Below are 142,674 nucleotides of genomic sequence, written 5' to 3' on the forward strand. Positions count from 1 at the left end.
CCATCTGTTGAGGTCCATTCCTAAGGCCTTCAGATCCCGCTGGCAGATCTCCTTGTATCGCAGCTGTGGTCTCCCTCTGGGGCGATTTCCCTGCACTCATTGTCCATGCAGGAGAATTAGTACTTCTGTACATGTGTTCATATAATCATCATCAATTTGCATTTATGGTGAGCCTTTCTCAGGGTTTTCCAGGTAAATAATACTCAGAAACCGTTTCTCATTCCTTTCTTCTGGGGTTGTCCTGGGACTGTGTGCAGCTGGCCCAAGGCTACCCAGGCTGGCTCTTCTCTTGGGACGCACAGCAGGGAATCGAACTTCCAACCGCTGGCTCCACAGCCAGAGACCTAGACCACAGAGCGTAGGGAAGATGTTTTTCCCTCATATCTTTGAGATTAGCAGCTTGAGCTGTACGCCCCCTCCTGGATGATGCCAAGACTATGACAACAACCAAATACACAACTCTCTTTCTTTAGCGCTCTCAACACACCAAGCTGCGCAGTCATGCTGTTAGGTTACCTAGGAGACAAAACACACTAGATCAATTTAAACATGAGGCTTACGCACTCTTTCTTGCCTCTGGGCCTCAACAGTGTCTTCTCTGTTCTCCCAGCGGCTCGGGAAAGGGTTTAACAAAAAGGAACGTGTGATGTTCATCTCGCATCTCAACATGTTTTTATAACAAAAGGAAAAGGAAAACACTGTGACAGCAGAAAGGCCAGCTGAAGCTTTACTGAAGTGTGGCTCGTTGGATTACAGTCCATTTCCTCAGAAATATGAAGTGACCGGGGAAGGGGATTGTGACCCATGAACTGAAATTACTTGTATTCCCAAAGGCTTTCACAGCCGGGATCTGATGGTTGTTGTGGGTTTTTCGGGCTCTTTGGCCGTGTTCTGAAGGTTGTTCTTCCTGACGTTTCGCCAGTCTCTGTGGCCATGGGCCTCTTCAGAGGACTGCAGTAGGAACTCTGTCCATGCTCTGTTGTTGTTTGTTGGATAGTTGAGTATTTATAGCTCAACTATCCAACATCTCTGCACCAGAGCGCAGAGTGCTGTCCTCAGAACATGGCCAAAGAGCCCGAAAAACCCACAACAACCATGAAATAACTTGGTTCACCTGTGAGGTAGCACAACTGGGTTGGATTTGGGTATGGTTTTGATTAAGGCACAGACCAACACAGATCTCACTTTCTGAGAGATGGTCCTGATGTTGACCTCACAGTTTCTAGAACGGTTGTCAACACCTGAGACAGTGCCTTCTGGGGGCCCCATGACCAAGCCTTGCTTGGACGTGGGTCTGAAGAGGTCTTGACACAAGAAGGTGGTCTTACAGGCCACAGCTGATGAACAGGCAAAAGCCTGGAACAGCCATGCCACTGGAAGGGGCTGCCCTGCCATTCCCAGACCCTCTTGAAACCAAGAAAATTTCGGTCAGAAAAATCTGAGAATTGATGCTCTCTTCCAGGGATGCTGGTTCTCTAAAGCAAGGCATACCAGCTTTAGAGGGGGAAATGAGAACTTTATGGGCGGGATATAAATCAAATAAATAATAATAATATAATAATATTATTTCGAAACAGAAATGAACTTCTTGTCCCTTTCTGCTAGTCAAAAATGAAATGAAAACATCTTTTTAAAAAATGAAGATGACTAGCCTTATGGCTCGCCTGAATTACTGGCACAATGAAAGGAAGTCTTCTTATTGTGTGTCATCAAGTTGCTTCCAATTTTTGGCAACCCTATGACTGACAACCTGTTCACCTCTTATATACCGAAGCCTCTGTGCTCCTTTACTGAGTCAATCTTTTTCTTATTGGGCTTATCTTCTTTTCCTGTGGCCTTTCCCAATGTCAAATTTCAGACTGGAAGCCCTGGGCTCCTGCACTTTCTACAATATGGTGCAAACTGGTGGTGCTAAAGAAACACAACAAGAACAATCGCTAACAAGCACAAACCAGATATTTTGGTTTATTACATATAAATTAATTTTCACAGGCATTAAGAGATTATTCTGTCTGACCGGTAAAAACTCATAGGGCTACATCCAACTGCTGTGCCCAACAAAAGTAACTCTATGGAATCAACAGGCTTTGGCAAGTCAACACTAATGGAAATCCCATTGAGTCAGTAGACCTACTCTGGTTGGGAAGAGCAACAGCAGTTACAGGCAACATCCTAAAATAGGCAACATGGAGATTTCTTCATTCATCACAGGCTGTCCAAAGCTATCTGTGACATTAAGAAGAATCTCCTTTTTGCCTTATTATTGGTGCGGGGAATTTTTGACCCAACAGATGTTTGGGTCTTCCAGTGCCCCTGAACTGGAGTTCCCCAGCACTGCCAGTGGAAAGGGACTGCAGGGTTGTGGGAAACATCAGGTCAGCTACATGGTTCCATCCCAGTTTCTCAAGCGTTTACTTCTTGAAAAAAGTGAAATAAAGACCGGCCAGCAAAGCTACCCATTCAAAGCGGTAGAAAAACCAAGTGCTACAAAAATAACAAAGGACTACATCATCTGTTATCAGGACACATTCATTCATTCATACAAAACTTAATGATCTTCTCTGAGGTTTCATTTAAACACTACTCATAATATGAACACAACACAGAATGGAATTTCTGTCCTTCTGAATTTTTTTGGCCAAAAGAATCAGCATTTTTTAATAATCCCCATGCCATTTTGACCTTATAGTACTTATTATTTCCTGTTGTGATTATTTATTCTAGTCTCGCCAAGATGGCTTGCAGGTTGATTTATGAATAACACTTATTTTCATGTAGTGGCAATGAGTTCTGAAGACAGGACATTGGCTGTAGGACCTAACAATAACATACCACAATTTATAGGGCAGGATGACGGCAAGGTTATAGAACTTGGGTCCCCCAGATGTTCTTGGACTGCAACTTCCAGGGGCCTTCACTTCTCCTGTGCTTGCTAGGATTTCTGGGAGTTGCAGTCCAAGAACATCTGGGGGACCCAAAGTTGGGAACCACCAATTTTATTGTTGTTGGTACTAGCATCTGGGTTCGGCCACCTAGGCTTGAACAAAGCATCTTCAGGCTGCCCTTTACTTTATAATTAGAAGTGTAAACCACCTTCCAAACAAGAATTACTTTTTAAACCGAGGAGGAATAAGGAGAAGAACTGTCCAGATCCTGCTTCATTTTTTTCCTGCTTCATTCTTTGGCTTCCGCTGTGCAAACCAATCAAAAACAGCAATGGAACTTGAAAGCCTCATTATTCCCTCATTTACTTGCTAGATTAAGGAGAGTCCATCAATCATCCTATTGTTCTCTGGCCATCACTCCGGCTCTTAAAAATGGACTCAGAGCTCCATTTCCTCCTCCACGACACTACTAGACACAATATTTGATGTTTCTGTGGATAATCGAAAAATGTACAACGAGAATCCTGAGCAATCATGCTTGGTTAAGGCCACCCTAAGTCAGGGCTGGCTAAAGATATTCTGCTGCCTGAGGTAAAGGACAAGCTGGTGCCTCTCTCCCAAAATACATTTACAGAAAAAGCCCTCCCCTGCTGTGGTTCAAAATATGTGGCGCACACATGTGTTGAGACAAGTGTGTTAGCCCTGTCTCCTGCTGGTGTCACTTTCATCACACAAACGCCACTACGGGAGAGTCGGCTTCCCCGTATGAGTCCTTCCTCCTGCCTCCGAAGACCTGGGTTCTGCCTCAGATAGAAAGGCCCTCTGGGTACAGCGTCATCCCCCCTCTCCAGATCTCTTGCATTTTTGTGATTAAAGAGACCGCAGAGGGAGTTGGCCGATCAGATTCCCCTCAAAGTCCACGGGCTCCACACACTTCAAGCCAGGGCTGGATAGGGTTAAACTGGTGGGGCTGTCCGTTGAGTGTCAACACAGTACCCGGGATGGGTTAGCCTTCCCCAATGTGCCTGGGAGAAGCAGGAGAACGGACAGCACTAGAAGGGCCCCGGCCCCACGGAGGACACAGTCCGGTCTTCCGAATAAAGGAGATGACTAGGAAACATGAGGAAGAAACAGGCAGAGGGCTGCTGTCGTTACCACCGTTGACGTCTGCTTCTGAGTAGGTTGTCCCACTCTGTCTCCTGGTGAGGCTGGTCGTGCAACGGATCAGATTGAAAGCTCTTTGAGAGAACCTTAGAAACCAGCCAAAATGGCTACTAGTGGCCTGAAGGTAGGCGGTGAGGTACCTTTAGAGACAGGCATTAGGTTGGCTAGATGGCTTATTTCTTTGGCTCAGCTGGAAGCAACTTCCACGGACACATCCTCACCAACGTCCATGTTGCGTTTACATCAGTCCATACGCTTCTTTTGGATCATCGCTGTCGGCCTGTAAGCGCGTTGACCTCCTCGGCACAGGACGACGAGAACCAAACCATTATGGAAGAGGCAAGGAAGCCACATTCAAACTCCTTTACAAAATATTTACACCTCCCTTGCCTCTTGGACACATACCCAAAATCTCATGATCCTTCAAGGCGTGACCCACCCGTCCTTCCAAAGGTAAACAGCAGTTCTTCAAGAGTTTCATCTCCACTGATTACCAGACTTTTGGGACAAGAGAGAAGACCAAGCCCTTCATGGCTTGTATGATGAGGAGATGGTCAAAAGACCTGGATGCATCGTGGCAACGAGACACCTCCATCTGTCCTTCATCCAGGCTCCTTTCCTTCCGTTGGTGGCCCCAGATTTCATTTCAGCTTCTTCTTCCCAGCCAAGGAGCGCAGAGGCAATGATCCTTCGATCCATTCATTCGCCGTCATCATCATTTCCTGCCAGAAGGCCACTTCTTCCTGCGTAGAGTCCATCCAGTCAACCACTATCCCATAGCTAGAGCCTTTGAAAGAGAGACAGCAGAGAGAGAGAAAAAGACTGTCTGTAGAAGTGGCTTCAAGAAGAGACCTTCAAGAAGGTCCTCAATGCCCATTTCCTGCTGGCCACATGACAGGAAACAGTTCTTATTCTTAGCCATGGCATAAATGATGTAAAAAGGGGCAGGGAGTCAATTCAGATTGGGATCCTGTTGGCTTTGTGTGTGTGTGTTGGGGCAGGGAAGATCAATCCGGATCACTCTGATTCAGATTGATTCCAGCCTAGATCATCTGCTTTTTCCATTTACACCAGAATGTTCTCTCCTTTTGCCCAGCTTAAGAGACATTAAGTAGGTGATCTAGTTACCTGTCCCAAGTCCCAGCCGGATCCCTCCCAAGAAGTGATTGGTTAGTTTTTCATGATCCCAAACAGTCAACTCCACACAGGCGTCTTTCAGATCTTCCGTGTGAAACCCGTCGTACACAATCGTATGGTTGAAGATGGGATTTGAATCTCTCTTGATGATTCGGGTTTTTTGGTAGCTTTTCTTACTTGTGTCTGGAAGGACATAGCTTAAAAAGAGGGAAACCGCAAGTTACGTCATGGAGGACCTCAGAAGATCTCTATTTTTATGTTTCTTCAGCTATTTCCAGGGTCCCATTATAATGTTAATGCACTCACCATCCACACAATGCTTTCAACCATGCTTTGTGTGCAGTGGAAGCTACTCTTACTGCCCCGCTTTGCAAACAGAATGACTGAGGCCAAGGGAAGGGAAAGAAAGGAAAGCCATTCACCCAGAATGTGGAAGTAATTCATTGGCCAGAATCCTATCAGGGTTTTTACCCTCGTAAGAATAATCACATAAATCACAGCGAGAAGCTGCCACTAAACAAGGTGCATTGTTTGTCACACACCAAGTCCTGTGACCGGGCAAGCCCCCCGCATGCAAAGAGCAATGAATTAATGAGCAGCAGTGTGCCAGTATAACGAAGACGATTACCCTCATGCAGGCCTCAATCTCGGACTGAATTCTGGTCACTAAGGTAACGACTGATCCCATTTAAAAAAATTACTTCCTGGAGCCAATAAGGGGCAAGCGTCCTAGACGGTTTTATGGAAAATGATGCTGAGGGTTTGTTTCTTTGTTTTTTGAACTGCCGAGTAATGTTTTTCCATTGTGGGGAGACTTAGGGGAGCGTTCTTTCTTCCCTGACACGTGAGTTGGACAGCGGGTGTTTACACCCATTTTTGGAAAACATCTCTAATAGGTCTTCTTCTCTCTCCTGCCAGAGGTCTGGACAGTTGCCTTGACGTCTTGGGAGTCGTGAGTAACATAGTAATGGAGCAAGCTACTTCCCCCCCACAGGTTATGTCCTTGGGCTACAAATCCCAGAAGCCTTCACCAAAGGCTCCAATGGCCAGGATTTCTGGGAGTCTGTAGTCCAAGAACATCTGGGAAGTCAAGGTTGGGGACCACTGCTGTAGAATTTACGCTTTTTTGCTTAGCTGCATCACAGGATTTCGGCCAGCATCTCTGAGCCATGACAGCACATGGACAATTCAACTCAAGCCCTCGGGTGAAAGCTGAAATCATCCTCACAAGCTAAGCGGCAGGACCCAGCACCTTATAGACTTGTCGGACTACAACTCCCATCTTACCCAGACAGGATACCTGGAGATAATCGGATAATAACTGTCATGCACTACAATTAAAGGGCAACGGGTCGGAATAGTCTGAGTTAAGGGTTTGCACATTTAAGAGCAGGCTGGGCATCTTGAGACTGCACTCTAAATGAGGTCGCACCCCAAAGTCCAGCATCCTTCGACTCCTGCTGCGCTGCCCAGGACCGAGTGGTGGCCCAACAGGATCTGGGCAGCCCCAGTTGCCCATCTGCATTCTAAAGAGCCGGAGCCCGTCAGACGGAACAAGGAATTTGATACAGCTCCAATCAATAAATTCGGGGGGTAGAGAAGAGGGTTTGTCCACAAACCATTTCACGAAGGAATCCACGCCCGAGGGACGCAACTGGGGGAGGTCTTTGGTGTCTTTTACCCAGATGTGAACCTCCCCAGAGGGAGGAGTCTTCCAACCTGTGAAAAATCAAATTAGCAATGGTTAACCAGTAAATATGTAGGTGCCATTCATTCATAAATGTATTGAGTGTCTAGTGAACTAGGGTTGCGCATGGCGTAGGTGGGCTTTAGGATTGTGCTGTCCATTTTATTCTTTTGCTAAAGGGATGGGCAGGCTTCCCTCTGGAGCCTAAGTATGCCCCCCAGCACCTCTGTGCCCCCCAACAGCCCCCCCAAACCATTAATTAAAAATTACATGAAGGTCAATTTTGCTCGGTTTTACTCTCTTCAATGGTAGTAAGCCCGAAAGGGATTTTCTGGGTATAACTTATACTAAATGGTATAAAGAGGACCTTCTATGTTAAAAAAAAAAAGGAATATTTTAAGGGAGTGGTCAAATGTAGCATTGATTGCACTGCTTGCACTATTAATTGCACAGCTAGAACACAGTCAGTACTGAATTGTGTGCTGAGTTGCACAGTCGGTTGCATGGTTGGTTGTGCTGTTAATTGTGCAAGCAGCCGCACCGTCAGACCCATGGACTGCCCGACATAACTTCTGGTGAACCTCTGCAGGCGTAAATTTATGCGACGCCAGGTGCAACAGGGTTTTGGCCACTGGGAGAAAAAACACACCTTGGTCTGACATATTGACCTATAAGAAGCTGCTCCATTTTTCCATATTCTATGCCAGTGGTTCCCAAGATGTTCTTGGACCGCAACTCCCAGAAATCCTGGCCAGCGGCGCTTGTGGGGAAAGCTTCTGGGAGTTTTAGTCCAAGAACCTCTGGGGACCCAAGGTTGGGAGCCCCTGTTCTACGCTAAGAGTGGACTCTTCTCCAGAGTACAGGATGTGCCTCAGGGCAATCCAGCAGCCGGGTTGTGTCCATTGCGTCCAAAATGATCCATAGCGTTTCATGATCCACCAAACCGCAGGGGGCTCTTTTACCTAGACTTCCAGGAGGAACGTATTTGATGGCGAGGTCCATCACCCCCCGATGGCCGGCACAGTGGTTGGCTGAAAGGCTCTGAAGGAGAAAAAGACAAAGTGCAAAGGGGCTTCTTAAATCCGGTAGTGGCAAGAGGGCAGATGTGGCCGGGTGTGTGTGCAAAAGAAATGGAGCGTGGAGACAAGAAAAGCTACCCCACCTTGTCCTGCTTTACTGTCCTTTGGGGCACAGGAAGACCATCTAGCTTTCCTGCCCTAAGAATGAGCGATCTACAAAAGGCCCTGTCCTCAACAGCCCTGCTAAGCCCTTACATACTCAAGCCTGGGGCTTCCTTTAGGGAGCCGGTCCATCTCCTATTGGGTCCTCCTCTTTTCCTGTCGCCTTTCACCTTTCCCAACACAATTGTCTTTCCCAGAGAACCCTGCCTTTTCGCAATGTGTCCCAAATAGGACAGGCTCAGCTTCAACATTTTGACTTCCAGAGATCATTCAGGCTTGATTTGCTCTACGACCCACTTTCTGGCAGTCCCGGGTTATGCCCAAAGCTCTCCTCCAGCACCCTATTTCAAACAAATCCATTTATTCCCCGTCAGCTTTCACATGGTGATGGGAAACAGAAGAATTTGGAAGATCTTGGTCTCCAGTGACACATCCTTACACTTAATGATGTTTTCTAATGCCTTCATGGCTACCCGTCTGATATCTTGGCTGCAGTCTTCCTTCGGATTGGCGACTAGACCCAGGCATACTAAAATCTCTAACTTGTTCAATTTCTTCATGTCAGCACATAAAGATCTGTGTTTCTTCTGTAGTTATGTTGATTGCTGCCTTTACACTACCTTATTTGAAAAAGCCACATTTTCACCAGTGTGTTTATGAATTGTTTTGTCCTAGAAAACCATCCAACAGATCAATAAAGCTTCCAGAAAGAAAGGGGGAAAGTCTATAGGATATGCCTTTAAAAATGTTCATGCATAATCAGCATTTTTCTAATAAATGCTTCTGCCTTCAGGTAACCAGTAGGCAACGCTTACCCGTGGTTTGAGCATGTACCAGTTCAGTTTATTGTTTCTCCAATCCCAGCCGGCCAGGTCTATTTCCATTTCACCCAAGAAGCTGTTCCGCCCCAAAGGGTCGTTGTGCCAGACGGAAAGGTTCAGTTTCTGAATCAGCAAAACCATCTTCTCTATTTTATACTGCAAAAGAGGGAACCAGCAGCTGAGCATTTTTGTGCACCTTTTTGTTTCTGTTTAGCAAGTGTTCGATAGAGACTGGCAAAAGACCCTAAATTCCCGCACCCCCTTGCCCCGATCTGAACCTTCTTACCCGCAACACCTCATTGTAAATGGGGCTGACGGTCCTCTTTTTCACGGACGTCTTCCTTTTCCCCATTCGTGCTTTGTCTGGAAGCAGGTAGGTTTTGACGTACCTGAAAAAAGATGGTGGATTTCGCTCAATGGGAAGAGTGTCCGGGTATAAAGCATCAATTCTGTCAATGAAGGCTACTTCCCCCTAGGTTTACTTGGAATAGAATTCCCCCAGGGCTATGGAGAAACAGCAGGCTAGACGAGGCAGGCTTGAGCATGGGAAACAGTGGCTCAAATCCTGTCGCGCAGCTCCGCATGCGTAAGGGTGCTGAGATCGTCACCGTCAGTACGTTGCTACTGATTAAAGGCTTCCTTCAGTCATTTTGCGGTGCACACAACTTTGCTGAAATGTGTACTTGCCATGTATGCCACCAAAATTAAGTTTATCCAGTGGCACTTTGCTACCCATGATGACGTCACTGGCACTGCACAGGCAGAGCTGTGCAACAGGATTTCAGCCCATTATCAGATAATTCCTTTTGTCCAAGGTACAGTGTCCACTTCTGGGCATCGCATTTTGAGAATTATATGTTTACCACCTGAGGGCAGAGCTCAGAAAAGTTAATTCATTTGCTAAAGGCGCAATGGTCATTTCGTTTTGCACTGTTTGATTTTTAAAGTGTTTTATCTTCACTCACGGGTCCGTCCTTGCTTTCTTCTCATCCACGACAGCCAGGTCTTTGCACTGGGAAACAAATATCTGGAATTCTCTGTTTTTCTCGTCGTAATCCAAGGCAAACTGAACGAGCCCCTGGGCATCGACATTCCCAAAATCTCCACTGTAGACACTCAAGACGCTTCCACTCACCTGCACAGGATAAAAGAGGGGCCAGGCAAGAAGGATCTGATGAGCTTCTTATCTCTTGGAGGCCAGGGGGAGGAAGCTCTCCAGACCCATTGAATCTCCTTCAGTTAAGGATAACAGGATAGCATCATAGTATAATGGAGTTGGAAGGGGGCTTCTAAGGCCATCTAGTCCAACCCCAATCCAAATCTAAAGCAGATCGGACAGAGGGTTGTCTCATTTTCTCTTGAAGGCCTCCAGCGTCAGAGCACTCTCCCATTGCTGTACTGCTCTAACAGTTAGGAAGTTTTTACTGATATCTAGGTTAACAGAAGATATGAACCAACAGGCATATATTTCTACATGGGATGGGATGGTGAGAAAATACAGACAAAGTCTTGGAGAACGTAGATGGGCGAAGCCCACCCTTGGTATTTCTGTATGGAGAGAGACACCTTTGGGTACCTACTGAAGAAACAGAGGCCATGCCGGACGAGTGGCTCCCGACACTCGGAGACTTCTTGTGCCCGTTGAGCTGGAAGCTGATCTCAGAGGCCGTGTCTGACTCCGTCTGCAAAGGACACCCAGAAGGGCATTAGAACTGGCAGTGGAAGCTCTACAATGGGCAGCAGAGTGTAGTGGTTAGATTGGCCGAGCGGTCAAGGGAGCCCCGTATTAAAATCCCCTTCAGTTTTAGGGCGGTCTGCATGAGACACAGCCATATCGCTCAGCCTAACTGTGGGTTCTTTGTGAGGATACCAAGGGTAAAAGGGAGGGGGAAAGAAAAATGGATGCCCCCCCCCAACAACCCCCTGGGAAGAAATGCAAGGCGTACATATATTCTATCAAGAAATAGGACTTTATATAGGAGAAGGAGGATTTTTGATGACAACAACAGGATGACTAGTGCGGAACCGGACACAAAAGGAGACGCGTACAATATGTGGGTGATACACAGGTCCCTCCTCATTTTGTGGCCACTGCCACCACCGAATATATTTAGGGGGTGCACAATATTTTTTTTTTCAAAAAAGGGCCACGTACCCATCCCGCTATCTGGTGGCAAAACCCGACTCCTCTCCTCTCTTAAAAACAACTTCACTGGTGGCACCTGAGCTCCGGCCGAATTCCGGTGGAGACATTTGGCCTCACCCGCACGAACTAGCATCCTGCGACTCTCTCAGGGCAGGCCAACCCTTCTGGCTGAGGTATTTTATGGAAAGTCAAGAGTCAGGGATGAAACCCCCGGCCGCTTCTCTGGCCCAAGCCAAAGATCTTGAATTTCTGGTACCTGGGTCTTTTGTGAAACTTTGACCATGGCACTTCAATGCAACTCTCTGAGGAGACCCGTCCCCATAACCCCTGAGCTCCGAATCATGTCCCTACTTGGAAAGAGCTGGCCTCCCGAACAGCTTTCCTAAAGTGTCGAAAGGAAACGACAGAATTTTACCTCAGAGAGCAGGAGAGGACTGGATTTGCTCAGATCTTTTGCTCTCTCGGGCTCAAGGTACTGGTGGGTTAGCGTTTGAGGCTTAGTATAGGCTGGAGGGGAAAAAACCCAAAATAAAGCTCAAAATTAAAGTCTCTTGTACTTAAATAGAAAAAAAGCACATACAGAAGATTCACATTAGAGCATTTCCATTTTGTGACATAAATGACATGCAGTGGAGCAGGCCCACCTCTACATTTTGGAGGCGTAGCGCGCGCGCGCGCGCACACACACACACACACACACACACACACACACACACACACACACACACACACACACACACACACACACACACACACACACACACACACACACACACACACACACACACACACACGGGCCATGAACAAAAATATGCCCAAAGCATTTAATTTCTCATTTGGTGGAACTAAGCACGAGTCTCAGACTCTTATTATTATTATTTTACTTCGGGGTTATTGATTTATATGCATGCAAAAATGCATGACTAAATATATATTTGTGCATGACTATATATATATTTGAAAACTATGCACGAAACACATTTAATCAATGGAAAAAAATATACCTTCCTTGCACATTACAAAAAATGGACTGAAAAATGAACCTGGATTTATAAACAGAAAGAAATTTTTGCATCTTTTATAGAACTTGGACGGGGGTGAAAATGCCTCTATGTTTCTGAGAAACAGGCAGCAAATATGAAGCTGAGAGATTTCTGCATCTGTTGCCTTGCTCTGATGTTGCAAAACTTAATGAGGGTAGCTTAATTATCAATTATCAGTACCAGACATGATGCAACAGATGCTGTTGCAAATAAAATGGCTTTCTGAAAGGCATAAACATGCACAGGTGTTTTAAAATCTGATTTATGATTCATCTCCCTTTCTTGAACTACCGTCACTCTATTAATGATACCGTTACCAAAGCATTTTTTAAAAAAAGATACATTTGCTTCCATCTAGTGGCAGATACTGAAAACTGATTAGCCAAAACATACTTTTTTTTAAAGAAGGTCGACCTTCTTTAATCAGGTTATGATTCTAATGATGCTGCAGAGAACTTGTTGAATTTCCTCCTGCTAAATATAGGTGCTGATCAGATGCCTATCTTTTTAGGCCTTCCTTATACCAGTTTTTGTGGCAGGCAGATTAAATCGTGTGGCACAGCTCCCGGCTTCCTCTCCATCCTGATTCGGGTTCTACTCCTACCACCTACGTTGCCTTGAGCTCAGTAGAAGAAACGGAAAATATAAATATGTCTAATAAAGAGGGGGAAAATGATAAAACAGAGGCCATCCTATTGTGGAGGGCAGCAGGAAAAGAGGAAGACCAAAAACGAGATGGACCGACTTCCTAAAGGAAGCCACAGGACTGCGTTTACAAGACTTGAGCAGGGCAGCCGAGGACAGGATATTTCGGAGGCTGCCTTTTCATAGGGTCAGCGTAAGTCGGAGGCGACTTGACAGCACATAAGGACAGCAAATGGGAAGACAGGACTCGCGGGTCAAGACAACAAAGCTAGGAAAAGTTGAAGGCAGCAGGAAAAGAGGAAGACTTGATACAAGATGGACGGACTTCCTAAAGGAACCACAGCCTTGAGTTTGCAAGAGCCAAGCAGGGCAGCTGAGACACAGGACATTTTCGATGCCACTCGTTCATAAGGTCTCCATTAAGTCGGAGACAACTAATTCATTTATTGCACTTTTGATGGAAGAACAACAGCAGCAAAATATCACAACATGGCATCATCATCATCATCATCATCATCATCATCATCATCATCACCACCATCACCATCACCACCAGCACCAGCACCAGCACCAGCGCCACCATCATCATCATCATCATCATCATCATCATCATCATCATCATCATCATCATCATCATCATCATCATTATTATTATTATTATTATTATTATTATTATTATTATTATTATTATTATTATTATTATTAAAAGTTCTGAAGAGGTTGGTGATCCTCCCTCATCCTTTCCCTTTACACTCAAGCAGAGAGCAGAACAGGGTGAATTTTTCTGCACCTGCAAGAGAGATTCTGTCCACAGCCCGGCTTTGCTTTGCTCAACTGATCCCAGGCCATTATTTGCCAAGCTTATCTTAAAAGAAAAACACCGCCAAGGGACTGAGGCAGGCTGCTACTTACTTTCCGTGGTGGTATAAAGGTTTACCATGCTTTTTGCAAGACTGTAGCCGTTGGTACGAGCTAATTTCTTGGCAGAAGGGACGCGAGGCCCGTTTCTCTCTGGAAGACACAGAAATGTAAACAGGTTAGCATTCAGCCATGAAAGACATGGATGTGATTCTTCCTGAGGGTCCAATAAGATATGGGTGTTTCCCCCCCCCCCCAGCCTTTAAATTTCTCTTGTTTGCCTCTATATTTATTTGAGTTAACACTCTGGATGAAACACAGATACTTTCCCCCACCCCCAGAACACGGTCGTATCGGAGCAAGAAGAAACCTTCAGAATATGGTATGAACCTTTCCAATCGCTGTGAGCTTTATCTTTAATATTTAGAAGTTCCTTTTTTTTTTTTAAAGAACTTCCCCCAGCCAGGAACCATGCAGAATTATGGGAGCTGAAGCCCCCCACATTTCATTTTTACTAATTTTCGTGCCTACATAGCCACCATGCCAGTTTCCCCTGCACACCAAGGAAATTCTGGCAGCCACAAGAAAATAAAAAGCTTACAGAAGCAGAGATATTATTTCTATAATTATAATCGAAAACTACGCCATCCACTCTCGTGGATGCTGAAAAATGTGGATTATAGAGAATGTTATACCGAACATCATCTCTGGTTCCTACTAGTGACCAGTTCTGGTAATTTCATCTTTTAAAATAATATATTTCTAGGATTTTTCTTTTAATATTTGCAGACCGAATCAGTGGATACGGATCCCACAGAACAGGGGGTCCTCCTGTATGACATGCCATAACTCACTCACGCCAAGATTAGATGCAGATACAGTGGTGCCTTGCTTAGTGAGCGCACCGTAGAACGACGAATCCGCATAGCGAGGATGTTTTCGCAATCGCTAATGCCATCGCAAAGCGATGGCCTCTATGGCCGAAAATCGCATAGCGAAGGTCGGTAAGCGGTTCGCTTACCGACCTTCGCTTTGCGACCCGAGGATCAGCTGTTCGGCAGCTCCAAAATGGCCGCCGGAAGCCCCGAAATGGCCGCGCGCAGCACGAAAATGGCTGCCGGCCATAGGGAAGCATCGCTCAACGGTGAGTTTCGGGGTTTTTCAATGGGTTTTTTCAATGGGTTTTTTCATTTCGTTGAGCGATGTTTCCCACAGCGAGGGTTAATCCGGAACGGATTAACCTTGCTATGCGGGGCACCACTGTATTTTATCCATGCCTTCACACAATACTCTCACATTCTTATTTGCTTGTATGTTTTCTTTCTCGAACAAACCAAGGCAAAATTATATTTTTACCAAAAAAAAAAAAAAGTAGAAGTACCTGAAAGCACGGCAGCATCGATGTATTGAACACCCTCTCGGTCGCTTGCAGGACGTTCTTCTCCCGGAAAGTTCTCAGCAGATGGTGGAGGTTCTTCTTTAAGTAACATTTCTTTGCCTTCTTCCAAGTTGGCCGGAGCATCCAAGCTATAACTTCCTTCCCCTTCGCTGCCCCCTTTCTCGAGATCCTCAGAAGGTGCCGACTCTATCAGTATCTGAACCCTCCCTGCTAATGAATCCCTCTTGCGTTTGCTTTCTTCGGCCATGACAAACTCATCAGCCGGAGTCTCCGGCTCGAAAAGGGTCCCCGTCCACTCTTTGGCCGGAGACTCTATGTTGACCGACGGGACTCGGATGGGCAGTCTCGATCTTCTTGGGCCACGCTGGGCTTTCTTCTCCTCCTCCACGGAGGAAGACGGCTTCCCGTTTCCATCGCTCACGCTGTTCCTGTGAGCCGCCCCTCCTTTGCTTCTAGCGTAGGTGGACCTGGGGAGGGTCGGCCCCCCTGATCCCTTCCTCTGGCGAACCGTATAACTGGGCTCATCCTCGCTGGAGGACAAGACAGAGGGCTTCCTGGAAGGGATTCTGGATTTCGGTGGTGGGACGTGAGAACTCTGCTTGTCATCACTGTTTTGGCTTTCATTGGCCTGAGCTGAGAGCGACCGGCGGAGTCTGGAGGGCCTCCCATTGTCCTCAACACAGACACCTTTTTCCGTTGATGATTGAGACCCATAATTACCCAAAACAGACTCGCCCCCTTTTTCCCAAAAGTTCTTCAAGTTCTGGAAATGTTGCCAATCTAGACTGATCTCCTCGTCCTTGACAGGGGAAACGGTATAATTGGGTCCTTGTTTGATCGACCGACCCTCTTCCTCTCTGGGAGATGGCAACCTAGAGGTCTTCAGTGATTCTCGCTTAGCTGGACCCAACTGGGGACTTTCCCCTCCATTATCATGGTCTGCACTGGGGCTGAACGACCCGTTGCTAGACTTTTTTTTAACTGGGATTCTGCTGGAAGGGTTGATTTCTTCACGGACAGCTGGTTGGGTTGTCCAGTTTTCTGATGGGCTTTGGGGAGCATCGGGAACGTCCATTCCAGGTGAGTAAGAAAAACCATCAAGATCCCCTTCCAAATGCTTGGCAGAAGCCACCAAGGATATTGCACTGCCTGTAACAAAGACAGAACACCCCACCCCGCCAGATGCTGTTCAGAGACCTATGGAGAAAGCAATGCCTGTCTACAAGGATTTGGAATTTGAGGCCCTTCTAAGTGTATATTGCTGTGTTCACAAAACATCCATTTGGGTATAGCCACACATATGCATGACAGCTAGGACCACATGGCTGAGATGTTCAAAAGAACTTCACAAGAAATATGTCAACAATGCAATTTGAAGCAAATTGTGATTTGTTAAACCACAGTTCCCTGTTACATCCAAGTTGAGAAATTGTAACTTGATTTCCAATGACAAACTTCAAGCCAGGGAGAGAGTTTTGGTAATTAAAGACATCCTCCTTCTCTCCCATGGTTCCCAGGGCTTCTGTCTAATGAAACGGATTATTCATGAGTCAGCCAAGCTGCAGGACAAAAGCAGGAAGTCTTTAATGGCCAAAAATCTTTTCCTGTCAGTGATAACATCACCCTTCCGTAGGTGTAACTTATACAACAGGATTCTGGTCACCATCTCCTTAACAACAGAAGTACCTAAAACAGTTGCAGTTGTACTGCAAAAGGAGTGAAATTCTCCTTCATTATCTGTAATGTAATTCAGGAATGCCTCAGTTAGTGCAAAAAGGTATTTAGTTAGAATTAGCTATTATTTGTAATTAGTGGCTTCCAAACTTTGAGTCTATTATAGTTGCCTGTTCATCTGTGCCACAGAGTCTGTAGGAATGTGTGGCAAAGGACACTTCTTGTGGAAGAAGCTGCTGAGATGAGGCCTGCAAAGCATTAACTTTAAAAACAACAAACCATACCTTTCCCATGTTCCAGTGAGTCCCCTCTTGTCATCAGGAATGGGCTTACACCAACTCCGCTATCTGCTGGAGAGATGTCTTCTAGGCTGGATCTCTGAAGGCAAAAATACAACTCGGACGTTTCAGCAAAAAAATGGCCCAGGGATTGTTCTGCTAGAGCTCAAGATGGCCACCAAGCTGGATACAGTTTAAAGCTGCATCTACACTGCAAAATTGTGGTGGACACCACTTTTAACTACAGTGGTTCCTTCACCAGAATCTTAGGATTTTGTAGCTGGGTGCGGTCCTTGGCATTCTTAGCTAGAGAGCTCCAGCAGCACCCTCCCTCTGTGAGTTACAGCATTACAGTCATTGAGCAAAACGTCCTCCCTAAATTATGAATTCCAGGATTCTACTGGATGGAGTCACAGACCTCAAAGTGGTATCAAACTGTTATTGATGGGTAGTGCAGACACATTCTTTGAGCGGAGCAGGGAGTGGAAAGCAGAGACCTTTTCCTCCACGTATATACTGAATATGGAGAGGCAGGGGACCATGTAATTTGGACCTCACACATCTAACCAATGTGCGAAAGTCCCAGACCAGCAGGTTTCAAATATATGTGTGTGTACATTGGTTCCATGTATACATCTGTAGAAGATATATAAGAGGTTCCTCTGCTGCATTTCGGTCTCGATTTGAAAGATGTGAAGAAAATGAAGCTTGCACTAGAAACTGACCGGCTATATTAAGAAAAGCCCTGTTGGTTTACTTCTCACGAGCCGTGCTAACTATGGAATTCTGGGAGCTGTTGTCCGAAAAGCATGATAGGCCTTTGAACACAGCTTGAAGAAATAGCTGGACTGGCACCCTGTTCCCAATGTGAGACCGCTGGAGTCTTCCAGAAATCCTACAAGCAGGAGGAGAAGGGACAGCTCTGTAGCTCTCTCCCCCGCGTAGTATTTCATGGGCATAATGCTGCTCCTGACCATGGACATTCCAAAGATCAATGGTAAAGGTCAAGGTAAAGGTTCCCCTTGACAATTTTTGTCCAGTCATGTTTGACTCTAGGGGGCGGTGCTCATCCCCGTTTCCAAGCCATAGAGCCAGCGTTTTGTTCAAAGACAATCTTCCGTGGTCACATGGCCAGTGCGACTTAGACACGGAACGCTGTTACCTTCCCACCGAGATGGTCCCTATTTATCTACTTGCATTTGCATGCTTTCGAACCGCTAGGTTGGCGGGAGCTGGGACAAGCGGCGGGCGCTCACTCTGTCACGTGGATTCGATCTTATGACTACTGGTCTTCTGACCCTGCAGCACAGGCTTCTGCGGTTTAGCCCACAGTGCCACCATGTCCCACAAAGATCAATGATCTTCAATCAATTTAAGTGCTTGTCTGAGCCAGTGATCATGTGATCACCACCCAGAAGAACTCCCGTCCAACCCCGTCTAGTTCTACACCTGCACCGACTGAGGGCTTCCCTCCGTCTGCCCTAAAGTCACGGCCAAGTCCATTTCAAAGTCATCGGTTCACCGTCTCTCTCCTACCTTGTCCGTCAGGGATGGCAGCCTCAACCCGGGCTTAGGGCTGGGCCTGTGTTCTTCCGCTGAATCCAGAGCAGGTTCCCAGGATCTAGACCGAGAAAAGAATTTTCTAAGAAAAGGCACCGAAGCCAAACTGTTCTTTTTCCCAGCCTCCTCCTGCTGGAATGCAGTCTGCATTGGAGACTGGCACCAAATGCTTCCCTATTTTTTTTTACACTCCTTCCATCGAAATACTCCCCCATTTTCCCTTTTCCTCTCTTGCTGTTCCCATCATCCACCTAAAAATGGGAACCAACACACGGCTGAGGTCTTCTGTTTTCGTTCTCTTGCTTTTGAGCGCTTACTGCTTTACCAAATGCTGTGCATGTTGATGGCGTTACAGAAGGAAAACACAGGATTTTGTGGTTTTAAAAATGTAACCTACTGTCTTAAGTCACTTCGTGGTGCTTTTCAAAAGCTTTTCGATTACAGCTTTCATCATCCCCCCGAAGCCCTGGCTGGGGATGATAAGAGTTGTACTTAGAAACACATTGGAGAATAAGGAGTTTGTGATGCCGGAGAAACACTTTCCTTCGTTTCGCTGTAACCAATATACTGTAAAACCCCAAAACAAGGGCTGAGCCAAAATGCTAGCATAACCTTCCGTCCAGGTGAATATATATGAGGTTGAATCCTGAATTTCTTGGGGGTGAAGCCAGCCATATTGAAACAAAACACGGGCACACACATCTTTGGATCTCTCCAGCAACTAATGGAATTGTGAAACTCTCTGATTTTTCTAATGATGCTAGTTGATTAAAGGGAAAACAGAAAGTGGTTAGAATCTTAAACTGAAGCGTGCATATTTTATGTTTTGGACAACTCCTAGATTTCTCTGAGTTCTGGCAGCTGTCATCCAAAGTATAAAACTGTACACCTTGTACCTTAAATAAAGGATCTGGCTAACTGGACGAAACTGTTTGTGTCATTTCGGCCGCCCCTTATTTAATTATTAATCTTCTACTTGACTGTTTCTGTGCAGTCAACAAAACAAGGAAACAATCAAAAGAGACGCTGTACCAGAAGGGCCTTAATTTTGGACAGCTGCCTTTTGCAGAGTTGGGCGATTGGGATGTGCAAATGCCATCTGCTTTGGTTCGATCCGAATTACTGGCCTCACAAATCACAACGGAGCCATGTCAATCGGGCTTAGAGCCTATCCAATTCAGTTTGTCTCCAAATACTGTACGTTAATGTATTTGGGTATGTTTGCATTTGTCAAAGCAGTGGGGAAAAAACAAGAAAATGAGGAATTAAAGGGCTCTGACCTGGAATGGAGGTTGCAACTCTATGCTATCAACTACTTCTCGGCCTCCAGTGTGCAGGTAAAGCTCAAACCAGTTCATTTGTTTGTCCCTCCCTCATTCGGAGCCATGAAATGTACTCCTTTTCCAGACCCTTACCTTCTACTACCTGTAAACCTGTACTTCACTTCATCCTCTGAATACTTCCAAATCCAGAGCACATCCCTAGCCTTTTGGGTTCACAGAACATAACTTTGCGGGATAAACTAAGGAGCTATCCTTAGTTCAAAAAACCCACAATTAAGCAATCGAAAAAAGTAACAAGCACATACTTCTAAAAGCATCTGACTACTAAACGATAGTACAGGATCTTGCTTTGTCTGACAAGTATTATAAAAACAGCGCTGCCATGTATAATTATTCACTCTCAGTGCTTGCTTAAAAAGAGGCAAAATCCGATGAGCGAAAGGAAACAAAAATTAATCCACTTCTTCTGCTGAATCATGGCAGGGAAAATGTGATTTGATAAACACCCAAGCAGATATTTATTAAAGGAAGAGATAGGAAAACAGTCCTTCTATAAAGATCCGTTCTGTGCTTTGTTGTGTAACAAACTGATGAGCTAAAGTTGTTAAATATAATTCAGAAACACCCTGTTTTGAATTATTCACACTGAACAACCTCATAGAGTGGTGTCACAGGCATCTGTCTCCCTAAATCCTTACATTGGCTTTTCATTCCCCTTCCACACAAAAAGTTGCCATCTCCGTTCCCAGCTCCCCATGCCCTTTATCCACTGTATTTTTTTTAAAAAAGGTCAAAAATGGAAATCTCTTTTGTTTTGAAAAAAAAGAGAGAGAGAGGATATTTAGACTTGTTTCACGGTGCAGAGAGAAACCGTGAGCTATTTTGACAGGCAAATCATGGTTCCTAGAAATGTGCAAGGGCTGAATTTTACACATAATACATAGAATCATAAAATCATTGGATTGGAAGGGACCTATAAGACCATCGAGTCCAACCCCCTGCTCAAGGCAGGAATCCAGGTCAAAGCAGATCTGAAAGAGGGTAGTACGATTTTCTTTTGAATGCCTCCAGCGTTGGAGCACTCACCACCTCCTGAGGTTACGGGCTCCACTGTCGTACAGCTCTAACAGTTAAGAAGTTTTTCCCGATATTCAACCAAAATCTGGCTTCCTGTAACTTGAGCCCATCATTACATGTCCTGCACACTGGGGTGATTGAGAATAGATCCTGCCCCTCCTCTGTAGGACAGCTTTTCAAGTATATGAAGAGTGCTCTCCTCTCTCCCTTCAGTTTTCTTTCCTTAAGCCTAAACATGCCCAGTTCTTTCAGTCTTTCCTCATTTTGTCCAAAAAAAGATGGAGCTGGTGGAAGGCTGGGGAATAACAACACAACCTGGCAGAACTATACTTTGTCTACCTCTGTGTTTAATCTCTACAATGCCAGATAGAGCTGGGTGAATAATGATACCGACAAACAACAGAGAATTGACTCTTTGTCCTAGACCTCTTTTTTTGTTTGTTTGTTCTATTCCTTTGATTATCTGGGGTTAATAATTACCTTTCTTCTTCTGATGGACAGCAAGGCAAAGCCGTTCCTTCAGATGGCAACGAAGCATCTCCCCTTTCCAGACTTTCTGGGGCGTGCACATTATTCTTACCTGTTAAACGAATTGGCAGCAATTCATTAAAAAAACAAAACAGTGACAGCTGCTATGTCTCGATGGACAGATGCATTACTAAGGGGATTTGTCTCCCCTTTAATAATACTGGCATAAAATCTGCAGTGTTAAAACAGAGAGCAGTGGGATTAAGTACCGTATTTTTCTGTGTATAAGACTATACTTTTGTCTAAAATCTTTAGACTAAAAATTGCGGGTTGTCTTATACACGGAAGTAAGCTGAGGAGAGAACAAAGACAAGTGGAGGGGAAAGCAGGGATCAAAGCGATCCTGCAGCACTTTGATCCCTTTCCCCCTACACTTGCTAAGCCCCACTTAGATTTCTTAATTTTGGATTAGAAAAGTGGAGGGCGTCTTATACATCGGGGTGTCTTATACACAGAAAAATACGGTTGCTAAAGTTTTGGACGAGGTCTCAGATGAATTGGGGTTCAGATCCTACTCAGTCATGAGATTCAGTGGGAGGGGCTTTATTTATTTACTAATTTAACTTGTACAAGATGATCATGGTATTTTTGGAGGATTGGTTCCAAGCCCCCAACCCCGTGGATGTCAGCAAGTGTGGATATAGAAACCCTATCTATAACATATTCTTGGTTCCTTCTAGTGGCCACTTCTGATAACACACCTTGGAAATACATATTTCTGAGTTTCTTATTTGGTCCTGTTGTATACTGTCCCATCATGCATGGCATTCTTTGGGAGGTACAACAGAGAATTCAGTCAAATAAAACATAACATACTATAAGCATACCATTTATAAAAACAATAATTAATCCCGCACCACAACAACTGCATTTAAAGTACAAAATTCAGCGGCTTAAAAATCTCAGGTTAATACTGTATGAATAAAAACACCCCTTTTAAAAGTCCAATTTATTTATTTCAAAGTCCTGCCACTTTTAGTTCATGGGAGGAAAGGTAGGATGTGAATCTAACACGCTGAAAATAATAATAATGGAGAGAAGCATATGCCGGTGAGACACTCAAAACCATGGTAAGGTTCAAACTACCCCTAGTTTTGGCAGTTACCATCAGCCACACTGATGGTTGTTAATTATGATTGTGTATATGTATACACACACACACACACGTATGTCTTTGGATGATTGTTCAGGCTCTGATCCGTTCCCCTCAAACCGGATTCTCGTCCCTCAGTGAGAATTCTCACACATCTGTTGACTGGGCACCACACTGCAGGATGATTGTTGGGGATATGACCTGCAAACCAGCTGTATAAAAACATTGCCAGCTCTCCGGAGGCCCAACCCATCTGGGACAGCTAACTAGGACGTGGCCAGAAGCTGTCAACAAAGGTTAATCCACTCCAGGATTTTTCAGGGAGCTACTTCCTGTTTCAAGTCAAAGTCATTTGATCTTGGCAAACAGGGGAGGCAGCGGGAGAGAGCTAATTAAAGGAGATCCCGCATTGTTTGCCCTGGCACGGCAAGACGCGGCGCCCTGGGTGTTTTCTTCAACCAGCTGCAAGGCAAACAGCGTAACCCGCACGGATCGTTGACGAGACCCCTGACATGGCCCAAGTTAGGGGCAAACCAATCCGAACGATGTGGTGCTGCAGGATTCCTTGAGGTTGAACCTGTGTTCACTGTTGCAGCTTTTTTCCCCAGGTGTGAGAAAAAATTCCTTTTCTGGACCGACAACCTCAGACGCCCCCCCAATCTAACCAGAGACAGAGCGACCTAAGTCGTGACCATAAGGGGGCAAAAGATCAACCCCTCACTGTGATTAGAGCCCCTGACCTTGCCGTCCAAATCCACATTGCATAATATTGAGCTTTTACTGTAATTTTCCACCCTGGAGATATTTCACAAACAGAAACACCGGTAACAAACCAAATCAGCAACGCTGGCAGAGGTCAACATGAATGCCTTTCCCTTTGGAGGCTAAGCAAGATTTTCTTTCTCCTCCCCCCCTTTTTTTTAAAAAAAGTTTTCTATCTGACTGTTATATGAAAGCCCCTTCTGTTGAACATCTTTATTTTGCGTGCATGTTTTTAAAAGTACTTTCAATATGATATCTATGCCTAAGAAAACAGTGGCTTGGAAAGAGGCGAGCTTGGTTTTGAGCAGGAAATGACATTCCAGGCTGATGTCGTCCAACCAGCTCAACGTGTTCAGCTTTTTCTTTTTTCTTTTTGTTAAAAAAACACCTCTGTTCTTCTAAGATTATAACCTCTTCATCAATTGACTAGGTTTGGTGGTGGGGAACCTTCCGAGATCTATACGGCCTCAGAGGAATTCAGGTGACATGGTGGATTTGCTACCAATTGCCGTCTTACAGATGGGCACGAAATGCCAGCTTGGTGGTTCGCGCCGGTTCGTTTACCAGCCGAACAAGCGTTCGGCACATCAGAGCTAAGCAGGCCAGGGAAGCCAAGCTGCTTCCTCTGAGTAGGTCTCCACAGGACCTGGAGGTGCCAAACACTTTTTTTCTTTCCAAACCTGCATAATTTTTTCCACACTCAAAAAAGAAGTTTTAAGATGACAACGACGATAGTTTTCATAATCTCGCATAAAGAACCATGATAACAAAAGGGCTAAATTCCGGCAGTAGCGGGCTTTGGATTCATGCCTGGCCTTAACGAACTTCCTCACAAAAGGTGTGACAAGTCAGATTTGTTCCACTTCAGACGCCGGTATGCTGTTTTCAAGCAAAGTGGACACCCATAGACATTGGGGAAGGGGGAAGGTGAGCAGGTTCTTCAAAACCGAGTTGCCGAGGGCCTTAGGTGTGCCACCAAAACCACACTTTGCTAGAGATCGTTCCCGAAAGGGCTGAATATAAATTGCCACTCACGTCCTATCCTTGCCTGTGGAAAACACTTTCAAATCCAACCAGCTTCCATTTAATAGTAGCATTCTGTTATGTCTATCTTGACTTATGGCAACCCCTTTGAGAGTTTTTCAGGTAGAGAATACTCAGAAACGCTTTACCGTTCCCTTCCTCTAGGGGCAGCCTTGGGAATGTGCAGCTGGCCCAAGGCTACCCAGGCTGGCTCTTCTCCCAGGAGGCCCAGTGGGGAATCGAACCCCCAACCACTGGTTCCTTAAACCACAGGTATCCAGCCAGCACATTCCTAACGAGTGGCCATAAAGGAAAGGCACATCAGCCCATGGGTTATTTCCTAATCTCCTTCCACCTGCTTCGCAGTTTGAAGAACCATCTGAGCTGAGCCCGGGACTCTGTTCTTACCATCCACGCGGCTCTTCTTTTTAATGGAAGCCCGAAGCAGATCTGAGCCTTCTGGTTCTTGTCGGAAACGCTGTGCCTTCACTTCATGAAACCATTCGCCGGTGACAAATTTCTTTTTCTTGCCATCCTTCAGCGAGCCTTGCAGTCGTCTAGGGAGACACGGAAAGCAAATAAACGTCAGGGTTGCTCTGTGTATATATCGCATATGTTGAGCATGCTTCATAAATGACCTTTCACCAACAGTCCTAGAGCAGCGTTCGTGAGTGTCAAAAAAAGCATACAACTGCTAGGGTTATGGGAATCCAAAACTCCTGCTTCCATAACTCAACAGGATCCCCCACAGGCTGAATTATGGGTCCTCCTCCTCATCATCATCATCATCTTGGAACTGATGAGGGAAGGATCATGGAATCCATCCCCTGTCAAGGAGGCCCAGTATGGGAATTGAACTCCCAACCTGTAGCTCTGTAGCTAGAGACCTAAGCCACGGAGCTACCCAGCAGTTCCTGGATAGTCCTTAAACTGGCATGAGGTAGAGCAGCCTCCACACCTCCACGTCATTCCCATGTTGCTTGCTCTAACTGTTAGAATCGGGCCCTCCTGTACCGTGTGTGTCACGAGGATACCCTGCGACTCGGGAGCAAAGGGGCACAAGCCCTGATGGAGGCTGCCTCATTTCCTCGTGCGCCTTGGTGAGTCATAGGGAATCTTCACGCCAACCCAATCCATGCTCAGCGGGGCCATTATGCCTTAGGGGAGCATCGGCACAGAGTGGGCAGACTGAGCCCCATATTCTCCTGCCGGCACAGTCTGCCTCCTCTGGGGAGCTGCCCACCCGCAAGCTCCACAAAACGGCCGCCTGGGCATGTGCGCTGTAGCACATCAGCGCTAAACAGGGCATGACTTTATTCTCCCAACATCCTACCTGATACGATCCCCATCCTTTTTCTTCAGCTCTGCGTCCCTCTGCAGCACGGTCATGAGTTTCTCATACTCCTCTTCGGTCAAGAAGCTGAGGTCCAGCATCTTTCCCCCGGGGCTTGCTTCGGCCAAGCAAGCGGGCTGGCAACTAAAATACCGAGGTGGCGGCCATGAACAGAAAAACGGCAAGGGATTTTATTTCAAGTCGACACCAGGACGTGTTGGGAAGCAACCATTCACACCACAGGGCCCGGGAGGAGAACTCGCTGTACAATCCAGGTTGAGGAACTCAAGCATCGACCCATCCTCTTGCAATCGGATTGTCCCGGCAGCAGGTCCGCGTGAGCCCCAAAGGGTGTCCCTAGAGAGTTTGGCTCTTCTGCTTTGCCCACGCGCAACTTGGAGTGGAAATGAGCAGGCCGGCTCAAACAATCTGAGTGAGAAGATGCCTCTTCTGGGATCGCCACCAAATGCAGCCCCCCCCCAGCACTGGTCATTCCAGGATTTGCCTCCTGCAAAGAAGACGTCTCGCCGGGTCGGTTCAGGTACCCCTGAATTTTAAAAAATGCAAAAAAAGAGGGGGGAAAGTCATCAAGATGGCCTTTTTAGATGAAGGCAACATGTGGCACTTGTATGTGTGTGTAGCCCGGTGATTTTTACTTAGGCCTGAGCAAGCAACATTGTGTGTAAGGGTGTGTGTGTGTAATAGTAAGAGCCCTTGACACAGCATTTTATTTAAGAAAAGGGGCCACATCTAGGCTGGCCGGACAGCTCCGTGAGCTAAGTCTCTGGCCATGGAGCCACAGGTTCAGTTCTCCCAGAAGAGCCAACCTGTGTAGCCTTGGGCAAGCTGTACAGTGGCCAAATTCTCTCCAGAAGAAGGGAATAGGAAACCACTCCTGAATATTCTCTATCTAGAAATCCCTGGAAAGGGTCAAGTTAAGTCAGAATTGACTTGACAGAACATGAGGATGACAACCTCTGTATTTACTTTTTAAACTCCCATTTTAAGTTTACAAGCAGATATTCATTTCATCAAAGCTGGTTGCATAAAGACAGGATCCTGGGACAGTTATCATTAATCTTGCACTCCTATGCATGTATTCGAAAGTAAAGCTCTATTGAGTTCAATGGAGGTTACTCCTAGGTAAGAAGAAAGGACTTCTTTCTTATATAGGACTGCCAACTAAGCATATCCCAGGTTGTAATCCTAAAGACCCTTCCCATGGCTTAAACACCTCTGAACAGAAAGAGAATTACATCTGAGTAAGCACAGCATCAAATTCTGGTTTCTGTTTAATTTCAACTATAGGCTACTTTACCTTTATGTTGTTCCCCCAAGCTGCTTTGCAACATTGGAGGATAAATATTGCTTTTTTATTTAACATTTCTCTGCAACACATTATCCACTTTAAATCTCTTTGCAACAAATGTTAACAACAACAACAACAACCCACCAGAGGTAGCAGTAACAGAACCAAGAAATGTCTGGATCACTAAAACTGCAATTCCAGGGGGTGCCAGAGTTGAAAATAAAGAACTGGAAAAACTAACAAAGTACAGAGACCTGGCCTTCGAAATATCTCGCTTGTGGATGAAACACAGTTTGGTGGTCCCTCGTCAACATTGGGGCTTTTGGAGCAATATGAAGAAATTTCACACAGTACAATAAGTAGTTGCAGATCTCAGAAATCACACCATCAGAGCTACAAAAAATGGCAATATTGGGAGTCGTATACCTATTGCGCCGATATGTAACAGATTTTAGGTTTGGGGTTAAAATTTGTATCTGTTACATAATACCAGTCAATGTTTTTATAATTTTGATTGGCTGGGCCTGGTGTTTTTGAATATTAAAGATAATCTTGGAACTGCTGAGCTAGAAGGGAGAAATCATCCTCAAGTCTTTGTCCCATAGCCCATTTCAGCCGAGCGCACATACAGCGATCGCTCAAAGGGAGAAGGATTTTCAAAATCTCAGACGCCGTGCTCAATACATTTTGATCTTGGAGGCTGCTCACGGGTTCTGCTGTGCCTCTGTGTGGCTGGACTGTCCGGCCGGTCACAGGAATTTTCAGGACGAACCACCAAACAATAGCGTAACCGGCACAGAGAGTACGGTCCGTTCTGCAACAAAATAAAGAGCCGATCCCAGCAGGAGGTGAAGCCAAAAAGGAAAAAAAAAGGCTTTAGAACTTAAGAATGTTCTTATTATGGACTACATCTCCCAGGTTCCATAATCCTCTAGGCAGCAACAAGCTGGGTAGTGCTGGCTAGTGGAAACTGGGAGATGTAGTCCAAATTCTGGAGTCAACAGTTCTGCAGAACCAGAGGTTGACACGAGCGACTCCATGATCCATAGGGTCCCTTCTGGCTCTCCAGCTCCAAGATGATGATTATATTCACTACAGTCCCCATCACTGCCTCTTTTCGCTGCCAGTTTTGATCCCGCAGAAACCAAGGTACATTTTACTCAAAGAGGCCAGCCCAATGAACTTGGGATAGCTTTCTGATTCAAGAAGGCAGGCCTCCGCTGGCCACTGCCGTTGATGTATCTTAAACTAGGCACTTATGCGATGCATAAAAAAACCCCAAGAAATCAGTGTAGAAGATAAATAACCAAATAAGTAACTGAAAACCAAAAAAGGGAAAATGGGGAGTTGCCCTCTGGGCTAAATATCAATTGGCAGGATGAGACGCCTTTAATATACAATAAACAGAGTGTTCAGGTTTTCTCACTCTGTCCAATAGTAAATTTAAGGGGTGGCTGAACCTGGGTATACCAGTTGAAGTTGCTGGACTCCAGTGCCGATTAGCAGCCGCTGAAATTGGGAATAGACCTGCTCTCCACCACGGCCCAAGACACACAAGGCAAACTTCACATTTCTAAAGGCCTTTAACTGGAGATGATGGGACTGCTGAGTTGACACAGACCCACTGTAAACAAAAAAAGGCAGTCTAGTTCGTGGCGAATGGCACCACCGAAAACTTAACCCTATTCTATCTTCCCCCCTCTCCATCGCTGAAGGTCCAAGGCCTGGCCAGCTCTGTCAAGAGCTACCAATAACCTCGCCCAATGAATGCTTTTATTGTCCCAGGCTCAAAACAAAATCCCGTCCCCTTCCACCTGTCATAGCTTATTAGCCTACGGCAAAGGGGAGGCAGCAATAAAGTGTTGCAGCTGCCTGGGCTTCTGTTCAATGCTCTTACAGGTCAGAAACGAGAACTTTGTAACCCAGTGGTTCCCTACCTTGGGTCCTCAGATGTTCTTGGACTAAAACTCCCAGAAGACTTCGCCACTGGCTGTGCTGGCCAGGATTTCTGGGAGTTGGAGTCCAGGAACATCTGGGGACTCAAGGTTGGGAACCACTGCTGTACTATCTCGTTGAGCGATGGTGATGGGGCAAATGCCAGATGTTGGGAAGGATGATCTTCTCCCACTCTCCCAGGATTCTTCCTTGCTACACACCAGGTGACTCAGCGGTAAGGAACATTAAGCCTTCCAGATGTTGGGGACCACAAGACCCAGAGTCCCTTACTGGTGAGACTGTAGAGCGATGCTCAAGGGAGCGCTACAGCTCAAAACATCTGGAAGACCAAGGATTCCATAATGTCCAACATGTACCAACATGCATTTAGCACATAGGTGGGGACTGGAACATACGGCCGTCCAGATCTTATTGGACTTCAGCCATTATCCTAGCACAGGGGTCTCCAGAGGTTCTTGGACTGCGATTCTTTGAAGCCTTCACCACTCGCTGTGCTGGCCAGCTGCTTCCGGGAGCTGCAGTTCAAGAACATCTGGGGACCCAAGGTTGGGAACCCCTGTCCTAGCCAAAGGTAAGGGGTGATGGTAGACACAGCTCAACAACACCTGGAGGATCACATCTTCCTCTGTTCTTGTTTTAGAAATACCAACAGCATGCCCCTTGCATTTCGTAATGAACAGCAGAGCAAAACTTGGCTGGTCTTAGTGAAAGTGCTGCAGTTTAAATATTTGGGGACAGTGTAGATTTTACAGGTGGAGTCTGTTTAACTAGTGTAGACTACAGGATGTAGCCTATTGTTAGTTCCGTATTGTCAGGTCGCAAGCGGGGGAAAACAGAGCAATGGGATGCTGAGGGATGAATCAAGCCATTGCCCTATGCAGCACCGCATCTCCCTAAGAGTTGCATTTGAAAACATCAGCTGTAATGGCGAAACAGCCTTGCTCAGCACTCTGGCTAGAGGATCTGGACCCCTAAACCTGTAAGGAGGCTAACCTCCCTGAGACCATTAACATTATTCATACTAATTCAATAGAGAAGCCATTGATAATTACTAAGCTGGCTGGATCGGTCAGTAGTTTTGGCATCTGGCTGCACAGCCAGAGGTTGGGAGTTTGATTTTTCACTGGGCCTTTCTGGGAAGGCAGCCAGCCTGGGTAGCCTTGGGCCAGCTGCACCATCCCAAGGGCGCCCCTAGAGGAAGGGAAGGGAAAACCACTTCAGAGTACTCTCTACCTGAAAAAACCTTGAAAAGGGTTGCCATAAATTGGATTTGACTTGACAGCATACACACAGACACACATGTCACTAAAAATTACCTGATTGCACCTATTAGGACACACTTGGCTTTGAATCTTTTGCATGAATGTGCTTTACTGTGTGTATAAACAGGGCTTTAGGTCCATTCATAGTATAACACGCTAAACCGGGAACAGGCAAACCTAATTTCCTTCTGATGTTTGAACTACATAATTCCATAAACCTTAAGTCTTTGTTTTTTTCTTTTTCTTTAGAATTCTGGGCACTACAGTCCAAATATGTAGACATTTCCTGCTTCTGAACACAGGCTTTCACAGTGAAATGCAACCCCATTCCACCTGATTCCAGGCCCAAAGGAGTTGGCCTTTGACAAGAGCGAACCAATGTGAAATCATTTGCTCCCCGTTCTGTCAAGTTGCAATCTTTCCAGGGTTGCAGAGAACGCTTGCGATTAATAGCACACCCAGGGAGGGAGAGCGGGAGGCAGCAGGACCAGAGCAGAGATTTAAGGAGCACCTTGTTCTTCCTTGTGCTTTACACTCGGGGAGGGCGGCATTCCTTGAGCCATCTGGAAGAACACCTGGGCACAGGTCGGCAGGTGTGTGACACGACCCGGGTGATGAAGATCAGGATGGCGATGAAAGTAGAGATGTACCAAACACAGTTTGGAACTTTTAGACACTGGGCACAATTTTATGGGGTGGGGAAGGGGGGGCTTTATTCGCTTTTATTGATGTACTGCATTTCTAAGCCACTTTCTTCCTGGCCGTGGGGCTCAAGGTCAGCATTGAGGAGGGAATGACATGAACAGCAACCTTGAAGTCACTGTGTTACCTATGCGCACAATAAATCTTGCAAAACATATTTACTATCTTTAGGACCTGATGTGTGTTAAGGGGACAGCAGATATGGGAAAACTTAACATTTCCGGGCGACTAGCATTCTAGGATTCAGCGGGCTGTATCCAGAAAGCTGTTGCTGTTGTGACTTATATACTGCACAACACTTTGAATAATTTAAGTGAAGGGAGAAACTTAACTTCTCTTAAGGGGATGGTGCCGCAGTGTTGCACAACATAGGTGAGCCTATTTTACCTGAGGGGTTTTTGAAAGGCTGTATATCTTATGTCTTATTAAACGCTAGGGAACAATGCCGCAAGAAGCAACACAGTGCCTTGTGACACCTCAAGGACTCACATGTTGCCTTTGGCAGAAGCTGCCCAAACAGCTCAGGAAACGGGATTCTCAACAGTGCGCATTTGCAACATCAGGTCAAATGAAGTTGCAAGAAACACGTCTGCCACCAAGATTTTAACAGAACAAAAAAATCACTTGGATTTCATTGAATCATAGAATTATTGAGTTGGGAGGGGGCCATACAGCCTTTGAATCCAAGCCCCTGCTCAGTGCAGGAACCCAAATCAAAGTGGACCTGTCCAATTTTTTTCCCCCGAATGCCTCCAGCGTTGGAGCAGTCACCACCTCCCGAGGTCATTGATTCATTGTCGTACTGCTCTAACAGTTGGAAAGTTTTTCCTGATAGTCGAAATCTGGCTTCCTGTTGCTTGAACCCATTGTTATGTGTCCTGCATTCTGAGATGATCGCAAACAGATCCTGCCCCTCCTCTGTAGGACTACCTTTTGTGTATTCTCTCCTACTGTAAATATCTCAGCAATGTCTCTTCTAGAAGGCACCCAACACCTCCAAACAGGGGTAACTGAGTTTTAAGCTTAATGGGTCTGCCACTGCCATCTTACATTTTTTAAAAAAACCACAGTGTTTACAAAGGATAAAATGTACACCTTAGAGTTAAAAAAAAGCCCAATAAAACCATCAACAAGGTCTCAACCAAAACTGGAGCTGTTGCATGAAAATGCTCCCCTTAAGAACAGGTAAGGTTTTGCACAAATAGCTTTCCATGAGTAAAAGGGGTAACTTTGTCTGTTCCACATCGGAGAGAAAGTTAGCAAGACTTCTAGTTCCCTGCCTGACGTTCCAACTAAGAGTTTCCAGCCAAAGATAACTGTTTCAGGGTCAATAAAATGTCCCACTGTACCAGAGCAACTCTTTACATTTTAAAAACTAGACACCTTCAGTGTGGCCAGGCAATGAACAAAGGATCTAGTCTGACTCTCAGTAACCCTCAAGAATAGCTGGCTGGCCCTATTCATGTAACACTTTAGAGCTTATGAAGTGCAGGCAGAGGAAGTCCGGGAGTTGTAGTTCAAAAGTCACCCCCCCAAAAAAAAACCCCTAAAGATTTCCCCAAATTCCGCTCTATACTTCAAACACTTTGTGGACAGATCGCCCTTCCCGCAAACCGGCAGCCAAACCCTGTCGCTGGGTCTCGCAGGTGGTGCGTCGACCCTTCAGAAGTGCTGCCTGAGGACATGCACCCCCGGAACCACAGATTTTGTGTTTGTTCCTACTGTCCAGAGAAAGTGAGAAGGGAAGGAAAAAGAAAATAAAGGAAGAATAGAATTGAGAGGAAGAGAAAAGCAAGAAAAAGTGACGGGCGGATGAAGTAAAAGAAGAGAATGGAGAGCAAAAGTGAGAGTGAGTGAAAAGAAAAGAAAAAGTGGAGGGAGGAGAAAGTAAAAGAAAAGAAGAGAAGGGAATGGAGAGCGAGAAAAGAGAACAAAAAGGAAAAAAATTGAAAGAAAGAAAGAAAGAAAGAAAGAAAGAAAGAAAGAAAGAAAGAAAGAAAGAAAGAAAGAAAGAAAGAAAGAAAGAAAAGGCGAAGGGAGGATGAAGGGCAAGAAAAGAAGGGAAGGGAGCGCGAGTGAAGGGAACCGAAAAGCCACCGGCTGGCGAGCCCAGCTGGCCCCCGAGCGACCGGACCAGTGGACCCGCTCCGGGGCTGCTCCTTACCTGGAGGGAGGGAGGGAAGGCGGCCGCCGACGGGAGCTCGCGGAGCGGGCAGGAGGCAGCCCCGAGGAGGGTGGACGGGATCCTCCGCCGACCGGGAAGCCTCCCGCCCCAGCGCAGCCCGAGCCGGAGGCGCTGAAAACCCGGCCTGGATCCCACGAGCCGTCCGGGGGAAAAAAAACCTGGCCTGGACGCCCGGGGCGGCCTCCGCGAGGATCGAGGGCTTGGCAGAGAGAGAGGCTCCGGTGTTGGCGAGACGCGGTGCCGGCAGCCCGGCGGGGCCGACTCACAGGGGACGGACGCGGAACGAGGTCGAGAGCCTTGGGGGCGGCCGCTCGCGGGGGGGGACCGAACTGGAGAAGGAACGGGACGCCAAAGGAGGCGGCAGAGCCGGGGGGAAAGTTACTTTTTCCGGCTGGGGAAAAGTTACTTTTTTTCCAGCCAGCTCTCCCGGGATCTTCCAGCCCGATTTCTATGCTGGCGGGATTCCCGTGGGAACGATAGTTCAAAAAGTTACTTTCCTAAGCTGGCGCAGGTGTCGGGAACGCGCCGGATCCAAGGTCTGGTCTCTCCCCCCCCCGCCCCGCTTTCTTTCTCAGTGAGTTTCACCTTGAAAGGCAACACCGACCGGTTTCCCATAGAATAAACACGCTTCTGTTTACAACCCTCCGGGGGGGGGCACCCAAAAAATCCAAATAAACGCTCGCCAAGTAGCATGCTTTCCTCAAACGGGCACCTGCCCAATGCGCTGGACTCCGGCTCCCATTCTCCACCAGCCCACGGAGGTGCGAGCTGGGGATGATGGGGGTTGTAATCTATCACATGCAGAAGGCACCGGTTTGGGAAAGGCTGCTGTTGAAACGCGACTCAACAGGTGCAAGAACTTGTCTTTGTTATTTTAAAAAAGGAGGCAGAGGGAGAGTAATCCAAATGTAACGCTTCAAGACTAAACAGTAAAACAAAAGGGAAGTCTAGAACATTTTTATTGGTGTAGAAGGGTGAGGGGGATCTGTGGGGTTTGTACAGTAGGAGCCCCTTATTTGCAGGATCCGTATCCACTGATTCACTTATTCACACCCTAAAAATATTAAAAACTCCCCAAAATAGATATTTCTAACGTTGAAGTTGCTAGAATTGGTTACTAGAGGGAGCAAAAGACTATGGCGTATATAGCTTTCGCTCTTCTAATAGCGGTTGCTATAATCCGCATTTTTCAGTATCCGCGGGGGGGGTGTCTTGGAACCGAGCCCTCGTGTAACACCAAACAGGACCTCCGAGGTCCTCCTGTAACACCAAACAGCATGAATGCCTTTTATTGAAACTGGGTTTCCTGCACTGTCGCACACCGGAATACACACCTACAAAATATTTTTCCCGCACGCGTATCTACACAATATATTTCGTCCAGTGCCACAGGTCTGCACACGTGTCTACAAAATCCCCTATCTTGCACACGTGTCTACAACATATTTTTTTTCCTCCCCTGCCGCTGAGCTCAAGTGATAGCAAGCATGAGCCTCTCCTTCTCTCCCTGTCCTCCCCCACCACCCTGGCTGGGGCAGCTTCGGGATGGGGGGGGGTTCGTTCGCAACATCAGAGAATGGGAGAGAAAGCAAGCCACAGTGGTGGTGGGCCTTGCCCCTTCTTTAGGTCTTCCCCTGGCCCACCGCCTGTCCCTGCATTGCTCTGCTGGGGGGGGCTCTGCTGCAAGGGCGGTGAGCCCCCCCGTCCCCCTAGCTGCTGCTCAGCTAGGTGACCCCGAACATCTGGGGTTCCTCAGGGGCCACGAAGGCTGCAGTTTGATCCCCCCTGGGGCTTTTGGATTGCACAACTCGGTGGTGCAAATAAATAATGAGCAAAATAAAAAAGAAATGCTATGAAGGAGATGTATACATACAGTAAATACGGACAGAGCTAAAATATACAAATATTTCATGTTTATTCCTCTTTTTAAAAGGAAAACTTCATGGTACCGACACAGCTTTTTCTTTTCTTTTCCATGAAGCAGTGGGCCAGTATGGAGATCAGTGCAAGATACATAGGTTTGTTAACCTGTGAGCCTGGGTTATTCCTTATGCAAGGGTATGTTGCCTAAGAAAGATGGAAACTTTATGGGTGTCTTGGAGGGGTTGCCATGGTTTCCCACAAATGGAACAAATAAGCTTTCCACCCTAGTGGATCGGTGCTCTGGGGAGTGCCTGTCCATTGTAAATAAAGTCTCCTGCAGTTCTTGGATTCACGCGAAGTGCCTTCCTCCCCGGTGCCCTTCGCCAGAGAGGTCCCAAGGCAAACGCTGCTGCCAGCCAGTTGTTCCAGATGTTTAAGCGCCAGCCCGACCCCCCCCCCGGCCGTTCTCTCTGGCAGGCGTCACATGGATTTGCCATTGCAACATTGGAAGAGAAATTTGCTTTTCATCTCAGATATATGAAGATGATGAAGTGAGGCTGCTCTTTGCCGACCGAGAATCAATGCAGAAGGTCTGTGATCATTTTTGATGGAAATTCAAAGCCACATTCTTCTATTATTTTCCCCCATTTTAATGGGTTTACCTGGGGAGTGGCAGGAGCCCTGGAAATTCCTGTAGACCAGTGGTTTCCAATCTTGGATAACCGAGATGGTTTTGGACTACAGTTCCCAGAAGCCTTCACTACCACCTGTGCTGGCTGGGGTTTCTGGGAGTTGTAGTCCGAGAACATCTGGCCTCCCCAAGGTTGAGAACCCATGGTTTCAGAAGATGTTCAGCTGGATTATTTTAACTGTCATCATCATCATCATCATTTCAACTCATGTTAGAAGAGCAACACGGGCTGCTTGTGAATACTCATTCATGGAGAGAAAATTGATTTGGCCGCACCTGTTTCAATACAAATTTTAATTATCTATCCAGAGTTGGCCTTATTTAATTAGCAGAATTCTTTGTAACAGCCAAGAAAGGTGAAAAAAAAACCACGTCATCTTCACTGCTGCTTTAATACCTTTGGGATTAAAAAAAAAGTCCGTCAAATAATAAGATTTGAAAGGAGGCGGGGCTTATTGCATCACGTGCCCCTCCCGAAGGCAGGACCGTCGCTCAGGCCAGACATTGGCCAGGGCGCGCATGCGCACACGCCCCCTTCGTGATTCCCGCCTTTTCTCGCGAGAGCTTTTTTCGGCGGGCGGGAGGGCGGGGCAGGGGGCTCCCCAGGAAAGGGGGGCGGGGAAGCGACCCCCCCAAACCCGCCCCCCCTTTTCCTCCTCCGCTCGGCCGTTGGCGGCCCAGACAAAATGGACGCCGACGCCGCCTCAGCCTCAGCCGTCGAGGCTGGCCTGGCTCCCCCAAGCGCCGCCGCTGCTGCCGCCGCCTCGACGACCAGCCCGGCCCGTTCGGAAGGCGAGGAGGAGCCCTCCACCTCGGCCGCCTTCGCTCCCTCCGCCCCGGAGCCCGACCCGGAGGAGGTAAAGCCCCGGGGCAGAGCGGGAGGAGGAGGAGAGAAGGCTGGAGCGTCCCCTCAGAGAAGGCCGCCCCTCTCTCTCCTTGCCTCTGGGGCACTCTGTTTATGCCCAGAGGCGCCCTCGCCTTGATGGGAGGGGGGGAACCGAAGGGGCTCCTCAGGCCCCCTTTGACCAAGAGAGAGGGCCGCCGGCAGACCCGCCTCGTCGCCGGCCTCAGGAGTTGTGAGAGGCAGGGGGTTTCTCTCCCCCCCCCGCATCCTCAGGTGGGCCCCTCAGGCGCCCTTGGACTACCACTCCCAGAAGCCCTTGCCCGCGCAGCCGGTGAGGGAGGCCCCTGGGAGTTGTCGTCCAAGGACCCCTACCTGGAGGGGGAGAAGGAGGGAGGGAGGGGGACCCAGCCGAGGTGGGGAAGGAGGGAGGGCGCTGCCGGACTACCGCTCCCATGGTGCCGCAGGCGACGTGGCTTCCTGGGGAATGCTGGGAGTTGCAGTTCGAGGAGCCCGGAGGGGGTCACGGGAGGGGGGCGCAGGGAGCGGGTTGACAGGGCAAGGCTTGTCTCTGGGTGGCTGGCTTGCCTCTCCTTACCTACCTGCCGCCAACCTGTCATCGCATAGACCAGATGGGCAGGATACAAATCAAATAAATAAATAAATACCTGCCACCTACCTACCTACCTGCCTACCTGCCTACCTACCCACCTACCCCCAGTGCCGCCCCATACTACAAAAAAGCGTAAAGGTAGAAACAACAGAGAACAGTACAATGTAAATTACACAGACACATATGGTCGGCAATAAAATCGATCCATCAGCACTGTGTTTTTAGTCTGGGTTGCGTTTCCTGTTTCTCAGAATGGCATTTTGTTTATAATGTTTTAACAGTGTTTTGAACTTTAAATATTGACTTTTAATGATGCACACCACCTTTGTATACTTATTGTTTTTCATTCTTCAACATTGTCTTTCTCTAATGAGAAAGGCAGGGTACAAGTAAGTAAATAAATAAATAAAACTACTGAACTAGTGGAATCTATTGTTAGATAAATAAGCAGTTTGGCAGAGTGTATTGAAAGATAAAGGTGCCAGAGCCAGCTAAATCAGTCCCTGTTTCTTAAAAAAAAAAAGGATTCAAGAAAACTTTGACTACTCCTTAAAGGAGGATATTATCATAAGCACGACTGATTGCTCAGCCTGATTTCTACCTGTTTCTACCTGATTTCAGCCTGATTTCTACCTGTAGCTCTCTGTGTGCCTATTGGAAAGGCTATCTGATAAGTACATTATAGAGCAAAAATGGCTGAGGAAGTATGTAATAATACACCAAAGCTCACACAGAAATAAATCTGTTAGTCTTTAAAGTGCCACAACTCATTTGTGTTTTTATTTTTTTATACATGCAGAAACAGGCACCTCAAATATCTGCCTTTCCCTCATCTGCTGTCCCGCTCATTCTCCCACATGGAAAGCTGCTTACGCTTATGTGTGTCCACTCTCTTGCTTTCTGTCTCTTGAACTGATTTTCACATGGTCCCTTGAAGAACGAGTGTTCAGTGCAGCTTTGTATTCTTTTGTTTCAGCACTATACCTTCCTTCCTCACTCAGTTTTTAATTAACGAAATTGCTTGTTTAAAAAATTCCCTCTGTACTGTATGCGACATTTGCAACGCTGGGAAAAAGTTACCCTTTTCCAGAATTTTCAGAAACCAGTTGGGAGACAGTAGTCCAAAAAAGTAACTTTTACTATCGAGATGAGTTGCTCTCTTGAGACCCCTAAATTCATAAAGTCCCTTGGAGTTGAAGAGGTAGTTACGCCGCCCGTTGAACCTTGACCAATATCCCTGATGGTTAATGAGAAATATTTTGAGAGCAGTTTGAAGTGATGAGCTCTGAGTTTTGGAAGCAGAAATCATTTTCTAATTTCTGTATTTTTACAGAGGCAATGATATTTTTCTTTCAGCCCTCAGACATACAGTACCATAATTGCAGAATCTTTTTATTTACAGAAAAATGATCCTCCATTTCAACTCAAACCACCTCCTAAGGTGTCTAAACCTGAAAAAGAAGTTGATCCAGAGTATGAAGAAAAGATGGTAAGTTTCGTGCTTTAGCAGTTTATCTTAGGATTCTTTTGCTATAAAATGCATTGAGATAAGCTACAGAAAGATTCCCTCTCCTTCTCCTCATGTTCTTCTGATAATGCCCGTAGGATGTTATAGAATGCCTGACATATTACATGCAATATATAATTCACTGTGGGCATCTAATATGAGCATGTCCAGTAGTGGCTTGATGTGGCCCAGTGTATTACCTGTGTATAAGAAAAAATGTTATATTTTTAGATATCCATGCACTTTTAAATTACAGTAGTCCTCCTGTATTTGAGGAGTTGGTATCTGCTGTTGTTGCTATTGCTACCTAGCCCTACAGGTGCACTTATCTCCTTCTCTTGCTCTCATCCATTCTCTTTAATGGGTTTCCTCGTACTGTATTTGCGGTTTCCAGTATCCACAGTTGATCTTGGAATGGATTGCCCTTGATATGGGAGGACTAATGTATATTCCTGAACTTTAGAATTTAACTGATGGTCACTGTAGTCGGATTTGACCATTTTCAGAAGACTTTATACTTCAAGTCTGGAAACATAAACATACACCATCTCAGTGGCCAGATGATCTTACTATTTTAGCTGCTCATGATGGCATTTTCTATATTCTCCCCTTCTTTTCTCTCTTTACTTTTTTTCCTTTCTTCTCTTCATCCAGACTTTTTCCCCCTCCTTTGGGTTGGGGGGGGGGAAACTCCAAATAAATGGCTCAATTGGGATTGTAACCTGAGTCTCTCCCCTGCTGACATAGTGCCTTAGTCCAGGTTATTTATTTATTTATTTATTTATTTATTTATTTATTTATTTATTTATTTATTTATTTATTTATTTATTTATTTATTTATTTATTTATTTATTTATTTATTTATTTATTTAATTTATTAAATTTATACCCTGCCCATTTAGACCCAAGTCTACTCTAGGTTCCAGATTGTTCCATCTTGAGGAGAGGGTACCAAAAAAGCTACAGACAGATTCAGTATCAGACTGATGGTATTTGTCACCCAGTACCACACTCACAGTGGGCGGCTGAGACTGTCACTTGCCTGTGGTTCCATAGTATATCCATGTGAGACTCAAAATTTGAAAAGAGTGGCTTACTCTCTTAGCCATTAGAATTAATAAGCGCCCTCTTTATTTGAACCATGCTCTTCAAAGATGTATTCATTCACAATTAGCAATAATTTGCATACTTATCACCTTCATGCAATTTTGCTTTCTCCCCCAAGTGAGAACATTTTTTACATGGTAAGCTTGTTTCTATGCCTGAGGAATTTTCCACAGGCTGTGCTTATGCCAAGCCCTCACTTCCTCCTAACAGGTTTGCAGTGGAGAATGTTAGACTATATTATGCTCTTGATTAGGAGGTGTGGGACGTGCTATCTATATTCGAGGCCATGTGTTTTAACCATGGTGCAAATAATTCCTTTCCCTTTCTTGTTGAAAACACAGAAAACTGATCGAGCGAAAAGATTTGAATTTCTGCTGAAGCAGACAGAACTTTTTGCACATTTTATTCAACCTGCAGCCCAGAAATCACCGACTTCTCCCCTGAAGGTGAAACTTGGAAGACCACGGATAAAGAAAGATGAAAAACAGTGTTTGCTTTCAGCTGGGGAGTACGTCTTTTTTTCATTAAAAAAAGTTTAAATTACTGTATTTTTGCATGTATATACTGTATGCATTAAGAAACATATAGTTCAGATATTATATATATATATATCTCAGAATATTGGCTCAGAGTACTTAAACACATATTAGGATGATAGCTTGTTTTGTCTGCAAATCTGTGTTCTGTTACTCTGATCCCTTTGAAGTTATCCAGAGGGCATGCAAGATTGGTTGGGTGATTAAAACTCTGAATGCATTCTGCTGTTGTTTGGTTGTTGTTATGTCCTGACTTGTTTTAAAAGCTTTCTCCTGTTTGTAAATAACTTTCTAAAAAAAGGAAGCATTTTGTTTTTAAAGCATTTTCTACATAATATTTATCACTGACTCCCTCTAATGTCCAGTTTTGGTAACAACATTGTTAGAATGATACATTTTTTTAGTACTGTTTCCCCGAAAATAAGACCTAAACTGAAAATAAGCCCTAGTATGATTTTTCAGGATGCTCGTAATAGAAGCCCTACCCCCAAAATAAGCCCCAGTTAAGTGAAACCTCGCCCTCCACCATTGTGCTGCAACTAGAAGATGACATGACTGTATTTGAATAAATGTAGATTGTTGTCCATGAAAAAAATAAAACATTCCCTGAAAATAAGCCCTAATGCATTTTTGTAGCAAAATGGTCGAGTGGTGAACCAGACCAGATGGGTGGGATATAAATAAATAAATAAATAAATAAATAAATAAATAAATAAATAAAATCAATATAAGACCCTGTCTTATTTTAGGAGAAACACAGTACAGTATATTTTTACTATTTTCATACTGTGCATAGGTAAATCAGTGGATACAGATCCTGTGGATAAGAGGGTCCCATTGTATAGAAGGGTTGTTGCCAAAAACATTTCAGCTATGTCTGATTTAACTTTGTGTGTTTTGTAGCTATCGCCACAGGCGCACAGAGCAAGAAGAAGACGAGGAACTGCTATCTGAGAGCCGGAAAACTTCAAACGTGTGTGTTCGGTTTGAGGAATCTCCTTCCTGTGAGTTTACTCAGGGGTAACTTTCTGCTTTGACACAGATGAGTTAAGAAATGAAATGGTACTGCAGTCAGATGTACTGTACATAAAACCAAACAGTGTCTTCCATTCTTGCAGATGTTAAAGGAGGAACCTTACGAGATTATCAGGTTAGAGGCTTGAACTGGTTGATCTCTTTGTACGAAAATGGCGTGAATGGAATTTTGGCAGACGAAATGGTGAGTAGCTCATTTTTTGGAATCCTTAATTTATGGGGAGAGAATGTTGTGTGACTCTGATAGAAAAATAGGATTTCTAGCAAAGGGTTGTGAATGGTAGGTACAGACTGGAATAAATTGTTTTTGAAGGGGAATGCACCTGTTCGTTGAAGTTAGCAACCACAAGACACAGGTCTGCAGGTCCTGGGCTTCTTAGGAGAAGCTCATTCATCACGTCCCAAACTGCATATTAATCTTTCACTAGGACCCCCATATCTGTAGGATCAGTATCCGCTGATTCCCTTATCTGTGGTCTGAAAAATTTTAAAATCCTAGAAATATATATTTTTACTTATAAAGTTATCAGGACTGGCTACTAGAGGGAGCCAGAGACTATACTGTGTATAGCGTTTGCTGTTGAAATAGTGTTCGCTATAATTCATGTTTTTCAGCATCCGTGGGGAAGGGGGGCTTGGAACCGATCCTCTGTGGACATGGGGGTTCTACTTTATATGAATTTAAGATGTGGTTTTTAGGGAACGGCTCATCCCATTCTACATGTTTCATTGTTGTTCCATTGCAAATAACACTAAGAAAAATTGCATGCCATTAATCTGATTCTGACTTATGGCGGCTCTTTCCAGGGTTTTCTAGGTATGAAATACTCAGAAATGGCTTACTGTTCCCTCCTTCTGGGGGCATACTGGGACTGTGCACAGGTTGGCTGTTCAAGCCTATACATTATTGACCAACTTTGGGCATGATTGTGGAGGGATGTTTCATCCATCCACTTGGGTGATCATGCAGCACTGTTGTTCCTGTGTGTTCCCTCCTTCTTTTCCCTTTCTCCCTTCACCAGCATGCCACAGCATAACAGTTGCAGGGTTTGTTGAGTCCCCGTTTCTTGTTACATCCAAAGAAGGAGACCATGGTTTATTCATTTCAAGCTGAAAATGCCTGTTTCTACCATAAGATGAACATCGTGTTTTCTTATTTGAATGTCATGGGAAACCGGCTTAATAAACCTCTGCTCATTTTTGGCCCTGGTTTATTAGAACAACATAGCTGTGTACGAACCAGCTGTGCTGTTAGTTCACATTATGAAGGGAAACTGTTGTTGGATTTAAGTGGAAACGCACATGGAATGACAGAGAAATGGAGTATCATGGCGTGCTCGTCACTAACATTTCTCGTTCTTTTGTGGTTTGAGACAAGTCTTTTCTGCGTGTAGAAAATTAACAAAACAGCAGGTAATTCCATAAGTCAAGGACCAACAGTTGGATGTAATTCAAGATGAAGCTGCATAATGAATAACAGTAATACAGACTGAAGTTCAAATATTCTATCGCAACGAGACTGTGCAAAATTGTAATTAAAATTTTCAATAACTGTAGTATTTCTTAGGTATCGAAATGCTTATGAGAAAGTGTAATTTTATTGTTTGAAAGCAAGCTCTAACTGAATTACAGAACTGTAATTTGCATATTGCAATATAATTGAAATTATGGCCGATTTCAGTTCCATAGATTTTGCGTTGCTTTTCCCAGCACTGCTATGGACGGAAATTAATTCAGCCCTGCAAAAAAGTGTTGCATAACTTTAAATTATTAATTCCTTTGTAGGGTCTAGGAAAAACACTGCAGACTATTGCGTTGTTGGGCTATCTAAAACATTACCGAAACATTCCTGGCCCACACATGGTTCTGGTGCCGAAATCAACCTTGCACAACTGGATGAATGAATTTAAACGCTGGGTGCCATCGTTGCGTGCTGTTTGCCTCATTGGGGACAAAGATGCTAGAGTAAGTAAAATGTAATGGAGCAGTCCTTTGCACATCATTGTGTGGGATACCAAGAACTTTTTCTCTGCACCTTTCATTTAATGGCCAAAACCCTATAACATTTTTATTTCTGCCCTAGTGCAATGAGTACAGGTCTCAATGGTGAGTTTGCTGCCAAGATTTAGGCCAGTTGCGTTAGGCCAGTGGGTGGAACTAGCAGGATTTTGACCACTGTGGGGCATTTACAGAATATGTTATGGTTGTTACGTGCCATCTAGTCACCTCCGACTTAATGGAAACCAGATGAATGACTGAACTCTTCCCCTCCCCCATGTCCTGTCCTCAACAGCCCTGCTCAGTTCTTGTAAACTCAAGAAAGCAGCTTCCTTTGGGAAGTTGATCCATCTCATGTTTGGTCTTCCTCTTTTCCTCCTGACTTCAACTTTTCTTAGTGTTACTGTCGTTTCCAGAGAATTTTTGTCTTCTCATGATGTGTCCAAAATAGGACAGCCTCAGTTTCAAAGTACAAGAAGGCCAAGTGATTAGCCTGTCAGTGAAATCCTCTTGCATTTACATGAGGGATAGTATTGAGCAGGAAATAGCATACAGTACTTTTCTTTTAAGCTAATGTATGCATTTGACACACTAGATGAGAAGATGCAAGGCCTTCTCTCTCTCATAGGCAGGAGTGACCTCGTGACAACAATTTCTTAATTAGGTTGGCAGTTCTTTTACTAGTCTCAATGAGTTTTCATTTCATTTTCATTTTCTTTAATATTAAGAAATCTTTACAGAAGTACAGGAAAGCAGCTGGGACAGCAGCCTGCAAATGAGTAAGATTTTGATGGTCTAATAAAGATATTGTCCAACCTTGATTCTGCACAAGGACTACGAAACATTTCTTTCTCTTCTTCATTTTGCTTACTTAGAAGTATTTACCCATGTTCATTCTTTAAAAAATCAGGCTGCTTTCATCCGTGATGTTATGATGCCTGGAGAATGGGACGTATGTGTGACATCCTATGAAATGGTTATCAAAGAAAAATCTGTTTTTAAAAAATTTAATTGGAGATACCTGGTGATTGATGAAGCCCACCGAATAAAGAATGAAAAATCAAAGGTAAAATTCAGTTTTATTTCTGTAGATGTCTGACATCATAATACTAGCACAATGAATGCCTGGAGGAAGACACCTCATTGCTTTGTGGGAAAAGAAAGCTTTCTGGTACACTTCCAAAAATGGATAGTGTATGTAACTTCAGAATGGCAAAAAAGGGGTTTTCAGGTGGGATTTAAAATAACAATGATTACATGTGCAGTAGTTTATTTTGGTTGCGGAGCCAGAAGTTGGTAATTTACAAATCTTTACAAATATGTAGGAAGGACTCCCTGTACCCCAAGACCCTGTCCAAACCACTTTGCCCTAGACGATCCAATGGTTCAAAGGATAGTTATAAAAATGTATTTGGTTCTCCCCATATTTTACAACTAGTACACAATTATCTGTTGTAAACTTTTTAAATTGCATTTTGTATATTTTAGCCATAAATATGTTTTGTGAGCTGGTCACTCGGCCGTAATAAGTAAATAAATATAAATAAATAAAATTCCCTACTGGGCCTCCTTGACAGGGGCTGGACTTGATGATCCATAGGGTCCTTTCCACCTCTGCAGTTCTAAGGTCATGATTTCTTTGTTATTGCACATTTGAAAATTATGGTAACCTTGAGCTGTAATTTTGAAACACTTGGTACTGTTCCCATTTGTACATTTGTGTCTTTGGCTTCAAGACCAATAACCACCTTCCTAAATGTCTCTAGCTGTCTGAGATTGTTCGTGAATTCAAGACAACCAACCGATTGCTGTTGACAGGAACCCCCTTGCAGAATAACCTTCATGAGCTCTGGGCGTTGCTCAACTTCCTTTTACCTGACGTCTTCAATTCTGCAGAGGTGAGAGAACCTCCCTTCAAAATTGCGTTGTTCCTTTCCGCACACTTTTAGTGTCCGTCCGATTTCTGTCAAAACACTGAGGGCGGTTTTGCATTTTAGCTCCATGGCTTTTGTCCTTTTTTGCAATTGGAGTGATGTGACACAGGAACGTAACATCATTTGTTTCATATCTTCAGGACTTTGACTCCTGGTTCGACACTAAAAATTGCCTGGGTGATCAGAAACTGGTAGAGAGACTTCATGCAGTAAGTATGAAAATGTTTATTGTTAGAGCAAACGTATTGTCTGTGGTCTCATCCAGTACATGCTTAACTACAGTAGCTGCACTGAAATGAGGAGAATGTCTTGATCATGAGCTCCGTTGGTCTTATGAGTCTAGGTAGGACTAAGATATCACCCAGTGGCTCACACAATATATAGTACACTGTAGGAACATTGTATTGTTTTGTGGATATTGACTTAATGGAAAATGTAAAGGAGTAGATGCAATAAATTATCTTATAATTATGCAGAATACATACGTTTGCATTTTATTTAGCGCTATTGTTGGCGACAAGAAGACTTTCTCTCCCAAAGCAAAGCATCCAGTTGCGTTACATAAACAGGACAGGTGAAATATTATCATGCAAAGCCACCATAAACACATGAAAAGACCTAGGTTTACACTGCTTCTAGCTACACAGTATACGTAGCCTTAAAATGTAAAAACTTAAATATCTTGGAAACAGTAGCAAAGCACTTGTTTTAATTGTCATGTTTGAATTCAGCACATCAAAATACATAACCAATAGCATGTTTTATCTCTGAAGCAGACGTTTTCTAAAAAATTGTAGACTGGCGTTATTTATGCTGTAAATCCAAGAAATACCCACAGTAGTCCACCAGGCTCAATTGAGCATTCTCTTGATGTTAATTGGAGCTAATTCTGTTTTGTGTGGGATAGTGAGCATGATGTTCCTGTCACCATAGGCATAGACAAAGAAGGGGCCTCCCAGAAGAGTGGAACGCATTGCAAGTACACTCGGCTGTCCTCTGAGTAACGGCGTACAGCCCGCCTACCCTTCGCTTCCAGAAGCATTGCTTTATAAACTTGCTGATGAGCACATTGACCCAACGGTCCTTTTTCAGGACCCCAAATGGCAATAATTTCTATCAATACAGAGGGCAACATTTTAAATTGGTTTTTAATTTTACCTATAGTTCATGTAAGTCCATAATTTTGAATTATGCAGTGCTCTGGCACAAATAAAGAAGAAAGGCTAGGAGAGGCGCAGTAATCTGTAAAACGCGTTGGTTTCCAGGTTTTGAAGCCCTTTTTGTTGCGGCGTATAAAAGCTGAAGTGGAAAAAAGCCTGCCTCCTAAAAAGGAAGTGAAGATTTATCTGGGCCTCAGCAAAATGCAGAGAGAATGGTAAGGTGCTTTTTGCTCTTAATTTAAAATGGTTACATTCCCCTGGGGTAGGGTCTTGACCGTAAGCTATAAACGTAGAACTAGGGTTTAGAGGCCTACGGCTTCTGGTGCTGCAGGGGGAAGATCATGCCATCGTTACTAGTGGCCATTAATAGCCTTCCCAGATTTTTCTCATCAACTTGTAAGAAAATCCTGTTTGCTGCAAGTGACCCACTGATATGGACTGTGGTTAGAATGAATGAGCTGGTGGGCCGAAAGCGCTCTGCACTGTAGACATTAGGTTTGAACGGTTCCCAAGCTCACCTGAGTCTTGGTTCAAAAACTGTCTGATGTAATTGAGACTGATGTGGTGGCCCAGGCATTGAACGGCAGTAAAAGGCGAGGTGTATTTCTGACACCTTTCAAAACACCATATGCATGAAGTAGGAAGGCAGGGGCAGGTAGCTGGGTGTTCTCATTGGCAGCTCTAGCTTTCTGTCTGAAGGGTTCTCCGATTGCAGCGCTTGGGAAGAAGGACTGTGATGTGGTCTTCCCCTCCTGGCCCTCTTTGCTAGTTGTTAGCAACAGGAGCCTTCTCAAAAGAGATCTGTCTCCTTTCGTGTGTGTGCTTGTTCTGCCGTACCAGGACCCGCCCAAATACTCAGCCTTTAGTTCTTCCTTGGCCATCCTTTTGTAGTACAATCTCATCCTTCCTTTTTCTCCATGTTTGTTGTTTGAGTGAGTCTGTATGCTGCTATCAGTGTGGCTTTAGTACTTTTTTAAAAAATCAGCGGTGGCTTTTCCTTTATCCTCAGGAGTTAAGGAAGAGATGCAGATCAGGTTCTAAATCTGCGAGCAGGCACCTTTTCTCAGTGGCTGGTGCCTGAGTGGGGTTTTAAAAACAGATTGTTGTGCCTTACTGCTTTGAATGTCTTTGGTTTACCATCTTTTAGTTTTGGGGTGCTTGTTTGATCCTTTTTGGTATTTGTATACTTATTTTTTTAGCTTTAGGTATTGCCTTCCAATGAGGTAGGCCTCCTTGGGTCCTTCTTAAGGAGAAAGGTGTGATAAAAACATTTTAAATGGAAAAATAAAATAAATAAATAAATCTCAGTTCAGATTCGTGTTAGTAGTGTGTCAGGATTAAGTTTGCTTGTGAATTGTACACACAATTAGAGGTGTTCAGAAGCTTCCTGACCATGAATGGCCCATAAACCATCATAGCACAGCTGCGGGAGAAGAGTTGATGTCTCTTTCCCTCTCTGTGTGTTTAAAATAGCCTCTTCCTCAATACCTGATGAATTTGTACTTACAGTAGTCCCAAAGTGCTGAAGGACATCAAGTTCCATCTGATTACATTTCGCAGATTTTTGTTGTGGTTGCAGGTCACATTTAAATAAATAGCACATGTTTCAGAGTGAACATCTGTATTACTGTGGTATAGGTACCTGCAACTGTCATCTGTTCCATATTCAAATGTTAATGATAAGCCTTCCTTTTTAAATGGTTTAAAACCCTTTCAGGTATACCAAGATCCTAATGAAAGATATCGACATTCTAAATTCCGCCGGAAAAATGGATAAGATGCGGCTGTTGAATATCCTGATGCAGCTCAGGAAGTGCTGTAATCACCCATACCTGTTTGACGGCGCTGAACCTGGTCCACCGTACACCACGGATACTCATCTCGTGACCAACAGTGGCAAAATGGTTGCCTTGGATAAATTACTGTCAAAGCTCAAGGAACAGGGTGAGTACTGTAGTTACCGAAAGACATCCGTCCGCTTGTGACGGGTGTGCTGAAGAAAATGGAGTGCAGGAGGCTGCTCTTCTGAGATGGGTGGTCCTGGTGATTAGGTAACAGAAAAGGACAACGTGAAAAAGACTGGCACCCTAAAATCTCTCAGGTATATTTTAGCCGATTGTGTGGCATTTGGTGTCTTCCTTAGTTCAGTCGTCACCATCATGAGCTCTCAAATCCATTCTGACTTGTAGCAGAATTGCCTTTTCCCGGGTTTTCCAGGTAGAGAATACCTCAGAAGTGGTTTCCCGTTCTCTTCTTCTGGGGTTGCCTTGGGACCTGTACAGCTTGCCCAAGGCCACATAGGCTGGCTCTATTCCTTGGAGACACAGAGGGGGGATTGAACTCCCAACCTCTGGCTTTGCAGCCAGATGCCAAAATCTCTGAGCTATCCATAGATGCAGATGGCCTGAATTTCAAAGGATTCAGAGTGTTAAGAGAGGTTGCTGGAATGATTCCGGCAATGCGAAGGTCACTGGTCCTTGGGTGTCTTGAGACAGGGAGGCTTCAGCCTAGGAGAGGAAAGCAACAACCCAGGCAAGGGAACCCAAGCTTCAGATCATGGTGAATACCAGCTGTGCTGACAGAGGGCAGGGCTGTTCCAAAGCAAGCAAGAAAAAGGAAAAAGAAGCAAAGAGACACTGCCTGTGAAAGAGAGAAAGAGGATTCTCACTTTGTATACATGGTTCTCTGCTAGGTTTGGGAGCACCATCAAGCGTCCCTTTCTAATTTCTTTGTCCCTTAGGTTCCAGGGTTCTTGTCTTCAGCCAGATGACCCGCTTATTGGATATCCTGGAAGATTATTGCATGTGGCGGGGCTACGAGTATTGTCGACTGGATGGGCAGACGCCCCACGAGGAGAGAGAGGTGAGAAGAATTGATCTAGTCCCTTGAACTTCCATTCCATCTTGTCTTGGAGGCAGGTTGGAGTTTGGGCAATGGCCACCCAGTGCTCCTTAATGCAGTCACCAGTTATTTTTCTGCTGGCATTTTACAGTTCCCAAGGCACTACCGTGCTAAGTGAGGGTTTTTTTCGTGAGTGACCAGATTTATAAACAAGAGATTGATCTGAGATGGTTGAATGGTCTCTCGAGTTCACTTTCATGTCATTCAGCCTTCTAAGTCTAGTTTAAACCGTCACTTGAAGGGAAAATAAATGAAAGGTGCATTTACAGAAAGTGCCAGAGAGAATCACCATTGTGGCTGGAGGGTATTCTTAATTCATAAGCCAGGGTCCAGGTGCCGTGTAGAGCTGCTGGGGCAGTATTGAAGGAAATCATTTTGATTCACTGTGTTCTTGCTGTCATTTCATTCGCCGCTACAGTGTTCCATCAAAATAAGATAAATAACATGTGTGTTTAATCTTCAGTGAAAAGTAAAGAGCATTGTTTTTACAAAGTCTCCACTATTTCTCTTCTTTTTAAAGGAAGCAATAGACACCTTTAATGCTCCCAACAGCAGAAAGTTCGTTTTTATGTTGAGTACGAGAGCTGGAGGCTTGGGGATTAATTTAGCGACAGCGGATGTTGTTATCCTCTATGATTCAGACTGGAACCCGCAGGTCGATCTGCAGGCAATGGTAAGCCGTTTGAGGTTTTACTTCAAAAATTGAAGAGTAATCTGCATTGGAATAGGCTGTGCCTGCAGAGCTGAGAAGGTGGACTTGGAATAAACGACCAAATAATGGGGAGTCTTCCTTAAGGGCAACCAGGCTGTGTATGGTTCGTGTGTGCTATTGACAGAGGAGAACACGAGGGAAGGGAGAGGAGCCCCCAAGGCTCAGGCTTGCTTGTAGAAAGCCAAGCCATTCTTTCCCATGACCTCTGAATCGGTGCCACAGCTGTGCAAACCCCAAACGGATGCTCTGCAAACAGGCAGGGAAGAACAAAGTAAAAAAAATTAACACGTGTTGGAAGCTGCCTTCTACTGAATTCAACCAGTCAGGCCAGGGGCTCCCAGCCTTGGGTAACCCAGGTGTTCTTGGGTTGTAGCTCCCAGAAACCTTCACCTCCAGCTGAGCTGGCTGGCGTTTCTGGGAGCTGCGGTCCCATGAACACTTGGGTTACACAAGGTTGTGAACACTGAGTTAGGTTGTTGAGCTTAATGTGGCTGAAGCTTTCCTCGGCCTCCTGGAGGTCCTTGGTATTGCCTGGTTGGTCTCCCATCCAAGTACCAAGTCCAGGTCTCATCCCATTATAGTCTCTGAAACTTGACAAGACCATAGGGTGGTGCAGAAGGGAAAAATGCCCGGTTTTGTGCAGCCTCTGTTAGAAATGAAGAATTTGTCCATTCAGTTCTGGTGGTGGGACCACCAGGCCAGCCAGCTGAGCGGACTCAGTTTAGTGGGGTGAAGATTGGTGGTGGATCCTCTTCCTTGTGTAGGTCCACAACTCAAGGAAGATGCTGTTCGTTTTGCTCCTCTACCCTGTCTTTTTCTTATCTGCCCTCTCATTGTCTTTTCTAGCATTCTTAAGTGATAGGTAGAAGACTGTGCTTAATTATTGAAATATGGAATTGCAAATGAGAAGCGACGCTGGTTTCTATCAGCAAAGTCCTTCCTAGTGCTGATCTCACAGTCACGAGATGATTGTTTTAGAAAAGGTAGCCATGTTAGTCTGGGCAAGCGTATTGGGCAAACTTAAAAAAAAAAAGTAAAAAAGAAGCCCAAAACTTTGTGGCACCTTAAAGACTGTTATGTTTTAATGTTAACTTTCATGCCTCAAATCCACTTCCTCAGACATCAGAGTGAGATTACACGGCCATTGCTGAACAGAGAAAGAAAAACCCCAAACCATTTTGGCAGTATACAAGTTAAAGTGGAGAGCCTGTTTTTCTGCGGTGAAGACTGGCAGAATATTTATGCCCTCCCAAACTTTCCTTTCCTTTTTTAAAATAGCAACAAGAAATCTGATCCTGCGGTGTGTTGTATAGTGGGAAAGGAGATTAAGGTGATTGAACCACTGGTGCAGCAAAATCATTTAATGCTTCTTAAAGGGGTCAGCTTATAGCAGATCTTGAGAACTAAAATACTGCCAGTGAGTTACTGAAATCACATAATTTTCAGATCATTCCTGAATCTGTTAAAAAGAGCATCCAGGTGATTCTCCCAGGTGGCATGCATGGAGTCCGACTCCCGACAATTGTACTCTTTGTGGAAGGCTATTAATAATGGAAAACAATCTTGTAAGTGCATCTTAAGTGTAGACATAATAAGAATAATAGGCATGAGGGGGAAATTATGAGAACAATGAGAGTAAATAGCAAGTCATTCCAAAATCCATAGCATTGACATTTTCAGTGTGTTGTTGTGGTGGTGGTGGTGGTGGTGGTTGTCGTCATGGTCATCCTCATTCCTTGTTGTCAGGATTTCAGTTATGGCTAGGCATCAATGCAGTCTTGAACTGTGATGTTATTTCCCCCCCCCCCCAATAGGATCGTGCGCATCGCATTGGTCAGAAGAAACCAGTCCGGGTATTCCGACTCATCACTGACAACACAGTGGAAGAGAGAATTGTGGAGAGAGCTGAGATAAAGCTGAGGCTGGACTCAATAGTTATACAGCAAGGTACTGCAGAAGAAATGTTGTATAAAGCTTAAGGTGGAGAATGTTCATCCTGAGAATAAAACACCCACAGAGTCAAGGGAAGAGGGACTGTGACGGGTGGCCAGCCAGCCGGGTAAGAGCAGGTTGCAGAGAACCCATTGCTCTCCTTTGGGCAGCCTGATTCTCTTCTCCCCTGGTTTTGGCATTCTCAGTCATTTGGGTTGCGGGAAAGAAGAGTAAAACATTGTGAGAGGAAGCCATAAATTCAGTTGCTATTGTGGCATTGATACCTGCTGAGCTAAAGTGATTTCTGGGTCACTGCCCTGTCCCTCATTCAGATGGAAGATCCTTAGATCTTATTCTTCATGAGTAGGCGATATGAAGTATTTAACTGTTATGTTAGTGAAGATTACTTTTGTGAAAGGAAAGTTGTCTGCCAGACTGTCCACTGGTAAAAGCTCCACTGAATTACCTGGGATGTGGTGCCTGTGAAATTTTATATATGTCAGCTACCTTGTTTATTCCCAAGTACATGTTTGCAAAGCATGCACACACAATCCCCCCCGTCCCTGAGGTACAGTAGACTACATCAGAAACAAAAACAGAAATGCATCAGCCTTGTGCATCACCCACTGTGGTCTCCTGCATCTTGTTAAAAATCTAACCTCTTGTCTAAAAGTTCCAGGGGAATATTCTGAAAAAAAGTGGCAGCAAAATAATTGGCATTGGAAATAAAAATCCTTGTAAAAGAAAAGCAAATCCTTTACAATGAGCTCTCCAGATTGAAATCCTTGCCTAAAAGGATCTCAAAGCTTGTGTCACAAGTTCTGGACTGAACGAGAATATTCCATGATAATAGTTCCTTGTCCGTCCACTTTAATTGAATACCTTTCCTGTTCATAACAGGGATACCAGAGTTAATTAAATGTGGCTGAAACATGCTGATTGTTTGCTATTTTGTTGTATTTCTGATGTGCTCCTTTGTGCCAGATGTGTTTTGTCATTTACATACCTTGGACAGATAATTCCCAGTGGGGTGTAGTGGACAGAGGTGATGGACTGGGACTCAAGAGAACACGGTTTGAATCCCTGCTCAGCCACGGGAATTCATTGGGGGAGTAGAACTGGTTAAACCCCTCGTTAAATATCTCAATTACCTTGAAAGCCCTAAACAGGTTGCTGTAAGTCGGTTCTGATTTGACAGGCACACAAAGAGGACAATATAGCTTAGCAGTTAAAGGAAGAAGAACTGTAGATGCCATTAATTTAACGTGGAGTTGTGATCACCCTAAGTTACAAATGTTGTAATTGCCTTAAGTTAGATATCATAATATCAATAACTTAATGAAAACATTGCTTCAGTTTGGAGTTTTTGACTACCGTATAGGCTTCATTCTTACTTGTTACAAGTTTCCTAAGGAACGACATCGATGAGAAGGCTACAAAAAAATGGATGAGCTTTGGATTGAAGCCGTCTTTGTTTCTTGTTGTCAGGGAGACTGATTGATCAGCAGTCGAATAAACTGGCGAAAGATGAGATGCTGCAGATGATTCGGCATGGCGCGACGCATGTGTTTGCTTCCAAGGACAGTGAATTGACAGATGAAGATATTACTACTATTTTAGAAAGAGGCGAAAAGAAGGTGAGGAGATCTAGAGTGACCTTCCTCTGACTGATGCCCTCCAGATGTTTTGGCTACCGTACTCCATCTGCTTCAGCCACAAGATGAAATGGCCAGGACTGCTGGAAGATGTCATCTAAAACAATTGAAGGGCCCTGGGTTGAGTTAAATGACCCAAACATGGCTTTCACTGCAATAGCTAACTGTTTTGAAATGGGAGAAGGAAAAAGGAGATCTCTTTAGTTCTTTTCAGTCGCTCCAATTAAATTACTTTTAGAAATCAAGTCATGAGCAGAGTCTTGACTGCAGTCCTGCAGTCAAGACTCTACTCACGACCTGGCTTCGGTCCCGGGCTCAGGTAGCTGGCTTAGGGTTGACTCAGCCTTCCACCCTTCCGAGACCAATCAATTGAATGCCTAGTTTGCTTGGAGAGGTTGCTGTGTGTAGCCTTGCAAATTGTAAATTGCTTAGAGGGTGTTTAAGGAATATGGGGCCATATATAAGCAGCACACTTGGCTTTTGCTTTTCTTTGCTTATTTATGAATAGCAACATTTCTTAAAGTTAACCACCTTTTTTTCTGCTTTAGACAGCGGAAATGAATGAACGTTTGCATAAAATGGGAGAGAGCTCCCTCCGGAACTTCACGATGGACACAGAAATGAGCTTGTACAATTTTGAAGGTGAAGATTATAGAGGGAAACAGAAGGTAATTTTTCATTTCTCCAGTAAAGGATATTAGCTTGGTTTTAGTTAATGGAGGTTGTTGTGCAAATGCAGATGTTGCTGGGAGGAATCTAGGACTTTACTCTGTCTGTTGATTTTTCTACTTTTATATTTCTCTTTTCAGGCCAAAATATAACTATGTCAAAAAAACAGGGGGGGAAGTCTAGGTTTTTTTTTTATAAAATAGAGAAGCAGTGTGCTTTATCAGCATGATTGAGATCTAATCTGTCCAGGGTGTAGACTATAGGAAAGGCAACAGAGCTTGCTCAGTGTTGAGAAGACGACATTCTATTCAAACAGAGCATGCGTTTTGTTCCAGAAAAGTTTTGAAAGGACCGCCTCTGCAAGGCCAGCTCCTGTTTCCTCTACAGGTTTACGTGTTTGGAATCTTCTGTTTGTTTCCTTATTTCTGAGCTTGCTTTCAAATTCAGCACTCACACAGATTAAGAAAATGCAGTGAAGTGTAGCATGCAGGTTCATGACATCACTATAATTTGTTTTGGAACCTTGCACAAATCCATTCATCTTTTCATGAAGTGAACATGAACGGTACAAAACAAATTTATCTGGGTGAGAGATGGGCACGAACTGGCACTTCCCAGCCCTGCTTCCTCTGGCGGGCGTCCACTCGGAGGCCTGGAGGAAGTGGGGCGCCCGCTGGAGGAGATGGGTCTGGGAAGCACTGAACACCCGTTTGGCTAAAAAAAATGAACTAGCACGAACTGCTGGTTCGCCTGTTCATGCCTGTATCTGCTCTGCATAACTCAAAAACTGTTCTGTTTCAGAGAAAACACGAAAATAAAACAAACACCACGCTGGGGAATTTGCAAAAACTCTGCTGGAAATGAGCTTCTTTGAACCATATGGAATATAACCATGTGTTAATCTTTTTTCTTTAAAAGCATTCTGTTGATCATTAGTGGAAATTGAGTTAACTTGCCGTGATCTAATGGTCTTTTAAAAAAAAAACCCAGTTGTATTTCTTTTCTAGCTGAGCATGATGGAATGGATCGAGCCTCCAAAGCGGGAACGGAAAGCCAACTATGCTGTGGATGCCTATTTCAGAGAAGCCCTCCGTGTCAGTGAACCTAAAATCCCAAAGGTACAAGCAGTACAGCTTTTGAGTTCGTCTCGTACTTTCCTCTGTTGTGACACTGTCTCTGTAAACATCTGATCATGAACATGAAAATGCCAGTGTAGCTTTAACCCTCTCCGTGCTTCATTTCAAGGCACCACGGCCTCCGAAGCAGCCAAATATTCAAGACTTCCAGTTCTTTCCCCCACGGTTGTTTGAGCTTCTGGAGAAAGAGATTCTTTATTATCGCAAGACCATCGGCTACAAGGTAAAAGCCAAGATCAGTGCAGAAGCTGGTGATACCTTTATTGGATTCTTGGGGGGTGTGTGTGTGTGGAATCGAGTAGATGTGAGCTTTTGATGGCAATAGATGGCAGTAGATGTGAGCTTTTGATGGCAATAGATGCCATCTTCATCAAGCAGTTTTCAAAGTTTCTTGGCATGGTTGAGGTTCATGGCTGTTGTTCATGCCAGGCAAACACTCTTGGACAGCATGCAAATAGAGGTGTTTTATAGTTCTGTGGTTTAGAGATCTGACTACAAAGCCAGAGGTTGGGAGTTTGATTCCCCACATTGTGCCTCCTTGACAGGAGCCATTGGGTCCCGTCCAGCTCTGTAATTCTAATGTGATGAAGAAGCTTGCGGGTGGTGGGTGGGTGGAAGTTCCGCATCAAGGAGCATCAAGGAGCATTTTTGAATTTATGTCCCATCTCTTCCGATAAAGATTCACCAAGCAGTCTAACAATCTCCCTCCTTGCTGTAGCCTTCCTTTGAAGCTCCAGGCTTCGGTTTGGCTTGTGGGGGCTAAAAATGGCAACACACCAAAAATCAGTTCTCCTTTCCCTCCCCCGGAGGAGGAGGAGGATGTTTATACCTTCGTGTCCATGTGTTGACAATGAGTAGAACCTGTGACGTTCCTCTGTAAGCGAAAGGAAGGTAGTGGATGCCGTAGTGTGCTTAAGGGAGGTGTGGCGTGGGATGAATCTACCTAAGGGGGTGACTTTAGTAAGAAGAATGAGCATAAAGAAAGAGACAGACACAGATCGCTTTGCATGGGATCTAAACAGATCTCATCTGCTGGCAGTGATGATGGGGACAGTGCTTGTATGACTTCAAATCGTGTGTGGTTTGACCTTCAGCTATGATGAGTTTGCAGCGTCCTAGCGCCATTATGGGGGCGTGTGCGGGTGCTGGACCTTGTGAGTTTCAAAGTGCAGCACTAAAAGTTCTGTTGTTTCATGTTTTTCCCTATTATGGATAGAGTTCTGCAACAAGCGTACTTGCTGAGCTTCAGTAATCCAATTGCAAGTACAGGAGCACTGCAGGGGATCAGTTCAAAGCCACTTCCGCGGATGCTGGAAATATCAAACACTATACATTGCATAGCCCCCTCCAGTGGCCGTTTTTGGCAAATACATCCTAAAAATATTTATTACATATCTATTTCTGGGATTTTTTATTTAGTGTTTTCAGGCAGTGGATAAGGAAATAGATGGATACTGATCCCACGGATATTGGGGGTCCTACTCTAATTTAAGGTGAGGTGATACATTTATAGGCCAGCCAAAAAGGTCTGCAAAGATCAATAAAAATGTTCAAGACTTCAAGAATGTATTTTCTTCTTCAAACAAAATGTTGCAAGAGAGTGGAGGAAAGGAAACAGGAGGAGAAAGCAGATCAGACATCCTGCATGTTGTTTCTGGATGTAATGAGGGAAGGAGGCTGCCAATAAAGTTGTGAGCTTTGCCCAGTGATAACCGTGGTGTCAAATTTCCCTGGGAACTGAAAGTTAGGAACTTCAAGCTCTCCTACTTAAACCGTAGACATTCCCACTGTGAAATCAAAGCTGCATCCATTCACTCTTTGGTTGCTTCTCCTCCTTTGGATGGTGGAAAACCGAGTGACCAGCTCGTCTCTGTATCATTGGAGCTGGAGTGAAAAGTCAACACAAGCAAATGATGTAGCTCTTGTCTGTTTTGCCCAATGAAGTGCAGCATGGGCCTAAAACTGGGCGGCATGGAAACTTGGTGAATTGGCCTCCCCCCCACTCTCATTCAGCCAACCTTTTAAACGAAGAAAAATGTGAGAAGAGCAAGAGGGACTGCTCTTGGGCGCCACTTGGACCCTTGCCTCTTATGTGTGTAGCTAATCTTAAGCTCTTTTCTTTCCGTTCTACTATGGTTGGAGAGGAGACTGCCGGGAAGGCGACCATTGGTGCTTCCCTGCTCCTATCTTTGCTATCCCCTTTGATATTAATTAGATGTAGCTCTACCCAATAGCAGCATTTACAGGTTTAGATGCAAACACAATGTAGATCCAAGCAAATGAGGGTCTGTTCTCCCCCTTTCAATACGGTTCATGACAAAGCAGCTCCTGCTTTGTGTTGCGGAGCACACAGCGTGAGAAGCCTGGTGTGGCTTCTAGCCTTTCATCACCCCTCAGGTGTATAATGCAGGATCTTGCTTACACCAGTCCTTCTGGCTTTGCTGCCTTTCCTGATTTCCATCATAACAACCACAGTGGCTGAGGGCATGCCTGGGTGAGGAAAGCCCAGCATTCCACTAAATATTTGCTACGGAGTATTTTTTTTTTTTTAGTTTAAGTCAAGCTTTGCAGCAGAATATAGATATGGAATACTTCCAATGTTTCAAATAGAGTGTGACTTCTAATAGTTATTACCAATAATGAGGCATCAAGGTATTCGCCTTACCTGTTTGATTAAAAATATATTTTAAAACCCCAAAGCATTCTAAGGATTGTATTAGTATTAGGTGGAGTTGTAGGCACATGGATACAAAAATCATAGAATAGTGGAGTTGGAAGGGGCTTACAAGGCCTCAACCTCCAACCTCTTGTTTAATACAGGAGTCCAAATCTTATTGTAAATAAAGATAAGAATAAACTGCTGTATATTAGAATCACCAGAAGGTGTGTGTTAGGGCCATGCGCTTGCATTCTTTCATATCCGTGGTGGCCTGGAGTGTTTTTCAGGCATAACAAGGCCGTCTTGAAGCGCACTGGTTACTTGCTCGTTGCCGTTATCATTATGTTTTTGTGGAACAAGAGCCTGCAAGCCATGAGACAACAAATATAGGTGGAGGAGTTATGATGTGCTATGTTCACCTTGCCTGAAGAACTTCCTGAGGATTGTAAACACAAGTAAAAGACATGTTTCTTTACTAGTGCTCTGATGAAGGGGAAATATTTCCTGCTCTGGCAGATACTCAGGGGATGAGTAATGGAGCCATCCTGCCAGACTAGCATTTCTGCAGAGTGCCGTAAAGGGAGAGAGATGGGACTCTATACAGAAAACTTCATGGCCTTGCTCTTTTACCATTCATTCATTCATTCGGTGGCCGGTTGCAGGTCCCCAGGAATCCTGATCTCCCAAATGCAGCTCAGGTGCAGAAAGAGGAGCAGCGGAAGATTGACGATTCTGCTCCACTTTCATCAGAAGAGGCAGAAGAGAAGGAGAAACTTCTCACCCAGGTAAAGTATTTTATTTGGAAAAAAACCACGCATAATTTTACAACAGAATAAATGCACTGTTTATTGTCTGATGAACTAGGTTCTGGGGGAAAAGGCTGGATGCTTCCAATGGGCCGCTGCCCTGTTCATGCCAACGTAACAAAAAAGTGAAGCCAGCATAACACTTGGCCACAAGAAACTGCGCTGTGCTGCTGCACAGTCCGTTGCGCAGCCTCGGCAAAACTGACTGCGCAACATGCTGGCGGATACGCTTCGAGGATAGCCCTTCTGCGTGCAAAACCTCCCAGCCGGATTCTGGCCATTACATCCTTTAGTTATCTTTATTTAAAGGCACTGTAAAGTTACAGGTACAGTGTGCCCACAGTATCTGTGGAGGATCGGTTCCATGCCCCCCCCCCACCGAACGCTGAAAAATAGGGATATGCAGAGTCTATTTTTAGCATAGCCTCTAGTTTCTTCTAGTGGCCAGTTCTAGTAATACGCCTTGGAAAAGCAGGTTTCTGTCTTTTTTAATTCAATATTTTCAGGCAGTAGGTAACAAACCATGGGTAGTGATAAGTGCAAGGTAAAACATGGATGCTGTATGCCACATCTTGTAAACTGGTTTTAACCAACACTGATAAGTTCTATATTTCTTGAGTGTGGCTCTTTTTAATTGTTGGTAAGTCATAAATAATGTGGAAAATCCACATTTAATGTATAAGAATTTTTGACAGGTTTTTTTTGGGGGGGTAGTATTACTTAGCTAGCTTCTGTCTACTTGTTATTGACTCTTCCTGAAAATATATGAACACGTACAGGGGCAAAATGGGTGTTTTGGCTCTATTTTTCTTCTTCCCCAGCTGTTCTTTTCATTCACCATTTCCTTGGTAAGTATTCAAAACAGACTGTTATTGCATCTCGCTCCAGGCTACCCCTGAGACCGCCAGTGACATCTGGACAAGTGCCCTCAGCCTCTTGCAATTTTATTTGTTACTTATGCTTGTTCAAGTGTGATATAAGTGAAAATCCATTAAGATTTGGATTGAACTTTGTTTCTTTGGAGAAATACAATTTACAAGCCTGAATAAAAAGCCCTCCTTGATGCATGTGGAGAAGCGTGCAAAAATAACTCACTCAAGTTTTTACGACTGAGTAATAAACCCTGGATAATAGATGTTTATGGAAATCCTGCAAGATCATTAACCCCTGTAATTATTATGTGACATTGTACCAAAGCATTAATGAACAAATCCGACTGTATCGTTCTAAGATGCAAGATCTAGGAAAGCATTTCCTCCTTCACTTAACGGCGGTCTCTTCCTTCACAGGGTTTTACAAACTGGAACAAACGAGACTTCAACCAGTTTATTAAAGCGAATGAAAAATATGGGCGGGACGACATTGACAACATTGCCCGTGAGGTGGAGGGAAAGTCACCTGAAGAAGTTATTGAATATTCGGGTTCGTGGGTTGTATCTGGAACTGTTCGAATTTTTTTTTTAGAAAGATGGAAATCTCTGTGTTGGATTTGCCTTTATAATTCCACAAGGGTAGGGAGTTGAAAGGGGTATGGGGTGCACGGAGGAGCTAACGTCCTGCATGGAGGGTTTTAAGATCTACGGAGGGATTATGATCAGAGAGCGACTATGTAACCCTTTAGCAATTACGATTCTGTACTCGCCGTTTCTTAGATCATGACATGCTTCATTTGACAGCCCTGTGGATGGCAAGGCAGAGAGAGAGAGAGAGGCTGGATTTATTTTTTGCTTCTCTTGACAGCATTATAATGCAGCTAATGATTTTGTTGAGTGATGGGCATTTGGAAGAACTGGATCCAAACAAATGCATTTCTGTTCTGCGCAGCTGGCCATGCCCTTCAAGGGCTGTATATTCGTTCAGATGATGTATTCTGCTGGCAGCAGAAGACCCTGGTCTGACCTAACATCATCCTTCCCCTCCCCAGAATCCTATCACCTTCCTGCACTTTACAGGCTGTTTACCTTTCTAATAGTGGAAAATATATAGGAGGAACAAAGGACAGCTTAGAACAGAAATGAGGAAGCTCTGGGGATTTGGGGTGCCAGTTTTTTTACATCAGCCCTAAAAAAGTCCAAAAGAGAGAGAGAGGTGGGGGGGAGGAAATAAAGCCAAAAGTGAAGATGCATTTCTCCTTTTTGGGGGATGAAAAGAAGGTGCACATTGACCTTGCACCTTGTTTTAGTGCAAAATTGTTTTGGGGTGGATTTTTAAAAATGTATTTCTTTTTTCTAGTAGGGGTTGGGGGGGGAAATACTTTGCTGGCCCCCTAGCTAAAATACATGATTGCTTTTGTCGTCATCTCACCGTGCTCCAGAAAGGTTCCCAGATCCTACACATTAATAAAAAAAACAAGGCAATTCCTGTCCTCAGGTGCACAACCCAGAAGACATAACACCAAAGGGGAGAAAGCATGGGAAGGGTTGTGAATCGTTCAGGGAGAGAAGAAAGCAAGAGGAGCTTGTCCTAGCAGAACTAACAAGAGCAGCCCTGCTTCTCCTCTCTGTCTTTCTGCTGTGGCTGTTAGAATGGCTGCTTTCAGGTCGCAGTGGTGCTTTCCCCCTTCGGCCTCTCGGATCTGCAGACAGAGGAGTTAAATGCACAGCTCTGCCTTGCTCTCCCTCTCTCTGTTTCTCTCTCTGCATGTTTGTTTGTGTGTAAAAGCAATTGTGGGAGGCCAGAGCAGACAAGCAGTGATGGGGGAGCAGCTGCTGAAGCTTTTCCCTGCTTGTCTTTTTCTCTGCTCCCCCTCTCCCTTGTCTATAATATCTAGTTTAGCCACAAGGGCATGAAACTATTTTAAGTAGAAGCTGCTTTTCAGAGCTGATCAAGCCCTTTTCGAAGAAGACCCTCGTGCAGGAGCTTCAAATTATTTAAAATGTTACACAAAGCTGCATCAGATATGTATTTCCTTTCAATTTTACAGTTTTTGAGAGGTCTTAGAGTCTTCTATGAAAACTTGTTCCATGTAAACTGAAATAGAAACTAGCTGCACAATATGCAACTTGGTACATTTTAAACATTTCTTAGACGTATACAGATAATATAACTAGCGTGTGATGTGTTTAGGTCACATGAGGAGGGAGAAATCCTTAATTGTACTGAAATATGTTTTGGTACCCTTTTACTAGGGGAGCCTTTTTTAACAGATTGTTTTTGTTTTTGAAAATTTCAGCTGTCTTCTGGGAACGCTGCAATGAACTTCAGGACATTGAGAGAATCATGGCTCAGATTGAACGAGGGGAGGCCAGAATACAGAGAAGAATTAGCATCAAAAAAGCCCTGGATGTCAAAGTAATTTTGCAGATTCATATTGACTCCGATTAATTTTGTCCTGATTAAACTAGCATATGGCTATGCTCCCCATAGATGAAGTATTTCCACGCTCTTTCTAATTTTTCATTACGAAGCATAATCCTACTTCATTGGTGGATGAGGTTCTTTAATAAGTAGTCTTATCTCTGTGAATTGAAATGCTCAATATAAGCACACTATGTTTGTTATGCAGTATGACTCTTTTATCCGTGGGATCAGTATCCGCTGATTCACTTATCCACAGATTGAAAATATTAAAAGAAAATCCTAGAAATATATATTTCTAAAGATGAAGTTATCAGAACTGGCCACTAGAGAGAACCAGAGACCATGCTAAGTATAGAGTTCACTATAATCCATGTTTTTCAGCACGCGCGGGGGAATCACGCATGGATAAAGGGGCTCTAGTGTATCAGCTAAGAGATTTTTAAACTGACTGATGCCTAGTGGATTGAATCGTTACTGACCTTTAAGTGTCCTCCCACTGACTCCCTTTGCCACTAAAGCAGAATGAATTGCTGGCTTACATGCATATAACCTATCCATTCCCAATTTAAAAAAATCTTAATCGTTTTGTTTGAATTTCAGATTGCAAGGTATAAAGCGCCTTTTCATCAGCTGCGCATTCAGTATGGAACAAACAAAGGCAAAAACTACACGGAGGAAGAAGACAGATTCCTAATATGCATGTTGCATAAGATGGGATTCGATAAGGAAAATGTGTATGAAGAATTAAGACAGTGTGTACGCAACGCTCCCCAGTTTAGATTTGACTGGTTTATCAAGTCTAGAACAGCAATGGTAGGTCATGTATGTCTCTTTTAAAAAAAGTATCTTTGTATTTGTTGGATTGGATCATTTATTTATTACATTTTTATGCTGCCTTTCTCCTGTTGCTACACTGGTCTGTCCTTTGAATGGTTCAACTGCTTTTTGATTATTATTTTTTTTTAAGCAGTCACAATACTTAAATCCATCATTAGCCTGTTTCTGTTCTGCCATTCGTGTGGCTAGACCGAGCAAGTCAAATAGGTGGGGAATTTAAGCTAAATTCCCATTTAAATTAAAATGAATTACTTTGGAGCAGACATGTGTAAGATGTCATGGTTAGGGTATTTAAAAGTGTATTCCTGAACCAAGAGTACTTCCCAGTAGAGGCATTGGTCCCTGAATACCATGGGTGGAGAGCTGCAAATGTGAAGAAGAACTGTATGTAGCAGAGAGGGTGCAGCACTTGCAGTACGAAATCAGTCATTCCAGAACTTGGCTTTCTTTGGTGCTGTCATATCTGGAGAAGTTCCTGCCTGATAAGATCCCTACAGCCCATTAAGCATTTCTGTTGACTTTGCTAAACGAGTAGATTATCACAAGTCAGGTCTGAATCTATCTTTGGCCACAGACTTGGTACAAAGACTAGGCAACCGGACCACTGAACCATGCCAAACCACAGTTCGTTCCCATCTCTAGATGTTTCTGAAATTGTGCATGTGTGAAAAAGAATGAATGTAGAGATGTTTCCCCGTCATCTAACAGAAGAATTTTTCAGTAAAGTGGAATGGCAGGAGAACTAGAACAAAGAGAGAGCGAGAGATCACCATAACCGCCCAATCTCCTGAAAAGAACAAAAGCTGATCCCACAGCTATAAATACTCAGCTATCCAAACAAATTGCACCGGGGCACAGAGTTCTGACTCCTGTCCTCTGAAGAGGCCAGCCACAGAGACTGCTAAAACGTTAGGAAGAACAACCTTCAGAACATGGCCAAAGAGTCCGGAAAACCCACAACAATAATCAGAGCAGTTTTTCATACTCTGTAGCTAGGCTGTGGTGACGGACCCGGTCTTAGATAACTTTAAAAGGGGATTATATGGATTCATAGAGGACAGGCATTAACAGGCCCATGATGTTGCGTGATATTGGGGGGAAATTATCAGGTATATTTATCAGTTGAATGATCATGCTTCAGACATGAACCAGGAAAGAAAGAACTAGCCATGATGGTGGCATGTTCTCATCTAACTTGTAGAGGCAGCGTCCTTTGCTCTGACTAGTAGTTACAGGGGAACCCCAGCTGGACAGAGGATTCTGCTTGGGGATTGCCAAAGGAGTCTGCTTGGCCATGGACCTCAAGAGAGGGTTGGACTCGGTTGACTTTTGCTGCAGGGCTGTTACGTTCAGTTGTGCACCGTACGATGTGTTTGTAATCTTGTGGTGGCCATTGGTGAGAGGTTTGTTCCATGAATACCTTGATGATTTTGTACAGGCGTTCTTTTGGCAAAAGACCAGTTGCTAGAGAATACACCATTACTCCAAGAAACAGAAGCTTTTGATGTCCACACTTAAATCAGTAAGACTCCGAATAAACCTTGCTTTTCATGCATTTCCATTAGAAGACTTGCTCATTATTTTCAAGTGGCCACTAGATGTCTCTCTGGTTCTGGATAATTCAGATTATATTTTTCTGTTCCTACCCCCTCCTGTGCATTTATTTAAAAATGTATCTTCAGAAAACCAATATAATTCTTCTGCATTTCTTATTTTCTTGCAAGCATATGGCTTACACAGTGTGCGGTCATAAATGGCATGATGGTTTCTATAAAATTTTAGTTTCTCTCCAGTGGTCCCCATGCTTCACATCTAGATGTCATATTGTATTGACTGCCCTTCTTTGGGACTGTGATGGAATAGGTTAGCACTGCTGAATTTCAGATCTGTTCTCCTTAAGGCATGGCATGTGCCTGTTCTCTGTGCATTCCTTTCTAGTTGGCACAAGATCACTGGGCTGCAGTTTCTCCCAAAGAAAGATTCAGCTCATTGCAAAACCTTTATGGCTTAGTCCATGCCAAGCTGAGGAACATCCTTTCTTTTTCCGTGACATTGACGCTAGCTAGAAAACAAGGCATATAAGGCTATTAAGGAGATTATTCTCAGAGAACCCTTGTGTTGTGGCACAGTGGTTAAATTGCAATACTGCAGCCAAAACTCTGCTCACAGCCCCAGATTCAAGTCCCAGGTAGCCAGCTCGAAGTTCACTCAGCCTTCCAGCCTTCCATGTTTGGTAAATTGAGTACCCAGATTAATGGGGGAGCGAGGTGCCATATGTACCCTGCATAAATGTAAACTGGCCAGAGAGTGCTTTAAGCACTGTGGGGTGGTATATAAGCAGCATGCTTTTGCTTATTCCTTTGCTTTTATTCTCCCTTTTAGGGGTTAAAATTCTTGAAAGAATGGGTAGATCTCTCTCCAGAGACATGCTAGAAGTGCAACGACTGTTAGGAATTAAGAAAATTCACAAGGTCCCTTGTGTCTGTCATGATGCTTGTATTTTATTCCAGATTGTAACCTGAAGATCAAGTGTAATTGTGTGATGGAGTCTGGTTTCTTGATGGGGCATTCTAGTATAGGATATGATTGCTATCCTTGTTTAATTTGCAAGATTGGAATAGGAAGGAACTGGATGATGTGTTTTAGAAATGTAAACACTCCTAGCCTGAGCAAAGTTTATGGTTTGTGGAGGTTTTTTGGCTGGGAGAGGAAATGTTTAGCATGCTCTGGTTCGCCATGCTTTATTTTGCAAAAACACTTCAGATGAAAAATCGTCAGCATTGAAAAGCAAGCTTTAGCAATGGCTTCTCCTTACCCAGTTTTATAGAGGCATAGCTGGGGATTCTTTCGTGCTGGGCGGGAGGCACCTCAGCTCTTTCTTTCTTTCTTTCTTTTTAAATATGAGGAGCACCAGTGATGGGTTTGCTGACTTTTTAACAAGCACGGAACTTCTAAATGATTCCTCAATCCAATTTGGCCATAAGCAAAAGGTGAAACAGAGGATAAAACCCCCCCAAAGTATTCTAGCACCTTAAAGGACGAGCAGATTCATTTCAGCATGAGTTGGTCTTACACTGAAAATTAAAAAAAAAAACAACAGCCAAAATAATCAACAGAGCAAAGCAAAAACAATTCAAGTTCCTGTGTTATTTTCTATTTCTGTTATTTTTCTTGCACATTCTGAAATGGGCTGGCACACCTGCTTAGTAGCTTCAGAAACCTACTTTGCTCTTGGCACTCGGAAGCCATCTCTGTTCTCCACCTCCATGCATGTGGGAGTCAATGTCATATTCATGGTTCCTCATAAATGCCTTCCCTGCGATGGAGCTTTCTCTTTTCCGGAAAACACAGGAAGATATTATTGATGGTTGTGTTAACACATTGTGCCACAATGGTATTGGTGACTTTGCTTGCGTAAACAATGAATTCTGAGTGGCCACAATGCTGCTGTGATTGCAAACGCTGTGTATCTTAATATATATATCAAGGAAAGAGAAGAGTTTCTTGCTTCTGAAATCCTTAATATTTTAAATACATCTCAGTATCTGCTCACTCCCATTCTAGCTCATGCAGAAAAACAGAGCCCCTGCATGCCTTTGTCCTACCTATCTACTGGATGCTTCCAACATGCATGAGATTTTTTTTCCTCCACTAGTCCAAGATTCAGTCATGGAGTTGACGTATAATGTAACTGAGACGGCTGTCCGATCAGCGTTTCGTTTTTGCTCTCTCCAAGCAAGAAAACAATTCTGATGCAGGCTCTTAAAGGAGTAGGAAGATAGAAGGACTGCAGTAGCCTGATAATGCTCACCTTTTTCCTTCTGGAAGGCTTAAGAAGGAAGAAGAAACTAAGCGCACATGTTCCGCCATTTTTGTGCAGATTAGTTCTGAGTGCACGTAAGAATTGGAAGGTGTTCAAATCCAACAAATCCTTGGGGGAAGATGAAAGCCGGCTGAATTTCAGCCACCATTTCAGAGGGACCAAATTACTTTTTCTGAAACAACTCAGATACTCTTAAGTCTTCCTTCCCATGCCCTCTTGGGCTAAAATTGCACCTCACAAATCTGGTTATACAGGAAGCAAAGAGGGAAACCATTATGATTGATCTTTCTGGCCGTGTTCTCGGCGTTGAGTGGGAAAAAGTTCTCAAAGGATAGACTGGGAAAGTGTTCTTGGCAACTGAGGCGGTGTGATTGTTACCTTGAGATGCTTGCGTGTTTGATCATACTTGCTTTCAGTTTCACTTCTGACCTCATCTAAATCAATAGCCTAACAGAATGCAAATGTCTGCCTTCGCATGCTCATAACTTTTACTGTTGTGTGAGAGAAGCCAAACAGAGATTTAACAACTTGGGCAAGAGCTTTTTTCAATGGGTTGTTGCTTAAGGTTTAACTGTATGTTGCAGCTGATGACGATGGTGAGCTTGATTTGGCGCAGAGAAACAGTAGAGGTAGGAGGTTCTTTCTCGGGCTATTATTATTCTGCCCCATGTCATTCCACCTCTATTCTTTACGTATAACTTACAGAGTTCCCAACACTAGCTTTTGCATGGGTTTTATTGAAAAATAATTGGTTGTTAATTTATAGCTTTGTAGGCACTGAACTGGAGGCTTTGGTTCATTCCAAGAACGTGTAGTGGCCATAATTAAACCTTTAAAGCTGTAGCTAAAATGATTTGTAAGGCAAATAGCAGGGTGCGTATACTATGCAAGTACGTTCTTTGCAGGCTGAACTCATCCAGGGTGCAGTCATACTTATAGGAACACAATCTGTGTGTATAAAAACTATGCTGGAGTGAAAATCGGTAGTGAGGTGAATAAAAGTGCCTCTCCTTTTAAGTGGATCGTTCCTTTGTCCCTTTTCAGGTGCCGCACTTATGAGATGGTCAAATAAAAGTGAGCTCCATGTTACAATCTTGTGCATTTTTTGATGGCATGCGCCGTGTGGAACATTCCAGAACTGTGTTGTGGATTGTGCCAACCCCAACCCCTGGTCTTTGGATTCTGACCCCCTGAGAATGCTTAAGCTAGAGCACAGAAGTCCCACTTTCTGATTCGCCTCGGGTCAGAGGTTGACCTCAGGCTCTTGAGATTTAGACATTGTCGGGAATAGCCAAGAGCAATCCTCTTTGGCCTCTGCATTTGAAAAATCGCTTTCTCTGAGAGGGCTGTGTGGATGTGACATATTGTCTTCTTTCTCGGCCAGAGATGAAGTTGAACATCAAATTGAGACTGACGGTTCATTAGCTAATCTGTATTCCCTCCCCCAGCAATCGACACCACGGCCATTTCTTGGTAGATGCTGAAGGAGATAATCTGGCAGCATCTTCTCTCTAGTTATTGCGAGGAATGGCTGGAGGTCTCAGTAGCAAACATGTGTTGCGCGGAGAAGGCTGAGTGGCATCTCTCACTAAAAAGGGTGAAGTAGGTGATGGAGGAAGGCAGGCCACTGTCTAAGACTCTGGAGAGCTGCTCCCCATTCAGAGTAGGGACACTGCAATTAATGGATTGGTAGCCTGGTCAGACAGAAGGGAGTTATCTATCTTGACCCCTACATCAGCCACTCCCAGTTTGGGACTCCCCAGAAGCATGGGGGTTGCACCTCCCATTGGCTTTACCCCCTGGGAAGGATGGGCACAGTGATCTGGGTTTGATCCCAGGTAGCCTGTTCCAAGTTGACTCACCTTTCCATCCTTCCGAGGTTGGTAAATTGAGTACCCAGCTTGCGTATGTGTGTGTGTGTGTGTGTGTGTTCACATGCAGCCTGCATAATTAATTGGAAACCACCCAGAGAGTGCTTAAAGCTCTGTGGGGTGGTTTATAAGCAGCACACTTTGCTTTTTGCTTTGCTTTTCCTGGTCCTTCATACCCCCCCCCCAGTGAAAGCGTGACTGGCCTGAATTCACTGAGCAAGCTTGGTGGCTGGGTCTCCTGAATCTAATCTTAACTGCTAGATGGCAACGGGTGTGGTATCTAAAATTACTCCACAGGAAAAGGCTGCGGCTCAAACAGTATTCGAAGGGTTGCCAAATTTATATGTCAGTGCAACACCCCCCCCATACTGTATATTGGTTTAAAGGGTTCTTTTAAGAAAAGCTTTTGATTTCTTCTTCTGAGTCAGTTATTTTGAAAAATGTTAGGGTTTTGTTGAAACAAGCCAGAAAACAGAAGTCGGTGATGATGTGAAAATATGTGAGTGAGAAGGGTGTGTTTAGGAAAACTTTTGTGTATGATGGATTACCCCTTCAGAAATGTTTTTGACATATGCACCACTTTTATTGAGATTTGTTTTAGATTACCCTGTTTTTATGAGCCAGATTGACAAATCTAAATTAGAAATGCCTGGAAGGTGCTTGCATCTAAAATGGCTGAATATTTTTAGAAACTAATTCAGACTCTTTCTTTATACAGTGTTGGACCGTCTTGTAGGTCATAATTAGGGGCAAAGTCTTCATCCCATTGAATATCACGGCCCGTTGACTTTAATTACTCTGTACTGCTCCCTAAAGTTTGAATCAAGAAATGCAAAACAGAGGCTGCAGACATGAAACACATTTTATTAAGACTTCACCGCTTCAAAATTTCCGCTTGTGATATTTTGCACCTTCTGGACATCTTGCCTTTTAATACGTCTGCTTTATGTGTTTGATTAAACTGTTGCTGAATTTGCTGTTGTCCTAATCATGTTTCTCAGGAACTCCAGAGGCGCTGCAATACACTCATATCACTCATAGAAAAAGAAAATATGGAAATTGAAGAAAAAGAGAAAGCGGAAAAGAAGAAACGGGGAACAAAAGCGCCAGTGGTAATAACTTTAATTTGCCTTTCTGAGTTTTTCTGAAATTTAAAATATTGATTTGAGAAGATTAGTTGCTGTCAGTAGCTACAGTAGCAAACTGCACCCAGAGTTCTCTCTTTTCTGCCTTCCGCTGTCCAGAACGAGGCCTGCAGTTCAGCCATAAAGAAGCATTTTGTTTTCCTGGGGAGCTAAAGCAGTTGATGACAATCCTCTGGCAGGGCAGTGGGAGGGCTTGGCAGCCATAGGCATTGTCTCGGCTGCTTTGCAGTGAATTTGATCCACGTCCCTTCCTTTTTATGGGCTTTATATATACAAAATAAAGTTCTCTTGTACTGCTGTAGCTTGCTTTAAGTACACAGGAAAGCGCTTGTCCTTTCCTGTTCTCATTTCCTCTGCTTCTGCTTTCCTCCCAACCCTTTGGCTCGCCCGCTGGGGACCAAAATCTCTCGGCTATCCAGCAGTTCTGGAAGCTGACGGATGGGATGTTTGGGAGTGTGGTGGAAATAGTACTGCCCTTCTTCCATTGTGGGGCTGTTTCGCTGCACCACTCCAAGAGCATCTGAAATAGTTGAGGAAATCAAAGGTCATGGTAGCAGAACATGCGAGCCCTTCTAGCATTAGGACTGTCTTCTTTCTGTGGCTCTATTTCATAGCAGTTGTGTTCCCCCCCCCCTTTTCCTTTTTTCTTAAACTCCGTATGTATAGATGGAAGTGCAGAGGGACCCAGAGTCCTTTGTTATGTTCTGCTGACAACATAATGGTCTATTAGATTTCATTACCTTTATAGATTTCCAGGCATTAGAACAGATGAAAATGATGTGTTTTTTTCTCTCTCTTCCCCCTCTTTCTTCTCTTCCCACCCCACTCCTGGATGTCACAGAAAAGAAAAGCAGATTCTGCTACGGAGGGCACTGGAAAAAAGGACGCCAAGAAAGTGAAGACGTAAAACCGGGAAAGGGCGCTCCGTTTAATAAAACTGCCGTATTTTTATCTCTCTCTCCCCTGCCCCTGTGTTTTGACACTGTCTGTGTATTCATGGTACCCACCGAACCTGCCCTCCCTTCCTGGTTTTAATTTTTGCAAATCTGTATATTTTACAATGTCTTTCTTTACCTAATATGTAGCTTTATATTTTATGCATTCCGATATTTTTTGTGTCGTCGTATTTTGTGATTCTCATGTGTTCAGCAAAATCTACTCAGCCCTTGTTCTTCTGAAGCTGAGTTTTTAGCTTTCATATGTTTTATATGCTGCTGCTTTGGGGGGGGATGATATCGCACTTAATTATGTAGTATTGTTGTTGTTTGCTACTTTATTTGATTGTGGGAACCTAACAGAATTAAAATGACTGGAGGAAAAAAAATCTTTTTCTGTGATAAATGTTTGCAACTCTGCTCTCTTGTAATTTTTTTTAACGGGCTTAGAAAATACGTGGTCTTGTAGTGCTGCTTATATAAAGTGTGCTGCTTATATACCGCCCCATAATGCTTCAATCACTATCTGGGCGGTTTACAAGTTAATTATGCAAGCTACACATTGCCCCCCCCCCCACAAGCTGGGTACTCATTTTACCAACCTCGGAAGGATAGAAGGCTGAGTCAGCCTTGAGCCAGCTACCTGGGATTGAACCCCAGGTCGTGAGCACAGTTTTGGCTGCAGTACTACAGTTTAACCACTGTGCAATGAGGCTCAGTAGTAATGAGATACAAGAGGCGATACATTTATTTACTACAGATTCTGTACATTTGTACATCTTTTTTTGGGGGGGGGCAGGCGACCCGTTACTCAGTTGTACCTGCCTTTACTCCTGATTGGCATATTTATCCAACAGCAGAACAGAATGTGCTGCTACAGACTGAAGCTGCCAGATGTCCTTTTTCACCCTGTGCCCATTGTTAAACATTTGCTATAAATGAAAAAGTCGCACAAACTGAGTGGGTTGAACTAGACTCCTTTCTTCACATGCTCAGTTTTTACGTGCAAGGATTTTTTAAAATTAGTACTGTTTTATTATGTGGGAAAGCATTCAGAATCAGTAAGTGGCCTATCGCTGGGCTCTGCTGTTGCTGTGCTTATATATTTATATAATATATTATATTTGCATCTATATCCCTCCCAGTTGTTTAGGAATCTCAAGGTGGTGTACGGGGCTTTCTTCCTCTCCACTTGGTCCTCACAGTAATCCGGGGAGGGAGATCAGACTGGCAGAGATTGACTGGCCTAAGGTCACCCAGTGAACTTCATGCCTTAATGGAGACTTGAGCCTTCATGTCCCATGGGGCCGTCCATTGCTCTAACCATGACAGGCCACTGCCTTTTAGTCTGTGGTCTGCTGTCTCTCCTGCCACCTTATTTTTCTTCCTATCGACTGGTTCTAGGTTGTGAAAACGCACGTCATAGAAATGGAAATACTGTACAACTTGAAACTACTTCCCGGACCATTTGAACCATGCAAATAGGCAAAAGCAGTGTTTCTTGAGCATAAATTATGCAGCTTGTTTTATTACATGAATAGAATGTGAATATACAGCATTCCGGCTCTGCCAGTCTATGTAAAACTTAATTGGACAAAAATAGAATCCTCTGTTTGTCCCAATAGGGGAAAGAATGCAGCTACAAAATTATCAGCTGCACTATATTCAAAAGATTTGTTTAAAAGGCCAAGCAGAAAATAAATAAAACCAAAACACTTTATGCCTTTTAATATATATGAGTAAAATATCGTGCATGACAAATACATAAAAAAAGAGAATCCATGTAAATAACTTAGCAGAGAAGAAGAAAGGTGTAAACACCTTGTTGAAGTTTCCTTTTGAAGCTTTCTGGAGGAAGACAATGTGAAATTATATTAGAGCATCAAACAGAATAATCACATCTGGCAAAAAATTTAGGCAAGCGAACCCATGGAAGCTTTCATTGTTTGGCTCCATCTAAGTTTCTTCCAGTACATGCTGGCTTCTACTGTTCCAGCTGTATAGCAGTGTAATCTACAAAATTAGAAGAGGGAAAGAAAACCTTTTATCTACCTAATCCATAGTAGAGGTTTGAAGGCCAGACTCCTGTGGACTCAGATAATGATCAATAAAGACTTTTCCAAAGAGGAAATTCAGAAAAATGTTCAGCGATGTATTGAAGCCAGACCCTCAACAGGGAAAAGAAGTAAAAGAAAGAAAATGAACAGAAGGCGAATTTGAAATGTAAACGGCCACGGCCAGATATGCCGAAGAAGAAGCTTGTCCAGGAAAGAGAGAGCCCTCCACTCAAGAGGAGGCAAGAAACAAGCAAAGACCTCTCAAGACCCAAAGTCTGGTAAGATAAATCAGCAAAAAGTAACAATTAAATGAGGAAAAGTTGGGTGCATTTGCCTTTTGATCCACTGACACATGGGACATTTCCTGTCTTTTCATCTGTCTGTCTTCTGCCCAGTTCTGGTAAGGTCATATGCCAAGTTTATGGAACAACTGGCTTAGAGTTTGTGTCTTCTTACACTCGCCTGTAGTTCCATGACAAACCCAAACTAGGTAACCGTCTCTGTTTGTTTGTGGATGTGAAAAAATCTTTGAAAAAAATATAATTGACTCAAAGTTTTCCTCTTTTGCTTTTCCCTATGGCGTGCATCTGCTGCGTTTTGAGAGACCTTCAGCACTCGCTGCTTTATTAAATTTTTAAGAAAACTGGCCACTAAAGTGTGCAAGGAGACTTCTAAAAAACCTCACTTTTTACAAGGGGAAAAAGGGTGATTGGAGAGGTTGGAGAACAAGTTTTCTAAGGTCCAGGGATGGACTTGCGGATTCCCTGGATTTCTGGAGGTTGCCCAGGAGTTACATATTTCTACCTTGGTGCAGAAACGATTCTACTTGTGAACCAATGATAACTGTGTGCCATCAAGTTGATTCTAACTTAAGGAGACCCTTTCCAGGGTTTCTAGGTAAAGAATACAGTGGTGCCTTGCATAGCGCCGATAATCGGTGCAGCAAAAAACGCTGCAAAGCGATTTCGTCGCTATGCGATTTTAAGAAGCCCATAGGAATGCATTGAAACCCCTTCAATGTGTTCCTATGGGCTTCAGACTCACCTTAAAGCGAAAATTCTCCATACGGCGGCCATTTTCGCCGCCCGGTAAGCGAGGAATCGGTCCCAGAAAACAGCGGGCGGCCGTTTTTTTAACCCGGTGGCCATTTTGGAACAGCCGATCAGCTGTTAAAAAATCAGCGCTTTGCGATGATTGGTAAGCGAAACGGTACCGATCATCGCAAAGCGATTTAAAACATTTAAAACATCACAATGCGATCACTTTTGCAATTGCAAAATCTTCATCGCTATGCGATTTCGTCGTTAAATGGGGCACCCGTTAAGTGAGGCACCACTGTACTCAGAAGTAATTTACCCTTCCCTTCCTCTAGGGGTGACCTGGGATGGTGGAAGCTTGCCCAAGGCTACACAAGCTGGCTCTTCTAGGACACATAGTGGGGGAATTGAACTCCCAACCAGATGCTTAACTCACTGAGTTCTTGTGAACCAAAGTTGGGTTTTCTCTCCAGTCTATGGCTCCCTTGTTAACGTTTGGGCCCCTAGCAACATCAAAGTGAAAAAGAGTAGCCAAAACTCTATCTAAAGTTTGAAGAGAATCAAGGAAACACTATACCCTAAATACTCAGCATGCAGTCTTGGGAAGAACTCTGTAAATTTTCCTTTGCAATTTGGGGGCTTCTCAGTGCGTGTGGCGGTCCCTGCTGTGGTTGCCTGAAGATGTTGGTATAAAAAACTGAAATGGCTTCTTAGGCCAAGGATGACGTTTCTACAGTCTAATCTCCAGCAGTCAGCTTTTGCTGCTGTGTAGGAGTCAGAGGATAAACCGCTGGAAGGAAGTGCTAAGGCCGGACAGCAGGACGAAGCGACCTCAAGAAATGCGGTGAAAGATCTTACACAGGATATACAATGGAAATGCGGGGATAATGCTAAAAAGTGGCTGAGCACAGAATCTTAAGCACTTGAGAGACTTCTGCATGAGATGTCGAAAAAAGACTTCTAAGAAACTAAGAACAGTAATTAAGACTTGTGAACTGCCCCGAATTGAGAAGAAAAAAAATGTTTTTCTTTCAACCTTGGCTGCAGGATGGATTGATCTCAATCAGCAAGGAGGGAGGGAAAACCAGTTAAAAAACCCAGTTTCCCACTGACACTGCTTCACATATTTCCCGAACAATGCTAGCCATGTAACCCCTAAGCTGTGTGAATTCAGAGCAAGAACATTTGCACCCTTTCATTCTTACAACCGTTCTTTTTTTGCATTGGGTGGGTTTGTCATGATTTCCTGTGTGCGATTTTTGAAATCTATAGAGGGATTGACTTCTGGGTGTATAGGACTGCTGTTGTATCCGGTCTTTTGGCCTTAAAAAGGACCCCCTAAGGAAGCTTTACACTTAAACATTAAAGCACCAGAGGCAATAATAAAAGCTCAGAGCATTACAGAGGCCCATAAAATCATTAAACAGGAGAGACCACAGTAAGTCAAAAAAACCCAACACAGCAGGGGAAAATGCATAGGTTAAGGGTGCTTTTTCTTAAAAGATTGTTCCTAGTAGTGGGAAATAGAGCATTTGTGATTCGGCGGAAGGAAATAAAACAGTTCACAGATGCTAGTGCTCAGAAGCAACCGGTTGCGTAAATGCCAGAGAACATCATTAGCGGCCATAATGGCGCAAGGCAGGCTTTTGACTTCGCATTTGGAGGACTGCGGCATAAAAGCCCGCTCCTTGTTTATTGCTGGTGGAGAAAACAAAAGCGAGATGAATATTTTGGTGACTTTGAAGCAACAGGACCCTTCCAACACTTTTCAGATCTTTGTTGGTCTACGAATCTTTATTGGCCTATGAATCACTGGCAGGGGTGGCTGGGCTTGATCGCGGATTAGCACGAGACTTTGTTCTGGTGCAGGTACCACACAGAGGCACACAAGAAAGGCTTCTGCGTCCTTTCTCCCCGTGAAATGTGGAAGAAATGAAAGAGTGTCCTCAAATTAAGCAGGATCCCTTCCAACCTGGAAGGTCAGAGAGAGATAATGTCTGGGGCAACCCATTGTGGCAGGATTTGACTTCCTGCCAGGCTTTTTATCGTTGGACACAAAGGCTCTCTCTTGTTTCCTGCAGGTGGAAGCTCTTTGCGCGTCAACACATTGAAAGCATTAAGGACATTCAACGCAATCACTAGCTAGTTTTGGAAATGTTGGAAAAAGCAGGAGAGGGCAACGAGAGAGCTGTTAGGCTGATGAGAAGGCATCTGGAGAAGGCTCCTCAATAACCACACTATGACATCAATAGTGACTCCTCAAGATCGAAACTTGGACGTCACTATTTTTGGACCACAGCTCTGAACAGTGCCGAACACCCTGGATTTTTTTCAAACCTTGCCCAAATCATGGTGTATTGTCAACATTGTATAGGCACAGAATTTATTTATATATTTATTTAAAATATTTATCTCTCTCCCCCCCCCCCATTTTCCTTAAAAAGGACATAAGGTGACTTTCATAGTTTCCAAGCTACAAATACCTCGTGGTGCGGTGATTATAAAGTGCAGGACTGCAGCCAAAACTCTGTCCATCACCTGGATGCTATGCCAGATAACCGGCTCGAGGTTGACTCAGCCTTCCATCTTCAGTGGGAAAATAAAGCACAAACTAGCACATGCGTGGCGTACTGTAAAAGTTACGGAAGGCCCCTTTATTGCATTTGCTCAACCACCTGCTTCCCCACCTCCCAAAAAAGGGTGATTCATCTCCTCCCGGCCAGACTTGACCCTATTGACTAGGTAAGAAATTCTCTCCCTTTTTTTGGCCAGACACAACAAGAGGTTATTTACTGTGCAAATCCCTGGTGTGATTTTGAATCAGAGGTCTGCGGGTGTAAGGAATCAGAACTGCTGGCTCCTCTTGCATTTATTTTTGAGATGTTTCCGTACAGGGTAGCGCCAACCTGCAAGCAAGTGACTAGAAGGTAATTTTTCAAAGAAGTATGTTGAGGCTCTTAGGAAGCTGCTCCCATTGAGTCAACCCATTTGCACATCTGTGTCTCCTCGGTACTGGGCATGATCCTTCTCTAGCCATCTCTGGAGTTCTCTGGCATTCCCTGGTGGTACCAACCAGTTCCAACTGTGCTTATAGGATCCCCGTGATGCAGTGTTTAAACTGCAGGATTACAGCCAAAACTCTGCTCGTGACCCAGGTTTAATGCCAGGTCACCGGCTCAAGGTTCACTCAGCCTTCCAGCCTTCCAAGGTCATTGAGTACTCAGCTTGCTGGGCGGGGAAGGGGGAGGTCTGCAGTTTATTAGCAGACCAATGACAGTGAGCAAAGTGATAATAAAAACAAATGTGGAAACAGCTAGAAATACAACAAATTACAATATGAAAAACAGATTGCAAATTAAAACTACTAAGAGAAAGTTCCTAGGACACAAACGAAGAGCTCATGTACTGTTTTGTGTATGCATCGGTTGGCGAGGATTGACAATATTGGCATTAGAAATATAGGAAGGGATCTAAACACTGAGTTTTTTGAATGAGACGCTACATGGAGAGGGCCAGCTCAGAGAACGTTGCAACCTGTTTTGATGAGAAGTGTAAGGTAGCAAGTAGTAGTAGTGGGTGTGTACTAATAAAAGTAGTAGAACTGGGTGGGATATTTTTGACCCGTTGTCCTTTGGTGCTCCCGCTCTTTGCACTCTCAAATGTGTGTACCTGCCTGGCTGTGCACTTTGCTTCCCAAAAAGAAAAGGCATGGGCTTTGTGAGGAGAACTGATTGGAAAACTCAGTGGTTTTGGTACATAGCTCCACAGCCAAAGGTTGGGAGTTCGATTCTCCACTGTGCCTCCTAGGAGAAGAGCCAGCCTGGGTGGCCTTGGGCAAGCTGCACAGTCCCAAGGTTGCCCCTAGAGGAAGAGAATGGTAAAACACTTCTGACTATTCTCAACCAGGAAAAGGCCATTGACTTGTCGGCTCATGATTATTGTTATTGTGAAGAGCGGTTGTGTGCAGAATGTGGAATACACAATGGTAGCAGTGGTGGGGAAGGCTCTGGATGTCTCGCAACATTTCTTCTGGGAAAATTCTTGACAGGTTCCATGCCAAACTCACCCATCCTGAACCTTTCTTTAGAACCCTTTTCTCCAGATTCCTTGAACAAAGAGAAGATGATTAACTAACGGCGACCCATCCTTTTGAAGATCCAGGCATGAAACAGCACTCCTGCTTTGGGTGAAAATGCTTGTTACTGGACGACCGTTGCAGCAAGCCATTCTCCGAAACTCCTGGCAAGGTCAACAGACTGCTCAGATGCTACTTTTTTTGTCTATCACGAGAATGCCACCCGATGGCTTTCAAATCAGTGCAGCAAAATGCGAGTTTTGCATGCGAACCGTAATTGCCACTGGATTTTTCTTTTTAAAAACAGCCCAGGCAATTTCCGGGGCTTAAATAAATGATCATCCCACATGTTTCAGAGAGTTGTAACATTTGGCCTCTCCCCCCTTTTTTTTTTGCAAAGCGATGCCGTGAATGCAACCGAGAGTCCTTCACAAAGTTTTAACCTAGTAAAATTTTAATTAGGTGCCAGTCAAATGGAAGAACTGGATATAAAATACTAGCAGTTTATAGTAAAGTCAGCAACTTCGGAAATGACTGTATTGGTGGGCCGTAAGCTTTTTTTTTAAAACCCATTTTTATTATCTTTATGCCAATAGGCACTTTTTCCCCTTCATCTGCACATTTACAAAAAAATTGACAGTGGTTTCCCCCCCACCCCCTGCATTTCATTTTATGGTAGTTTAAGAACACTTTCATCATCTGGCGCCTTATGTGAATATATCAATACATAATATATTAATTTAATTTCTTTAGATGTGAAGATGTCTTGCTGTCACAACAGTAAAATGGATCGGCCATGCGTGGCTATTTATTTTTTATTTGTTTAAAATATATTTATCCCGCCTTTCTCCTGAAAAGGACCCAAAGCGACCAAATAAATGAATAGTTGACTCCGAAATGGAGACCCGCAATGGAAACGTCAGCCTTCCAGCTATGCCCTCTTTCAAAATATAATATCCCATTCCCCTGCCCTTTTGGGTTTTAATCACTCTCAAGCAGCCTTTCATTTTCAGTCCTCCCTGGGGTGGATGGTGTTTTGACTGGGGCGGGAAGAGGACGCTCGGGTGAAGCTGGGTCTGGCTTCATCTCAGATCCTTCCAGTTGAGGCCCGTCCCTCCAGGTGAGCCACGTTTAGGCGTCTGTCAGGTAGAACCCTCAGAAGGGAGAATGATGGGATTCATAGTCCAAAAAAACCAAATACAGTGGTGCCTCGCTTAACGAGCGCCTCGTATAGCGACAAATCCGCATAGCGTTCCCTTTTCCGGGATCGTTAATGCAGAGGCATCACTTCGGCCCCAATGGGCGAAACTCGCATAGCGAAGATCGGTAAGCGTTTTGCTTATCGATCTTCGCTTTGCGACGCCACGGATCAGCTGTTCGGTGGCTCCAAAATGGCCGCCGGAAGCCCCAAAATGGCCGCGCGCAGCGTTTTCGCGCCCTCCCCTTGCTTACCGAGGGTGCGAAAATGGCTGCCGGACCCGGAAAACATCACTGAACGGTGAGTTTTCTGCCCATTTGGAGTGCATTAAACGATGTTTAATGCGTTCCAGTGGGCTTCCCCGTTCCGTACAGCGATGTTTTCACATAGCGAAGGTTAATCCGGAACGGATTAACCTCGCTATGTGAGGCACCACTGTATTCCATCACGAGTAACAAAAAGGTCTATGTATGATTCATTATGAAGAACTGTGTGCCATCAAGTTGATTCTGGCCTAGTGATTTACCTTTCCCTTCTTCTTTCCCTAGGACTCTGCAGCTGGCCCAAGGCCACCCAGGCTGGCTCTTTTCCATACTGGGGAATCAAACTCCCAACCTCTGGCTCCACAGCCAGAGATGTAAGCCATTGAGCTATTGAACACAGCTCATGTAGGCTGCGAAAGCATAATGGGCTACTATAAGAAAGGCAGAGGCTCACTGAACGTGGCTCATATTATTCATGGCTTCTCTGAATATTAGGGGAGAGGAGAAAATGTCCCATTTATTTGCTACGTGCTACTACTTTGTAAGATCATGGCCACTGGTCCCATCATCTCCTGGCAAATAGAAGGGGAAGATATGGAGGCAGTGACAGATTTTGCTTTCTTGGGCTCCATGATCACTGCAGATGGGGACAGCAGCCACAAAATTAAAAGACGCCTGCTTCTTGGGAGTAAAGCAATGACAAACCTTGACAGCATCTTAAAAAGCAGAGACATCACCTTGCCGATAAAAGTTGCATGGTCAAAGCTATGGTTTTTCTAGTAGTGATGTATGGAAGCGAGAGCTGGACCATAAAGAAAGCTGACCGCCCAAGAATTGATGCTTTTGAATTGTGGTGCTGGAGGAGGCTCTTGAGAGTCCCCTGGACTGCAAGGAGAACAAACCTATCCATTCTGAAGGAAATCAACCCTGAGTGCTCACTGGAAGGACAGATCCTGAAGCTGAGGCTCCAATACTTTGGCCATCTCATGAGAAGACTCCCTGGAAAAGACCCTGATGTTGGAAAAGTGTGAAGGTAAGAGGAGAAGGGGACGACAGAGGATGAGATGGTTGGACAGTGTCATTGAAGCGATCAACACAGCAGGAATCTGTCTTCTGTAGCCCCACATATATCTACCATTTCCCCCCCTCTCGCCCAGGCTTCCTCCAGTTGGTGATCTCTTCAGACAGGTCATACTACAGCTCCCATAATCCTCAGCCACATGCCACCAGGGGCTGAAGGGAGTTGTAATCCAGCTACCTATGCAGTAGACCTGGTTGGCCAAAGACTGTTGCGGCCAAAATAATAATAATACAGTAGTCATACATTTTTCTTACAGAGGTGCTTGGTTCTTGACTTTGTGGTATTTACCGATAATTAACTGCTTTTGTACACTACAACTTATTGATGCTTTGTTTCTCACACAGCACTGGAGATTTTCTCTCAAAAAAACACAACAAAACAAAAGGGAAATCAATTCTGGCAAATTCAGTTGTTGCTTTTTTTATTAGGTTAAGGTACTCAATGTAAATTAATGTTTTGAATTTATGTCCTGGATCGATAAATGCTCTTATCGATTCTGGTCACATGAAGAAGAAGAAGAAAAGGAATGGATAAGATTTTCCTGGCATTGCACTTTTCTTCTTCTTCTTCCTCAGTAATATGAAAAATGATTGTAATAGCCATGGGGATGTAAACACAAGATCAAAGACAAGGAGGCGGCTGCCCAATACATCTTGTGTATTTCAATGGGATTATCCTGGGGACTGCTCAGCATCTTATCATGTCTCTTGAGAGGAGGGGAGAGGAATAAGTACACTTAAGTTACATTATGATTGTAATCTGGAATTAGTTACTAGTAGCATTTAATTTGTAATTCACTGTTCTTCCAATAATAAAAGTATAGTTTTATTTATTGTTCGAATAATAAAACTGAATTTTACTTACATAATGATGGTAATTTAAGAATAAAGTTTGGAAGTAATTAGTTACTAGTAGCATTTAATTTGTAATTAACTGTTTGTCCAATAATAAAAGTATGCTTTCATTCATTCTTCCAATAATAAAAGTCAACTTAAGTTACATTATGACTTTTTTTTTTTTGGACTTATATACCGCCCCGTAGCGCTACAAGCACTCTCCAGGCGGTTTACAATTTAATTATACAGGCTACACATTGCCCCCCCCCCCCAGCAAGCTGGGTACTCATTTTACCGACCTCGGAAGGATGGAAGGCTGAGTCAACCTTGAGCCGGCTACCTGGGATTTGAACCCCAGGTCGTGAGCACAGTTTTAGCTGCAGTACAGCGTTTTAACCACTGCACCACGTGAAGGATAATGTCACTCCTTTGGTGATGTGACAGTAATTTTTTAGTTAAATATTTTCATTTAATGATGTAAGCCACCTTGGGCCTTTTTTAAGGAGAAAAGGGGTTAAAATATTTTAAATAAATATATACATTTTGAAAAAAAGATGGACATAAAAACAACCATGGATTTGAATGGAGGAGAGGAACACTCCTCCCATGTCTTGAAAACTGATAGAGAATTTAGATGGAATGAGAAAGTCAGTGGAATTCTGTGATGCACAATGAGATAGACCAATTTTTATATCCATACCAGATGTGACCATAATGTTATCCTGAATATAGTGAATTTGGCTGATTTTTGCAAAGCAATCAATTGCGTGCTACTTATATACAACTCCATTAAAGTGCTTTCTGGGCGGTTCACAATTTAATTATGAAGGCTGCACATTGCCCCACTGCCCAGCAAGTTGGGTACTCAATTTACCGGAAGGATGGAAGGCTGAGTGAACCTCAAGCTGGTTACCTGGGATTGAACCTGGGTAACGAGCACAGTTTTGGCTGCAGTACTCCAGTTTAACCACTGCACCACGAGCCTCCTATACCCAGAGTTGGAACTGGTTGGTACCACCAGGGAATGCCAGAGAACTCCAGATATGGCTAGAGAAGGATCATGCCCAGTACCGAGGAGAATAGCTGCTTGTCAGAGTTTCCGATACTGGCACAAGTGGGCAAAATGGGTTGACTCAATGGGATCAGATAATATATTTGCGGAAACTTGCTTGGTAAACAACTCATCAGGATGTATACTAACACCCTTTAAAAATGCTGTGTTTAGGAGTGGAGGCGTTGTCCCCTCCAAATGAATCACTGGGGCAAGTAAAGGAAGAACCATAGATATAGTTTATATCCCACCTCCAAAAAAAGCAAAAAAAGTCTCATAAATACAGTCTCTAAAAATGTCTCTGGTAGAGTTAGCATAACTGTACAACAATAAGCCTGACCTTTCTGTGTAATTTATTTTAGCTTTCTTCAATCCTTTTTTATTAAAACTAGCACATCTGAAGCAGAATTAAATCCTATTATAGCCAGCTGTATGATCTGATCAATTTCCACCCTTCCCCCAGTACGGGCAGACTTTTATTAAAAGTTACTTTCTTCCATAGAGGAGAACACAATCAGTTAAGCAGACTGGGAGTTTTCTTGCAATTCGGTGGACTGAGGACCCTGCTGAACCTTCAGCATTTGAATGAGTCGCATCTAGACAGCAACGCAGCGTGGATATGGATCGGAACATTTTGTCACCTCTCGAAGAAGATTCTGCATGGATTTTCTCATGGTTGTTTTGGAAAGCTGTGGATAGACGGTAACATTTCTTTAGGAATTTGCTTATATCTTGTACAGAGCTGGGGGTCTTGGCCACACATGGTTTGGGGACAGGGACTCAACTACAGCTTCTGGAACCTTCCACAGGACATCATCCTGGCCACCATGGATGTACAAGCAATTTATGCTGGAACAGCAACCTGCATATTATTACGTCTTTAGGAGGTGCTGATGGAAGGGACTTTGAGTTGAATGTCAATCACTTAGAGCAGTCAATTGTTCCCTCTCCACCTCCGATTCCTTCTTCTGCCTTTTCTTTTACCTCATTCAGGGTTCTGTGTTCGTTAGAGTCTGCCTAATAAAGGCAGTGTTCCAAATGTTTATGTAACCTGTCAGTGAACCAAAGAATGAAGCTGACCACTTAAGATATACTATTTAAGAAGTAAAATTTTTTTTGGTATTCTGACATATATGAAGATTTTGTATGTAAAAGAGAAACATGTTTGTTCTTTCTCAACACTGGAATCTTTGACTGAATAGGTTGAGACTATGTTGTGCTCGTTGACGTAAATCTAACTAATCAAACAATAAGAGGTGGTATATTTAAAAATCTGCTCTGTCGGTCCCTGTCTGGATTTATCACTGCTGTGTAGCTGAAAGTTTTAAACCAGCAATTTCCCACATACTCTGCCTGATACTTCAAAGCAGTATTTTTATAATGATGGGCCACAAGCCATCAGAGATGCTATTCAAACGCAGCCACGGTGAATCTGCCTGCCTAGTTGTGCAACTCTGCACTCACAACACAATGGTTTCATCCTTGGCAATAACGTAGCTCTCTGGGTCAATGCCAAATCGACATGCGCATGTATGGCTCCACAGTATGCAAATATATAATGGCTGACAGGGAGCAATGTTTCCATGCTTCCTTTATACAGAAACCTCTCCTTTATCTGAGATTTATCAACAATATCTATCATCTGGACTCATGGAAAATGTGGAGCTTGTAAAATGTGGTATGTCCTGGCTCTCACTCAGAATCCTCTAATAGCCCAATTTGTTTAAATTATGACAACTACTTTTCTCTTATCCTTCTCTCCGATGACTATTTGGGATTAACCAACCACCTTTCAAAGGAGTAAGAAGGCTAGGTCACCTTCAAAGCTGTTTTTTTTGGAACACATCCCCTAAAATCCTAATTAACTTCATAGCCACCCAGAGTGGTAGAATATACCAGATGGGCGGGATATAAATCGAATAAATAAATAAAATAAATTTCATTTTCTTGGGAATGTATACATTTGGAATGGTTGCCAGATCTCAACTTCCGTTAGAACAGTGCAGCCCCACTGAGTTGGAGCCGACGTTGATTTGTGAAATTAGCAGCCTTTGAATCCGTTTGAAATAACCCTCTGGGTCATTTCTTTCCGAGGGAAGCGACATCCGGATGCCTTCGAACCTTTCAACCTTTTCTCTCCGACTCGCCGTCTGTCATTCCGTGGACTCTTCTAAGAATGGCCATCCCCTGCTTATTGCTTTTCAAAAGTCTGCAAAACTCCCCTATTCTCGGATGTGAAAAGAGCTGCCTTCGGACTCTGGAACCCATGATGCACCGCAGGTGCAAGGGAAAACACATTTCTGTGAAAAGCTCTGAGTGTCTTCAGTAGCCACGCACAGCTGTACGAACAGGAATATACAGTAGGATAGATGAAGTTCAAACAGACCAAACTGCTTATGGCAGGGGTGGGCAATTAATTTCTATAGGGGGGGCCACATGAAAAATCTGAACTGTGTTTGGGGGCCGAAACAATTTTACTTAAAAATAAAATGAAACAGTGATGTTATGATTGTTTTTATTTTAAACTTGTTAATCTTCACAAATACTAAAGAGGTTTTTTGCGGTAAAGATAAGCAACTGATCAACTTTAAACAAAAAGCTATAAATGGTTTTGATGTTCAAAACTGTCCGCGAGCTGGACAGGAGCGGCTCGCGGGCTGTATGTGGCCCCCCGGCCACACTTTGCCCAGGTCTGGGCAGGTTCACTAAGGACGGGCGTTGTGCCCAGGGCTTAGCCCCGCATCTCACAAGCATCAAGCGAGCCCACCCAGTATTTTACAGCTGACCAAGATCAAGTACATTTTGTCAAGTTTACTGTTTCTATTTAACAGGATGTTTACTGCTCCAGTATATCAGTCACACTATTTTTTTTATTGTGCATATTTCCACTGGCATATGACAAGTTTACGGACAATAATAACAACAGACATATTTTGTGTGTACAGGTTAATACAGCCTCTCTCTCCCCCACATGCACTCAGTTCAGGCTCATAAATCATTAAAAGTTGTTCACTTGGAACCGGAGCATTCCCCCCCCCCGCCCCCATCTGCCTGGCTTCTGTAGCGCCGGTTTTATACAAGCCTGGGGAAGAATTTGCTACAAAAGAACTTTGATTATAGCAGCAAACATTAGTACCTGAAGCTGCTTCCAGTTCATGGAGACCGTATTTCTTTATTCCATTTCTGGATGAGACTGTCCAGTCCTGCTACATAGGAACCTGCCTTCTTGCAAGGGTGACTGCTGGTCCATCTGGCTTGGCACTAGCTGGCTGGCTAGCTCAGTGGGTTGGAATCCTGTTGGAGGAGTCACAGGTCAGGAGCTGAATGCCACTGTGTGTCATCTGGGAAGAAAGCCAGTCTGCATAGCCTTGGACAAGCTCCAGAGTGCCTTTAGATTCTTTAGATGACTTTTTTTGGACTACAAATACCATCATTCTTCATTCTGGGAGTTCTACCTGATTTACAAGCACCTTACAGTCACCTCAAGTGTGGCTCACCTGGGAAAAAGGCCTGCTCTCGAAGGCCTTACAGTAATCAGATGTGGGTTTCCACTGCAATCTTCTAAAGTTTAGAAGACTGAAGTGGTAACCCACGTCTGGCGACTCCAAACCTAAAAACCCTTGAAAACGGTCACTGCACGGCAGAATTGACCTGGTGGCCGGCTGTGGGGGTTGTCGGCTTGGTACACCTTGAAGTGGGGCACTCGGTTACGCCAGTCCTTACAGCCGTGTGCCCCGTAAGAGTGTTCCAAAATGGTATTTCTTTTCCAAACATTGGACAGCTTACAAGCACTTAAATGTGAAAGGCCTAAACTTCGGCTTCCTGTTTCTGCCCCAGGGGCTCCCTTCCTTTCTGAACAGGAAGTGAAGTGAAGCTAGGCCTAGCTCAGCCGCAGAGCCTATGAGAGCAGGCCTTTTTTCCCCCCAGGTGAGCCACACTGAGGTGCTTGTAAGTCAGGCAGAACTCTCAGAATGAAGAATGATGGTATTTGTAGTCCAAAAAAGTCATTTAAAAACACATCCCTCATCTCCCCGAACTGCATTGATGGTCAGGGCATCAATACAAGACTCCCCAGTCTGGCTGAAGCGACAGGGGTGGAGAAAACCAGAGAGTCTCCTCACCATCTCTGTTCAGATGAGCTCCTTGGGATTCAACCCCATCAGATTTACTATAGTCTTGATTTTTGCACAACCTACCTGCCCCACCATCCCCGGTCCTGCTTCTAGGGTGAGGTACGTTTCCAGAAAAAAAAGGACCATTAAAATGGGGTCGGTTGCAAAGGAACCAGGGCTCTCTCGTTGGCAAGAAAGGAGCTAAGCTCCTTTTAAATAGTCCATCGTGGCCCCTTTTGGTTTTCAGTAATAAAGATCATGCACTGTCAAGTCAATTCTGACTTATGGCAACTCCTTCCAGGGGTATCTAGGCATAGAGAGTACTCAGAAGTGGTTTTAACCACCCTTTCTTCTGTAGGGCATCCTGGGGCTGTGCAGCTTGCCCAAGGCTACACAGGCTGGCTCTTTCCCTGAGGAGGCACAGTGGGGAATCAAACTCCCGACCTCACCTAACCCACTGAGCTATCCAGCCAGCCGGTGGTTTTTAAACACTCTCAAACTCTCATTTCCCAGAACTGTAAACTAGACACCTATAAGGTAAGGTTAAGGTTCCCCTTGACAATTTTTGTCCAGTCGTGTTCGACTCTAGGGGGCGGTGCTCATCCCCGTTTCCAAGCCATAGAGCCAGCGTTTTGTCCGAAGACAATCTTCCGTGGTCACATGGCCAGTGCAACTTAGACACGGAACACTGTTACCTTCCCACCGAGGTGGTCCCTATTTATCTACTTGCATTTGCATGCTTTCGAACCGCTAGGTTGGCGGGAGCTGGGACAAGCGACGGGCGCTCACTCCGTCGTGTGGATTCGATCTTACGACTGCTTGGTCTTCTGACCCTGCAGCACAGAGGCTTCTGCGGTTTAGCCCGCACTGCCACCACGTCCCTTTTAGACACCTATAAGGTACGTATGAGGTACGTATGAAACACTTGTAAGGGCCATTAGGTTCCTAAAGCAGGGGTAATAAATTTGTCCTTTGCTCCTTCGCAGATGGAGAGAGCAAACAGATTTCCCTCCTGTCTTTGGTCATACTTTCCTATGGTTCCCATAGCTTCTGCCTCTTGAATTCATTATCCTTGAAGATGCTGCAGGCTGAGACGGTGGAGGAGAGACCTCTAAAACCAGAGGCACTCCAGAATCAGAGCGGGCGCTGCTTCTAATCAGATGGCCTCAATTAAAAGGAGAGAAGGAAGCAGACCTTGGAAAACAGATCTGTAAACGAAGATGCATGAACGCCCGCACCAGTTCACTGGCTACTCACTTAGTCCACGGCAGTCCTTCAATTCCCTGACTTCTGCTTAGTATGCTTGCATAGTGTCCAATCTAACTCGCACTCTTTCATGGATTCCACCACCCCCTCCGAGTGTCTAAAGCCATCTAGCCAGGGAGATGACATTAAAAAAAAAAGTACCAGGCATTAAATCTCTCAAGCATCACAGTGCTTTTGACTGAAACCTGATTTGATTCACTTGAAAATAACTTTAGTGTATTGGATTTACAGTTCATTTAACCACCGCAGTGAATGTCAATACATTAGCGCAAACCTGAAGCAGGTAGTAATTTGGTTTCTGATGAGGTTCTCATGCTGGATCAACTTATGGGGAGAAAAAAAAAGACAGAGCTCCAGAGGATACCAGCCTGAGCACAGATGACGTGTAGTGATAGGGGACTGGAGGGGTTGGTAATGCTTGGAGACGGGCTTTAGACATTGATTATGTGGAGAAGAAGTTAAGGTACAGCAGGGAGTGGAGAAAATCGTGCTCCATGGAAGGTTAGAGCGAAGGCCACTGTCTTACAGGTAAACTTGGTATTATTGGCTCAGGACCTTGGCACAAGAATGGATATTGGGGAAAGAAGCATTCCCAGGCTAAACAGAAGCAACCCAGGACGATGGTATTGCACAGCCGAGGTTTATCCATGGTTTGAACATATACCCAGGCAGTTGAGAGTTCACTAGACTTGAAATTTTAGATGGATAAATCACCTAATGGTAGATGCACCCTTGAAAAATCCAGTGTTTTAGCTGGTCCTAAGCTAGGCAATGCTGGCTGGATAAGCTCAGTGGTTTAGGTATCTCGCTGTGGAACCAAAGATCAGGGGTTCGATTCCCCGCTGTCACCCAGAAGCACAGCCAGCCTGGATGGCCTTGGGCAAGTTACACAGTTCCAGGGCTTCCCCAGAAGAAAGCGACGCTAAACCATTATTGTGTATTCTGTACCTAGAAAACCCTGGGAAGGGTCTCCATAAGTCAGAACTGACTTGATGGCATACAATTAATTATTAAATTAGGCAATGATGGGAGGCATTTGTCCAAATTGACCTCTAGCTACCTCTACTTAGGAAATGATTTCTAGCTCCCAATCAAAGCGTTGTTAAAAGCTGAGACTCATTAAGACCAGTTATATTCATTTCTTTAATTTTGGGATGAACAAGGGATTAGAGATGACAGGTATGACAATTCTTAAAACTCTAAGGTACAAGGGAAGGGGGGAAATGGTCAAAATCTATTTTTAAAACCAAGTTGTCTTCCCAGTTCTCATCCAGAGCTCTCTCATGTTTGTGAGAAGATTCAAGATCTGAAAAATGTAACTTATGCTTTAAGCAGCCCCCCCTTAAAAAAAAACTTTCCAACATGTAAAGCATCATCCAGATTGTGAATGGCTTAAGTTTTCCTTTTTCCAGGACAGGGCCTTTGAATTATTACTTGGCATCAATTAATTCCTATCTTCTAACTCATTCATTTTCGACTTAAGGGGCTTGTCTTGAATGAACAAGACAAAGCCCATCTACGCGCAGTTCAGAGAGCTTACTCACTTTTTCCACCTTTAAGATCACGTCCTCATCTCATAACAGTTCTGAAATCAAGAATGTCACTCTTCTTTTGCCTAACTTGCATCTTCTGTGACCTCGGATGATTTTGCCATCTGAGCCATATGTGTGTTTTATTTTATTAATGCCAATATTAATCGTACCTGTCTGTCATACGAGCCTTCCCTAGATAACAGGATCAAATAGATAACATTAATGTGAACTTGGCTGGCTCATCTTCCATCCCGGGGTGGCAGAAACATTTCTGACCTCAAATTTCCGCCTCCTCCAGACCTTCTAACACAAGTCCCACCAGCCATGTGTGGCACTCACAACAGCCAATTGTGGCATTTACCCCGTGGATCATGAGGTATCCCATCACTCCTCTTGACACGCTGCCACCAGTTGATCTCTTTATCAACTTATTTCTTATGAAAGACTAAGGTCCATCCAGTACTGACTTTTTAAAACAGGTTTATTGATTATACATGGTTTCAGGAATAATTCTTAAGCACATAAAGTTCCACACAGCTTCAACATTTTACTTTAATCTCTCCTATAATAATTAACACTGGTCACACTCTGCTTAATCACTGCCTAATCACTCCTTAAACACCCTCTGCCTCCAAACCCCAAACTATCCTCCTCTCTCTTGCTCTCTTGACTCTCAAGACTCACAACAGCTGATGATTGATTTTTGCCCTATGACATTAGCCCTTTTTACATCCTTTCGTGTGGCTGCAACATTTTAAAAGCATTTTAAAGACTTCCACAAACAGTGGTTTTTACATTAAAAAGGCTGGCGGAGACTTCCCTTGAAGCGGGAAATGGACTTCTGAGAACCTACTGGCTTTCCAATTTTCATCTTCACATTTGCTTACATTTCTGGGTTGGGTCTGCCCCAACCATGACTGATGGCCAATTTTTGGACTGACGACCTGTTAAAAGGCGCTCATCCCAGTTTTAAGGTTTTTTCTTTCTTCTCAGGATTCCCAAAGGAGAAGAGGAACTCAAAGAGTCTTGTAAGGTAGCATTGTCCGTTTTTTGGTCCATGTTGCAGGGCTATTTGAAAAAAAAAATGGAATGATATGGACGGAGAAGATAGAAGCCTGACCTGTTTTATTTCTGCCTATCTTGAGCTATTAAAAACATATAGTGTCTAATAAAAAAAGATGGCAATGGAAGCATATTCTAAAAATGCATCAAATAACGTTGGAAGGTCAACTGGGTCTTCTTGGTGATGCCCGCAACACTGTGGAACTTGCTGCCTCTTGATGTATTCCAAGCTCCATCCCTTCTGTCCTTCAGAATGCAGGTTAAAAGGATGCTCTTCAAAGAGGTATTCAGGAACATCCTCCCCATGCGCAATATTTCCCAACTCACCATGCGGGACCTTTTTTGGATTTAGCTGTTGCCATTGAGGGGGTCCTTATGTTATATTATGCTTATGTTTGGCTTTGTTAAGGGACGTGGTGGCGCTGCGGGTTAAACCGCAGAAGCTTCTGTGCTGCAAGGTCAGACGACCAGCAGTCGTAAGATCGAATCCATGTGACGGATTGAGCTCCCATCGCTTGTCCCAGCTCCTGCCAACCTAGCCCTTCGAAAGCATGTAAAAATGGGAGTAGATAAATAGGTACCACCTCAGTGGGAAGGTAACAGTGTTCCATGTCTAGTCGCGCTGGCCACGTGACCACGGAAACTGGCTCTACGTCTTGGAGACAGGGGTGAGCACCGCGCCCTAGAGTCGGACACGACTGGACTAAATGTCAAGGGGAACCTTTACCTTTGGCTTCGTTATTGTTATTTATAGTTTTGGATTTGATGTTGTGCCTAGCTTTTGTAAACCACCCAGAGTAATGGCTTGTCACTAGATGGGAAATATATAAATGCAAAAAAAATAAAATAAAAAAAATTAGATGGATAAATGAAGAAATAAAGAATGACCGTGCTTGGACCATGTGGAGAACACATGATCCATAGTATTACTGGAGATGGGTGTGAACTGCTGAACTGGGGATTTGTGCTGGTTCGTCTTTCAGCTGAATAGGTGTTTGGTGCTTCCCAGCTCTGCCTTCTCTGGTGGGCAGCCAATCAGAGGCAGTGCCTGGAGGAGGCAGGGGAAGGAAGCCAGGGGGCTTCCTCTGAGTGGGCGCCTGTCAGAGGAGGCAGGCCTTTGAAGAACTGAACGCCAGTTCAGCCGAAAAATGAACCAGCGCAAACTGCCGGTTTGCGCCCATCTCTAAGTATTACAGTTATTTTAGTCATCTTCCATGCTTCCAGTGCAGCAGTGAATGATGTGGCCTTTCAATTTATTTTCTCTTCAGAATTTGCTCACCACAAATAAACAGCTTCAGCTTTAAGTAAAGTTTGCCCCCTCTGTCAATGCCTGTCTCCGCTTGGCCCCCCACCCAAGATTGAATCATTCTTCTCCTCCAAATTATATATATATAAAGACTCCTCACCCTTTGATTCAGATTAACCTTCAAGTTTACTGAGGGGTTTAATGAGCTGCCTGACATATCTGGAGCCATAATTGCTCGATTCTGCCAGGCCAGTGCAAAGTTCAAAAATGACTTAAAATATTATCAAAGCTACTGACTGTAACCGTCAGAGATATGCTGTGTATTCATGGGCCACTACAGTTATTATTGTTTTTTTTTTTTTGCTTTGTATGGGCATTCATCGCTGTCTTTCATAAGCAAGGATTATGAAAATAATTCATGCTCAAGTATCGGAACAATCTCAGCCCTAAGCTAGGAAATGTGGTTAGCACATTATAGGGAGCAGAACACCCTTAAGAGGTAAATGGCATCTGTTTACCCCGCTCCACATATTGCGAAGTAGCTCGCAACTGTTTTGTGTCTGATCATCAGGAGACTTTAACTGTAAGGTGCTTCTCTCTAAGAGATCTTAAGAAATATTTTTAGAAAAAGTGAAGAAATCTGTGCCTTTCTTGGAGCTGCTCTGCTACAGCTCCCTCTCCCACTCTGAACATTTCCAAGAAGGAAGATTTTGCTGAAGGCAGGAACGTCTTTGGAGAAGTGTTATGGCGCTAAACTCTGCTTCCCCACCCAGAACAACAACAATAAAAGGTTTACAATTTACCTTGCTCTCAGGAGGGAAGCAAAGTCATGGAAAATCACACCCCCCACCAAAAGTACTGAACTATGTGCGATACGATCTGTAGAAGAAACACCAATGGCATCAGTGCAAATTTCACTACTTTCACCTGAACAAATGTCCTGTCGGGTTGACCCCAGGGTTGTGATAGTCAGCATATCATTAGAAAATTTCTGTTTGAGCAATCAGGATAAAACAAAGACTGTATTTAACCCCTGGTGATGACTAATCACAAAACAAAGGGAAACTAATTCACAAGCTAGGGGAGATTAGAAAGCCAGCATAATGCCAATCAGATGTCTTTTAACACTTCAGGAACTGTGGCTTGTGACGATGAGCTCTCTGTAGTGCCTGGGCTGACCCATCAGGATATGAAGACACCAGGCCACATCAAGGGTGTTTGTGGTGCCACGAGGCTATCAGTTGGGGCGTGGGAGTCTGATGCCCTTAAAAAAGAGAACAAACATTCACAGTAGAAATCTCCAGGAAATCAACATGACCAAGAACAGAAAGACTGTAATAATTTCCAATCAAGCCCTCCGTTCTCATACGACGTTCTATGAAACAGCTGCCAATACAGATCCCGTGGCGCAGATAATGCTGACTTCCCATACAGCCATTTGAGAACGTGTCATTCACGAGACGGGGAAAACAACAAGACCAACCTGGAGCAAAATAAATAAGGGTATGCCACGTTCTAAGGTGGGTGAAGAACGCTTTTCTGTTATCTGTTTGATCCTGCCTCTTGGAGCTAGGCAAGGCTAAAGTAATTAGTGCTTATTTGTTTGTTTGTTTTATTTATAAGCCACCATTTTCCTGATAAGGGAACCCAATGCAGCTCACAAGATTAAAAGGAATAGAATTAAAAACATAATAAGTTAAACATTAGGAAAAATGATTAAATTCTATGCTAATTAAAATACAATCGAATAATTAAGAACAAGTGTAAACATTAAAAAGTATCCTTAACTTTAAAAAGACATTCAGGGACCTATCTTGGACTTATAGACTCCTTCCGATTCAGTTATTCTAGGATTATGCTATGTACAGGATTGTTCCCTTTGCCACCTCTTTCTGTCGCCCTTTCTCTCTCTTCCTCTCTTCGAGGGCCCTTTAAAAAAAAATTCTCTTGCTCTCCTTTCTGATTCTCCTTCTTATCTCTCTTTCACTCCGAACGCCCCTTTTTCTCAGAATGGGTAAGCAGGGCCTTTGTGCTCCTCTTTCCCGTTATCGGCGCTCGTGCAATTCCATTGTGCTCAAATTTCCGAATGGACAATGTGCTATAAAACGGAGGACTTAATTTTCTTTTCCCAATAAAAAAAATGCCTGCTGCAACTACAAAGGAGACTCCAAAAAACGGGGCCTGGCTTTTCATGAGTTGCTGTACGTGCCCCATCCTCGCACATTCAAACTTTATTATCTCTTATCTGAATTTTTAGAGACGGCAGCTGCACCGATCAGCAGGGGTGCACCCTCGCATTTCAATATCCACAACGTTGTCTGAGATGCAAAGCTTAGCTCTGTTTTTGAGATCTAAACATTCCCGATGGTTCCATCCACCATCCATAGTTGTGTCATGTGTGTGTGTGTGTGTGTGTGTGTGTGTTTGCAATTTTCTTCTTCATCTCAATCTTTTTTTTCTGGTTGTTTTGATTTCATTTGCGATAGTACCATGGAAACACCTGCTATCTCTGAGGTAAAAGGGTGATGGGTCTGGAGGCGTCCAGCACAATAGCCCATAGTCCTTCTCCACATCCATATTTGTTTATTTATTTAACTTGTGCACCACCCCACCTGGTGACACCCACTACTCTGAGTGGTTAAATTCTAGGAGGCCCAACAGACAGACATTTAAATGTGGCTCAACTGGGGCAAAGGCCTTGACTGGAAGGCTTTGAGGCCGAGCTAGGCCTAGCTTCCTGTTGGGAAAGGAAGCTCCCAGCTGCCACTGGGGCAGGATGAGGAAGCTTGAATCAGAGCTAGGCCTAGCTCTGCCTCAAAGCTTTGCATGTGAGCCATCTTTTAGATGTCTGTTAGGTAGAACTTCCAGAATAATTATGGGATTTGTGGTCCAGGAAATCTTAAGATCCCCTTCATAGTTACCATAGCTAGGTAAGACCGGTCTAGAAGAGATACAGCTGTTGTTCTAGCTTTAAATGTACACAAACACCCTCCTGGCCACTTCCAATACCTGAGTGTTTCTACCCAAACTGTGAATCTGAGCTTTCAGGGGGAGTGTAACCTCATCAACTATGGCCCGAATGTGTTACAGGTGACAGAGTGCGGCTCAGGTTAACAGTGAAGGAGTTCCCTGCCTGGAGAGGAAAGCAGCAAAGAAAGACGTCTCCAGCTTTCCTAAACTGTATTTCATCTGCTCTGATGTTTGTTGGGTTTCCTTCAACCTGGACTGATATTCTTAGGATTCCTTTTCACATTCCTCTCTTAACCCAAAGGAACGGTTCCGGAGACACGAGGGGGCAGCTGTGGCTCCCTGCCTCTCCATCTCTGTTAAGAGAAAATTGGATTCCCATTTCCTTTGCGATCTGAATGGATATCTCTAATCAGCCCTAGCTCTCTTGCTTTCTTGGAGTAAGAAAAGTAGAACTGGATTTTTCCTCCCAAGGAGAAAGTGCACTCTGCTAAGCCGTCTTGATTTTCAGTCCACGAGTTAAATTTCACTACTGATTGCAGTGCCTCGGTCTAAGTAGCCCAACTTTTTGCAACCAGATAGGGATTCCTGGCTATCAATAGACGGACAAGTGATATTGCGAGAAAGACAGGAACATTTGCAGAAGGCAATACATCTCTAGCCAAGTCCTCGGTTGCACCAAGGAGAGGCCAGCTCATTCCACTTGTCAGCCGCTCTCCTGCCTCCATTGAGTCCGCCACTTAACCTTGGCTTCTGCCCGTGCTTTTCTTTTTCCTCATTACCTTTCGCCATTATATATTATTTGGTTTTGTTACAGTCCCTCGGCTTTAACTGCTTTGACAGATTAATATTTAATGGCACAAACGACTTCATTAACATGATGTCCTTCAAATAAGCACACTTGGAGCTGTGTGAGTGGAGGTGGACCACAGAAGGTGGAGCCTTGCTGGGCAAGGTGGCTTCAACTCTTGCTCTGAAGGTCAGGAGCGCAAAGCCTAGACCTGCCTGTAGAACGGCTTCTGGATGTTGAGTCTTTACAGCTTTCCTGAGAATGTTCAGCCTTGTTATTGTCATGTCACTGCTGGGTAGCTCTGTGGTTTGGTCATCTGGCTGCGGAACCAGAGGTTGGGGGTTCAATTCCCCCACTGGGCCTTCTTGACAGAGGCTGGACTGGATGATCCAAAAGGTCCCTTCTAGCTCTGCAGTTCTAGGTTTTTAAGATTTTTTAAAATCACCTGTTGAGAGACATATGTATTTTCTGCAGCACGTGTGTGACACCTGAGTTTCTCAAAAAGAAGAAGAACGCTTATTCAGAGTCTATGCAGAGATTTCAGCGTTAGTATGATAGCCTCAGCCGTCAGAGCCCCGCCTTAGGTCTGGTTGACTTATGAGACCTTAACAGGACCTTACAATATGACCACATCCTCTGACACACCCAGACTTCTAGGCAGGGAGGTTGTGTCTCCAGCACCATGTCAACAGAGCCACCCCTTGCTGCCATCAGACTTTCATTCATTGTTCCAAATTCAACTCCACAACTCCATGCATACAATCTTTTGTACTTTGTTATTGAACTACGACTGAGGGGGAAGTCTTATCCCTGAAGTACTTCTGCCAGGACATAGCACTACTCCTTGTTGCTGTGCCTAATGCTCAGCTCATTTACACCGGTGTAACTTTACAGACCATAAAGAAGGCTGATTGCAGAAAAATTGATGCTTTTGAATTGTGGTGCTGGAGGAGGTTCTTGAGAGTCCCCTGGACTGCAAGGAGAACAAACCTGTCCTTTCTGAAGGAAATCACGCCTGAGTGCTCACTGGAAGGACAGATCCTGAAGCTGAGGCTCCAGTACTTCGGCCATCTCATGAAAAGCTAGGACTCCCTGGAAAAGACCCTGATGTGGAAAAAGTGTGAAGGCAAGAGGAGAAGGGGACAACAGAGGACAAGATGGTTGGACAGGGTCACCGAAGCGACCAACATGAATTTGACCCAACTCCGGGAGGCAGTGGAAGACAGGAGGGCCCGGCGTGCTCTGGTCCATGGGGTCACAAAGAGTCAGATACAACTTAACAACAATACAACAACAAAACTTTATGTCACACCAGCCCAAAAGGAACCTGGCCAGGAGACCCCTGCTGTTGAGGTAACTGCCATACTGTTGGCTGATGGATCTGGCCACCCATAAGGACTCCAGTTCATCTGATAGGTAGGGGTCAGTATTGGAGAACCCCCTCAAAACATCCATTTTAACCTCATTCTTAAACAAATCCCATTTCTCCCTTAGAGAAAGAGGCAATTGAATGGGCCACGGAATCCTTCAGCGAATGTTCCCTCCTCATCTGAAGTGGGGTTGGCGAAGTGAGCAGATGGGGAGTCCTTAAGTAAGGACAAGTAGACGCAGAGCCACTGCAAACATGTGAGATTAGTCACTAGTCCTTGGAAGGAAGTCCGACACACACATTTCAATTAAATGAGGATATTTTTACATCACTCCTCAATCCTTTCCGGATAAAAGGACTTTAGAAGAAACACATAATCTCAAGACCATGACGCGGGTTCATGAAGCTGACTGAATTCCTTCTCGGACAGAAGCTGAGCTGGATGTGTATGTGTGTTTGTGTGTATCTTTCTCAGTGTGTCTGTGAGAGAGTTCATCTCAATATCTAAATCCACTGATCCATTCAGAGGCTTTGAAATGATGCCTCGGTCTTTTGCTAGCTCAGGAATTTGTGTTGAACTCAGCAGAGTCTTTCCTCCTCCCCTTTCCTCTTGGCCCTTGTGAAATGGAAGAGCGTTTATTTCCTGAAATTCAAGGCTTCCCCAATTTGTGCCGAACACATGTGCACACCTGTGTTCTGGTGCTGAGCATTATCAGTGATGCCCCTTAAAGAATGCATATACTCAGGCAATGCAAATACTCATAACTAAATCTTTACCTGTGTATTTTATCAACATATTTATATCCTGCCTGTACAAAAGGGAGGAAAAAAAATCTCAAGATGGGCTGCAGAGGTCAAAACAATCTAAAACAAGAGACAATTTAAAGTTAATCTGAATATATTTAAAATAATTTGGAATGAAATGTACTTGTGTCTTTAATATTGCACTTATTCGTGATTTTAAAAATAGGATACCCGTTTAATGCTTCTGAAAATATTTTAATCATTTATTTTTTAGCTTTTAACTTCCTTTTTTAAATACTGTGAACTATCTTGGCTCCATCAGGAGAAAGGCAGCATATACATATTTTATATTAAGTAATTAATTAATTTTAAATGGCATATAAGAATGCAAAGTATTTAGGACATGTTAAAACAATTATAACATTTAAAGCCAAGAGCAGATAGTTAACAAAGGCTTTGTGTTTCCTTTGTCTTTGGACTTGATTCCAAATGAAAACATAACTGATGCCGTCGACCGAGTGGTTTAAATCATTCCCCTCTCTTTTCCAAACCCTCAGACTTATTTGTTGTGAAACATAAGCAATAACTGCATTTGGAGCAGCAGCCGGGAGCTATATCAAACCTTTACCTTCACACATGAGTTGAACGTGGCTGTCGCGGGTGATAAATGATACCTTCACTGGTGCCTGAGTAGGACTGGAAAGAATGTACTCTCTCTGAGAAGCATAAAATAATTAGACAAATGAAACAGTGCCACAGGGTCATGTAATGAAGAGCGCTCGGTGATAAGGTGCCACGTATGACCAAAAAGTCACAAAGAATTATTCAAGCTTGCTTCTCTGTTGGAATGGCTTTAGATTCTTGCTGTAGCTCAACAGATGTGGGGCCACGTGGTACATCAACGAAGCTTGTCAACAATGTCCTCAAACCCCTGCACCTCTTGAAATGTAGAAATCTTGGTAACACAAGGTTGCATTCCGTAGCAACTTCTTCCTGCCCTTCTCTCAAGTAGATGTCAAGGATTAGACACTCCATCCAGGGAAGCTCTTGAAAGTTACTTTTTAAAAATATTAGTCCTTTCGGAAAGCTGTGACCTTTCGTGGTGGGGAGGTCCTGGTTCCAAGCCTGTTTGAACCATGATGTTCACTGGCTAGCACTGGATATGTCCATGGGACATGATGGCGCTGCGCGTTAAACCACAGAAGCCTCTGTGCTGCAGGGTCAGAAGACCAGCTGTCGTAAGATTGAATCCATGTGACGGAGGGAGCTCCCGTCGCTTATCCCAGCTCCTGCCAACCTAGCCGTTCGAAAGCATGTAAAAATGCCAGTTTCTCCATCTCTGACCAAGGGTTAGAAATCCTTTCCAACTGATCACAGATCACCCGGTTCCAGTCGATCTCAATCAGTCTCCCACATATGGTTGCTTTAAACCATGATGCTGTTCTAGAGCCTGTGTGATGATGACAGTGATGACGATGACAGCTACTGCCATTTGGTTGCAACACTTCTTAAAAATTAAAGTGAATTGCAGAAAAGAGAATGGGTTTGAAATGACATTGCAAGCCTGGGCTGGCTGCAGGTTTACTGGATGTAAATAAAATCCATTATAAACTAGAACAACAACATGGAAGATTAATTTGTGAAGTGGAAAATAAACGCAGGCCTACTTTTTAAAGAAAAAAAGCCCTCCTCACCCTCCCTGTGGAAACAGCTTGCTAAAAATGTAAGAATTTCTCTTCTTGCGGCTGATTTTTCTTGAGGTCTCTTTAAAGTCTCTAGACTGCTAGTGTCAGCGTGATGATAATCACTAACTTCTGTCGGCAGCCTCTGCTGACAAAGGGCGCCAAACAGATATTTAATAAAACTTTGAATTCTCCTCCAAAGACAGGCTTTTGATTCTAAACGTGGGTGTTTATCGGAAGAGATTGGGTAGCCACGTGCTTTCATTCTAATGCCCTTTGCCGATGTTCAAAGGGCCTCAGAGCAAGAGTGGCAAAGAGCAGGAAGCAGATGGCGATGTATCCCATAATAGAATATGGGATTAAGACATGGTGTAGGTCCTGATCACTGGCGGGTAAGAACTTCCCCAAGACTGTGTCTCTGTTCAGACTCTTCGATTCAGGCATGCTATTTAATCTCATAATCTTTGGGGCCTATTTTTTAAAATCTTAACTGGAAAAAAAAAAGAGTGATGCCTAAGCAGAACCTGCAATGGAATTCTACCAAGGGAAGTGTTTCCGTTCCATGTAGCAGACATGCCCTCATCCTGCATACACCATCTCATTCTTCTCACCCATTTCTACTATCCTCCCTGGGCATTCTCAGGCTTTATTGAGCTGTCACCCACCTTATGTTTGTGTACCTGGTTTTTTCCTGCCTAAATTTAGCACTGTTTATTTCCCCCTGCTGAAACTTCTTCTCCTCCTCCTCCTCCTCCTTCTTGTCCCAATTCACCAAACTGTTTGGACTACTTAGGGATCATAACTAAACAGCCAAGTTTGCTTTTAATAGGTGATACTGCTGCTGGTGGTGATGAGGGCCATATACACTTTGTGTCAAACGAACAAAATATTGCTTTAGTAGATGGGATGAGATAATGCCTTGGTCTCTGACCTTCAAAATATTACTCTGACATCATTGCAAATAAAAAGAGCTATGTTATGGGCTCTTGCTCTCTGAAACAAAGAGGCAACAGGACACCCACCTTCACACATTCACAGAATGATGAAAAGTATGTATGCCATTCTTGCAAACTTTGCGTAGCTTATGTGCAGCATGGGCAGCCGCAGAAAAAAATAGTTAAGTTATATCTCTTAACTCTCTGTTGGTGTGGCCAAGAAGAGCAGTCACACAAAATAGCGAAGTCACAGTTGCACATAATGGTAACGACAATCCTATCCAACAGTGCTTCCCAACCTTTGCCCCCCAGATGTTCTTGGACTACAACTCCCATGAATCCTGCCCAACACAGCTAGTGGTGAAGGCTTCTGGGTCTTTTAGTCCAAGAACATCTGGGGAACCAAGGTTGGGAACCACTGCACTATGAAATTCCAGGACATAGAAGAATCACCTCATGGAAGACAGACCTCAATGGAAGTTTGGAGGATGGATTTGCCAAATTCTCCAGTTTCTCAAATGAAAGAACTTTGAGTAGCTGCAAAAGTGATGAAAACAAAAGAAAACAAAGGCTGGGCTTTGAGTCTTTGGGACTTGGCAGTTGCTGCTCCTCCATGGTGGGAGAAGCAATCACAGGAAATGGAAAGTTGGTGGTTGTCTTAATCTTTCCCTCTGCAGCTGACAGGTGGTGGCATTCCATAGTGGTAGCAATGACGAACCAAAAACTGGGACCATGTCCAAGACGTCTGGACACCTGTCGGAGAGTACGTGGCATCTTTCATGATAAAAGGGCATTTTATCCCTTCAGCAGGAGAAGCCGTTGGGGCCCAAATCTGTTCACCAGCCTTTGTCAGGACCTGAAGAGGATGTTATGACAGGCCGTTGTTACTGCCGTTGGCTTCAACACAAGCCTCTTTCCCTAAATTAAACCTGGAAGAGGAAGCTGAAAGCACTGAACTCAAGGAAGAGAACAGCAAGGGAACTGTTACGTTTTATGGGCTGCACCTGGTGGTAAACCAGTCCAGATTTTTGGTCATTTGTCATCATCGCAAAGACTCTTAAGTACAAGGCTAGAGGTATCCTCTCAGGCAAGCCAGCACATCCATCCGCTGGCGTGTTCATTGCTTCCACGATTTAGAAGTGGCAAAACTTAACTACAGGTGGCAACCTCTGTTGGCAATAAAATCCATAGTAAAAGCTAAAAGTCAGATGACAGAGGACGTAGAGGTATAAAAAATAGCGCAAAAGAATGTATACTGTTGCTAGCAATTTTCCATTTGTATCCAATAATGTGTTTGCAGAAGCACTTGTTGATTAAAATGATCACCGTTGTCGTCATCTTAGAATGGCAGAGCTAGAAGGGACCCTGTAGATCATCAAGTCCAGCCCTTGTCAAGGAGGCCCAGTGGGGGGAATCGAACTCCCAACCTCTGGCTCTGCAGCCAGAGATCTAAATCACTGAGCTACATTCTACATATCTCTTTCCTTCTCTCCTTCTCTCGTCCTCCTTCCTTCCTCCATATCTTATCCAGCTTTATGAGGATAGAAGAGTGGCCTATGATTTCACTAGCATAATTTCATTATAAAAACTGGCATAATTTCATTATGAAGACGGCATCTCCTCTTTTCTAGAGAATTTCTTACCAGCCGAATGAATAATGGATTCGCTTTTTGTAAAATTTGCCTTTAAAAATATTATTCATTACATCTCTTTTAGGGAAGAACCCAACAAACTATTGATAAAAGAGTTTTTAAAAGCCCCAGGACAAAAAAATTAAGTCATTGTGCAGGAAGATGCCATTCAGACGCAGTTCTGAGCGTAATTGCTCGTTAGAAGCTGTTTCAAAGCGCTAGTCACCAAAATGCATATTCTCTTTTGAACTGCCTTGCGAAAAAAAGACATAACTGCATTTGAGGCCCTCTACATCACCTCTTCGTCCTTGCTGAGATCCTACAGCGAAATACGAGATTTAAAATGCACGAGTTCTTATCTCAAGTGTAAAGGTCCTCTATTTGCCTGAATCTAATTGTTTGAAAAGCTGCTAGCTTTGATTATCCAAAGTGATCACCTATGTCAAAACCAATATGAGTGATTGTGAAGAGCACAGCCAGAGAAGGCACGTAAAACTCCTCATTCCCATAATGCGCACGTCTAACTTTACTGCCGTGATAATTGCATGAAAATATGCAGTACTTAATTAATTCCAAGGTGTCAATCTTCATAACAATTTATTAGAAAATTTTAATTGATGGAGCAGCTGCTTCAATGGCCAGATATCTTTCCATCTGAGACTGACATTCTGTCTTCAAATATTATTCCACCTAGATCAACAGAACTTCCTCCAGTAGGTGCCTTATTATAACCATGGTAGCTGGAGGGAGGGGCTGGGCTGGTTTATCCCATTGCTGTGGGAGTTTTCTGGATAGATCAGTGCTTTGGCTCCCTGGCTGCAGAGCCCAAGGTTGGGAGTTCGATTCCCCCTCTGTGCCTCCTGGGAGAAGAGCCAGCCTGGGTAGCCCTGGGCAAGCTGCACAGTCCCAAGGTTGGGACAATAAGCAGTCTTCAATTAATTTTAAACAAATAAAATAGTTTAATGCAAGTCCTTATCAAAAAGTTGTATTTCTATTATCAGATCCTTCAAAAAAGAGTTCCTTTCCTTTACCTTATTTTAAAAGTAACCTTTCATTGTTGGCTCCCTCTAAAGTAACCAGAACAGATACTTTTCAATTATTTTAAAAAGTGGGAATGCTACAAGCTTCTGGCTGGTCTTACAAAAGGTGCTCTCATCCGTTTCATCATGTCCAGACTTCCTCAGCCACCACATGGGATGAGGCAGCAACATGAACCCATGCTTGGACTCTCCTTGACAGGGTCTGGGCTCAATCATCCATAGGGGCCCTTCCAGCTCTGCTGTTCTAAAAAGTTGGTGATGATGATGATGACGACAGTTTCCAGATCCTGGAGAAGTTAATTAAAAATTTACTTCAATGTCAGGTTTTATGGACACACTTTAGAAGTCTTATTCTGTTGGAGTGGTGGCTTGGCTAACACATGCACAGATTCCGATGGGTATCTGGCAGTTGGACTGTGGTAGACACCACAAGCAGAAGAGACACTGCGATGGTCATAAAGACCAAACGGTGAAAGTTATGCACAGAATCACAGCAAAAAGTCAAGGTATGAAACCCAATCGAGACCTGGAGCTCAGAAAAAGATCTTGCTTTCAACAGCTTTATCATAGCAAGACTGGAGATTGTTGAGTTCCTTTAGAGTTCCGTTGCAGGCATTTTTACAGATGGTCTCTCTGGGAGGAGGGGTTTCTGTTGCGGAGACCCACAATAATGAAGAAAGTTCCACTTATAAGGAGCCCACCTGTGCATCTGAGCACTTCACCTGTAGGCCTAAAGCTCAGCGTTATGTCTTCAGTCTGTGGATTCCTTGTGCTCAGATGAGGGCCCAGCTTCCTCTTCCAACTCTGGAGATGGCTCTGTCTGGGGTCGTATCCTAGCCTTGGCGGTCTACAATCTTTTAGGCCAGTGGTCCCCAACCTTGGGCCTCCCAGATGTCCTTGGGCTACAACTCCCAGAAGCCTTCACCACCACCTCTGCTGGCCAGGATTTCTGGGAGTTGAAGTCCAAGAACATCTGGAGGCCTAAGGTTGAGGACCACTGTTCTAGGCTACCCAGATCTTTATAATCTGCTTCTGGAGTTTGAAGTCTATACTGAAGCCATTATAGTTCTGAGCTATCCAAGGTCCTGAAGTTCTAATCTGTTACCTTTTCCAAGACATGTTTTTGGATGCTGTGGAGTCTCACTCATGGTGGCTAGTAGAAAAGGAACAACCCACCATCAAAAATGCACCTGGATCCCAGCTTGATATTTTTTTAAAAAAACCTTCTCAAAACATTTTTAATCTGGCAGGCTTACCAGAATCAGCCAACTTAAGATCTTGTGGGAGTAACAGCCTTGTATATTTATTGCTGCCTGTTTGTTCTATTTTAAAGCTCCTTTTCCAATTTTTAATTGTTCATATTCTTGTTATTTAATTTAAGTTAGTTAAGTTTGGAGCACTTTTTAATATTGTTTTAATGATCAGATGGGTGGTATAAAAACTGAAGGAGGGAGGGAGGGAGGGAGGGAGGGAGGAAGGAAGGAAGGAAGGAAGGAAGGAAGGAAGGAAGGAAGGAAGGAAGGAAGGAAGGAAGGAAGGAAGGAAGGAAGGAAGGAAGGAAGGAAGGAAGGAAGGAAGGAAGGAAGGAAGGAAGGAAGGAAGGAAGGAAGGAAGGAAGGAAGGAAGGAGCTGAGAGTAAAAATACCCTTTCAAAAGAAATACCATGTTTTGGCTTCTCTGAGATGAATTGTCATTTGGGGGGAGAGGATCAAAGAATGGAACATGCAAAAATAAATAAATAGATATCCAAAGGGAAAGATCAGGAAGCATCTACTGGAGGGATTTAGCAAGAATATGGCTGGAAAAATGAGAAATCCCATGATGAACGTAACCTTCACTCTAGTGAACCTAGTGGGGGGAAAATATGCATTTTGTAGTCCTTTGTCTAGAAACAAAAACAGACATGCCCTCGTATTATTCTCAGGAAATTATGCCATGGACTCACGGGCAACAGCATGTGAAAATAACACAAAGCCGCAGGAGTCAAGTTTATACATCTCCAGCAAGTGCTTGTAATAGTAAATGTCAGTCCATGGAGTGCTGTAAATATATGTGCAGATTTCGGTACTTCAGAGTCTAAAGGCATTAATTCAGACCAACAGTTCTCAAGGATTTGCTAGAAACAGGTAAACATTTCTCTTAATCAACCGACAACCAAGTACAAAACCTGCCTCAACAACTCTTGTTTCTAGAGTGAGGAGCAGTAATTGCAATCCAGGTTTGATGGAAGTAGACTGTAGCTGCACAACAAGAAGCCGGCTGATTGGGGGCAGAGTTAAGGTTATTTTGCTGCTGGTACCTATCTTTTATTTTTCCTCCATTTTTTCCCCTCTAAGGAAGGGAGAAAGATATTACAGACCTGCATTGGCCCCGTTTGTGCGCTTGAAGTTTGTGCTTTCGCTCCGTGATCAGCCTTTGAAGAAGGCGTGACTATTTTAATTTGAAATTAGTGACCTTAGAACAGCAAATGTTATTTCCTTCCGATCTGGAAGGCTTGAAAGCGGTTGCTGAGCAAAGACATGCCGTGTACAAGGGAGATAAATTTATAACCCAGAGATCATAACAGCTTAGATCCAGGTTTCCTTCAGATATAAGAAACCAGTTTCACGGCTCACCTCTTATCTCCAAAAACCACAGCTGGCTTGAGGAAGGGCAGAGATTTTTCTCCCGAAGTTCCAGTTTTTTTTCTCTCTCTGTTCATTTCCCCTCCCTAATAAATGAAGATCTCTTCCATTCCCCAAAGATAACTGAGAGCAGAGCCAAAAAAAGAGAGGAAAATAATATTATTTTCCATCTGTGACGCCGACACATGAAGTTTATTGACAGTGTAACAAAAAAAGATTAAAATGGGATGGCTACTGCTGCAATTATCTATTGTGCCACGCCTGTCGTGTGTAAAGCCAAGTTTTTGTCATGGAAATGCGCATCTCATAATACTTTTGTGCTGGGGTTAGGTTTTTCAATTATGTCTCTCAAAGGGAACTTTTCACTGACAATAGCGGTGAAGGAGCACTACCTTGAGTGCCTCTTGCTTATTTCTCTGGTGTTTTACAGTCCTTCAGTGGCTCTTCAAATTTAAACCTGAATGACAGGATTCGAAGGTTTTTGCAGTTATTAGAAAGATGCCACTGCAGCTAATGAAACAGGCACACTTCCAATACACCCCAAATCATTGAGGAAACTTCAGCAATTTCCATATTTAATATGAGCTGGAGCATGCATATTTCATCTCTCTCTCTCTCTCTCTCTCTCCAAATGCAGCATATGTTAATCCATAGCTAAGAATTTGTCTGGCCGATTCAATTTCTACTCATAATTTTTCATTTATTAGTTTCTCTTCCTTATAAACACCGTTGTGCATTCTGATCTATGTTGTTGATACCAGACAGTATATCTAGCAAGGAAGGGAATGATTTATTAGAAAAAGTTATGGGCTAGATTATAAAGACCAGGACTTTGCCTGTGTCATAAGTACTGATCATGATTTAAGTCTCTCTCCTCAGAAATGGGCAACGACGTGCAGCCCAGTGAGCCTCTCTTTGGCCTGGTCTACAAAACTCGGAAAAATGAAATGGTAGAAGGGAGTGTGTGGCTGTAGAGTGAAAGGAGAGGATACCATTCCTAAATGCTCCTCTGCATAAAGAATTCTTATTAAAAAAATCTAACAATGTGTTTTTCAACCTTCCATTCTCCAGATGTTTTGGATGTCATTTTCCAGATGTTTTCGATGAGCATGGCCAATAATCAGATATTCTGTGTGTGTGTGGGTGAAGTTCAAGATATCTAAACCAATGGTTCCCAACCTTGGGTCCCCAGATGTTCTTGGACTAAAACTCCCAGAAGCCTTCATTGCTAGCTGTGCTGGCCAGGATTTCTGGGAGTTGTAGTCCAAGAACACCTGGGTTAGCCAAGGTTGGGAAGCACTGCCTTTGACAATGGTTTCAGCCTTGGGTCCCTAGTTGTTCTAGGACTAAAATCCCAGAAGCCTTTGCCAGAAGCCTTTCTGGGAGTTGTAGTCCAAGAACATCTGAGTACCCAAGTTTGGGAACCACTGGATTAGACCCAGTCCCTTGGATCAGAGCAGTTTTCAATGAACAACTCTGAAATCCGAACTAGGATGGTTTCCTTTGTGCCTTTATATCTTTGTGAACCCCTTAGTTAATGACGACAGCCAGTCCGTGGCACTAGTTAGCGCACAACACCTTCCTAGTTATCAGCCTACATTGATGCTCATTTCTCATGGGCTTTCCTGGGACTTCTAGATCATGAAGCTCAAATAAATCACACCTAGTTGTAGTGATCCTAATGCCTTTTTCCACAGTCTGCCTCTATGGGTTGTCTTGGGAATGAAGAGAGAGGGTTCTCATGATCAGATAACTAGCATTTGGCAAACTGGATGTCCAGGTAATCCGGTCACCATCCTAGAATTTTCTAAGCCATGCCATGTCAACACATTACTTAACATCTAGAAAATACTGAACAGAAACATTGAGCAGCTGTTCCAAGGCCACCAACAGGAGATTTAAACAGCAAACGAGCAATTGCTCTGCACTGCCCAAGAGCCTGGACATTACAAATACCTGCCAGATTTCCACCACACGGTGTACTAGGAGCCCCAGCTAGATTGTAACTCTTTGTGTTTCCAGACCATCATTAAATACAATGGCTTTAGTTGGCATGTCCCTTAAGCCATGCAGGTAACTGCCGGTCAAGGCTTCCAAGTGGAGTTATCAGGGACCAGCAGCACAGACCAGAGGGTAAGCCTTCAAGATGGAGCCAAGAAATGTTGGCCTTCAACCCTGTCATTCAACCAGCAACAGCAAAAACAGTGGTGTGATTTTTGTTGTTCAAAAAACCCAGACATTAGCCTCACATTTCAACAAAGGATGGGAGCCACGCGTAACCCGAGCGGAGTTACAGCTGACGGTACCAAAAAAAATTGCCACCATGGCAAAATGGGCTCTCTTGAATAGTTAACTGGTAGGCTGTAGAGGAACCATTCATTCTGTGATCTGTTTTGTGCTCGGAGATAGTCTATTTCAAAATAGGACGTTCCTGTAGCTTGTGATGCTGGCTTGACATCTCAGTGGTTCAGGTGTCTGGTTGGGAGTTTGGTTCCCTACTTGTGCCTCCTGGGAGAAGAGCCAGCCTGGGTAGCCTTGGGCCAGCTGCACAGTCCCAAGGTTGCCCCTAGAGGAAGGGAAGGGTAAAGCACTTCTGAGTGTTCTCTGCCTGGAAAACCCTGAAAAGGGTCAACATAAGTCAGAATTGCTTTGATGGCACATGGTGATGGAGATTGCTGATCGATTTCACCAGAGCCTGCATTTGTTTTTTATACTGGGGGCCCAAAGTGTGTTTGGCTTCTGGCCATGCTGCCCGGTTGTTTCTTGGCAGACAAGGAAAGTAACTTTTCCAAGCACTGGCTATCTAGTCCAAGGGCTCTGTCCAATCGGCTTGGCTAGTAGCGAAGTTGGGTGATCAGACAGAAACACAGGAAAAATGGGGGCCGCTAAGAAATGAGAAGAGATCAGCATTCTCTAAGGGAAATGAAAAAATTGCGGGAATGCGAACCAAAGCACAGACATTAATGCAGAACACCCCAGGCTCTGCCCTGCCGTTGTGTATCGGTGCCGGTCATAAAGTGTGCAAATTAGGGACGGTTGAGAATTTTCTTCAGTTTGCATTTCTAGGTGAACTGAATTATTCACCCGTCCTGAATTAATTCCCCAGATTATGTACTATTCTGAATTTTGAGATGTACGAAGGTCTTGGCACCAAAGATGTATATATGTGTGTGCATTAGGGAAATGGCATGCAAAACTGCATAGATGGGAGGAAGTGCATATATATGCATGTATAAATATATATATTTTAAAAAGAAAATGTTGTGCAGTTCTTCTTTACTTAGATACATGCCCAGGCTGATGCAGAATGAGTATCCATGTTAAGGGTGTATGGGAAGGGGACATTTTTAGGATGGAAAAAGTGGAAAACTAGACTGTTCCTAAACCTTACTCCCTTATTATGATTTCTGGCTTACCCTAATAAATTTTGTAAGCATAGGGTATACAGCAGAAGGAGCCTGGAAACACCTTTCCCACAACCTCCCTTGCACTGTGAACTTGGAAATCTTAGAACTGCAGAGCTAGAAGGGATCTTATAGATCATCAAGCCCAGTCTCTGTCAAGGAGGCACTCCTGGGGAATTGAACTCCCAATCTCTGGCTCCACAGCCAGAGAGCTAAACCACCAAGCTATTAAGTAATTACTAAAAGCTTTCTTATCATAATTTGCTTGGAACCGATTCCTCCTCGATACCACGGCCCTACTGTTGCGGCATTTAGAGAGGCAACACATTTCTACAATGCAGTAGTGTGGTCACTCCTCCTGAGTTAGATGACAACCTCAGTGTGGTTTGAGACGTCTGCCGAACACGAGCACCCATGTTTTCATCCTGGGAAAGCCTGTCCCGAAAACTCAAGACAGGAAGTGAAAAGGAAGAAACAACGTTTGACATTATTAATGATCACAAGATCCAAAGAGGCTCGCGTGGCACTCTTTGTGCCATGGTCTTTAATGAGATGCAGTGAGACTAACACAACGAGCATGATTCATTCGGCGTTGAGTTTATTCATGAGTCCTGAGATGGTTGATCGTCCCTGCCTCGTCTATGGATTCTCTCTCTCTCTCTCTTCCTCCATTCCTTCATCTTCCTGCTGTCGCTGCTGTCAGCAAAGTGGCAATGCTGAACGCTGCAGCTGTTTGCCGGCGGGCACGGGAGCCCAAACGTCTCTGGCGCTTTGTTACGAAACCACCGCAATTTCGAGGCGGTTGCTAATTGAGCTGAAGAGAGATCTGGGGAAATCTGCTTCAGAAGAAGCATTAAAACAGCGGAGAGGAGAGTGCAGAAACCAGGTGCAAAGTTCACCCCAATGCCTTCTTCAGCTACGCAGGCTAATAGGCCATGGAATATTCACCACATAATTGGATCATTTGCTTGGTCCTTCGAGCAGAAAATACGTCCATCAGTATGATTTAAAGATGAAGAACTTCTAATGAAGTTCCTCTCTCCACTCCTTCCCACTTCAGCTGTTCACATCCGTCTCTTGTTCTCTTTTCTCTCTTTTTCTTTTACTTTAAGATCCCAGCTGGATCCGGAGGGAATAAAGTCAAGTATTCTAGGTGGCCTGACATGAAAGAGAAACCGCATGGATGCCTGGTCTTGATCATATTCTCTGAGGTCGCCTGTCCAGCGTTACTGATCTACAGCTGACACAAGACGCCTGGCTATCAGTCTCGGGGACAAACACCAAGGTTAGATGTCTCATCTTCAGGAAAAAAAAAATCAGGAAAAGGCCGTGTGGTCCTCAAGATCACACGAACGTGAGAGTAGGCAATACTACCTTCATTGAAACCATTAACATTTTGTTAGTTTTTCTTAGTGGTCTAGTTAAAGGTATTGCCTACTCTTACATTTGTGTCACCTTTAGAAAGCAGGTCGGTTCATGTGTCTTGCCAACAGGTATGAAACAAGTATCACAAACAGCCTTGTGGCATCTTAGAGACTAAAATGTTTTAATTGGAATTGGAGGGGGAAAGCAGGAATCATCAAAGCACTTTGATCCCTCCTCCCTCCTTACTTCAGTGTATAAGATGACCCTCAATTTTTAATCTAAAGATTTTATACAAAAGCATCACCCTATACATGGAAAAATATGGTAATTCTGTCCCAGAATGAGTTATTAAGTCTGTAATTGCCAGTTAATGAGAAAGGGGTGGACTCTGGAGAACCTGAAGCTATTCTCTTCTGTGGATCTCTCTACTTCTACTGTGTTGCAAAAGGAATTTTACTAGAAATTCAAACTCTGCAACGGATAGCACAATATATTCACTTTCCACCCGAGTATTAACCAGGCTGAATGGATATGATGTGACATGTTCAGGATGACTCAGTGATGTGATGGAGTTAAACCTCAGTAGAGGAGCCCCTGAATGACATCACACAACATGAAGGGCTTGACAGAGCTTAAAAATATGTCAACAAACTGAAATGGCCTTAAACATGGTGGGAAACAGTACTGGTCTCCAGACAAAATGGTCCCTCTGGGTGCAGTTTTGGGGCAGATCAAATGCAGAAAGCCAGCACGGATCTGATAGATGGTTCCCAATGTCATCCGTGTGATTCCTCCGCATGACACTTGCTAAGTTTGTTTTCATGATGATCCCGTTTTAAAAAGCAATGTGTCAGGTAGACCAGCTGTTTCTTTAGCTATTCTTTGGGGAGCCCAGTCTTTCTGCGAGGATCAGAGACAACTCTGGAAGGATATGATTTATTTAGGGTCATGAGCCTGAGATAAATGCAGAATCTTTCCGAGCTCCCCACCGTGAACCAGAGACTGTCACTTACATTGAAGAAATCCATTATGTACTTTCAAATAAATGTACAGCCATATATCTGGAAATTATCTCCTAAACAGGGAGTTGGTTGGTGACTTATTGGCCCATATCATACTTACTACCTTCTCTCCATAACTCATTTTCTCTAAACACGGGAGGGAAGAGCTGAAGTTTCCAAATGAGGTGCTGCTGATTGGTATGTTTTTTTGAGCTCATTTATATCATTGTTACGTCTGGCTGAAGGCAGAAGAATCACCGGCTTTGCTACACTCAGGCTGACAGTCATTATCAGTGAACGGAAACATCCATCCTCTTTATATGGCGACAGCCAGTGTCTCATCTGAGCCTAATGGAAGCATGTGAGAAGCATTAATTGCCAGCAAAATCCAGAAGTAGCTAATACCTTTATCAGGACCGACTTCTGTTCCACAAAAAACGGGCAAACCTTTGGGTTCTACAGAACTCTTCAATAGGAGATATTTGGATTTATTTTTTTTTGGACCAACTATCCCATAATTCTCAATTCTGGGAATTCTGCCTGATTTGCACATGCTTTATATGGCTCATCTGGGAAGGCTTGGAGGCTGAGCTAGGCCTAGCTCTGCCTGAGCTTCTTGTTCAGGCAAATAGCTCCTAGGTTGCAGCAGGCCAGGGGCAGGAAAAGCATGGAGACAGCGAGGCCTTGCAGTTGAGGCCCTGTCTCCCAGGTGAGCAACAGGGAGGTCTCTGTAAGGTGCGTATAAGTCAGGTAGAACTCCCAGAATGGGGAATTATAGGATACACTGTCCAAGAAACCTGAAAATTCCCATGTACTCTTCAACTGGTGAGAAGATTTTTTTAAAACAGGGTGAAAGGAGTTGAGAAAAATGGAAGTCTAAAGATTTCCATGGGGTCTGTGATGAAACTTGGGCCCAGAGCCCCAATGGAGAGCTGTGAAGAAATTTCAGGCTTCACACCTGTGCTATCACACCTGCTCATTTATTTCTAGTCATTATGTGCTTCTTTCCTCCGGGCTCTGCTCCATTGTCCCAGCAGTGCTTAATAACTGCTGAAAGCTGCTTGACTTTGCTCCTACGGACCTCCTAGGATGATATTTGCTTCAGATCTTTGAAAATTAAAAATCCAGAGTGGCAGCGTTTGTTTTAGAGGATCCAGGGTTACTGACAGGTGAGCAACGGTGCCCAGCTGATGCAGAATGGATTCATGGAAGGGCAAGAGCTGGTCAAGAGAGAAATTATATAGTTCATGGTAAGGTGAAACGATGGACGGGTGGAAGGAAGGTAGCAGGTGACAGTTTTACTTGTGCATTGGGGAATGAGCAGTAGTTGATGGCAGGGTTTCACCCTTCATCCCCGATTCCAGAGCCCTAATTTTCCCAATGTTCATTCCCCCCCCCCATTTTGGACAATGCAAATAGGTGCAAATATTTTAAAATAGTTGGCTTCATACTGGATTGGATGGGCTACCTGATCTCTAAACAGGTTGGCTGTGATTTGTAAAATAAATTATTTGGACCAAATTAAGGCGGATGGTATTCATCTTCCCCCTAATATTAAGGTCTCCACGTGGGGTGAGCAGTACAACAATGGAACCAATGACCTCGGAAGGTGGCGAGTGCTCCAACATTGGAAGCATTCAAGAGGAAATAGGACCACCATCTGTCAGATCTGCCTTGATTTGGATTCCTCCCTTGAGCAGGGGGTTGGACTCGATGACCTTCTAGGCCCCTTTGAGTTCCATGATACTATGAATCTATAATTACTGTTGCATCACAGTCTTGGCACCACATCTGCAATCTGAGCTACTCAGATGAGATTTTTGAAAAATGCAATAAACAAGCAATACATTTATTTTTCCTCACCTATGTTCTTGGATGTTGCGACATGCTCACAGTAGAGAAAGCAACACATGTGTGAGCAGATCTTTAGTGGTTGTCATTGTCTTATGAAACGAACAGCCAACTGCTAGCTTCCAGCATTTTAAAGGCCAATTAGTGCATCGTTTCAATTGCACGGTGTTTATTGTACCCTAAGGGATCCTTAACAATATTGCTGCTCTATGGGTTCCATCAATCTTACTCAAGCCCTGATAATGCCAATATATATTGAGCTTATTCCTTGCAGCTTCTTATAAACAATAGCTACATTTCAATGGATTGTAGCCTGCTGGAGGCCTGATTCCCCCCAATATAAAACCTGCTCACCAGCAGCCAAAAGCAGCTGGTTGAGGATGACACATTCAACACAATTGACTTGGGACAAGAAAAAAAGAAAGATTAATTTTTGATAGCCACTATTCTGGAACGTGGTGGCGCTGCGGGCTAAACCGCAGAAGCCTGTGCTGCAGGGTCAGAAGACCAGCAGTTGTAATATCGAATCCACGTGACGGAGTGAGCACCCGTCGCTTGTCCCAGCTCCCGTCAACCTAGCGGTTCGAAAGCATGCAAATGCGAGTAGATAAATAGGGACCACCTCGGTGGGAAGGTAACAGCATTCCGTGTCTAGGTTGCACTGGCCATGTGACCACGGAAGATTGTCTTCGGACAAAACGCTGGCTCTATGGCTTGGAAACGGGGATGAGCACCGCCCCCTAGAGTCAAACACGACTGGACAAAAAATTGTCAAGGGGAACCTTTACCTATTCTGAAGCAACAGTGTGAGCACCTAACTCTTCAATAAGTTCAACTCTTCAAAAGATATGGCTACTGGATGTAAGTATCTCTGTGTTTCAGTGCATGTCAGCATTGCATGGCTTCATTCATGAATTCGTCCCACCCTGTTTCTGTATCAACCTGAAATCAAAAGTCTACCAAAATTTGGCAGTATTTTTGTACTATTTTTTGTTAGTGCAATTTTTGTGCACTTAAAACTTGACAACACGCATTACAGTTTTTTTTGAATGACAATGCCCCCCAATCCCTCCGTCCGAAAAAGCATTTCCAAGCTCTTAAGTTATTCCAAGATATACATTTTATACTCATTTCCCCCCTTCTTTACTAATTCTGTCTTGAAATATGCACTGTACTAAAACTCGCATTATTGTATGCATTTTGGAAGAGTGTTTTGAAGCTTTCCAGCTTATTCATGCAGGGAGTGCAAAACAAGTCTGTTTGCTTAAAAAGGAAGAGAGGGGGGTCTGTGAATGTACGTAAGTGTGACAGCACATCCTGAGGCTCTGGGGACGTCCTTAAAGGACAGCTGGAGGAGGGGGGCTTCCACAGTCCCTCCAGTCACAGTAGGAATGGAAGAATCTGTCAAACTTTTCAAAGGTCTTCTGCTTTCACCTCAGAATTATTCCCCCATGTGAAAGTCTAACACTCCTAACTCTTACACCACGCTGGCTCTTCCTTGATTCTGATTTCTGCCGTGACCTCAAAGCTTGGAAACAGCTAATCACAAGTAGCTGCTTACTTTCAAGAAAATAACATCACAGCTAGTTACAAGGTTACTTTTAGGTGTGCAGAACAACACCAAAGTTACTCAGGTATAACAAGTAACAGCCAATTACTCTCAGAAGTTACTTCTAAGGGCATTTTTAAGGCGTTTTAGAGGCATTTATAAATAATTCCAAGGTGCTATATTGGAACTGGCCACTAGGGGGAACCAGATTATTTTATTGTATGGGCCTCACTTCTCGCTAATGACAACATGCCAGTCATGTACATTGTAAGGAATTGCTCGTGCAACTAGAGCAAGGATAACAATAAGACAGGCTGGTTGACAAGACGTAAGGCACAACACAACAAGTTTGAATGTTCTAAGCTCCAGATCTTCTTCTAGATAATGTGTGCAGAAGGCCCAGCACTGGTGGGCAAAGTAATGGACCCAGCCCAGGCCCAAAGCAGGCCTTTATATACATTCATCCACAGGCAGGCTCTCATAGATACACAGTTGATGTCCAGATCTCCACTTCTCATAGGAAGCACAGAAGAATGGGATGATTGGGACAGACTCTGAACCCGATGTGAGGCAGCATCCCCTAATGGACCATCAGCAGCCCGGGCCATCCGGGACCATGAAGAAGCCAACTCAAGAGGTGTATTGCTAGAAGCAATGAATGTACTCTCTCCCACCACCTTGGAAGACCTTCTTCTGATCTGGAGAGATGTTTGTGACAAACCCAGACCTACCGGGATATGTCACACAGTTACACTAAGCTGCCACCAACCATTCCCTTTAATAAGTCACACAGACCAGGGATGGATTTTCAAACAATAAAAAGAATAAGGTTTATTTAAATACACACAGGGTAAAATAAAACAATCAGGTGAATAAATAAAGTAACGTGGCTTATTCTCACTCATACAAGCATACAGTTTGGTTCACCCAGAACCCTTAACTTGTAGCACAGACCCTGAACCTATCAGTTCTGGCTAACCCACAGACACCTGAACCTATCAGGTTGGTACTCTGACACACAGAAGTACCCTGTCTGACACACAGACTCCCACAACAGCTTCTTCTTCCCAGCTGCTGCTTCTTCACCCAGAGTCTCTCAGCATCTCCCAGCATCTCCACACAGGCATCACATATTTATACAGTACAGCCCCTCCTCCTGATGTCCCGCCTTCCACTCCCCATAGGTTGGAACTTTCCCTCCAAACCCATGACAGACAGGTAACATCAGTGCTGTTATGTAACACCTCCCCTCTTTATAAGTTGTTTTGTAGGGGGAAAGCTAAGGTGCTTTTCACCCAAAAAAACAACCTAGGTAAAATACACAACAACAGTTATACATACCATATTATACTTACTCATACTTACATTCTAAGTTAACCAAAGCAAATAGGCATTTAAACATTTACCATATACATTACATCAATTTACCTTTATTCTTACAAACCAACTTCAAAAAAACCAGGTACATTTAACCTTTTGTCATCATATATACACATAGTCCATGTTCTTTCGCCGTCTTCATTCTTCAGGTCTTCTTGATAAGGCGTCAGCAACACAGTTCACTGACCCTCTGACCACCTTCACTTCAAAGTCATAGTCCTGTAGGTTTAAAGCCCACCTCATAAGTTTGCTATTGTGAGTTTTCATTGTCTTTAACCATTGCAATGGTGAATGGTCAGTACACAGAATAAAATGTCTTCCCCAGATGTAAGGCTTGGCCTTCTGGATCGCGTAGACTATGGCCAAACACTCCTTCTCCACGGTTGCCAAATGTCTCTCACCTTTTTGAAGTTTCTTACTCAGGTAGGACACTGGATGCTGGTCACCATTCTCATCCTCCTGGCACAGAACTGCTCCTACCCCGCTGTTAGACGCATCGGTGTAGATGATGAACTCCCGGTCGAAGTCTGGAGCACGCAGGACAGGATAGTTGATTAACGCCTCCTTCAACCTCTGGAACGCCGCCTCACAGTCGCTGGTCCACGGGATGCGGTCATCAGCCTTCTTCCTCGTCAGATCGGTCAGCGGAGCCGCAATCTCGCTAAACCTCGGGATGAACTTTCTGTAGTAGCCCACCAACCCAAGAAATGATTTGACTTTTTTCTTGGTGTTGGGTCTAGGCCAATCACGAACAGCTTCTATTTTGGCCTCCAGGGGTTTTATCACTCCTCCCCCTACCATGTGACCCAAGTATTTTATTTCTGGGCTACCCAGCTGACACTTGCTGGCCTTTACTGTTAGCCCTGCTGCACTTAACCTCTGCAGCACTAACTCCAGGTGTAACAGGTGATCTTCCCAGGTATTACTGAAGATCCCTATGTCGTCAATGTAGGCCACTGTAAAGTCACTGAGCCCTGCCAAGGTCTGGTCCATCAGCCTTTGGAATGTGGCTGGTGCATTTCTGAGACCAAAGCTCAGGACTCGAAACTCATAGAGACCAAAAGGGCTGCAAAAGGCAGTCTTTTCTTGATCCCTGGGATCAATTCTTAATTGCCAATATCCCTTTACCAGGTCCAATGATGAGATGAACCGACAACCCCCTATGGTTTCAATCAGGTTGTCTAGCCTGGGCATTGGGTAGGCATCAGGAGTGGTTACACGGTTTAATTTCCTGTAATCAACACAAAACCTAATGCTCCCATCAGGCTTGTCCACAAGGACTATCGGAGAGGACCAAGGACTAGAAGAGGGGACGATTATGTTCTCCCTCAGCATCTCGTCCAGCTCCTTCCGCACCTTGTCCCTATAGGGTCCCGTTACTCGGTATGGGGATACTGCCTGCGGGGGTGCATCCCCTGTGTGGATCCGATGCATCACTCCCTTCACTATCCCCGGCTTGTTGGAAAACACCTGCTGATATTTACTAAGCAGCATTTTTAGTTCTTGCTGCTGGTCTTGGGTGAGTGCAGGACTGATCTTTACCTCCTCTGGGTTGTATTTTACTTCCCCTCTACCCTCCCAGAAGGGTAATTCAGCTTCCTCACTCTCAGCTGCTTTTATCGCGAATAAAACCCTCTGTTCCCCTCTGTAGTAGGGTTTTAGGGCATTCACATGAACCACCCTCCTTGCTTGGTTCTCCTCCTGCTCTATTAGGTAGTTCAGGTCTGACATCTTGGAAATGACCCTATATGGTCCTGCCCATTTGAGCTGCAGTTTATTCTCTCTGCAGGGCCTAAGCCAAAGCACTTCCTCCCCTGGGTCAAAGTGCCTCTCTCTAGCTTTGTGGTCATACCATGTTTTCTGTCTGACCTTCTGAGCTTGCAGGTTTTCTGCTGCCAGCTCTAGATTTCTCTGTAGGTCATTCATCAAGGTGTCTATGTAAGTCACAACGTCTTGTGGGTCATCCTGGGTGATCTGCTCCCAATTTTGTTTGATCAAATCAAGGGGCCCTTTCACCCCTAAGTGTGCAGCAAACATGTCAGAGTGCCCCCTTTGTAAGATCATGGGGCGATACTTTTCAGGTACCACCAGCTGACTCCTGATCCCATCTCCCCCTTTTGAGATATTCCTCAGGGTTTCTCTATATAAAATCCCCTTTTTCTCCAGAAATCTCACTGGGGTTTCAGGTGTTAGCTGAGCGTCAGTCACCTGTTCAAAACACTTTTGGAGAGTGGCGTCTGCCTTTTGCTCCTGTCCAAATCTGCTGTCTGTGGTTAAGGTTTCCACCACAGCTTCTGAACTCCCCTCTGCTTCCGTCTCGGGCTCATCATTACCCCCCTGAACTGTCCCTGTGGTGGCTTGTGAGCGTGTAATCACTAGCACCCGTTTCACATGTTCAGCCAGGTCATTTCCCACGAGCACGGCTGCTGGCAGAGTCGATGAAATCGCTAGCCGCCAATCTCCCCTCCAGCCTTGAAAGTTGACAGGTACCTCTGCTACTGGCAGAGAGATTACCTGCCCCTCAATCCCTGCCACCTTTATGCTCTCATTTGGGATTATAAACTCCCTAGGGATGATATCTGGATGGCACAGGGTTACCTGGGAACAAGTGTCCCGCAGCCCCCTATACTGACGGTCAAGTATTCCTACGTCCACCCCTGCTGTCTCAAACAACTGAGAATCTGTTTTCACCAGCAAGCAGCGCTTTACTTCCACAAGAGGACCATTTTCCTCAGCCTGATCAGCAGAGGTAGCTGTTCCAGACTGAGTAGTCATGGCAACAGGCTCCCTCAGTGACACTGAGCCTTGCTCTTTCTGGACACAGAACACAGCTTTTGGCTTGGTCCCACTAGCATTCTGAGGCACCATTCCTTTTAGCTGCTTTAATTTCTCACACTCTGAGATTAGATGACCCTTTCCCTGACAGAAATAACATTTTCTGGTGTATTTTGATTCTCTCTCATCTTGTTTTGGTTTTCCCTCCAAAATCTGAGGTCTTTGTTTCATGTCTGAGGGCTTCCCTTCACCATGGGCCCCTCCCCCTTGCTGGCTTTTCCCTGGTCCCTGAGAGTATTTGCTGTAGGTTTCTTTGGGTTTACCCACAGATTTCCCCTCACCCAAGGGCTTTCTTATTTGGGAAATAAAATCTGCAATCTCTGCGGCTGCTGCCACAGATTTCGGTTTCCTTTCCCTCACCTGGAATTTCAATTCCCCCTGCAGGACTGAATAGAACTGTTCCAGTGCTATCAAGTCTTTAAGCTGCTCATAGGTCTCTGTCCCTTCCTGCGATAGCCATTTCTCAAGCAGCCTCACCAATTGGGCCCCCACTTGGGTAAAAGTCTGTTCTGGTTTTTTGGTAAGGGACCTGAATCTTTGTCTCAGCTGCTCCGCATTTATCCCATGTCTGGCAAACACCAGTTTTTTAAACTCTGCAAAATCTTTCATCAGTTCCTCAGGCATCTCGGCATAAACCTCAGCCAGGCTACCACTGATTAAAGACCGCATGATGGTCATCTTCTCAGTTTCCCTCACTGAGAAGTCCACAAACGCTCTTTCCACTAAGGAAAAGAACACCTCAGGACAATCTCCCTTGTGGTACACAGGGAATTTCTTCAGGTCAGCCTTAGACAGTTGGCCTCCCTCAGAATCCCTATTATTATTATTGTTCTGGTTCATCATTTCCAGTTTTCTTAACTCATACGCCATCCTTTCTTTTTCCAGAGCAATTTTCTCTCTCTCTAATCTTTCCTCTCTTTCCAATCTCTCTACTTCAAATTGCCTTCTTTCTCTCTCTAATCTTTCCTCCATTTCCCTCACCCTCAGTTCATGCTGTTGGGCTATGAGTATTTTTCTGAGTTCTGGGTCCTGCTCTCCTGTGCTGTCACCCTGCACTGAGCCAAATTCATCCTCAGAACCTTGGTCAATCTGGGGGTCTTTCACTTCACTCATTTCTGCTACTTGGCTTCGAGTCAAGGGCATAACCCCCCCCTCAGAACAGGCTGCTTTAAAAGTCAAGCCTCAAAATAAAACGACCACTTTTTTCCTTTTTGCCTCAGAACCAGCTCTCCCCAGAGATTGCTGCTGTTCTTCAGCACTAACTTGCAACAGTATCGAGTCAGAGCCTACCCCCCTCTGCTGGGCCTCTCAGCTGGCAGGCTAGATCACTGTTACTATGCAGTTTTGCCTCAGCTTTTTCCCGCCAAAACTAGGCTACCTCAGAGCACCTTAATCTAAGTCTCCCCAGTTGGCACGTTCTTCTACTAGCGCACCTCCCCGTGAGGTACACCTAGAAGATTACCTACGCGCCTCAGACTGTCCCTGACTAGACCCCCCTTGCTCTGGGCACACTTGCCAAGGCTTTGCTGGACCGCTGGACAACTGGACCAGTCGTATCCCACACGCTGGACACCAATCAATGTGACAAACCCAGACCTACCGGGATATGTCACACAGTTACACTAAGCTGCCACCAACCATTCCCTTTAATAAGTCACACAGACCAGGGATGGATTTTCAAACAATAAAAAGAATAAGGTTTATTTAAATACACACAGGGTAAAATAAAACAATCAGGTGAATAAATAAAGTAACGTGGCTTATTCTCACTCATACAAGCATACAGTTTGGTTCACCCAGAACCCTTAACTTGTAGCACAGACCCTGAACCTATCAGTTCTGGCTAACCCACAGACACCTGAACCTATCAGGTTGGTACTCTGACACACAGAAGTACCCTGTCTGACACACAGACTCCCACAACAGCTTCTTCTTCCCAGCTGCTGCTTCTTCACCCAGAGTCTCTCAGCATCTCCCAGCATCTCCACACAGGCATCACATATTTATACAGTACAGCCCCTCCTCCTGATGTCCCGCCTTCCACTCCCCATAGGTTGGAACTTTCCCTCCAAACCCATGACAGACAGGTAACATCAGTGCTGTTATGTAACAATGTTCTCTGCAACCGGGAAGCTCCTGGATGTGAGGCGCTTTTCTTCCGATTTCACGGCTCATCCTTCCCACAATGGCTGGGCCTGAAGAGCTACTACAGCTACAAGCGGCAGGAGAGCTTGGGCTTGTCCTGGCCCCATGTTTTCTTTGTTTTTTTTCTTTTCACTTGGGGTTCGCCTCTACCTCCATGAGGAATGGGCAGATTTATACTGTCTGTGGAGCAATTCAGGTTGACAGATCGTCTCTAGGATAAACGTTGTCTGCTCCTGAGATATTTCCATGGACCTCAGTAAGAGCCATGTAGTAAAAATATTTCTCAAGGACTTCTACTTTAAAAAAAAATTGCAATAATTTTCAAGCCCTCTTTGATGCACACAAAAATCAATTTGACGGCTCTTTTACGAGGAATGAATCAAATGCAAAATTAAAGGCTACACATTTCACATAAAGAAGCCAGGACTCGGGCGTGGAGGATTAATGGTGCCAGAATGAGCACCGATCGTAAGAAGAGAATGACGAATATAGAGAAAGATCTTTCCTTGTAAGGGAATAACAAGGTGAGCATCCCCAGTGATCTTGTTAGGACTAATGAAGAAACGAACGGTCTGTTCTGTGAAATAGGTTTGTTTGGCTAGTGATGAATGGAAACCTTGCCTGCTTGACAGCCTGTTCGAGGCCCTGTCCCTTCACTTTTGCTATCATAGCTGTGGAACTATGAGGTCTTAGTGGATTAGTGCTCATCTTGAGCGAAGTGATTATTCTGGATACGTGTAACGAGGTGAAAATAGGAGAGAGGTGTTTATTGCTCTCAGCAGTCCTGTAGTTGGAGCAGCCATAAACTTGGTCACAGAAGCAATTCGAGCTGGTTCCAGTGTGTGCAGGCCTGCTCAGCCACTAGGTCAATGCCTAATAAGTTTGCCACTCTGTAGTTAGGAGAAGAAAGAAGCAGGAAATGGCCTTTGAGAGAGAGAAGAAGGAAGGAAGTCTGTGAATCTAGGAGTAGATCTAGAAAATATGAGAAACATCTATCTATCTATCTATCTATCTATCTATCTATCTATCTATCTATCTATCTATCTATCTATCTATCTATCTATCTATCTATCTATCTATCTATCTATCTATCTATCTATCTATCTATCTATCTATCTATCTATCTATCTATCTATCTATCTATCTATCTATCATCACCCTTGGTTTAGATTGGTGGCGGCGTATATTGGCTCCCTTCTTAAATCACAGAAACATATATGCCAAAATCATCTCTTTGATCCATTTTGCCCAGACATCCCTTCTTTAACATGTGTGGTTGTTATCTCTTATTCAAATGTGTCTTTATTTGCAATTGGTTTTGAAGGATCGCCATTAGCGTTTGCATCCACGTAACATGCAGACTAATTTTTTTTTCTGCCGTCTCTCCCTCTTTTTTGTTGTCATCATTCCGTGTTGGATCTGACCATCGAGCCGTGCTTTGTGCTTGTCTAAATAGACTCTCCTACCAGGGAAGAGGAAAATGAAAAGGATTTATTGGATAGTCGTCTATCAAAGGTCAAGTATATAAAACAAATTCCTTTTTATTTGAAGTAGACAGAGATAATCTGAGCAGCCGTCCTGATTTCCTTGTAGCAAAACCCTACATACACACACACACATGAATAAAAATGTCAGATGGAGGCAGGTGTGCGCGTCTTTTTACAGGGAAAAAAAAAACCTGACTTCTTCCCAGTTGGCAAACAACTGCCATTGTTAAAATGTACATATTTATTGTAATACAGCTTTATTACTTGGACATGTATAATTCTGTAAAGGGGCAGCCGTGGCCTAAGAAAAGAAAGGAAGGAAGGAAGGGGCAAAATTGTTTTATTAACGCTATGTAGGGCTGTTTAATTGGCACCCTAAGTTTAGCTTGTTTTTCTCCGCTCTGGAGGAAATGGATGATTCTGGAAATACAAAACAGGCCGCGATGGCAGGAGTACAGAAGTCAAATGTGGTGAATGGACCGAAGAGGGATTATTTTGGGAGACGCAGCCGTTGTGGCTATGGAGGAATTTTATCCTCTTATTTATTTTATTCCCAAAAGTGTGTGCCAATTTTAAATGGTTTCCCCCCACTGCCGAGGCAGCTTATGGGGGGGGGGAATCATTAAAGACAAGAATAAAACAAATGCCACTCTCAAACAGATTTTGCCTTGTTCATCCTTCTGTCTCCTTCTTAAGCTTCTTGTGCTTTGCCGGTCCATGTGCCGTCAAGACCGTGAATTGCCACAGTCAACAAACTCTAAAGTAGAAAATAAGGTAGATTCTGGGGGTGGCCGGGCCAGGACAGGATGGAAAGACCCCTTCGTGGAACTGTTTCATATATGTGGTAAAAGCCGGGGAAGACAGACATGATTGTCTGCATCAAAAATAAGTTATGGTAAGGACTGGATGAATCTCGTCAAAGAGAGAGAGAGAGAGAGAGAGAGAGAGAGAGAATGGTTCACTTCACACAAGTTTCCTGCTCAGAAGTAAAACTCTTCCACGTAACACAGAGCATGGAAAGGAAGCTTGAGCAAGGCTAGGCCTAGCTAAGCCTCAAAGCCTTCCTGTCTAGGCCTTTCCTCCCAGGTGAGCCAAACTCGGGAGCATGTGACACATTTGTCTGTTAAATCCCAGAATGGAGACTTAAGATAAAATCCACCCGTCCACCCTAAATCCTTTCCCTAGTATGGAATGCCTCTTTCTCTTCGGACACCTTAGCAATGTCTCCTACACCTCTCCTTTGAAATAACCCACCTCTCTTTATGGTAGGGCCAGTCTTGATCCCCCCCCCCAAAGCCGTGAACGTGTGGGCAGCCATCTTTGAACAAGAGTCCACTTTGTTCAGATTCCTGCCTTCCTTGCTCTGTTGTATGTCAACAGGTGTACCTGGACCGCACGGTCTCCTGTTTTGTTCTTGAAGCTAAACTATGATTCTAAGAAGCTTTGTCAGTTGCTTTTCCCTTGTTTATGGTAAAGAAGTGCTGTTTAATCAATACAAATGAATAATTTAAATTCAATATCACTCTGTCACTATCAATAATACTTTTGTGAGTGATGTATTACTCCAGTAATTCAATTTGTCAGGCCTTGCCAGCTTTATATGACCGTTTGTTCGAGTTGTAAACTTAATTTAACGGCGGCAGTTGACTTGGGCTTCTTGGATTACATTGATGTTTTATCTTAAAAAAAAAAAGACATTGATTTTCCTTAAAATATCTTTTTCTACCTTATCTTTATTACATTAATAAATAAGCCAGTGCAGGTAAAGAAAGCACGAGTTCTTCTCTCTTAGCTGCCCATCCTCACTGCCAAAATCAGTTTTTCTTGGTGGATATCCAGAATAAATGTCCTTAATTAAATGGAGTTTTCATTGGGAGATAAGTAAGCACTCATAAGCTGAGATGACTCACTCTTTGTGTATAAAGAAATGTCTAGAGGCTGAGGGAATTCTGTGTATATTCTTCCAGTACAGTATCTCCTTCAAAACTGGCCATCTGTAGAGATCTGAAAATCTAAGCTTCTGTTTCCTGCTTTATTCCATTGCATTTTCAATCTTTCCATGATTTCGGGGTTGAGAAACCCCATATACAGCCTTTGGCTGGACATCTTTCCTCCGCATGAACTCCGTGGCTAGAAAACATGGGTTATTTACTCCACTCACCTTCTCCATCAAGACACACTTTGGAGTGGGTAAGAATTTCCTTTGCTGTTCATTCTGATCGGGCGCTTCCAAAATTTGCTGCTTTGGGCCAATGAACGAAACCTGCAAATCTTCGAATATGCAACGAAGGAGACGGATGAAGTTCAGTCCAAAAGGGACGAGGGCTGAGCCCTTGGAAATATGGCCCCAGATCCTAGGGTTTAATACTTAGCCCTGTTTACGGTGCTGAATTAGGGTTGCCATCTCTTTTTTGGGAAAGGCTTCTCATCTTTCATAGCGATATGTCAGGCAGGTTGAAACACAATATTTCCCATTTTGGATATGGATACCCCATGGCTACAGGGCTGCCCCTTTGAGGTCCATACATTTGTGTATGACAAGGTGAATCCATCTGGGGCTAATATGAGATATCCAGCTGTTCAGCAAATGGTGCCACTCCCTGCTCCAGTGAAAGAGGATCACATCCAAAGCCCAGTAAATGATTGCTGTTCCTAAGGCCGAAAAATCCCACGGAGCTCAAACCTTGGCAGGAAAAATAGCATAACAGCCAAGTAAATCAGGACTTCAAGGTAAGTGAGATATTTAAGGAGTGCTTTTACCGGTTCCACGCTGACCCATTGAGTTTTCATGGCTGAGCAGGGATTTGAACTCAGCTCTTCAGAGTCCCAGTCCATAATTTTATCCAGAACACCAGTGGTTCCCAACCTTGGATCCCTTCCAGTGGAGTTCAGTTTTGCCTCTCAAATTCTTTCGCACTTCGAGATCCAAAGGTCATGTTGGGGTTTTTACAATCTCACATGCTGCCTCCACTCTGACTGGGAGGGACTTCCCTGGGTTCAGGTGACTGTCAATCAAGCCAGCACTAGCCAATCATTCCTTCCCGCCTCTGAATTCAAAGAGAGCCCTGCTTCTCTGCTGACTGTCCCCTTTCCTTCTCTTTAATCTCCTGAAGTGAGTTCAGTATGTTTGCTAGTTTGCTATTGATCTGTTTGCAATGGTAAGTAATGAAATGTTTTTCTTCTTTCTACCACAAACGTCTCAATTATTGAGACAAGAAGTGCCAGTGAATGAGAAATAGCTGGACTATCTGAGGGATTTGAAGCTGTTCTTCTCTGTGAGTCTTTGCACTTCTACTGTGCAGTCAAAGGAATTTAACAAAAAATTCAAAACCTGGCAACAGATAATGGATATGCTCATGGTCTCCCCCCCCCCCACCCCATGTAACCTGCTCCCTGTGATTGTTTTGAAATAAAATTGGAAGGGAAACAAGACCCATGCAGATTGCCTTGCGTTCCCTCTGGGGAAAGCAAAGTATAAATGCAAAAGATTATATTTTTTTCTGAAAAAAATATGGCATTCACATTTTCCAAGTGGGAGGAAGCAACTTGTAACTTGCTAGTTTCTCTTGCCACCCCTTATGGCGACTGGCTGAGATTTGTGTGACATGGGAATCATAAAATAAAAAGAGAGAAGTTCCTGCAATCTGCATCTTCCTTTTTTTTGGGGGGGGGAAAGAAATATATCGCCAGTGTTATCAGTTGATATAAAAAAGCAATGAAATGATGGGGTCTGTTGAGTTTGTAATAAAACTTCCTATAAAGCAAGAAGAGTTTTGTGGGTTATCTTTTCAGGGGCAAGTGAAGGTTTTCTGTAAGGACGGACGAAGGACCATTTTGTTCATGTCAAAATGTATCGTGGTGGTCATCAGGGGGGTGTAAATCCATCAATATTGCTTCAGTCTTGCTTTGTGGGTAAGGATGGCAAGACATTTCTTGACGCCCTCAATGGCGTTATTTTGGTACAAAATGGTCACGTGTAGCTACATTCAGAATACAACAGTAGTCCTACAGACTATTTGGAAAAGATGCTTACATCTGGGTGACCCACCACATGCTCTCTTGGCCTTTGTCCATCTTGGCTTCTTGGATATATAGTGGACACCTCAGCCAACCCTGCCTTGATAGAGACAATCAAGTCAGCATGAAGGTGAATACATTTGCCCTCAAAATGTTCAGAGCTCCTGAAATGTCTCAAAGCTGAACTCCCTGGGAGAGATGGAAGCAGTGTCCAAACCAGCCCCCCAGAAATGTTCCACACTTTGTGTTCATAAATCTGCCCCCTTCTCCCTGCCTTGTGGCTCCCTGGAGGCTCTCCAGTTCATCTTGAAGGATGGCCGAAGCTTTCTCATGATGCTCCCAACAGGACAGGAATAACAAATCTCCTCACTGCTGTCATCTACGGTAGGTATCTTAAAATATTGAATAAAACACATCTCTGGATGGGGAGTTGGGAAAAAAATACCTCTCCAGCTTGACGGTTCCCTCTTCCTCCTTTTAATCAGTTCCTCGGGGAAAGGCCTGTGACAGCCATGTGCAATTTTCAGCATGATAATTCACTGACACATATCCACAGGAATACTCTGCAGGCAATTATGAAGTGTACAAATGGATGCGCCGGCCAGGGTGGAATGGTGAGCCCTTGGGCTTCAGTCACCGGCCCTGCTGTCAACGGCTACAAATTGCACAGGACAGGATACATTGCAAAAGCAGAGGACCCTGGCTATGCGCGGAAGGGTGTCGGCTGAAGCTCAGAACCATCATCAGGAACCTTAAGGATCATTGGGTCCAGCCCCTGACAGGGAGGCACCATAGGGGAACTGAACTCTCAAACCTCCGGCTCTGCAGCCAGAGATCTGAATGACTGAGCTATCCAGCTGTTCACGACCCAGTTCATTGATGCATGCTCAGATAATTTCTTCCCCCTCCTGAATGTGCATTGGCAAGATTTTGGAGGGGTGGAGGGTAATCGTATCAGACAGAATCTGTGCATTTGTGAGACCAACTTTTATGCATTTGTCTCGGTCCACTTAGGTCCACTTACATTAATGCGCAGACTTGAGGAAGTTCTCACAGCGTTACAGAACTGATGGCACTTGTAGGGGCAGATTGCTCCTAATTCAGGCATTCTTCCTGGTTTTGAGTCTTTGTTGCTTAAATTTAATCTTACGCGTACTCGTCGGAGGGCTTTGCATCTGATCCCGATTTGAAATAGTGAGTTTTGCATCAGAGGCGATCCAATTTATGCAAACATGCAACAGATGAGGTGGTGCCATGCAATGAGTTTAAGTTCAAGCAATAAAGAATCAACCTGAGGAGCTCTTTAATTAGCAGTAATTGGCTGCTAATTAAATGATGTCATTTCCCTCGGGCGGGTGTGACTGTCTCAAGAGGATTTTGGCCCGTGGTAACTGCTGTCTTATTGCAAGGACTATTTAACCACCTGAAGCCTTAGATTGGGTTGCTTGTGTCTTGGTGAGGAAACAGTCTCAGAAAGGGGGAAATCCCTCGTGAGATTTCGAATCAATGTCCAAACTAGGAAGGGAAAAATAAAGCTAGTCTCGTGTCTTGGTCCTATGTTGGAAGTGAGATCTCTCACTGGGACTTGAGATTCCTTGATGACTCATAAATGAGACATCAACCAAGGTTTATTTTCCATTCCTGACCCCTCTCCAGATGGGTGCACAGGCATTTGAAAGGCAGTAATTGCAACAGCAACATCCAGTGGTTTGGGTCTCTGGCTGCAGTGCCAGATGTTGGGAGTTTGATTCCCCACTGTGTCTCCTGAGCCAGCCTGGGTGGCCTTGGGCAAGCTGCACTGTCCCAGGGCGCTCCCCGAGAAGATGGTAATGATAAACCATTTCTGTGCATTCCATACCTAGAAACCCTTGGAAAGGGTTGCCTTAAGTCACAATTGACTTGACAGCACTTATTATGATTAATTACATGCTTAATGGCTATGTACTCAAGCCTATTGTGGTTGCAAAATGATCTCAATCGGATACATTTACACTGTCACAAACCAGTGATGTCAGATATGTATTGAGGACTCTTCCATTCATCTTTGACCTCTAATGAATAAGTGGAGCATCGAATACATTTGTTGAATCTTGAACCTAAGATATTATGAGTCACTTGTCCAGAAGTGGGTGAGGTATGACCCTGATGGTTCCTTTTCTCTTATATCAACGGAATATTCTTGTTCAGTTTTCTTTATCCCCTCGCATCTCTTTAATTACAGAGGCAGAGAAACATATAAAACTACTGGATAATAAAATGAATAGCTCTTCAGTTGAAATACAACCAATTCCAATGTCTGCAGAGTCAGAGTAAATTTACGGATGTATCTATCTTGTCTCAGTTATATGAGAATGATATTTTGCTGTGAAGCTGATAAGGCAGAGTGCCTGTACGAGCAACATAAACCTCAGGTTTATGGGTCTCCTTTTCTTTCGCTTTTTTAATGCTTCCAGTTTTAAATTTCTTTATGACGTTACTTGGTGTAAAACGGAGTGTATGGCCACTGTTGCGTGTCTCGCGCTCTAGAGCTTGTTTCCCACTTTCCAATTGGGATGTAGAAAGGAGGGATTTGCCAAGCACGTACTTGGGCATAAGAAAAAGGGGAGCTTAATCCTTCCTCTATGCAGTGCTTTCCTCGAAGCTTGGCTTTCCTCCTAGAAGAGGGGCAGGATCTGTTCTCGATCATTCCTGAGTGTAACAGACACATCGATGGGCTCAACTTTTAGGAAGCCAGATCTTAGCTGAACATCAGGAAAAGCTCCCTTACTGTTAGAGCAGTACAACGATGGAATCAATGACCTCATAAGGTGGTGAGCCCTCCAGAGAAATTCAAGAGAAATTTAGACCAGTGGTTCTTAACCTTGGGTAACCCAGGTGTTCTTGGACTGCAATTCCCAGAAGCCCCAACCAGCATAGCTGGTGGAGAACGCTTCTGGAAATTGCAGTCCAAGTACACCTGGGTTAACCAAGGTTAAGAACCACTGATTTAGACAACAACCTGGCAGATAGCCTTTGATCTGTATTCCTGCATTGAGCAGGGGTTGGACTCGATGGCCTTAGAGGCCCTTTCCATCTTCTCAATTCTATGATTCTAAGACCAGTTTTGCTGTCAAAGAAGCAAGAGCTTTAAACCAAGCACTCAACTTCTTGTTGATCCGGTCCGCCTAGAGTAATAGTTTCCAACCTTGGCTTCCCAGATGTTCTTGGACTACAACTCCCAGAAATCCTGGCCAGCACAGCTAGTGGTGAAGGCTTTTGGAAATGTTAGTTCAAGAACATCTGGGGACCCAAGGTTGGGAACCATTGGCCTAGAGGTTAGAATATGTCATTCTGGATGAGGGGATGAGCAATCAAGGACATTGTGTTGCATCCATACCAGTATCCAGATTTTTTCAGCCTATAAATTCTTCCCCTTCTTGAACTTCTCCATGCAGTTACTTTAACTTGGATAATCAGCTGTCAGAACCTCTACTTTCCCATTACATGACAGACATATTCTAGCTTTCTATATTTTGCAAGCTTTACAATTTCTTGGTCTTTAAGGAAGAGCAAGATCATCCATACTCTTGCATTTCCAATCACCATGTAGGAGTGTGAAAGCTAAATGCCAAATAAAGCAGAAAGGAGAAAAAAATTGATTTACATATTGTATGGAGTTGATACCCTTTTGAAAGACAATGATACCACTGCTGGATAGCTCAGTGATTTAGGCATCTGGCCGTGGAGCTAGAGGTTGGGAGTTCAATTCCTCACTGAGCTTCCTTGAACGGGGCTGGTCTTGATGATCCACAGGGTCCCTTCTAGCTCTGCCATTCTAAGATGACGACAACGGTGATAATTTTAATCAACAAGTGCTTCTGCAAACACATTATTGGATACAAATGGAAAATTGCTAGCAACAGTATAAATTCTTTTGCACTATTTTTTATACCTCTATGTCCTCTGTCATCTGACTTTTAGCTTTTACTATGGATTTTATTGCCAACAGAGGTTGCCACCTGTACAAATATCTCAAGACCTTTGTTTGCCTACATCAGCTTGAAGGTGGGCTTTGTCGTAGTCAATAAAGCAAACAAACATATCTACACTCATGACATGACATCGTTCTCCATTTTCAAAATTGTCCTTCCCTGGTTGCTAATTCCCTCTGAATCCAGAATGTGTCTCTTCTGGCCTTTTTTTGCTAACCTTGTACATTTTGCAACACACAAGCAGTTTAGGCATCTGGCTGCAGATCCAGAGGTTGGGAGTTTGATTCCCCTTCGGTGCCTCCTGGGAGAAGAGCCAGCCTGGGTAGCCTTGGGCCAGCTGCACAGTCCCAATGTTGCCCCTAGAGGAAGGGAAGGGTAAAGCACTTCTGAGTAATCTTTACCTGGAAAACCTCAAAAATGGTCTTCATAAATCAGAATTGATGTGATGGCACATGATTATTTTCATTAGTTGCCGAACAGCTAATGCCAAAGCATTAACATGGAGAAACACAGATCTCATACAAGTTCTTGCATTTTTCTTGCTCCGTGTGTAGTAGCAGCTTCAGAGATGATTTAGATCTGGTAGAAGACCATGGATACAAGAGGTTAAGCATCCACTTTTCGGATGTCATTGTTCCGAACAGAGTGAGCGCTGTCCACCTCCCTGGGACTGCTTTAAAACAAAATCCACACCAGTGGGAATTTTTCTTATGGATCTCCTGTATCCTGTCGGTTTGCTGCTTGGCTTGAGGAACTCAGAGACAGTTAAAATGCAGCTGCGTAAAGGATACGTAGGGTCAAGAAAGAGTTTTAATTTGAGTCTTCCCCCCGCCGCTCCCTCTTGGCCGAAATCATTCAGGCAGTGGAACAGAAAGGTGTATGAGGGAAAAGATGATGCCTCTTTCTCTTAGCACCCCTCCTGTCACACTCATTATTTGGAAGGGAACCACGCCAGTTGATAATGAGCTCTTTCCTATTCAATGCTGCGAGTCAAATCTTCGTTTCTCATTAATAATTCAACGTGACAAATGTGTTACCTTGAAGGTGCTGTGAGGCAATTAGACAATGGGAAATTGTGTCTTCCTTTCCGCCCCCTTAATTGGCTTTCAAGTGTGACATTCATCAAAACCTTGACTTTTTGTGTAAACTTTCCGTGAGGGGGGGGGAAAGGGTGGCCAGGGACACGAGGACACGAGGAGAGCGTGGTGGCTCTCGACTGAGAGGCGAATTCACCTTTGTACGAATATCACTGAGATGTTGAGGGAGAAAGGCAGGATGGGGAGAAACAATAGAAGAAGAGGCTCCTTATCAACATTTTTGTGAGCTCCACAATTCCACATTTTGCTTTACGAACAGCTGGATGAATTGCATCTGGACCTGGTGACTTGTTTACTTGCTTTTTTTTTTAAAGAAGTGCCTTGAATCAAGGGCACAGAGATCAAGGACAACTCAACCTTTATCCCTTAGGAGATATTCTGACTTGTTCCCTCCCAGATCTGTGATAGGTTTTGTGTGTTTCCAGATTTAAAAATATTCTGCAAATTCGGGGAGGAAATACAACAGCTATGAATGAGGAGTTACTATGGAACCTTAAATGTGTGACCTGTGCACACAAAGCCTGGACAGAAACCATCATTTCCATATCCACACACACACTAGATCCCAACAGCGTAACAATATTTAAGTAGACTAAGCTGAGTAGCAGAACCAATGAACAGAAGAATACTGTAGGAACCCCTGTACCCACAGAATGTTGGTTCCAAGCCCTCCTCCCTGTGGATACTGAAAACTGAGGGTAATGGCAAACTCTATATAGTGTGTTTGGCCCATGGCTCTCCCTGTACATTTTATCTTGATGGGGCCTCTTTGGGATACAACAACAATGACTGAGGATGGCTGGCAACGACAACATTCTGGAAGGCACAGGGAGTTGCCTGAAGCTGATGGGAGACGAGGCATACCTCTATGGCATAGTCTTCAGTTCCCTCTAGTGAGTCATCCTGGTAATTACATGGTGGAAAACACATTTCTGTTTGTTTTCATTCAATATAAACATTTCCAGATGTGGATTAATGAAATTGCAGATACGGATTCCATGGATATGGGGATTCTACTATATTCTAAAACACTGAAAAGGTTATCTAAACAGAGGTCTTGAGATTTTTGAATTTCTTGGACTACAAATTCCATAATTCCTCATATTGAGAGTTCTACCTGGCTTATACACATCTTGTTGTTGTTGTTTAGTCGTTAAGTCGTGTCCGATTCTTTGTGACCTCATGGACCAGAGCACGCCAGGCCCTCCTGTCTTCCACTGCCTCTCGGAGTTGGGTCAAATTCATGTTGGTCGCTTCGATGACCCTGTCCAATCATCTCGTCCTCTGTCGTCCCCTTCTCCTCTTGCCTCCACACTTCCCCAACAGCAGGGTCTTTTCCAGGGAGTCTTCCTGCACATCTTACAGACCCCTAACTGTGGCTCACCTGGGGGAAAAGGCTTAAAATGGAAGACCTTGAAGCTAAACTTGGCCTAGCTCCACCCAAGCTTCCTGTCACCCACTGCAGTGCTTGCTGGGAGCTTTCTTTCTAAACAAGATCACATGATCCCTGAATCAGAAGGTCCTGGTGCTTGTGAAGTCAATATATCAAGCACTGAGGATAGGTTTATAAAAGATACATACTACAGTTTCTATGTTCGGTATCTGCCCTGTAGACTTCTGTGATACCTCTGCCTTAGCATATGCACATTTCCCCTTTCTCGGTTCGGTTGATGTTGTAATACCATGTTCTGCCACTAGGTGTTACTAATCTACACTATAGTGCTTTGTCAAAACTTCCATGCGCTAAGAAACAGCAAACATTCTGATAAAGCACACCCTTAGCTGTCTCACTGAATTATGACACCAGCTATGTCTGGTTTTGATAATTTCCAGCCCTGTTACTGTTTGTCTTTCACATTCAATGTGTGAAAGGTTCGCGTGGGCTGTTCTCGGAAATGATCACCGGTTTGATCAGAAATATATTTTCAATCCACTGTTGTGTGTACACGGAATACAATAAGTCAAAAAGAACAGAACTTGTGATTAAAATGAAGCAAAAGAAAACAATCCCCCAACCAGAAGTAAATATTTGCAGTGAACTTCAATTTCAGTGCATTTAATGGATTTTCAGGATACAAGTTCAAGACTGCATGTGCACTGTCAAATGGATAAATACTTGAATTTTGTTTATTCAAATTTAATCACCGGCAGCAATGTCAGCATATGGCATTAAAGAGCAAGCATCCTGTGATGTCTGAGTTTTTTTTTTTTTTTGCTGGAGATATACTAGGGGCCAGTGTAAATGTGATCAGCCATCTCATGAGGCTGCAGGCAAGCCTCATTAAGTTTGTCAAGAGCTGTCAGTCTCTAAAAGTTATCTGTTTACCTCAGTCTATTTCTTTTCTTCCAACATAGGGAGGGAAAAAAGTTTAAATGCATACTGTTTTCCCTTTCTTTCCGATAAGTAGGATTATGACTGGTGAGAAAGGACGAACTGACTGGAGTTGATGTGGAAAAATGATGGATTATCAGTTCTTAATTGTATTGGAAAAATAAGGAAAAGGGAGTGAGCAAAGAACGTAAAATGTAAATAACGGTTGTTCTGTCAAGGTGTATAAATATATTATACAGAAGAAGTTCAAGCTTGTGTAGTCAAAATGAGACAGCATGATGAAGTGGTAAGAGTTGAGAGATTCATGTCCGAGTGCTCAGATGAGCCACAAAACCCCACAAAAAATATGGCCAGTCTTTTCCTCTCTCTCAGCTTGGCTTACACTTGGGGGCTGTTGTGAAGATAACATGCGAATAAGGAAATCTAGATAGGTAACCTCGAGTGCTTTGAAGGAAAGAAAGAATATGAATGTAATTAGCAGGCAAACACATTTTTCAAGGTTTTACTCTTGCCACGCCCAACGGGTTTCCGTTGGCAAGCAGGGATTTGAACCCGGGTCTCCTGAGTCCTAGTCCAGCACCCACACTGGCTCTTGGTTGATATATTTAGAAAAGGTGCTCCCTCAAGAGGGGAAAGATAGATCTTTCTTGTAGTGTGTGATTTCCCTCATCTACGGAGTCTACATTTGGTGTGCTCTGTTGTTTAATTGGTCTTTGGAAGGTAAACATGGGCTTAATTTGAAAGGCTAATTTGCTGAGACGCAGATCTCTGAGGATGCCCCTTTTCTCAGGAGACCGGGAAGGTTAATTAGGGAAGATACTTCTTATTGTCTCCTGTAACCAAGAGAAAGAATGAGTGAAAGCAAGAGAGGTCATCTGCTTTCCAATTTAGTTCTGGCATAGCTCAGGCAGGCTTTGATTCTGGAGAATCTCGTGACAGCCATGGAGTTTCTGTTTATGGGGAAAAGTGTCATGAGCTAGGCTAATCTATGCACCCAATGCTGGATGTTGACAAAGCCCCTAATAATCTTCTTTCTTATTGAGGATTGTCTGCGCTCCTAGAAATAGATACACTTACCTGCATTCTTTTATGGGGCATGAGTTATTACATGGTGCACAATTTTCCTAGGTGAGGGCCACATTTTTGTCACGGTGCCAGCTGCCAGTGTATATTTGTTGGGAGTAAATGCATGTCTCAAAAATAGCTCCTTTCGAGCTTTTCAGCCATTAAAACCATCATTAAAATGTCAGAATTACAGTCTCTTTGGCAAGAAGACCCTGAGCATAGGGTGGCGTTGAAGGTCACCGTTGCATTAGGCTTTCCTGTAAAGGCCTCCTTGGTGAATTATTCAAGTACTTACATCAATCCATTTTCCCCTCCTGTTTTCGGCGGTTGGATAATAAAAAAGGGAGCTTTACTGCGGCAAGCGAATCATAATAATTTTGAAAATTAGCGAAATGCAAAGGAAAAGCTGCCCGCTCAGCAGCCATCAGCGTTAATCAAAACCTGAAGCTCAGGAGTGTAAAATCAATATTTGGCGTCTGTGTAAAATGTAGCAAAGCTTCCAATTAGCAAGAAAGGACTCTGAATAACAACAATAATAATAATGGCAAAAAAAGAGAGAAGCATCTTCTGTGGCAGTAGGAAAGGGCTAAATATAACAAGCCATTAAGTCCTTGGGTGTTAAAATGGCCCCATTGGAGCCCAAGAAATTACGGTATTTTTATGCACACATCAGAGTTCAACGTGATTGTCTCATAAGGGGGAAAGGACCATCTGTCTGTATTCTCAAAATAATCTGCATAATTGACTTTCAAACAAGCTTCAAAGAACAAGACATTTATCACCCTAATTGTGACAGACAGGCTGCGTGTCTCTGCTCTTTTATCAAGATAATGGCAATAATACGGCAGCCCTATCTTGACGTCTAGTCTTGCACTCCGTCTCTCCCCATTGGGCAGCAGAGTTGGTCTCTCAGAAATATTGCACATGATAAAAACAGAATGGAAAACTAAACAAAGGAGACAGTCTAGGTTTGTTTGCAACTTTGCAAATATATGGAAGAGACAAGCCACGGGTGTTGGTGTTTAAGAAACCATTTAATAAGAGAGAGCGGAAAAAAGGACAGAAATGAAGACAGAGCGAATAAGAATGAACAATCTGCTTGCCTGTTTCTCTCTCTTTCTCTACAAATATGAAAAAAATAAATAAATAAAGGGATTTTGGACCTCTGCAAGATCTCTCATTGCTAGAATACAGGACAAAGAGTGGTGTTTTTTTCCCCCCACTGATGTTTTCTAAATTTGCACAAAATTTCCCTGCACAAAACTTCCGTATTTTTCTCTTTGTGAAGCAAAGCACTCACACGTAAGGCAGGCAGAGAAGAACAAGCCGGTTGATAGAAAATAGAGAGCTGGAAAATAGAGAGATAGTGCTTGTAGTTGTTGGATGTAGATGTTGGCTTCACTGGGACTTCATTGGTCCGCCCCCTTATGTTTTGGTGCTTTCTTCATTTTCACGAACAACCGGTGCCAAGAACCTTCACGATCTGTTGGGGTTCTCCACATAATTTAAGACCCTGGCTAATCAGTGTTCCGTCTCTCATGGTGAATCCAAAGGGATAGCGGGGCCTCTTCTCTTCAGACTATTTTGCTCTCTGTTGTAGGAGAACAACGAAAATGGAAACACAAAGGCCAGGGCTAGACTGTTCCCTAGTAGAGATGGGCACGAAGCGCTTCATCGCGCTTCGTCAACATTCGTACCACTCAATGGCTGTGCAGCAAGAATCCTTGCCCTGCCTCCTCATCTGAGTGGTCAGCTGACAGAGGAGGCAAAGAAGGGGAGCCCAAGCTACTGCCTGGACTGGACAGCCGCTCGAGAAGGAGGACTTGGAGGGCACACGTCAGATTTTCACTGTGGCAGCTGGCCGGGGTGAGTGGGAGGAGGGAACATGCAGCACCTGTGGTGCCACATGTACGAATTTTGACTGGATTCCCCATGAGACCAACGAACCAATGAAGCACTTGGTGCTCATTTCTATTCCCTTGCACACGTGGTAATGACCAACGAGGGCTGCTCATTCGCCAAATGATAAATCCTGAGATTCCGTAGCAAATTCAGAAGCATGGCAGTTAAAGTGACATGAAACTCCTTTAACTGTATCATGGAGGCCCACCTGACATCAAATGCAACTTTTCTAGGTGTGCTGTGGAAGCAGTGTGTCTTCCTATTTCTTGATTAGGATGAGAACCACTTTTATGGGACAGTAACAAAGAAGAAAGGGAGTACTTAGATCTCTCAGCTTTGGGGTCTCTGAAGAAGAAGTACACCTTGTCATTTCAAGCATTATTTTTGGTTACCCAGCCTTTCCTAACGCCCGACTCCATAACATTTTACAACCACAGACCTTTTATGACATACACCTGGTTATAGCCTACGTACGGGATGGATGAGATCTCCAGCTTCAGGAGAAGGATAAACACCTAGACCGTTTGGCAATCTTATTTTGTCACCAGAACTGAGGCGGATTCTCATCTTTCTCGATCTGGCTAATGTGGCAGTTTGCTATTTATTTGGGAAATAACGTGCCCCCCTCATGATGGTTTCCTGCTCATGGGTAATGGGACTAACAATTCATTATCTCCTCTTCCATCTCTTTATTTTTCATGGTAAAGCAGAGCAAAAAGAAAGAAAAACCCACATAATTTCTCTCTCTCTCTCGCCCTCTCTCTCTCCTGTTATTGTTGCTTCAAGTTTATGTTAATGCAAGCCAGGTATCCAACAAGAGGGACATAAGCAGCTGACAGGTTTATGCTGTTAATAAATAGGCTTTTTTATAAGCAAAATGTGCCTGGCTTATGTCTGAAAATCCAATTCTCAGGTTTTTTTTTTTTTTTTGCACCTGCAGGAAATTTTAGAAAATGATTTATTTGATACACAAGGCCTGAATCCAGATATAAACCTAGAATGTAAATCTCAGACCATTGGGGGGGGGGGAATAATGTAAATGATATAACTAAATATAGAATACAGTGGTGCCTTACTAGACGATTACCTTGCAAAACGGTTTATTTGCTAGACAATGAATTTTTGCAATCGCTATAGCGCTTCGCAAAACAGTTTTCCCTATGAGTGATTTTCGCTGGATGATGTTTTGGTCCGTGCTTCACAAGACTTTTTTTTTTGGGGGGGGGACCGTTTTTCGCTAGACAATGATTTTGACAGCTGATCTGCGCTTCGCAAAACGGTTTCGCTATGAGCGATTTTCGCAAAAACGACAATTTTTCCCCATTGGAACGCATTAAACTGATTTCAATGCATTCCAATGGGGAACTGCGCTTCGCTAAACAATGTTTTCGCAAAACAGCAATTTTCGCGGAACAAATTAACATCATCTAGTGAGGCACCACTGTACCGGGGAATAATAGGGTTGGCATGTATGATCATTTGTTAGTCAAGGGGAATGAATGGAGTCTACCGATGATGGTTTCAGTCCTTTCCTGTTTGGTTTTTGTTGTTGGAGCCATGATGTGGAGGCTGTCTCCAAGATAAGCAACAGGAAATTCTGCTGTCTCTTAGCTTTCACCTTGGTTTTCATCTTTAGTAGCAACCAAGGTCAGGGAAACTTTGCTTTAACTAGTTATTAAGGTGGAGGTCCAACATATAATAGAATAAAGTGATGGCCTGAAGGTCAACTCAATTACTGTGTCTTGTGTCTTAATTTCAGGGGCATGGAGGCAAAGTTCTTAGGGGAGACTACCTTTCCCTGGTCTTCTGGAATATTAGTAAGGCTCCCTGAAGCTTCTTCGTTTGTAGGGCTAATTATAATTTTCTCTCTCAGCCCTAGCAAAAGATTGACATACCTATTAACCCTGCACTCAGTTTGACTCCAAATATATTATTGTGAATATTAATGGACCTTGACTTACTTTTTCCTCCCTGTCCAAGATTCTTTCCAGACTTTTTTTACTGGACGGTTTTATTTTGAAAAACTGCAAGCAGTTGTCCCCAAATTTCTAGATTTGTGGACGTCCGCAACAGAACTCAGAGAGTTAACCGGCCTTTAACGATTTGCCTTTTACACACCTTCCGACATGCACTTTATGCTTCGACAATGATGGCATATTGAAAATGAAACACATGCCATAATTGGAAATCCTCTGTCGGAGGTATTCGCAAACATCAAAGCCACATTACTGAAATCCATCAAAAGCCACAGGAAATATGTTTTGGGAATGATTGGCTTACAGGCAGGCAGACGCTTCCTCATAACTCGACATTGGAAAAAGCTCAAGTTGTTTCTCCATTCCATTGTCGCGACAGGTCAAGCATGCAGCATTAGGGTACTTTAGTGCCATAAAACAAACAAATGTCCTCTAAGGAAGCAGGAGATTGTGCATTGCCAACGGGATATGCCAGCATGAATGTTTAGAGGCAATCGAACAATGTCTTAGAAGCCTCCTGGCGTCTGAAAAGCCCAAATGTTCTGCTCATTGAGCCAAACATTCTGAAAGCGCAGGTCAAGGCGTAGAATGGGTCCAGAATTGCCATCTGATGCCACTCCACAAATCTAGCTGTCCCTGCCATCATCACCTTGCCTTTCCCAGTCCTGACAGAACTGTGACTCTCAAGTAGCCTGTCCTTGATGCTATGGCTTGGAGTGCCTCTGCGCAAGACATGGATAGCAGTTTGAAGACAAGAGTGGGTGACAGTTCAATTGGGTCATTAAAACCCCACAGAAACAAGCTGTCTTTCAACCTTGCATGGGTCTTCATCAGGCTGGGCACCACAGAGTTCAGGGTAGTCCAGAAGAAGCATAATCATTTCCCCAAATGTATGGCCAGATGCACAGGCCAGTCTTCGTTGTTTTGAAGAACCTTTGTCTAACAAGATTGGAAGAAACATTCTCGTCCACACAACTGCAGGTAAAATTTGAAACTTGTGCTTCTGATCCGAGCTTGTAGTTCCCATTTTGGAAAAGGAGCCTGATGAAGACAAGTGTGGGGTTGAAAGCTAGCTTATATTTGTAATTTTTAGAGGGGTCTAATAAAGGTATCACTCACCTTTGCTTTTGGATGGTGTACATGTTGGAGGTTTTACAACCTCAAATGCTGCCTGCGGTTTGAGTGACTGGGAGGGACTTTTTCTGGGCTGGGGTGACTGTCAATCCACCCAGCACTAACCAATCATTCCTTCCCTTTCTCTGAATTCAAGGGGAGACCTGCCCCTCTGCTGAGTGTTCCTTTCCCTCTCTTTAGTCTGTTGAGTTCAATGTTTGTTTGTTTGCTCTCGATCTGTTCACAACTGTAAGCAATGAAATGCTTTTATCATATCTCCTTAAATTAATGAGAGAAGGAGTGGACTCTCTGGGGGACTTGTAGCTTTTTTTTCTTCTGTGGATCTCTGTACTTCTACTGCACAACAAAAGGAATTTTACTAGAAATCCAAAACTCTGCGACAGTACAAGGAACAGCAAGTTGGTATAAATTTAACTGTGCCCTCTTCATGGAATCTTGGGATTTGTAGTTTGGAGAGGTCCTTAAAATTTGCTGGTGTTGCTCAGAGGCACAAGAGATTTTGACATACCTCAGCAAACTACAACTCCCAGGATTCCATGAAGCCAAAGCCATGGCAGTTAAAGTGCTGTTGAGCTAACCGAACTATGGGGAGAAACACACAATGAAAATAAAAATACTATGAGTTTGTTTTTGTGTTTTGTTGAAGACAGATAAAGAGATGGCTGTTTCTCAGAAAACTAGATTATGCTCTCTTGGTTCCCTCTACACCGGTGCCCTTGGACTACGACTCCTCGTAATCTTGGAAGTGGTGAAGGCTTCTGGGAGTTTTAGTCCAAGAACATTTGGGGGACCCAAGGTTGGGAACCACTTACACTCTTGAACCATAACAACACTTGAAGAAGACTTGTGTGTACCTCTGAGTGTACTGGCTTTCTAAAGTGAAGTCCTAATTTGGCACAGAATTGTGTTTAATTCAGGACCCCAATCAAGATCTATATGGGCGGGCATTGCTAGATGAAGCCTATATGCTTTCCAAGATTGTGTTTCCTCTCTTTGGGCTGAAAGCCGACGAGTAATGCAAGCTGCAAATAGCGTAGTATGTAAGTACAAATTTGAAGCAATAATGGGAGTGCAGGAGGCATTACGGTGAGGAGCGCTAGGAGCGGAGCCTGTATTAGACTTGCAAATGCATTCAGATTGATGTCTTATTGACCAAAAATAAATAAAAAAAGGGGGCTGCAGAGAATGGGAAGTTGCAAAGAGAGATTGTATGCTTCCGGATGCAGGAAAACTCCTGGAGGTTGTCGAGGGCTGATGTATGTAGATGTGACGTCTACCAAGTTGCGACAATCATTTTCTTATGGGGACCTCTGCGCAGCTTTTAATCCACTCTTCTCACTTTCCCAAAGAGATGGTCATAGAAAATATGTCAAGAGAGTGGGCTTTCAGCCAGGGTACGAAAATATAGAGGCCACACGAATCCTCACCCTATTGGTTGTAGAAGGGGTAGCTGTGTTAGTCTGTGCAAGCAGTAGAGGCGAGAGCAAAATGAAAATAAAAATTAAGATAAACGACGGCACCTTGAATACTAACTTTTATATTTGTTTAGTGTGCGCTTTCATGAACAAGTCCACTTCATCAGACACATGAGAAGGAGATATAGCACGGCAAATATTTATGCATGGCATCAAGGTTATGGTTGGTTGGTAAGAAAGTCATTGGGTGATGACTTTCTTAGCAACCAACTGCGATCTCTGTATTTTGATACAGTACAGTATCTATACCTTGATCTCATGTATAAATATTTGCCATGCTGTATCTCCTTTTCTTATGACTGATGAAGTGGACTTGTCCACAAAAGCTTCCATTAAAAATATAAATAGTCTTTAAGGTATCACCACATTCTTCTCCTTCTTTTCCTTCTCCTCCTCCTCCTCCTCCTCCTTCTCATTTTGTTCTCACCTAATTGTACCTTGGTGTGGGTCATCCTACATTTACAAACCTCCCAACTCTGTGACTTTCCACCCAGCGGGAGACTCTCAGCTTACATCTCTGCCCCCACAAGACCCAATGTCATGCCTGCTGCATCTTCCTTCCTTCCTTCCTTCCTTCCTTCCTTCCTTCCTTCCTTCCTTCCTTCCTTCCTTCCTTCCTTCCTTCCTTCCTTCCTTCTAACATCAGCTCCTTCCTTCCTTCCTTCCTTCCTTCCTTCCTTCCTTCCTTCCTTCCTTCCTTCCTTCCTTCCTTCCTTCCTTCCTTCCTTCCTTCCTTCCTTCCTTCCTTCCTTCCTTCCTTCCTTCCTTCCTTCCTTCCTCAGGCTGCTGTGGGCATGCTTGTGTTGTGGTGGTTGTGGTAACGGGACCTGGAAGAGGGTCAATGGTGGAGATGGAGCAGCCCTGCTGCCCTGCCAGACAGACAGTGATAAGTCAAGGAAGAGTTCCTTATCCTCCACCCACTCTGCCTGCTTCCCGTGTGGGACTTGTGCTGGACAGAGGGCATCCAGGAAAGCTGAGATGAGGGCCGTCGAAGCTGGAGGAAGGGATGTTTGGGGCACATTTATGGTATCTTCCCCCAAGCAACCAAAACTTCTTGATGTAGCTTTGATGAGAGCCGAGATAGATCCATCATTGCCAGTTGCATCATCTACAGTGATCCTGGTCCAAAGTCCTCCTAAAACAATGGTTCCCAACTTTGGGTCCCCATATGACCTTGGACTACAGCTCCCAGAAGCCTTCACCCCTCGCTGTGCTGGCCAGGATTTCTGGGAGTTGTAGTCCAAGAACATCTGGAGACCCAAGGTTGGGAAGCATGTTCTAAAAGCATCCAAGTTGATGGTCACCTCTACATTTGATGGTTGTGAATTCCCCAGTTTGCACTGTGTGATAAAAGCCCTTCCAATTGTGTAGAATTTAAGGAGCTTTAGCTAAGCGAAAAAAAGAAGAGGAGGTAACAGCTACAAATGCTTTCA

At 44.0% G+C, this 142,674-nt stretch overlaps 2 protein-coding genes across 2 annotated transcripts; one reads left to right on the forward strand and one right to left on the reverse strand.

Moving 5' to 3' along the window:
* Nucleotides 1–1,938: 1,938 nt before the first annotated feature.
* Nucleotides 1,939–25,809, reverse strand: LOC110074318 (synaptotagmin-like protein 2). The gene is made up of 16 exons (XM_072981297.2): nucleotides 25,578–25,809; nucleotides 24,653–24,801; nucleotides 21,319–21,418; nucleotides 18,455–18,539; nucleotides 16,925–17,018; nucleotides 14,949–16,115; nucleotides 13,622–13,720; nucleotides 11,437–11,528; nucleotides 10,456–10,557; nucleotides 9,841–10,010; nucleotides 9,162–9,264; nucleotides 8,870–9,031; nucleotides 7,836–7,914; nucleotides 6,806–6,905; nucleotides 5,178–5,383; nucleotides 1,939–4,836 (listed from the first exon to the last, which is right to left on the reverse strand). The coding sequence occupies exons 1-16, from the start codon at nucleotides 25,676–25,678 to the stop codon at nucleotides 4,691–4,693; spliced, it is 2,955 nt and encodes a 984-aa protein (XP_072837398.2). The 5' UTR covers nucleotides 25,679–25,809; the 3' UTR covers nucleotides 1,939–4,690.
* A 10,388-nt stretch (nucleotides 25,810–36,197) lies between these two features.
* SMARCA1 (SNF2 related chromatin remodeling ATPase 1) lies at nucleotides 36,198–71,046 on the forward strand. Its single transcript, XM_020784310.3, has 24 exons — nucleotides 36,198–36,402; nucleotides 38,402–38,488; nucleotides 39,955–40,121; nucleotides 41,053–41,153; nucleotides 41,268–41,368; nucleotides 42,970–43,149; nucleotides 44,093–44,248; nucleotides 44,949–45,080; nucleotides 45,257–45,325; nucleotides 46,382–46,491; nucleotides 47,994–48,220; nucleotides 49,017–49,138; nucleotides 49,698–49,850; nucleotides 51,704–51,836; nucleotides 53,310–53,458; nucleotides 54,025–54,144; nucleotides 55,153–55,263; nucleotides 55,391–55,504; nucleotides 58,603–58,725; nucleotides 60,036–60,168; nucleotides 61,919–62,037; nucleotides 62,647–62,859; nucleotides 69,579–69,689; nucleotides 70,564–71,046. The coding sequence occupies exons 1-24, from the start codon at nucleotides 36,232–36,234 to the stop codon at nucleotides 70,627–70,629; spliced, it is 3,168 nt and encodes a 1,055-aa protein (XP_020639969.3). The 5' UTR covers nucleotides 36,198–36,231; the 3' UTR covers nucleotides 70,630–71,046.
* Nucleotides 71,047–142,674: the final 71,628 nt, after the last annotated feature.

Source organism: Pogona vitticeps, chromosome 11 (genome assembly GCF_051106095.1).
Source record: "Pogona vitticeps strain Pit_001003342236 chromosome 11, PviZW2.1, whole genome shotgun sequence".
NCBI lineage: Eukaryota > Metazoa > Chordata > Lepidosauria > Squamata > Agamidae > Pogona > Pogona vitticeps.

Coding starts and splice junctions, on each gene's coding strand:
- LOC110074318 (XM_072981297.2), bottom strand. CDS start 25,678: ATGCTGGACCTCAGCTTCTTGACCGAAGAGGAGTATGAGAAACTCATG. Junction 18,540..21,318: donor TGTCCATCAGAAGAAGAAAG/GTAATTATTAAC, acceptor TTCTCGGTCTAG/ATCCTGGGAACCTGCTCTGG. Junction 6,906..7,835: donor CGTTCCTCCTGGAAGTCTAG/GTAAAAGAGCCC, acceptor GATTTTTCACAG/GTTGGAAGACTCCTCCCTCT.
- SMARCA1 (XM_020784310.3), top strand. CDS start 36,232: ATGGACGCCGACGCCGCCTCAGCCTCAGCCGTCGAGGCTGGCCTGGCT. Junction 46,492..47,993: donor AGCAAAATGCAGAGAGAATG/GTAAGGTGCTTT, acceptor AAACCCTTTCAG/GTATACCAAGATCCTAATGA. Junction 55,264..55,390: donor GTGAACCTAAAATCCCAAAG/GTACAAGCAGTA, acceptor CTTCATTTCAAG/GCACCACGGCCTCCGAAGCA.